Raw genomic sequence first — 144,179 nt, forward strand, 5'->3', positions numbered from 1 at the left:
ATGTTAAATCAGCAGAGTTTACTTCTACGTTTAGAAGATAAATTATTGAAATTAAATAATGATATTCAGCGGGTTTAATTATTTTACAATGTGACACAAGCACTTTGTAAGTAACTGTAATTAAAATACCTAAAAATGAACAGTAATTAGTTACTCTACTTTTTCAGTGGAAAAGTAATTTAATTACAGAAACGCGTTACTTAGTAACGCATTACACCCAACACTGTATATATATATATATATATATATATATATGTGTGTGTGTGTGTGTGTGTGTGTGTGGTGGGGATGCTGTCGCATTGTAAACAGTGTAAGACTTAAGACTGGTTAAAATGATTTCACAACATGTTAAAAACAAGTCTAAGCACAGCAAACTGCATGTGGTTTCCTGTTTTATTTCACGTTCATGCAAGAGGGTGACACATGAAACACTTATCTGACTTTGATCATCCTATACTCTGCTACGACAGGGGCCAGGTCCTGCACAGCTTGCATTTCTGTTAGGGCTAATAGAGAATTCACACCTGTGGCCAATTTAGAATTACCAATTATGCCCGGCCCACTAACTGCAAGTGTTAGACTGTAGGAGGAAACCAGACTACCTGGAGAAATCCCAAGCAGACACACAGAAACACATTACAAACACAAAAGCTCTACAGTGAAAGGCAGCAGCCAGATTATGAATTTGAACGTAGGAAACTTCTTGCTGTGAGGTAACAGCGCTGCCACCATGCCGCCCAAATCAGTTTTCAAAAATGTTGCATTTAGTTGACTTTAAGAATTCTCACAGTGTTTATATTTAAAATACATTAATATGAATTTAAAATGACTTTTTCAAACTTCAGGAGTTGTTTGGTTACTAATTGGATGTAATTCCCGCTGACAGATTCACCAAACATCCTGACTGTGGAGAAATCTAGAGGGCTGAGATTATCAAACTCAATAATGGAAGGCCAGTCTGCTAGTGAGCCATCCGGACCAGGTTTTGTTTTGGCTGACTATGCAGTCTTTGCTGCCATGTTATTGGTTTCTGTGGCGATAGGACTTTTCCAGGCCCTGAAGAAAAGGCCAAGAGAAGCAACTGCTGACGACTTCTTCACTGGGGGCCGGAGCTTGCCAGCGATTCCTGTTGGCTTGTCTCTCTGTGCCAGCTTCATGTCAGCAGTCCAGGTTCTGGGTGTTCCTTCTGAAGGTTTTCGCTATGGCTTCAAATTCCTCTACATGTGCCTCGGACAAAGCATCAACTCCTTGCTGACAGCTTACCTGTTCCTGCCGGTTTTCTTTCGACTGGGCATCACCAGCACCAATCAGGTTCTAATGACCTAATAGTCATTGCCTCATTTATTTTATGAAGGAAATGAGTATATTTCAGTCTTCTGAATTGTTTTAATTCATTCATGATGCACATAATTATATTTAGATGATTCTATGTAACATAATTCTGCGAAACCCTTTCACACTAAGATAAATTGCTATGGAAATATCCCTTGCATGTCACATGTCTATATAACAAACTTTCATTGTGAATCGCAAATTTTGTATATTTTTTTTTTTTAATTAAATCACATATTTCTTATATTTCATATGACCTCATTGCAATGATTAACAAATAAAAATTAACAAATTCAAAAGTTTATAAATATGCATTACATTGTGCAATTATCAAAGTAACAGGAGCAATAATTTTATTTGCCACTGATGATTGAGTGGCTGCTAATTTTAGAACAATATAATAAAAATAGTTTGATTTGAGGATTTTTATTAACGAAACATGACAATGTATTTATCAACAGCGAAGTAATAGAATTTATCTGACCAAGTGTTGAAAGGTGCCTGTAGTCCTTCAAACATGGTGAATATAGGGGGTGAAGAAGGATGAGGTTATAACACCGACCATCTGCCTGTCACAGTATCTGAGGATGAGATTTGGCAGAGGGATGCAGCTGCTGGGGAGCATTCAGTTTCTCGTTGCCACGGTAAGACAGACAATGTAATGTTCTCTGTTGGATTGAAGAATTTGGAGCTCACAAAGACATTTTTTATTTTCAAATTCTTCTCATATTTATTCATCTTCAGGCAAACCTAGTGGCTTCAATCCTTTAACCCAGTGTTTATCACCTTTTTGCTGCTTTGCTTGAATTTCCTCTCTCACAGCTGCTTTACACAGGGATTGTCATCTACGCGCCAGCTTTAATTCTGAATCAAGGTAGGTGAGGTCTAAACATGGTCCTCTGTTTTCATAGGATATTTTCATTTATTTGACACTTTGTCATACTGGAGAACACGTGTGTATTTATAGCACCAGACGTTTTGCTCCTTATCAGTGTTGACTCAGCTAAACCGTTTATTTCTGAGAAGAGGATGTGTGGAATAAATTTAAGGGAAATATGTGTTACAAAAATGAATGTTTAAACAGTGATAAGAAATATCTGAACAGTGATAGGAAAGGGTGACATTAAACCTGACACTAAGACCTGCTGCACTGACTTTTTATGAAACTTTTTAATTAAGTATCTTTGCTCAAAACTCAAGAAGGCAAATTTAATTACTGTATGTATGATATTTAGTACCGTCTTTTAGTACTTTAGTTCTTTAGTACTGTCTTCTTTCTCTCTCCCCGGTCGTGGGAGATGGCCCCGCCCCTCCCTGAGCCTGGTTCTGCCGGAGGTTTCTTCCTGTTAAAAGGGAGTTTTTCCTTCCCACTGTTGCCAAAGTGCTTGCTCATATGATTGTTGGGTTTTTCTCTGTATGTATTATTGTAGGGTCTACCTTACAATATAAAGCGCCTTGAGGCAACTGTTGTTGTGATTTGGCGCTGTATAAATAAAATAACTTGAATTGAATTAGTACCAGAAATAATTTTTACTTTTTTACCATAAATTTGTGGATGGTTTTCACACATTATTAATGACTGGTTCTTGTAGTTTACAAATAAAGCTGTTGTTTCATTCACTGTTTTTGTAGCTACTGGACTCAACATATGGGCATCCCTATTTTCTACTGGGCTCATCTGCACCTTGTACACCACACTGGTAAGAAGACTGCTTTAATATTCTCATCAAACAAGTAAGCATGCAGCATCAGACCACCACCTGTTTCAGAGTTCAGTGTTCATTTAAAAATGCCTTGTTGGCTCATTTGTGCAGGATGTATTTCAAAATAAGATGCCTAAACAAAAATAAAATGTAAACTAAGTTGTCTAGATAAAACTAGCAGATTATTTTGGTTTTGGGGGATGTTTTTTCTCGTGGTAGATGTCTTTTAACCTCAGACTTCTCTGAGAATAAAAATGCTGTTACTGTATATCTAACACAGAGCAGTAAACTTAAATCAGAGATTAAAACACAAACATTCAGCTGACATCGTGTTTCAGGTTTTGTATTAAGTTATTAAGGTGCAAACATTTGTCTCATGCTCTGTTTCTGTCTCCTCTCATCTCTGTATAGGGTGGAATAAAAGCTGTGATCTGGACTGATGTATTCCAGATCATTGTCATGTTGTTGGGCTTTGTGGCCATTTACATCCATGGCACAGTCCTGGTTGGTGGTCCGGCACAAGTACTGAGGATTGCAAACAATGGATCACGCATTAATTTTAATGAGTAAAAAACATTTTTAATTATGAATGTCTTTATAAATGTACATTAGTGTGCGACTACATCTTGATACAAAAAGACTGAACAAGTCACTGCAAATGCTACTTGGATCTTCCACAGTTTTAGCTTTGACCCACGGCATCGCTACACATTCTGGAGCCTCTCTGTTGGGGGTGCATTGGTTTGGCTGTCCATGTACGGAGTGAACCAAGCACAAGTCCAGCGATACATCTCCTGTCGATCAGAGAGAGCGGCCCAGTGGTGAGTGAACACCTACATGCTGAAACAGACAGACTATGACACAAGCATAGTATCCATGAAATCTGATTATGTTTCAGTTATAATAGCTGAAACGTAACCAACCACTGAAAAGCCATGCGACAAGACAAGGAAGAGGTCAGAGTTTCAAATAATAAGGTCAGCATGTGTTTAACTAACCCCATGAGCCAAGAGCTCAGGCTTCAGACTGGCTCTGCATGATGTCAGTCAGAGGGGATGTCCCCAACATGGTTGTCTCTCACACACAGATTAACAAAATGGACCTGTAGCCTAAAAGTTGCCAGTCTGAGGCCAGTTTACTGTTGGTGCTATGGGCTGACCATAGATGCTATTGTAGCCATGTATACATTGTCTCAAAATATGTTGCATCAAACATTGTTGTGGCTCTACAGTTTGCATCATTACTCTGCTGTCGTTCATCTTTTTAAATGTGCTATTCTCTGACTGCTTTTGTGCCATTTCCCTGTTTCTGATTTTTCAAAACTCTCCAACTTTGGACTGAATAGCCTCGTCTTCTAAAATCCTCATGAAAGCTCTGACATCTTTGTTTATCTAATGGTTTAAAATAGCTTTAATAAGAAGACTTTTGTCATTTAATTATGGATGCAAGGTAGATTGTTTCACAGTGACTCCCTCAGGACAGTATCATTATTTTCCAGGTGTCTGCTATTGTGGTCCTCATTCATGTTTTCTCAAAGTGAGAGGAATGTCCAGGTCTGATAGTTCAGGCACTAGTTCTTCTTAATAGGCACTTGATATTATAAAGCATTGTTTTCCTACAGACATTACATATCCATCGATTTGGGTTTTTTAATTATGATATTTGCATGTACATATACTGATTACACTTAAGAAGGAATGTGTTATTATGACAATGAACATCTCCATATATTAACCAGCAATTCTTTGTAATGTAAATTTACTTCCAAGCATAGATGGATATCTAATTCAAGTTTTAGATTAAAATTTATAATAACAGTTTTTCACTTTTCCCACACCAGTAAGTAGGAAGTGGAAACAGTCATCATGTTTGGTTTCATTTTCAGGGCACTGTTTGTGAACCAAGTGGGTCTGTGCCTCATTGTGAGCAGTGCAGCAACCTGTGGCATCGTCATGTTTGCTTTTTACAACACGTGTGATCCACTGAAGTCTGGGAGGATTTCTAAACCTGACCTGGTAATCAGATTACTTTCATTTTGTACTGAGCAACGAAATATTTAATGAGTCAGTTTTAAGATGTTTCTTGAGATGCAGACATTTGTTCTTAGCTAAACTCATTTTATTGTTAAATTAGGCTAATGGCTAAATGGAATATTTTACTTAGTTGCATATTGAGGTATACAGTAAATATCCATATTGTACAAGGAAAAAAACAAACAAACAAATACGGACATTTCTATTATCTCAGCAGGGCCTTTATGTGGCCAAGACTGAATACCACTAATAACTAGTGTGTTTTGGTATGCTCGTATGTTACATGCCAGTATGTACCTGTTTATTGTTGGGGTTTTTTTTGTTTTTTTTACTCTTTATGCATCTGATGAAGCTTATGCCGTACTTTGTGCTGGACATATTCCAAAATTACCCAGGCTTCCCAGGTCTTTTCCTCGCCTGTGCATACAGCGGGACTTTGAGGTATCCAAATCTACGTTTTTTTAAACCTTACCTGAAGCAGGTATGTCCCTCACATTACAAGGAGCCAGCATAAATAACTTCGCTTGAGACATTTCGTAACTTGTGTGATGGTTTAAGGCTATTTGAGGTTTAAAGACAAAAAACTCTTCAGTCTTCAAGTGAATGTGAGGAAATATCAGACTAAACTACATATCCTCTGTTAACATCTAACATTCATCATATGCATGTTACATCTTTTACATACTGTATACATATATATTACACATTTTTATGCACAAGAAAGAACCATCAAATAATGAGCTGCCGCTATGAGATTAATGTTAATCAAGCCTCTTTTTAACAGTACGGCTTCCACAAGCATCAATGCCATGGCTGCGGTGACGATTGAGGATATCCTGCACCCCTATCTGCTTCACATGACACAGAAGAAACTGATGCTGGTTTCCAGAGGACTGTGTAGGCTGACTATACCACTTACTGCTGTAATGTTTTAGTCCCAGATTCTTAGAATAAGTCATATTCGGCAATAATGCATTTTGAACCTTTTCTCTAAGCACTCCTGTATGGTGGTGGTTGTATCTTGGTGGCTGCACTCTCCTCCCTAGTGAACTGGGGAGTTCTTCAGGTAACAATATCATAATCAATCATTTTACCAAAGATTTTTGCAATTTTTAACAAAAATGATAAAACAATAGTTGTTGTTATACAACTATTGTTGTTGTCATACATGAAACCCAGATAATGTTGGAAGACTGTGTAAAAGTTGCAGTTTCAGATATGCCACACACAGCAGGAGGTATTTTGAAACTTCAGAAATGTTAGATGCACTTTTCTCACATGGGCACCGTAATTCAGGCATGCAGTGCATATGTAAGAGATATAAGACAGTTACATTTTTGACCTGAATAACTAATTACAGATAAGATTTATACTATACTCTGTAACAAAGTTTTTTGGGTTGATTTTCAAACGTACCATTTATCTTCCCTCTTTAGGGATCATTTACTGTCATGGGTGTGGTCAGCGGCCCATTACTTGGAGTGTTTATTTTGGGAATATTTTTCCCAGCAGCAAACAGACTGGTGAGTGACTGGTAAAGAAATGATCTACAAATACTTCCAAGAAGCACATGTACTTAGATTAAATTCACAGGTAAAAGCCAAACGACTTAAACAATGGCCTGAATTGTATTCTCTTTAATCTAAAAATATCAGGAGAATGTCTCAAACTAAATTGCATAATACTCGATGGAAATTTTGAAACGTATTTCTTGAAAATATAACAATTATTAACTTGAATGTTTGCCATGTATTAATGTAGACATCTATCTTATCTATTAAGGAAGACTTGGGTGTTAGTCACAGATCCATGATGAATCTGTGTTACTGTTAACACCACTCCTTTGTTCGGACACGTCACATAAAACATTTTAAAGCAGTAACTTTGTGAGCTCTAGTTTAATAGTGAAACAGTTAAAAAGCAGTTCACACTCATCGCTCTTGACACAGCACCTTGATATTGTTCTGTTAGCCAGACAACTTTCCCTGGAAATTTATCAGTGCACATATTTACTTTCTGAATTCCTTACATTTAAGGAGGTCCCACTTACGTGGAGTGTGTGTTACCTCACATGGGCCATTACTGTTTTTCACAGCGACACTGTGCTACAGGTAAACATTTTAGAAACCAGCTGGCCATGGATGCTCATTTGCTTTATCTGTGTTTCAGGGGGCATTCACGGGGATATTAGCTGGCTTCCTTGTCTCTATGTGGCTAGCTGTAGGTTCAACTCTGTATCCACCCAGTGAGGAGACCATGGGTGTCCTGCCCAGCTTAGCAGGTTCCTGTGAATCCATAAACACCACCCAGAGTAGCATAGCTATCGAAGACCAGCACTCTGTCTCCACCCGGCTTCACCCCAATAACCAGGGGTCAGTGAGTTCAGTGAGGCTTAAACGTACATGCTAGTTTATAATAATAATAATAATGATAATAATAATAATAATAGTAATAATAATAGTTGTTATCCTGTTTTTCCCAAAACTAGGGGCCTGTTAAACTTCTACTCCATGTCCTACCTCTACTTCGGTGCCATGGCAACTAGTTCAGTTGTACTTGTCGGTGTAATTGTGAGCTACGCAACAGGTAAAAAGCTGTTATTGTGTTTGTAAAACTGCTGATTCACAGTGCTTTTATTTGATTTCAAGATAATAAAAGTGCACACGCTTCAGATATGCCAAAGCAATCAAACAGTGCATTTAAAACATATTACGCCATTCTTTTTCTCTCAACACAGGCCCAACAAAGAGGGAGAACATTAAAGAAGGTTTGTTATGGTGGGACCTGAAAAAGAAGAAAGTGGAGGGTTCCCCTAAAAACAGAGTAAGTCCTGTATGACTGTCCTGCACAGTCAATGACTGTACTTTCCATAGTCCTTGTGCACAACCAGGACTATGGACTGTGCACAGCAGCCCTAAATACTGTTAGAACACGTGAAGGGGGCTCAAAGGATATTTTTTCCCACTCAGATGTCAGTTATGTTTACATGTATTACATTTGTCTTATTTCCATGGGAAAATGTACAAAAGAAAATGAATTTATTAATTAATCTGTTTTAAAAGGTAATTATTGCTTTATAACTCAACACGTGACTTCAAAGTGGAATATGGAATATGGTGTTAGTGTAAACACAGAAATTATGATCAGTCTGTTAAAGATTTCTTGTCCAAGAAGTTTTCACTTTCCCTTATTTTAAGTGTGTACTCATCAGCCATTTTGTTAGCTACACCTTGGAAGTACTAGGTCAGTTTTTGTTTTTTTTTTGTTTTTTATCACAGTAGCCTTAATTCTTTATGACACAGATTCAATAAAGTGTTGGAAACATTCCTCAGAAATTTTGGTCCATATTGATGTGACAGCATCACACAGCTGCTGCAGATTATTCGCTGCAAATCTTCCCTTCCACCACATCCCAAAGGTGCTTTATTCTATGTTTATAACAGTAGAGGCCATTGGAGTACAGTGAACTCACTGTCACATTCAAGAAATCAGTGTGATCAGCAACGATACTCTGGCTGGCTGTGGGGATTAGACGTTGCTCTGTTGGTAATAAGTGGCCCAAAACATGACAAGAATATTCTTGTCCTTACACCATTACACGCCAAGTCTGAACTGTCAGTACAAAGCAGGATGAATCCATTCTTTCATGTTGTTTACACCAAATTCTGATCCTAAAATCTGAACGTTGCAGAATGTTGTTCTTAATCTTCTATTGCCTAAGCTTGGTGGGCAAATTTACAGGCTGTTTCCTGTTCTATGCTGACAGGAATAGAGGTATTCATTGTGGTCTTCTCCTACTGTGTTGTGCTTTGAAAGATGCTCTTCTGCAAATCTTAGTTGTAGCAACTGATATTTGCGTTGCTGTCACTTTCCTATCAGCTGAAAGCAGCCAGCCATTCTCCTTTGACCTCTGACATCATCAAAGCATTTTCCCCCAGGGAACTGGGGGAACTCTTTCTCAGACCATTGTCTGTAAACTTTGGAGCTTGTTGTGTGGGGAAAATCCCAGCAAATCAGTAGTTTCTGAAATACACCACCTGACACTACAACATTTTTCTTTCCTATTCTTGTTTTGAATTTTAGCAGGTCGTCTTAACTGTGCTTACATTCCTAAATGCATTGAGCTGCTGCTACCTGATTGATTATACATTAGTTAAAAGCAGTTGAATAGGTGTAACAAAGTTAATGCATAAAGAAGGCATTATTGTAGATTTGTGTCAGTCTCTTGCTTTATTTTTAAACTTTTTCTCTAACTGTGGTTCTGTTTTGTTTTCAGGAGGGAGACAAAGTGTCAGAAGAACTACAGTGTGTGTCTTTGATGACAATGGACAAGCAGGATGCAGGGGAAGGGGAAGGAGACCAAAGAGACAGCAGAAAATAAAGTCACTGCACAGTCTATAGCTGTTAGAAGACTACTGATCCCACTGGAACACATCACGGTGCTATCTTCTCTCTATCGGCACTAATAAATTTAGGTGTTGTTTTCATTTTCAAAGTGTTTCTCTCTATATATTTTGGTTCTAAGTCTGCCTCATATTTTAAGTTACACCTGTGCCAAGAAACTATAAGTGCAGACTATCAGAGGTGATGAAAGGCTCTTTCATGGGAACTCTCATTCTGGTATGTTCCATATTCCTAACAATGCACACCTGCACTTCAACCAGCATTAACCGACATGTGGGCAGGTACACGGGATATGCTTAAACTGTAATTCAACCCTTGCTTCCTCATTCAGCAATCATTTAACATCTGCTCGAATGAGCCTAAAACTTCCTCCTAAAGAATGAGGGGATTTTTCCCTTTAATAATGTACCAGTTATGACTTTCTACTTAACTGTGGACTGCAGGTGTACCTCTAAATAAACAAAGATCAATGGCTCAGTGGCTAAGATCAATTTTACACAATTATACAAAAAGACATCTGAGAAATAAAAAGAAAACCTTCGAAGCAAAAGTAACCCCATGTGTGTAAACAAGAAAAATAAAGGGGTAAAACAAGCTATTGTTCAGTTCAGTCCCCTCAGAGGTTGGAGTTCAGCTTTATTTCATTATGCTGCACTTGTTTTCTGCTGCCATGCAACATTACAAACACACCCCATTAGCACAACACAGAACACCCTCTTTGTACTGTCAGTTTCACACTTCACCCTAAATACACAGCAGATAAAACAAAATTCTACACCACAACACCTGTGACTGCATTCACACCTAAAGTCTCCTGACAGAAAGTGAACTGTTATTGCTGGGTATTTATTGGGTCGTGGTATTGACACGAACAGTGATATTTATTGTGAGATGTGTCCCTCTGGAATCTTGCGTGCAATAAATATACAACTAAATGAATAAACTTTAGTCTCAAAAATGAGACGAATGTAAGAAACAGGCTGAAGAGGATTGTTTTGTGTATGATGACCCCTGCTGATCATTTACAGTCACTAAAAAAAATGCAGAAAAGCAAAACCACCCACACACACGCATGACTGCATCCATCATGGCTGCCAACTACACACAAATAAATGAGAACGAAAGTGCTTATAACACAGTAATTTCATTTATTGCATTTTAAATCAACCTTTCATCCATGGTGGCCTTACAAAAGTAAACATATTTCGTCACACTCCGATAAGCTGGCAGGAATGACTGTGGAGTTCAGTCTTTAAAGCGGTGAGGTTGTGCTTCCGTGCACGTTTGTCCTGAATCCCTCAAACGCCTCCATGTTGTCGCATGAGCTACTGGGTTTCTTCACCACTCATCGGCGGCCCTGTTAGAGTCCTCGTCGGCTACAGCACAGTCCAGGCGCTGCACACCGGGAAGCGCCAGGTCCCGTTCGTTAAGCTTTTCCAGAAACGACGAAAGGAGTCGTTTATTCAAATGGTCCGTCAGCGTCCTTTCCTCTTCGACCCGCTCCTTGGCCACGTTTCTATCCGGCTCCGCTTCCTCGGTTTCGGTATCCGCGCCAGGCTGCTGCGGAGGGCCGGACCGGTGGTTCAAGGACAAGGCGTTCGACTGCTCGCCTTCCCCGGGCTCCTGCTCTGTCCAGCTCCCGCCGTCCGCCCCCGATTCGGTCTCCATCCGTGATATTAAAGTGGTCTGCAGGGCGGCATTCTCCAGCTCTTTCAGGCGCTTACTGTGGAGGCCGCAGGCTGGAAGTTCATTGCCAGACGAGTTGTTCTTGTTATGATGGGCCTCGCCGGTCTGCTCCATCATGCTCTGCGTCTCTTTCTTCTTCTGGGGGTTTAGCGGCCAGCTAGCGTCTTTGAATCTCACTACTGCCCTCTTCTGGAAGAGGCTTGCTCTAATCTCAGATTGGTTCCCTCCACTGCACTGTCCTGAATGCCCTTGCTGATACACGTTTTCTATCTTTTTTGGTGTTTCACTAAAGACTAAAGTGATGTTTGATTAGATTTTCAGCATGTTAAACTTTAGTCAGAAGAAGAAAAATATTACACATCCACAGATAATGATAACGCACCCTGCAGAAAAAACGAACAATCTGTCTGTCGGTATGCACATCAGTGAGGACCTCTCTTGGACCACCAACACAGCATCACTGGCCAAGAAAGCACTCCCACTCCCCTCCCTGCAAGACATTTACACCACTCGCCTCACCCGCAAAGCCATCACAATTGTCAACGATGCAACCCACCCCGCGCACTGTCTGTTCAGCCTCCTGCCCTCTGGAAAGAGATACAGAAGTCTCCGCTCCCACACTACCAGGCTCACCAACAGCTTCATCCACCAGGCTGTGAGACTGCTGAACTCTCTTCCCTCCCGGCTCCCAGCCAGCAGAATCACCAGATTGGCAGAAGTATAGGAAGACAGATTGGATTCTACCCCTCCCCACTCTCCAACAAGGAAACACTCTCTGAACCATCCATCCATCCATTCGCTTCCGCTTATCCTTTTCAGGGTCGCGGGGGGCACTGGAGCCTATCCCAGCTGTCATAGGGCGAGAGGCAGGGTACACCCTGGACAGGTCGCCAGTCTGTCGCAGGGCTAACACATAGGGACAGACAACCATTCGCACTCACATTCACACCTAGTGGCAATTTGGATTATCCAATTAACCTATCCCCACAAGTTGCATGTCTTTGGACGGTGGGAGGAAGCCAGAGTACCCGGAGAGAACCCACGCAAACACGGGGAGAACATGCAAACTCCACACAGAAAGACCCCGGCCTGATGGTGGAATTGAACTCAGGACCTTCTTGCTGTGCGGCAACAGTGCTAACCACCGTGCCACCGTGCTGCCACTCTCTGAACCAAGAACTGGAAAACATTCCTGACTGGAAACAACTACCTCTGCATTGCAATTGCACACACACCTGCTGCTATATATTTTTAGTATTTCTTTTAGCACTATTTATATTATTATATTACTATTTATTATCTTATTGTTAGGGCTGTTTTTGTTGTGCATCTGCACCTTATTGTTGTCAATGTCTACGCATGGGACAGTGTGAAACGTAATTTCAATTCCTTTGTATGGCAAGTACATTTGAAGAAATTGACAAATAAAAGTATTCTATTCTATTTACTATTTTACACCTTTTATCATGGACGAAACAGGAAATTCTTTTCCTATATAAAGATAATTCAGGGTTTAGATGTTTACCTAAATGTCTTTACAATGACAGAAAGGGGAGTTTCGCTGGTTTCACTTGGTTCACTTACAATCAAAGTTAGCTGCACATGTCCCACAATGAAAAATCAGTTTGACATCCCTGCTCTACACACTTCACACAAATGCAGGAAAAATGCACTCTTCCACATTTCAATAAGACTTTTTATTCAAATGATAATTCTGAAGCATTTTATTTGACTTTTTCCATCTTGTGCTGCTTTACGTTCAACTAAAGATGCAAATACTGTGCTTTCCACTTTATATTTGAAAGTTTAGTTTAGGTTTCTACAGATATAATGTAAAAATCCAATGACTACAGTTATGTAGCCTAAACTATGGGGGGTGCTTCCCAGTCCAATCTGTCGTTTTTACTAACCACAATGTTCTTTTCTTTGCCAAATGATTAACACTTCTCTCCAGTGCCTGTTTCCATATACCTTTTATTCAAAAACTTTTAATTGGGTATTAATAGTTGCTTTTAACCAAAGTATTTCTTTGATATATTTTTAATACACCCACCTTTTTATGTTTTTGGCAAATGATTTGGTATTAACATGCAAATTATCTGCTTTGTTTTATGTTTTGGGACAGTGTGTAAAATGTAGAATTCAATGATTTTGGAAATCTCATAAGCCCACATTTTATTCACAATAGAACATAGAAAGTTTCCATTTATTTCTTTATTTTTTACAGTTGTGCCACAATGGCACACAACTACACTGTATAGAGTGGAAATGTGGATTTGACATCAACCTGAAATGCACACCTCAGATGTCCCTACAGTTCTTGGACATAATATCAAGGCTTAGGGTTGAATGACAACAGCATATAATAAATATGGCCCCTTGAAAGTAACACATCCTGTCTTGTTTTCTCCCATCTACTCGAATGTTTCTAACCCATGAACAGAAAAATCCTGAAACGTTTCAATGATGATTTTGGTTTCTTTGAATTATTGTAGAACACTCTTAAAATCCTGCTCACTGGTAACAATCCTATTGCCCACAGAGCAGAGTATAAATATAAAACTTCTTCACATTTTAAACCAATAATCTATGTGAATATTTTTTCTGATACCCTGTGATTGTTTCTTGTTTATACATTCCTCTTTTAGTTTGGTTTTTTTCATTTTCTTCCCAGTCACTGTGTTGGTTAGTTCCTGTGCAACCTTTGCAAACAGCGAGGGAAACATAAATTTTATAAGTGTAAAAAAAAAAAAGATAATAAAAGTATAGAAAACATATTCATAAAAGGTGTAAATTAAAAACCTTTTTAAAAACTTATTGTAGTGTAAAACAAGTGTACACTACTCCTACTTATATATATGTACAGCACAGTCTTGGTGATGCACACCGTGAAGTCCCCACCCCCTCGCCCACGGTTTGCGTAAGCTATTTTATCGCAGATAGTATTTTTGAGTGTATTGAGCTTCCGTAGAAGATTTTGGTTTCCATAGAGACCGTCTCTCATAGCGGCCACCGATCACTTAGCTTGGAACAACTAGAACAGGTAATGATGCCCGAAACACAACGTGTTACGTTTAATAACAGCTAACTTCATCGTTGAAAATATATATACTGTCTTTTCACTGATTAACCTAAGGTTAGCCAAAAACTACAAAAAGCGATAGCTTTCTACTCACTTAAATCCTGCTACGAGCTAGCTATGCTTTGTAGTCATAAACATGCTGCTTAAACCAAGATTAGGGTTCACATATAACATACGGTGTCCTGTGCGGGAATACAAATCAGCGGGGAAATCGTCGGTGATTCTATCACAGTTGGTTTTACAGTTTTTTAAAATAGTGACTGAAGTCTGTATTTTAGCATCTGCTGATATGCACAAAGTTTTATGTCGTGAATGATAATCACGTCAGCTCTAATTTAATAAACCCCAAACACTAAATTCTCACTGAAAACCTGCCAGTCTCGGAGAGAAACCTACGTGCACAGTCGGTAGCTCGTCTGCTGTTAACACATGCTCTTTCTTTTTTCCTGCTAGAGGACAAAGTGGTCTAAGCTTTGGCGCACAGTGCAATCGGCTGAAAATGTCTTTCCGAGATTTAAGAAGTAAGTGTTGTTTACTGTCTGCTCTTCGCTGTTTGTAGTGACCACTTTTTTGGTTTGTTTGTTTGTTTTAAGAAGATAACTGAGTGAGAAGTTAATTGGAGTTTTATGTTATGTGTCAGATTTCACAGAAATGATGAGGGCCTTGGGATATCCTCGCTTGATCTCTATGGAGAACTTCAGGACTCCAAATTTCTCTCTTGTGGCAGAAATCCTGAAATGGCTTGTGAAGAGGTATGCTTGAGCCTAAAAAAAGTCAAATTGTTTATCTAAATAATACTGCCACTGTTCTGTCCTCCACATTTTTCTGTCTGCATTTGGACACGGCCATGTTAAAGCATCATGGTTCTAGTGGAGGATACTGTGATATATTTTTGCTTTTCTTTGTCTTTTGCACCCTTTCATTCTTTTCATCCTTATAGATATGAACCTCAGAGTGATGTTCCTACTGATGTGGACACAGAAGCTGACAGGATATTCTTCATCAAGGCTGTGGCCCAGTTCATGGTGACGTATTCTTGGAAGTTTTTTATAGACTGTAGAGTTTATTCTTGGCAAATGAACGTCTGTTATTACTGCATCTTAAACAGTGTCTCCTTGTGTTCCAGGCAACAAAGGCTCACATCAAGCTGAACACTAAGCGTCTCTACCAGGCTGACGGCTATGCAGTGAAAGAGATGCTGAAGATCACCTCAGTCCTGTACAGTGCTATGAAAACCAAGCAGATGGCTCTGGGAGACAAAGTTGAGCAGGACAACAGCAAGTTCAAGTTTGACCTTGGCTCTCGGGTGAGGTGCAAACTACGCTGTGTGTAATGTTATGCCAGTTTTACTAAATCCTCAGTCACATACTTTATTTACATTATGAGACTCTCATTCCTGTGGAATTTAAAAAAGAAAATGGGCACTGGGTGACATTTAATTTGGGGAAGTGTTTGAAACCAAGATAAATTAAAGCAAACACCATATATGCAGTGTTTCAGAATGAAACAGCAATTCTTATTTCCTCACCAGAGCCACTTCTGCTAACTGCAGCTGTAAAATGTCTCAGCGATGAGCAAAGTCTACTAAATGTTCTGAGGATGCTGTGTATTCAGATCCCAACAACAAGTATAAAATTGTCAGTGTTAGCACGTTGTCTAATTAATGTGGCTAACACTAATAAATGGCTTTAATCTTATGAACAGCACAGGGCTGTAGGTTGTGTTTTTACATTACCTTTTGTGCTTCAGTGCAGGATAAATTGAGCTTTTTGCATTTACTTGCGTTTATGTTTCTGTTATTATACAATGGAACAACTGTGAATTGGTGACACAGACATGGCTGGTTAAGACTCTATTCACCAGCAGTCACTTCCAAACATTTTCCAAGCTGTTCATCTGCAAAGTATTGTGATAGAATCACCATGCACACAAATGTAAGACAATAGATACTTAGGTTTTGACGTAAACTGAATAATTAATGTTAGAAGCAACAGATTGTCTTAATTTTCCTTAAGATTGAGTCTTAGTACTAAATTGTATCCAGCTCTGACATACAGTGCTGTGCAAAAATCTTTTTTGTACAATTCTAACAAGCTTAATTTTGTGTGACCACCTTTTATTCTTCAACACAGCCTGAACTCCGTTAGCCAAGTTTTCTTCTCATTTCTGAGTAATTCTCAGGAATAGTTCTCCAGGCTTCTTGAAGGACATTCAGTGTTTTTCTTTGAATGTTCACTGTCTTTTGTTTGGTTTTCTGTCCAGACGAGCCCACACTGCTTCAATAATGTTGAGGTCCGGGCTCTGGGAGGGCCAATCCATGGCTAATAAGTGTAATTTGTAGTCCTGTAAATGTGCCTGTCTTTTTCCACATTTCTGTTTTGACAGACAGTGATTTTTGTCTACTGTAGATGTGCTCCTATGCAGTCCAAGATCGAATGACCTATGTATCTGTCGAATGCTGACTGGCTGACAAGTTGGCCAGAAAAGGGAAGGAAGCAACAGGAGGGTTCAAAGGGAATGTGAGAACCGCAAAAAAAACTCTTCAAATATTAAAAAAATATATATAGTATGAGAAGTACAGACAGCGGCTGTAGTGGACACGTTTCATTGTTTTCAACACTCGGTTTCACTTCAGATTTTTTTATGTTACAACTTCACTCTTCTCCACTGCTGGCTGATGGACCAACAACAGAACAAACAAGAATTGCCTACAGACTAGTTGCACCACATACTTTGTAGGCTGTCTACATCAACAACAAAGCTCTCTGCAGGAGACGGGCCATCCAGGGACATAAATTCAAGAATAGTTCTCCAAGCTCCTCAAAGGACATTCAAAGCTCTGCTTTGGATGCTGGCTGTCTTTTGTTTAGGTTTTCTGGCAAGATGATTCCACACTGCTTCAATAATGTTGAGATACGGGATCTGGGAAGGTCAGTTCATGTCTGATAGTGCTCCTCTGTTTTTCTTCTACACTGGCAGTGTGTTTGAAATCATTGCCATGCTAAAAAGGAAGTCGCTGACAATCAAACGCTTTCCAGATGGTATTGCATGGCAGATCAAAAACTGATGGTTCTTTTCTGTTCCCATTTTACTATAAATATTGACAAGATCCACATCACCACTGGCTGAAATGCAGCCTCCAACCATGACAGAGCCTCTACAGTGTTTTACACATGGCTGTAGACACTGCTGTACCTCTCTCATAACCCCTGAACATATTGGCAGTGATTCGCTTCATAAGACGTGTTGTCACTAATTTTTAGTGCAGGTCTTGTGTAATTTGTTATGCTTCAGCCTTTTCTTACTGAAGCTTTGGTAAACGATAGCTGCATTACTGAAAGGTCTCAGGTCTTGTATCATGTCTTTGCTGGATTTTCTTTTGTTTTATTCCTTAAGGACATAACTTTCAGACACTGTGCACCTTTTTTGGCCTAAATTATTTTTTTAGGCCTGTTGGCCTGGTTTCCTTAGATATGGCACATTTTCAACTAATAGTTCTTTTGTTGTTGCAAAAATCATTTTTTATGCCTGTCAAACAGTGTTTTTGTCTTTGACAGTTTTTGTATTAAATTTTGCGACAGACTCTTAGTTATAAAGGTCTCAAGACCACTTTTGAAAATCCTAACAAGGGCTGGCTTCTTGGTAATAAAGCATATTTTTAAATGAAGGGTGGCTTTTGCACAGCTCTGTATACGGATGTATATCCAACACTTTAACCTGTGCTTTTCGTCCCACATCCTATGCACCGTCCCGCAAAAATAACAAGAGTACAAGTATAAATAGAAACAAGGATGTTTCTGCAGTGTGTGCTCTACAAGACTATAAATCAAGCTGTACAATAACCAGGTGGTATCTTTAATCTACACAAACCATATTATTTACTTTTTAATCTTTGCTTTATATCATTTAAAACATTGTTTTTACATGGAGATAGCTTTTTCTACGTGTTTGTTATTTTTTATTTTTAAAAATCAATATTATAGTAAATCCTTGGTAGAGGAAAAAACTTTCTGATTAGCTCTCACGTTGTCTTTATTCTAGATTTCAGATCTTAAAGCAGCTCGGCAGCTGGCGTCCGAGGTCACGTCCAAAGGAGCATCCTTATATGACTTACTGGGGAAGGAGGTGGACTTAAGGGTAAGGGGAAAACATGGATATGATTTTAAGAAACGGTGACTAACTTAACTAACATTTTAATGTTCAGCTGTTCAAATCTGAGTGCTGGTGAGCTCAGTAACATTTTTTAAATTTTTTTACAGTAAATATAATTTCAGATGAACGTAGTTGTACAATTATAGGGCTGTCTCTTTGAAAGACATCATTCAGTAGCACAGGGGTTTACTTTGCTGTCTTTATTTTCACTTTGCTCACAGGAAATGAGAAGTGCAGCCATTGCCAGACCTCTGGAGATCATTGAGACTGAAAAGGCCCTGAGAGCTGCCATCAAGGAGGTTTTGGTCTGTAATTTTGGTAGCAGATTTCAAAATTCACAGGGGACATGCTTATACCTCCCAAGTACCGTAATACTGACTTTGTTGCTATGTCTTTGTGTTAAAGAAAAGTGTGGATAAGACCAAAGACATGCTGAATAACGTTGTTTCCGATGAGGCCACTCTGGATGGCAAGATAGAAAAGAAGAAGCAGGAGTTGGAGAGGAATCGGAAGAGGCTCCAGACCCTGCAGAGTGTCAGGTGGGTATGAAGTTTTCTCTCCTCAACTAAAAACAAGTCTTTAAACAAAACTTAGACAAACAGGTTATTGTTCTTCCTTAACCTCTTAGACCAGCGTTCATGGATGAATACGAGAAGATCGAGGAAGATCTGCAGAAACACTATGAGACCTACGTGGAGAAGTTCAGAAACCTCTCCTTTCTGGAGTCTCAGCTTAATGAGTACCACAGACTGGAACAGGAGAGGTTTGAGGTGCGTGAATATACAATATGCAAAGCATTTTTTCTCAAATGTTCTACAAATGAATGTCCCATAAAATTGTATGACTAACATTCATACAATTTGTCCCAGTCATGCACATGCAAACTTTATGTCTGTGTTATTTTCTTTCTCCGCTGCAGGAAGCTGAAAACACTCTGAGGTTAATGCAGAGCAAACTGAGAGAAGAGGAAAGGGAGCTGATGAAGAGTTCCTGTAAGATAAACAAACACAGAGTTAAAGACAAAAACCTGTCGCACAATCCCATCCAAACCTTTCTATAACTTTTCACACTACTTTCACACGATATGTCGTCTACAGTGAAAGACGAGGACTCGGACATAGACGTTCCCGAGGATGAAGGTTCAGACAGTGACATGGAGGAATTGCGTCCCGCTAAGCCACATCTCACACGAAATGGCCTCATGACAGGTATGCAGACTGGGGATAGCCACATCATCCATGTTATGATCAATTCTCACCTGCATAAAGTGAAGCCATTATTTAAGTAGATGGTCTGGTTGTTTACTGTGTCTAAGTGCTTTCTATCAAACATCACACACATTCATGCTGCAGTGTTTAATGTAGACACTGATTGGTTCTCAAAAAACCAAAGAACATCAAGCCATGCAATAACAACACCTTTCACGTTCCTTGAACATTGCCTCCTTGTGTCCCTCCTTTAGGCAGAGGAGCACGTTTCATCGGGAACATGCAGGGTGGTGACAGTGATGAGGTTAGTAATCTTTTAACTTCCTTGGTTTCTTTTTCTCCTCTTTTGCTGAGCTATACTTGAGTTCTTTTGTGTTGATTTTGGCTTGCAGGTGTCCCAGATGGTGCTCACTGCTCATGACTTGCACTTTAACCTTTATCTGTCATTTCTAGCTGATTCTCCTGTTCAATCTCTGATCAGTTTCTTCCCCGTTTTCGGTTTCCAACTTGTTATTTAAGGCCCTTTTAGCTGTTTCCAGAACATCATTCCCCCATAAGAAAAAACACCGGAAAGGAAAGGTTTGTGCCGGACCAAGATCTAGTTCACTCCCCTTTTCCTCTTCGTGCATCTAAAAGAAAAATCCATTCTCAAATCCTCATACAGTAGGGAATATCCCACATGACATAGCCTGATGATTATGTTCAAGCTACTCCAGACAGAAAAGCAGAAGTGGGTCCAAAGCCTTTGTAAAGCCCTTTTTTAAACATTTATTTCTGTTATTTCCATTACCAGTCTTGTGATTTCATTGTACACTGATGTAGCTACAGGCATAGAACTGTTTCTCATCCAGAGAAGATTTTAACCATTTCATTTTTTAACTATGATGGTGTTTCTGAGTTGGATTACAGGGTGGATTTTTCATGTACTGCAGGAGCTCCCTTTAAACGAGTCATGGACGTGGTTATGCCCCCCCACACCCAAATCCCTTTTCTGATGAACATAGCGATTTCTGTTGTGGTTTCACGTTTTGTGTTGGAAATATTTTCAGTCGTGCATTGGACTGGACTCTAATTGTTGTGGTCATTATTCACTGCTGTTCCCAGACTGAAGATAGTGAGATTGATGTGGACGAGGATGATGAGGAAGATGACGAAGGTGAGGAGGAGGAGAGCAAGGATTTGGAGGACGAGAGCTTGGAGGACCCCATATCCAGGGGTCCTCGACCCTCAAGAGGGGGTATGAGGCCCCCCCTGCTTGAGGAAAGTGACAATGACTTCTGAATAAAGAACACTCACACATGATGAGCTCCAGCTAGTTTTTATTCCAGCTCTAGTTAGACCGTCCAAGAAATATGCATTATTGTTTCACAGCGTGCTGTTTTTGAAACTTAATTGTCAATATAGTTCATGTTCTTTGATATTTGAGTAAAATATTTGTCATAATAAAATATTAAATATTTTATTTTAACATGTCCTCTGTGTGTTGTGACATTTATTCTCTGAGAGAGTCAACCATATTTTGAAATTTTATACTTTATATGGCACAACATTTGAGTAGTTTTCACACCTCTGTAGCCATTAAATAAATGACTGACTAGTGGTGAAGAATCTTTTAGGTTTTTTTTAGTTTATGTGCTCAAAATATGACAAAAAATAGACATATAGGGATAAATGAAAGGTGGAGAAAAAAAGAAACTGTTGCAATTCTGAAGATTTGCAGCAGTCAGTGCTTGATATAAGTATGTAAGGTCCATTGATTACCTACAGTGATGCAAAGTGTGGTGAGGTGGATTAAAAAACAAACCTCATTTACCCTGGACATTAAAGACAAAGCTAAGATGGCCACAGTCAAATGATAAAACTGGGTTTACCTGTATTAGCCAACTGGCTGATCTACACCATGGCTGCAGTGATCATGGAGATGCTTGGCTACAAGATGAACAGCCACAAAGAGTAGTATCCTCCATAGAGAAGGAGACTAGAGGCCAAGATCAAGGTAGCACAGAGGGAAGTTAACCAACTATCAGAGCTGAAGAAAGGGGTGTCTAAGACGTGGCTGCACAAATAAACCAGCTGCTAGTAGATGACACACACCCGGAATGGCTAACTGAAGGCCAGACAGTTCTGATCCCCGAGCATCCCTAGAAGAGGCCGGTTTCATCCAACTACTGGAAAAAACCTGCCTCAGTATGACATGGAAGCTCCTGTCAGGCATCATAACAGCTGAGAAGAACAGGCTTGTGGATCAATACATGAGCAGGGCACAGAAAGGAACTGGCAGTAATACCAGAGGGGCAAAACAGACAGATACAGAACAGCCGCTTGAGACTGCAAGACCAGACTGACCCACCTGTGCACTGTCTGGATTAACTACAAGAAGGCCTATCACTCAGTGCCCCACACATGGATCATGGAATTCCTAGAAGCGTACAATATCAACAGGACTCTAAGAGCATTCCTCAGGAACTCATTGGGAATGCGGCAAAAGACACTAGAGGCCAACTTCAAGCCTCTAGCAAAAGCAGCCATCAAGTCATAACTATGGATACCAACTATGGAATGGAGCAATTGGAGATGGATTGCTATGCTGAGTGACAGCAACATCAGGAAGGAGCACAACACAAGAAGCTTGAAAACTACCAAGGGCTGAGCTTGAGAAGATGTGGAAAGTGAAGGCATCAGTGATCCCAGTGGTAATTGGAGCACTTGGTGCAGCGACCAACAAGCTATGTGACTGGCCCCAGCAGATCCCAGGTACAACATCAGAGATCTCTTTCCAGAGGAGTGCAGTCCTAGGAACAGCTAAGATACTGTGTAGGATCCTCAAGCTCCCAGAGGACCCAAGCTTGAAGGATTGAGACCACCAGCAGGGGCCAGAGGGGGATTGTTTTGTTTTGGTTTTTTGCTGTTTTTTTTGGATACATATAAATTCAGTATTTCCAGGTGTTATCGTAAATTTCGTGTTAGCTTCTCAAAATGTAAACATACTAGATTTTAAAAAAAAATAATAACAAGAATTTTTAAGTTACAAACTGTAGTTATTTATTTATTGTGGTGGAAACGAGCTTCCATATATTCCCGCCACCGGAAAAAACAAATGAATGTATAAAATAAAAGAATTTTTAACAATCTAGTAATTGGGTTATTTCTCAAAATTAGTATCTTGAAATTTCAATTTATATAATTAAAAAAAACTTGCTTCCATACTCATGACCATACTGAAATGTGTGTTTAATCATTTTGAAGTTTAACAAAGAATTAACAAAAACACATGTTTACTATTTTCTACAGTCCTAGCTGTTTACAGTATAATTGTGCTGCGTAACGTCATCAGTGAGCGCGCTGGTTTTCGGAGAGGAGGTGGCGGATGCCGCTTCGAAATAACAGTAAACTGTCGTCTACCTACGACCTGGTTCTTCTTTCATTACTGGTATGAAACCACGTTTATAATTAACTTAACGTATGTCATTGGGAATGTCATATCAGCTAAAATTTGGCTAAGTAACAGAGGAAACGGGAATGTAGTTGATAGCCAAACAAGTCTGGCGCATCCTCAAGCCAACTGCAGCTAGCTGATGCTAACTAGCTGTACTGACAGGCAAACTGCAACCATTTCAATGATTGTGGAGATTAAAGTATGCATTGCCGTTTTCAGGCCAAAGTATAGCTAATTAAGTTAACTATTTACACGAACTGTGTGTTATGTAACCTACGATCCAGCTGAAGATAAATGTTAAGGTCCTGAAAGAGCTCCTGCGCATTGCCTGTCATGTAAACGTTCTATAAATGAACAATATATCCGTTGATAAATGCCTCGAGAATGTGTTTTTTTTATTGTGTTGCATTCAAAATAAAAAGTCTGGCTCAATATTGTGCGTCAGTATTGAAACGTTTCTTAGTCTTATCTTGGCCCTCTTGTCTTGGCTTGTCCCTCAGTTGAAAAACAGCTGTTGGGATGCCAAAGAAATTCCAGGGTGAGAACTCCAAGGCGGCCACGGCCAGAGCCCGAAAAGCTGAGGCTAAGGCGGTGGCAGACGCCCGCAAGAAGCAGCAAGAAGAAGATGCTCTCTGGCAGGAAACTGACAAGCATGTACTCAAAAAAGAGCAAAGGAAGGTAAGCTCTTTCTTTAGCCAGGTGTGAAGTACAATTTCATCTTCAATGTACTTGAAGATATATATACTTGAATATATAAATGTATGTATGTATATGTATATATATATATATATATATATATATATATATATATATATATATATATATATATATATATATATATATATATGAGAGAGAGATAGAGAGAGAGAGATAAGATAGAACTTTATTAATCCCTCGGGTGGGTTCCTCTGGGAAATTCGATTTCCAAAAAAGCACAGCACCGACAGAAGTTACAGTTACAGAATGTTATATATATATATACACACATACACACACATATATAAATACAGAGACAAATATAAATAAAATATACAAAGGGGATAAATAGGAATAAAAAATAAAAATACAAGTGAATTGCACATTTCAAGTATTGAGGTCTATTGCACTGTTGACTATTTACAAAAAGTATTCCACAAGGTAGTGAACAGTGAGGTGAAGAGGCACTACAGCTTAGTTGTTCCCCCCTCCTTTGTCCTCCTGTTTCCCCTCCCTCTCCCCTCCAGAGAGGAGTTAAACAGTCTGATGGCGTGTGGGACAAAGGAGTTTTTAAGTCTGTTAGTTCTTGTCTTGGGGAGAAGCAACCTGTCACTGAACAGACTCTTCTGGTTGTTTATGGCCGTGTGCAGAGGATGCCCAGCATTGTCCATAATGTCCAGCAGTTTCTTTAATGTCCTTTTCTCTGCCACTGTCACCAGAGTGTCCAGCTTCATGCCGACCACAGGGCTAGCCCTCCTGATCAGTTTCTCCAGCCTGGATGAGTCCTTCTTTGCTGTGCTGCTCCCCCAGCACACCACAGCATAGAAAAGTACTCCAGCAACCACCGACTGGTAAAACATCCTCAGGAGCTTCCTGCAGATTTTAAAAGACCTCAGCCTCCTGAGGAAGTACAGTCGGCTTTGGGCTTTTTTATACAGGTGCTCTGTGTTGCATGACCAGTCCAGTTTATTGTCCACCCACAGCCCGAGGTACTTGTACTTGTTGACCACCTCCACCTCCTCCCCCTCTATCTGAACCGGCAGTGGACCTGCTCTAGACCTCCCGAAGTCCACAACCAGTTCCTTAGTCTTTGAGGTGTTGAGTTGCAGGTGGTTTGTGTGACTCCATGCGACAAAGTTCCTCACCAGACTTCTGTACTCCTCTTCCTGATCATCCCAGATACACCCCATGATGGCCGTGTCATCTGCAAACTTCTGAATGTGGCATAATTCAGAGTTGTAGCAGAAGTCAGAGGTGTACAGGGTGAAGAGAAGAGGGGACAGCACAGTTCCCTGTGGTGCTCCTGTGCTGCTGACCACAGTGTCAGACGTGATGTCCTTCAGCCTGACGTACTGTGGTCTGTCGGTGAGGTAGTCGGAGATCCAAGCCACCAGGCAGGGGTCCACCTCCATCCTGTTCAGTTTTTCCTGAAGCATACAGGGCCGGATGGTATTAAAGGCACTGGAAAAGTCAAGAAACAGGATCCTGACCGTGCCTTTTCCCCCATCCAGGTGTGAGTGGGCTCTGTGTAGGAGGTACAGGATGGCATCCTCCACTCCGACACCCGCCTTGTATGCAAACTGTAGTGGGTCCTGGGCATGTTGTACCTGTGGTCGGAGGAGGTTGAGGAAGAGCCGCTCTAGAGTCTTCATAAGATGTGACGTCAGTGCCACCGGTCGGAAGTCATTCAGCTCATTGGGCCGGTTCCTTTTGGGGACCGGGACGATGCAGGATGTCTTCCATAGGGCGGGCACTCTCCCCAGTCGCAGACTGAGGTTGAAGACTCGTTGTAGCGGCTCCCCAAGTTCAGCAGCACACGCCTTTAGCATCCTAGGACACACCTTGTCTGGGCCTGCTGCCTTTCTGGAGCGAAGCTTCCTCAGTTGTCTCCTGACCTGATCCACTGTGACACTGGGAGATATTTGGGAGGAGGGGAGGGGGGAGATGTCTTGCTGCTGAAAGAGGGATTGGAGGAGGGGGGTGTCATGGTGTCAGGAAGGGGGGGAAGCGAGGGAGGTAGGAGAGTGGGGAGAGGACTCTGTAGTGAAGGTGAGGGTGGGGGGGTTGTGGGCTGGTCAAACCTGTTGAAGAAGTTGTTGAGTTCGTTTGCCTTCTCCACAGTCCCCCCCACTGTGCTGTTCTTGGTGTTGTGGCCTGTGATGGTTTTCACACCATTCCAGACCTCCCTCATATTGTTCCTCTCCAACATCTGCTCCACCTTCCTGCTGTAGGTGTCCTTTGCTTCCCTCAGGCAGCGTTTCACCTCCCGCTGTGCTGCTTTCATCTCCTCCTTCACTTTGCTCCTGAAAGCCTTCTTCTTCATGTTGAGGACAGGTTTGACTTCCTGTGTTACCCACGGTTTGTTATTAGGATAACACCGTACCGTCTTAGCAGGGGCGACTGTGTCCACACAAAAGTTGAGGTAGTCTGTAAGACAGTGTGTCGCCCCCTCTATGTCCTCACCATGTGGGCTCAGGAGCACATCCCAGTCTGTGGTGTCATAGCAGTCTCTCAGAGCATATATATATATATATGTATATGTGTGTATATATGTATATGTGTGTATATATGTATATGTGTGTATATGTGTATATGTGTGTATATGTGTATATGTGTGTATATATGTATATGTGTGTATATATGTATATGTGTGTATATATGTATATATATGTGTATATGTGTATATATGTGTATATGTGTGTGTATATGTGTATATATATGTGTGTGTATATATATGTGTATATATGTATATGTGTATATATATGTGTGTGTATATATATGTGTATATATGTATATATGTATGTATATGTGTGTATATATATGTGTATATATGTATATATGTATGTATGTATATATGTATGTGTATATATATGTATGTGTATATATATGAATATGAGAGCAGCTGAAAGAAGTTAGCACTGACAAACTAACCAATCCCAACCAGTACGTATTTCTTTAACTATCCCATAGCACCTTGACTAGATGCTTTTGGCAGCCATCCATTATCTTCTGGCTGGATATTTGATTACTCTTCTTGGAAAAGTGGTAGAATAAGACTCTACCAAGACTTCATTTAAATCGGATGGGTTCCTGGCAACCACCCTACCTACTTCTAAGCATACTTTGCAAATTTTCAGTAAATTTGTAGTTCACATATTTACTGAAATTGTGTTTAATGATAGCCTGCGTTACCAATTCCAAAACCAGCATTGATGCGTGTTTAGAATCATTGTGCTTTTGGAAGACTCAACTGTGTCCAAGTTTGAACCATCTAGTTGATGATTTGACATGAAGTTAAAGAATTTGAAGTTAGTCCTCCTTTTTAGTCATTGTGCAGTGTACCAGTACCACTAGCAACAAAATAGCCCCAGAGCATTATGCTACCACCACCATTATTGATAGTTGTTACAATGTTCTTAGGTTTGAAAGCCTCACCTTTACTTGTCCAAACACACTTCTTGTCACTGTGACCAAATAATTCCATCTTTGTCTCAGCTGACTTTTCTCCAGAGGGCTTTGGCTTGTCCTTGTGGGCAGCTTCAGTCAAATTTGAGGGTGATGATTTTGTAACCTGGGCTTCTTTCTTTGTTGATACCTTCTCAGTCCATGGTGATATAAAACTTGCTTCACTGTGGTCAGTGACACTGTGGCGCTTCAGCAGTTTACAGGCTTAGTTTCTGAGTTGTTCCTGAACATCCTAAACCAATTTGCTGTCATCCCAGGATGACACTTTGGGTGTTCTTCCAGACTTTGATAAAGAAGTGACAAATCTGAATAACTTGTACACAACTTGTACAGCTGTTTAAACCGGTGATCCTGGAATCTGTAGTTGTTTGGAAATGTCTCCAAGTGAACTTTCCAACTTGTGTTAATATACAGCTCTCCTTCTTAGATCTTCACGGAGTTCTTTGGCTTTTCCATTTGTTCTGAGTATTGGTCAATCCAGTTAGTACTGTCAAACAAATCCTTTTTATGCTGGTAAAAAGAAATTAGCAGTTGTAGTCAAAGATTATCTAGTTAATAGGCCTTGATTGGGTATATATAAAACAGTTAGTGCATCTGCATGTGTTCAGGCAGTGGTACTTGACTTACTATGTGAAAAAAAGCTGTGTGTTATGTTTGCTTTAGTAGAGATTATCAGGCATTACTCTGCACTGCTTCACATCATGTCATACATAGACATGTACTGACTAGACTGGAGAGACATGTGTCCGGGGATTTATTTAGTCATTTCTTTTTCAAACTCATTGTGCTCTGTACAGACAGTACATGTATGGTTGTGATCTAATCTCATGCACCTTAATACATGTAGTGACCAAAATAACCAAATCTTTAAGCACAGAAGAGCAGTGAGTCTTTTCTCTCAGATACTTTTTCTGATGTTGCAGGATGACAAGGAGAAAAAGAGGCTGGAACTCCTTGAGAGGAAAAAGGAAAATCAGCGACTTCTCGATGAGGAGAATGCTAGACTGAAAGGCAGGTCCCAGCAGGGTGCTGGATCTGGTGGGAAAGTGACTCGTGCACAGATCGAGGAGACGCTTCGCAATGAGCAGCAGCAGCAAGAGCAGGACCAGCTCAATCCGAAAGGTTGAGCACATTTTGAAGACAAGCATGTGCTTGTAGAGTAATAAAATCGTCATAAGATTCATAGATGATCTAGATTTGTAATTGTGCCATGTTTAAATTTCTTCCCACAGAGAAAAGCCACCTGGAAACTCCATTGGAGGAGAATGTGAACAGAGTTATCCCTGAAGAAGGAACCGTGGAAGCCAGAACAATAGAAGATGCCATCGCTGTTCTCAGGTATTAATTATGTCCAGAGGTGGGAAAAGTACAGATATTCTGTAATTAAGTAGAAGTACAGATACTAGTATTAAAAAATACTCCAGTAAAAGTTGAAGTACCGGTTAAACTTCTTTACTCAAGTAAAACTAAAAAAGTACAGGCTTCGAAATGTACTCAAAGTAAAAAAGGTAAAAGTAGCTCCTTAAAGAACACTTCTACCATCTACTTTTATACAAAGCTAACTGAACCTTGTTCTGCATTAATGTGACAATAAAATAATATTAGTATGTAGGAAAACAAACTTAATTTTAGTCTAAATTTTAGTTCTAATAAAGGTATTCCGCTCAAATCAGTTAAGTAGAACATCAGGAGAGAAAAAGAGGAAAAATTTTAGAGGGTGACTTTGCTTCAAACAGGAAGAGCAGGTAGAGGTTAAAGTAGATCCAGCAGGTTGGGGAACCCTGGAATTGTTTATAGAAAAATAATTTCTACACACCTTACACACCTGATGTTTCATGAGTTGTCCTGACTGATTCTCATCCTCTACACTGACAGTATTCTGTTTACGCTGTCGCTATATTAGACGCAACTTACGGACACCTGCAGTCACTCTGCTGTTGTGGCAAAAAAGAAATAAAAACACAACCCACTTTAACCCCGGACTACTGAACACAGTTTTGCCTCTTTCGTCTCTTTTTATGTGACATCCTTTGGTGATTAATAAACGAACTAGTGCTGTCAGCGTTAATCTGGCTACAATGACGTTAACGCCATAACCGCATTAACGCAGCAAATCTCCGTTAGCGCGGATCGCCCCGTGCGTGGGGCTGCACGGCCCTAATGCGTTAACGAGCTCGTTAACGTATTAGGGCCGTGCAGCCTCACGCACGGGGCGATCTGCGCTAACTCGATAACAGAGATTTGCTGCATTAATGCGGTTATGGCGTTAACGTCATTTTAGCCAGATTAACGCTGACAGCACTAAAACGAACATGACTGCCTTTCATGTGTTTAGGTTCAAATCGGTTTGATATTTCGAGGCCTTCAGTGATGTGTAATAATAACTCTCCTCAAATGCTTTAAAGCAAAAGTAATGAGCCTGTTTTAAAAATGTAAGGAGTAGAAAAAACAGGTACCTGAAAATTCAACTTAAGCACAGTAACAACGTATATGTACTAACCCTACCTAACCCTAACCTCTGATTATGCGTGAGGCTTCCTGTTGTACTTGTGCAAATGTTAACAATACACAATCACTCAGTGTGTCTTCCTGTGTTTCAGCGTGGGGCCCGAGGACCTTGACCGTCACCCGGAGCGCAGGATGAAAGCGGCATTTGCCGCTTACGAGCAAGAAAACATGCCTCGTCTAAAACAGGAGAATCCCAACATGAGATTGTCACAACTGAAACAGCAATTGAAGAAAGAATGGGCAAAAGCACCAGAAAACCCCCTCAACCAGCGCTTTTCCACCTACAACACAAAGTGAAATCGTGTTCACTAATGAAAACTGTCTGCCTATACACACTGGGGACTTCCATTGAAAAATTAAATAATTTCTTTGGGGGGAAAAATGAGTTCTGCTGACGAGAGCTTCACCGTTATCAGTCTCTCCAGTGCCACAGGACCTGACTTATTTTTTCATTCACTAACGAGGAGAGACTCATCATGACCCATCAAATAAAAACTGATCCTCATGTTTGTGCACACAGCCTCTAATGAGGCATCTCAGCATCTAATAAATGTAACTGCTTTTCTCTCTCTCTCTCTCTCTTTTTTTCCCCCTAGCACTCCTGGCAAGGTGGGAAGCCAGATGTTTTGAGAATAACTTATTAAAGTTCACTGCTCAATCATCAATATCTGTCATTCTTTGTAAATGCAGTTCATACTGTTAGGAGGCACATACGTTGTTCCATATGCTGAAGTTGAATGCTTTTTGGCAAGTGCTGTTGTGCAATACATATAAACGTCAGAGAGCTGATATTTGACCTCACTGAGATGTCGAGTTCTAGTTTTGTACTCGCCAATGACGAGTACATTCTTTGGGAATTAGATTTTTTTTTCTTTCTTTGCATTGGAAAGTGACCAGATTCTTCAGAATCTAGTGTATCAAAGTTTCCACGTATGTGGGTATGACGAGGTCTCACTGCTGTAAATTTTATAATTGGTTGGAATGTCCGTGTTCCCTCCAGCATTTTGTGACCACATGAGCTTGTTTGGCCATGAATCCTTCAGGTGGACTTTAAGCAGGGCTTGGAGGGTGGAGTATCAAAAAATGTCTTATCTGTACTGTCCGCAGCTGTCACCAAGTGGGTATAATCTCAGCCTTAGTATTGAGGTGTCTACAGATTAAGAGACCCCTGAATACAAGATAAGATAATGCAGTGAAAAGTACTTTATCCCAAAGATGGGAAATTCCGGCGTTAGAGCAGCTGAACTATCAAAGGTGCATAGACAGGAAGTGAGATTTCTACCACAATATCCCCACTGTGGTTCAGATGTGTAAGAACACGGCCTGACTTTGCATTTGCTAAAAACCTACAGGATGGTGAAGTGGTTACAGAGATCAACTGTAATAACGCCCGCTTACTCCACATGCTATCTTTTTTTGGCTCTGTGATACACGACCAGAATGAGGAGTGGCTATTGCACCATCACATACAGCACCAATCTAATGGCAAAATGTTGAAACATTGTTATGTTGACACAAGGATGGTGTCTTCACTGGCTATTCAGCTTTACCGCATGTAATGTTTAACTGGTTGTTGCTTTTATTTTCAGGCGTCTATCGCATTGCTTCGATTGTAACTGCTGAGAGTCAGACTGCTGTTGGTTAAGTTTTTGTTTTTTTTTTAATCTAGGTTGGAGCAGTGTCAGACTGCTCCAACCTAGCAGTCTGACAGTCTGATAAGGGAGAGACATTAGAGGAGTGACATGCATTAAAGTTTCAACCAGCTGGGAATCAAATGGGAGTAAGTGTTCAATGTGTACCCATTTGGTATGTAGCCTAAACACTCACTTGGAGTAGCTCCTTATGCCCCTCCAGGTGAGCTAATAGAAGGAAAAGAACATTAGCCAGTTGTCTACCAGGCTGAAAGTTGCTCAAAAAAATTATTGGTACTTTTAATATTATCTAATAAGACTGAGATATAGAATTTAGTCATTTTTTTAAACCTCCTCAGACTTTGGTCAACAGCGGGTGCATCCCTTATCTATTCTGCCAGACCTGTTGGCTGGAAGCCAGCAATGACTTATTCTTTCTTTTACAGAAGAGAGAGTCTGTTGTGACCCCTGAAAGCAGAAGCCTCAAGTTATCATCAAACATGTAGAGCTGTGTTGGTGCGAATATTGTGGCCTAATGCTCATGTGTGTATGTAACTGATGCAGTTTTGCTTTTAGTCATCATTTACAAACCTTCTTTTCAAATAAGTCGTTTAAAATGCAGAACAGCAATGGCGTGTGCAGAGGGGCCTCTGGTAGTGCCAATACAGCTTCAATTTATTATTAATTAATTCCCAGAGGAGTTTCTACTGTCCAAGTTTTCTCCACTTTAGGCCTTTAATCTCGTGAAAAAGTATTTATCTCCTTCATAATCTCTTAGTTTTTTGCATATTTGTCACATTTGTCACATTTCTTCTTAACCGGAGAAAATACAAAATGTTTTTAATCCTGGCCTGATTTCTGTCAGACCTGTTAAATTAAGAACTAACTTAAATAGAACCTGTCTGACAAAGTGAAGCAGGCTAAAAAAGGTCAAAAATCAACACATCATGCCATGAGGCATGCAGGGGTGGGGAAACTCTCAAGGGCCGGTGTCCTGCAGGTTTCAGATGTGTCCTTGATCCAACACAGCAGATTTAAATGGCTAAGTTACCTCCTCAACATGTCTTGAAGTTCTCCAGAGGCCTGGTAATGAACTAATCATTTGATTCAGGTGTGGTGACCCAGGGTGATATCTAAAACCTGCAGGACACCAGCCCTTGAGGCCTGGAGTTCACCACCTCTGATCTAAGGAAACCCCTGAGAAACAAAGTCACTGTCATCTATCAGTCTGGAAAGAATTGCAAAGACTTAGTTAAGGTCGGAGTTCATGATTCAACAATAAGAAACAGACTGGGCAAACATGACATCCACGGGAGAGTTCAAGGAGAAAACCACTGCTGACCGAAAAGAACACAAAGTTTCATCTCACATTTGCCAGAAAACATCTGGATCATCCCCGAGACTTTTGGGAAAATGTTGTGTGGTCTGACGAGACAAAAGTTGAACTTTTTGGAAGGTTAGAGTCCCGCTACATCTGACATAAAGCTAACACAGCATTTTCTAAAAAGAACATAAAACCACCATGGTGGTGGTGACTTAAATCAGACGGAAGCGCTTTGGCAAGACCTTAAAAGACTATGGAGGATTTTCATGGTTGGAAATCGTCCAATGTGCCTGAATTTAAACAATTCTGCAAAGACGAGTGGGCCAAAATTCCTCCACAGTGATGTGAATGGTTCATTGCCAATCACTTGATTGGAGTTCTTGCTGCTGAAGATGGCACAACCAGTTATTAAGTTTAGGGGAAATTACCTTAGGTAGGTTTGGATGACCTTTTTACCCTTAAATGAAATCGTCATTTAAAGACTGCACTTTGAATGTATTCAGGTTATCTTTGTCTAATATTAAAATCTTAAGTTTGACAAATATGGAAAAAATAAGAACTCGGGAAGGGAGAAAATACTTTTCATGCAACTGTGTCCATGTATCAGTTGTTGCTTTCAGATGACTGTGGCGGCCATTTATTTGCCCTGTGACAGCAAGCAGCGCTCCTGCGGTCACAAAGGTTTTCTCCAGCACAGCAACATTCACGCTGAGCTGCTGAGGCAGCAGGCCAGAGTTCGTCTGATGCCAGGTGGATGGACAGTAAGTGCAGATAAAACAGAGCTGAAGCTACCTAAATATAAGTATTATATAAACTATAATGCGTATTTATATTGGGGGAATGGGATTTTCGCACATAGCTCTCCCACAGACTGTAATAAATAAATTTTTTGGGCAATGTTGTGTGTGCTTATAAATGACAAATTCTTCACATTGAGAATTATCAAAACTTTGCAGGTTTTTATTTCTAAATACAAACATAATAAGCTACATACAAATACAACATCAATGTCTATAAGCAACACCGGAGAGGAACAAGGTCAGAAAGCAACACCACTCCTGCCAAGTAAATTTGGACGTTACACTTCTCCACATGTATATAAATATACTTTTATTATAAAATTGCTCGCGCAGTTTCATTTCTTAGATCTTTTCGTGCCCCATTGATGAGACGTCGCCCTCGCTAGCTCGATTGATTCAGAACCAGATTTAAAAATGGGCACTTTTGTTCTGCAGGCTCTTCTGGTGGACGAGATAAGAGAACGTGCGAAGGCCTTTGAACCAAAGAGCTTCAATGACAACTTCAACTGACCTTTTATATTCCGCTCTGCATTGAAAGCTACAATTTCCTTTTTGTTTTCCCCTGTCAACCCAGCAGCCCACTCCCATTTAATGTCTTTGAGCTATATGTGTGATGTTCCGCCTTAACACGCCAGTCTGATGTTCCAGATTTTTTTCTCTAACCTGTTGCTGCACCCTCCCACTCTGTGTCTTTGCTTGGCAACCCTTTACCAGGCCAGCTGCTGCTGCCCTTTCCTTTCTTCGTGTTGAATTCTAATCATTACTTTCAAAGGAAAGCGTCTCTAAAGCTCCTTTATCGAGTGTTTGTACCGGGAGGAGGGAAGCCGTGTCCAACACCCACTCTGACTGCTCCTTTTCTTCTTAACACTTGTGTTCTGCAAATCAGGAGCACTTTCCGTCTGTAACCTGCTTCTTCAAGTCTGGAAAAAAAGTAACGTATGGAAGAAGATGGTAAGGAGCACTTGTGCACTAAGTGCTCTCCTGGAAATGACTGGCTGAAGTCATAAAGGAGGTAAAGGTAAGCTGCTGCAGATGCCTTTTGTTTATAAGTGACTATTTATTATATATTCAGAGGTTTATTTAAGGGTCTACCATTTGATTGAGTCTGTTGATGGATAGTTGGCTGGATGGATATGCACATTTTTGTATTGTGAATTTAGATTTTATTCAATTAATCAACAAAATCATATCCTTAAAAATTTGAAATGGTCTAACTTGTTCTACAACTAAAATTCAACCCTGTAAAAGGAGGAAAAAAAGAGAAAACCAAACCCTTAAAGATACTAATGTAACTCCGAATCTATATCTGTAGTTATATAGCTATAGTGTAATGTAGTGTGTGAGTCTGCTCAGTATTATTATCTGAGGCTTTCTGATTTTGATGCGCAGTAAATAAACATGAGCGGGGGTTCACATCTGCTTGTGACAGATCCTTAGAAAAAACACAAACCTGTGACTGAACATGTTTTTTTTTAATCTAGTGTCAGATTGCCTTGAATAACTATTTTAAAAAGCAATAAGTTTTAAAAAAAAAATCTATTAGACTGAATTTGAAGATTTATTTTTGATGAACTTTTTTTCCTTTCATGCTGAACAAATGGCCTCATTAAAGCTAAAGATTCCTAAATGACAGAAGAGTTGTGAAACATCTTATTTCTGGAGTCAGTCGGTATCGATTTCTTTGTGGAAAGTTCATCTACTTAAGTAGCCTATGGTACTTCAGGATTGATTATTTACACTTTATTACTATGCTGTAATTTTTCACAACCACTCAGTTGTATACAATGTGAAACTTGCCACATTAATTTGACAGCTTTAGTTATTTCTCCGTGGTTGTAGTGCAGAACCACCTTCAGCTGAAATAATTTGAAGTAATCATTTATGAGTCTCTCACATCGCTGTGGAGGAATTGTAAACCCATAATTCTTTACATTGTTGAGTCACTTCATTGAGGTTTGCCTTCATTTGTTTTCACTGTGTTCTCTTAAGATCCCTTGACAGCATTTCAGTTGGGTTGAGGTCTGGATATTGACCGGTGCATTGCAAAATCTTGATTCTTTTATTTTTTGTAGATTTGCTGCTGTGCTTGTGATCACCGTCCTCTGAACGATGCTGTTTCTGTGAGACAGAATTTGTCCCGTTTGTCACCCCTCCACCAGCATGTTTGACAGTTGGTGTGAGGTGTTTGTGTTGGTATGCTGTATTTGTTTGTCTCCAATTGTGGTGCCGTACATTATGGCTAAACATGTCTACTTTGGTCTCGTCTGTCCAAAAGACTGAAACTTTCAAAAAAGCTACGCTTGTTCAGTTTTTTCTAATTGTGCACTCTAACGCAGGGAAACTGTCAAACTCATTTTACACTGAGGCCCACATACAGCCCACTTTGATCTTAAGTGGGCCGGATGAGAGAAACTTTCACTTTCTGTTGGTGTAAAGACGTTTAACTACACATCTTATCCCTGACATGTTTAATATAAGATAAAGACGTGCATTTTCAACAGTACATCTCAGTTTTCCTACATGATTAAATTGTAAAATTACAAAAATATTTTTAGTACATCCCTACCCAGACTGTCCTATATTTATAAAACGTACATTTTTGATTTTCCAAAGCTATCCAGTGGACCAGATTGAAGTCATTGCAAGGCTGATTCTAGCCCCCAAGCACGATGTTTGACACCTCTGCTGTAACATTTAACATGCTAAATGAGGCCTGCGCATTGCGCAGTCTGACCTTTGGCACAAGACTGTAGATTATAATGTTCTGTCAACACACACCTGAATACTCCAGACCAACAACCTGCCAAAACATCTGCTTTTATGGAGGTGCTCACACTTACTGATGAGTTAATTAACTGGATTTGATTAAAAGCATCTTTCTGTGACTTACTTTCCAATTGCTATGCAAGCAGTAAGGGGGTAATTAGTTAACATGACTGTATAAGTAAGTCTGACCACTTGCAACATTCAAATCATGTTCACATTGAAATATCCCTCTTCATCTGTCCATCCACCCATACATCCATCATATCTGTCTTCCTGCATAATCAATAATGTTTGAATGTATGAACTCCTTCTGCAGTTGAGTCTTTTCACCACTTCTTGAACTTTGTGGGGGAAAATAAATAAATAAACCAAAGTGATCAGTGTAAATGTTTTCAGTTATATTTCAGGATCTTTGTTTCATTTCTTGGTGACATTTCAAAAATGATCAGTGTATGGTGTCATTTCAGCCCTGCATTGATGCCATGAGGCTGATTCTGGTTAAACCCACCAATGCAACGCGGCGCCTTGACTCAACAGGTGAAGTCTTCCACGAAGGTGGCCATGAGCATTGTACCTCAGGATGCCCATCCCCTCCCATAAAGACCCCTGAGGGGAAGCATGATCCATACAGAGGAACCTCGGTTGAGACACCTTTGACCCCACAGGAGAAAAGCCAGTGCTGTGTCTCATCTTCACCCCATGAAACATGCAATGGACTCGGCCCTCCAAGAGGTTCAGCCCAGATGTCACCACTCAAAACTCGAAACCTAACCTTATCGCAGCTAAGCGATGAGGACTGGCTGCTCCTTTGTGGCCATGTTGGCAACGCAGGAGATGAGTCGCCCTCAGCAGAAAGAGCAGGCACCAGTGTGGGACATCCAAACCACAATGACAGATGTAGATGTCCCGGTCCTGATGCCTCTAGTTTTCAGCCACAGTCAAAACAGGACAGGGTCCAAGACTGCCTTCCCAGGGTAACAGCTAAGAGAAGCCTTTTATGTTCACCACATGTTCAGCCTTTCTCTCCCAGCAGCCACATTTCAACTACTTGCCAGGTTTTACCACAGCAAACAAACCAAAGTGAGCTTTTGAATCCTGCAACAAACCGTCTCAAAGATCATTTCATGCCTCAGTGCACTAACCAAGAAGGTGGAAAAGAACAGCCCTGCAATCATTATAAACTGAAAGACAGCAGCCAAGCAACAAATTTGTTCAACATTCCTCTAGACTCAGTCGAGTGTAAACAAAAACTCCAAAAGCAGCCTCATCCTGCTGCTGGTGCAGATGTCAACTGGAGAGACCTTTTCGGTAAAGAGCCGCTGTTAGTTCAGCAACAGCGAAAGCAAGAGTTCCACTGCCTGATCGCAGGCGATCAAACATCTGGAGATCCGTCCACCATCTTCAAGTGCCACCACCTCCCTCACGACTCCCTGACAAGCCAAATAAAAAGATCGTCTACACCAGTCGGCAACAAAAGTGTCACATCTTTCTCCATCAGTCAGTATAGTTCCCTAGAGATTCAAGATTTAATGGATGAGAAAACAAGACAGCGACAAAGTCAGGTGCATGTTTTGATTCGGCTGCTTTAAACGTTTAGTTTTCATACTTAAATTGGAACCATCAAAAGTAGGTTTAGCTAACCTGTGTGTTTCCATACCATGCCAATTCTAACTGAACCATACACTGTAACATGCTTTCAGATATATTACATGCTTGTTGTTGACAGTCTTATTTTATTTTGCAGACAGTCTCTCAGGGGTCTAAAGTCTCCCTTCCTAAACACACTCCTCCGCCTCCCGAAGCCTTACAAAGCAGTGGCATACTTAACGGGGATGCAGTCCGACCCCTGAGCAGCCATGGCACTTTGAGATCTAGTTTTTCAGATCTTCCTTCAGGCCAGCAGCCAATCCAGCTTCTTCATAGTGCCATCCTGGAGGACGCCTTTTCCAAAGTCATCCGAGAAGACTCCAGTAAGACCAACGGTGAGGAAGGTAGCACACCACCGAAGAAGACCAAGGATATCAGCTACAGGCTGGGTCAGAGGAGAGCTCTGTTTGGGAAGCGCAAACAACTGAGCGACTACGCCTTGGTCTGTGGGATGTTTGGCATTATTGTCATGGTCATCGAGACGGAGCTGTCAAGGGGATTTTACACCAAGGTACACTCAGAGCAGAAACACCAGTGTCTCCAAATAAATGTGTTTCAACAAACAAATGAAAGCGGCGTCAACATAGTGCCATTAAAAGTTTTAACTTTGAGGGCCCCCTAAACAGTTTTACTCACAGATGGTCTTCTTTTTATTAGTTTAATAGTTTTGTGTCATTGTCTCTACCATTTACAGGAATCCATGTATTCATATGTTCTAAAAGGCCTGATCAGCATTTCTACTGCTATTCTGCTGGGACTCATTGTGATGTACCATGCAAGGGAAATCCAGGTATGAAGAAACAAACCATGACTTTGCCAACATGAGCTGCGTTATCATTTGGATCAGATAATTCACGTGAAGTAAGGAAACTAGTCTTAAAACCCCCTGAATTGGAGCATTGGTTTAGCTCAAGGGGTTGAGCAGACAACCCACATACCTGAAATCTCCCCAGAGGCCATTTACTACGTGTCTTTATCCAAGCTCTTCTCTCCACTATCCTATAACGATAAAAGTTAAAATACCCCCAAAAATATATTTAAAATTGTCTCTTTGAAAAACACCAGAAGATAAAACATTCATTTTCATCTCGTCAGAATTATCCAAATTAAGAAAACAAAACAAAAAACTGTAATCCCAACAAAACGAGTTCATCACTCATTATTCTTTCATATTCACGGTCTAGAAATGTTGCTACTTTTCTTCAACAGCTCTTCATGGTGGACAACGGGGCTGACGATTGGAGGATAGCAATGACTTTTGAGCGACTTGTCTTCATCGTGTTGGAGCTCCTCATCTGTGCCATTCATCCAATCCCAGGGAAATACGTGTTCACCTGGACGACTCGACTGGCCTTCAGCTATGCAGCATCGGTGGCATACGCCGACGTAGACATCATCCTCTCTGTGCCGATGTTCCTTCGCCTCTACCTGATTGGCCGGGTCATGCTGCTGCACAGCAAGCTGTTCACAGACGCTTCCTCTCGCAGCATCGGTGCACTCAATAAGATCAACTTTGACACTCGTTTTGTCATGAAGACCCTAATGACCATCTGTCCTGGCACAGTGCTGCTAGTCTTCAGTGTGTCCTGTTGGATCATTGCTGCGTGGACAGTGCGTGTTTGTGAAAGGTATCTTAAAGGTTTTTTGTTTTTTTTTTAAATGTGTTACTTAAAAATCATCAAGAAGATTTTCAGCGTTAAACAAATGCTGGATAAAAATGAAAGAAACTTAAATCAAGGGTAGTCTCTCCAGCTTTAACATAAACTGCTTTTACAGACAGGTGTCATGTTTAAATAGGTATCACGATGCACAGGAAGTAACCAGCACTTTCCTTGGAGCAATGTGGCTCATCTCCATTACCTTCCTGTCCATCGGCTATGGGGACATGGTCCCTCACACCTACTGTGGAAAAGGGGTTTGCCTGTTAACTGGAATTATGGTGAGTTTTATACCAACACAGTGCACATGTAGAGAAGAGGCAGATATGCAAATCACTCACAGTGATTTTTTTCTGAATAACCCCAATTAAATATCTGTTTAAAAATCCTTTAAAATCCTGGTCTACGTGAATGATTGGTGTGGTTTTTATACTAGCTAACTACTAACTAATAACACAGTCATGCTAACACTTCTCTTCTTCTCATCAGGGAGCAGGTTGTACAGCCTTAGTTGTGGCCGTTGTCGCAAGAAAATCAGAACTCACCAGAGCTGAGAAACATGTCCACAACTTTATGATGGATACCCAAATCTACAAAAAGGTGTGTTCTTACACATGCAGTGATTGGACTTTATTTTTAATATTAAGACTACATGATCAGTCTTAAAAGTAACAGCACTTTCTCTTTTTTAACCATATACACTACTGCGCAAAAGTCTTGAGCCACCCTCAATTTCCTCCAATTAGATTTTTTTTAAAGTTGCTCCAACGAGGTGATTCCCAACAATCCCAACAAGGCGATTACTGAAAATTTGTCATGTCTTAGCATGGTATGAAGTGTGAACTTAAGTTTTTGGGATAACAAAAGAACAAGTGGTAGGCCTAAAAAACAAAACTAACAGATGAAATGTATCTCAAAGCAATGTCTTTAAGAAATAGGGCAAAAATCTAGGAAAGAGCTCAGGTGATATTCATCTAGCCTATCATCTAATCATCTACTTTTAAGTGAAGCCTCAGAAATGATCTCAGTAGAAAGGGGGTTAATTGCAGCTACCCGTAGAAGTCTTTCTTGAGGAAGAGAAATGAGGAGAAAAGACTGAAGTGTAACAAATTTAACAAGAACTGGACTAAAAATCAGTGGAAACAGATTTTATGGAGTGATTAACCCAAATTTGAAATTTTTGATTTAAAGTGTCATCGATATATTCAGCAGAGGTCAGTAGAGAGGTACAACAGTGAGTGTCCACAGCCATCTGTTAAGCATGGTTGAGGCTCTGTCATGGCTTGTGGCTGCAATTCAGCCAGCAGTCTTGTTAAAACTGATTGAATTATGAAAGGCAGAAAAGTACCATCCGATTTTGATACTATCTGGAAAGCATGTGATTCATTTTTCAGCATGACAATGATCCCAAACACAATACAAATGCACTAAAAAAAAGTGAACAATAGAAGTGGAACAATATCATACTTTGGCCTCCTCAGAGCCTGGACCTCAACATTATTGAAACAGTGTGGGATCATCATGATAACAAAAAGCAGCCAACATCTAAAGGAGAGGTTTAAAAGTCTGTCAAGAGGCCTGGAGAAATATTTCTAAAAGATTCTCAAAGAAGATGTGAGAAAGTTTGCCTAAAGCCAGTTTAATCTCTGTTGTAGAATTAGCATTGTCATACTAAATGTTGACTTTTCAGGTCATTAGAAATGTACAAACTCTGTTTATTCTTTAAACACTGCATTTCCGTGCAGGTTTTCACAGAAAAACATAAAGAAATGAGGGATTGCTCAAGACTTTCCTATAGTACTCAGGCTCATTTTAGTTTCTGTTTGACTTAAGCTTCATTTATGTCTCTACATTTCTGTTTTGCCTTTCCATTGACATACTTCAACAGATCAAGAACACAGCAGCAAATGTGTTGAGAGAGACATGGCTCATTTACAAAAACACAAAGCTGGTCAAGAAGATTGACCATGCCAGAGTACGCCACCATCAGCGTAAATTCTTGCAAGCCATCCACCAGTAGGTATCGTTATGCCACCATCAGGGGTTTCAGTAAATGCTGTTACAGTTTAATTTGTGGCTCTGGATTATGTGAATTAGGATTTACTGCATGTTGCATTTATATTATTGTAGCACAAATGTGACTATAGTTTTGGGTTACAACTTTAGACTGCGACGAGTGAAAATGGAGCAAAGGAAATTAACTGACCAGGCCAATACAGTTGCTGATCTTGCAAAGGTTTGTGCAAACGTTTTTATTTGCCTCAGTTTTACTAATATATAATAGGAAATTTTACCCTCTGACTGATGCTGAGAGTAATTTGACACAAGGAATTGTAATTTTTATCCAGTATGAACCACATTTTGCCTCTTTTTCATTATCTTTTCTGCATTTTATGACTTTTATAATAATCTAAACAGTGAGAAACCCTGACTTGCTTATCTCCTGATACTTGAAAGTGACCTCAGCATGTTGGTGATGATTTCAGACTCAGAACATGATGTACGATCTGGTATCAGAGCTGCAGCATCGAAGTGGTGAGCTGGACAGTAGGATTGTGGCTCTGGAAAAGAAACTGGACTCCATCCTTCAATGTGTGCAGTCGCTGCCCGTTGTGCTTTCTCAAGCAATAGCAAAGTTACAAAAGGATTTCCTGGATGACTTGGCTTGCCGTGTACACTTCCTATCATCCTCCCTGAGCTCTGAGTGCTGCTCAGTGCCGGCCAAGCAGCTTTGTCCAGGATCCACTGCACCGGAGACACCATACAACTGAATGGCCGTTCCTCAGTGCTTTTCCTTTTAGTGTGCAACCGTTTACAATACTGGGATGGACTTTTTCAACAAGAACTCTGCTACGTGTTTATGGAGTCATACACATTCACTCCTGGGAGTTGCAGCTGCACCACCAGTGTAAGGGGAAGACCCTTTGTAAGGGGACTTTAGAGGAAAAGGAAAAACATCATTCCTTCATTTCCTCTCCCAAGAGTGGGGACTGTGCAGAAGACAGAGAGATGTTCATGAACGATTAAGAAGTGAAAAAAAGTTTTTTTTTTTTAAAAATGCTCATTTTGTTTATTAAAATTAAATTCTAAGACACTCAAATAATCTAAAAGAAAAAAAGCCCTGCATTTCATGGGACACTGTGGTAGTCTCTCTGTGCTTCTCATACGTGATATAGTAAACAGCTTCTGAAGATTTTTAAGTGATTATTTTCAAAAAGTGGCTCAGCATGGGTTTATTTAATGAACTAAACATTTGTAAAATGGAAATCATTACAATGAAAACCGATCAAATACCATGAATAATATTTACTCTAAAACTAATCTAATGACCTGGTTCACAAAGTTTTCTAGAAGCATGTTTGTCACACTTAAATATTTCAGATCATCAAATTTAAACACAAATAGAGACAAAATGAAGTTCCTAAATCAAGGTTTTTATTATTCAGGGGAATAAGTGTGGTGTATCATAACTTTGAAAAGCTGAGTTCAATTTCTCCTGCCAAACCCAGGCCTGATTATTGCCACACCTGTTCTCAATCAGAAAATCACTTAAATAGGATCGCCATTAGTGGGAGTGGGTGGCCAACCAAATTTACCCCAAGAGCGCATCTGTTGGATTGAGTGACGACTCGTCCAAGAGTTGACAAAAGACCACAGAACAACATCCAGAGAACATCAGGCCTCGCTTACCTAAGTTATGGTCAGAGTTCATGACTCCACCATAAGAAAGAGACTGGGCAAACATGGCCTGCATGGCAAAGTTCCAAGAAGATACCTCTGCAGAGCAAAAGGAACTTTTGCCAGAAAATATCTCGATGATCCCCAAGACTTTTGGGAAAATACTCTGTGGACTGATGAGGCAAAAGTTAAAGATTTTGGAAGGTCTGTGTCCCATTACATCTGTCTAAAAGCAACACCGCATTTATGAAAAGGAATATCATAGCAACAGTAAAATATGGTTTTAGGCCTTTTTGCTGCCTCAGGGTCTGGAAGATTTGCTGTGATAAATGAAACCAAGAATTCTGCCATCTACTAAATCATCCTGAAGCAGAATGTCCAGCCATCTTTTTGTGACCTCAAGCCTAAGCGCACTTGGGTTCTGAAGCAGGACAATTATCCAAAATGCACCAGCAAGTCCACCTCTATATGGCTTTGGAGTGGCCTAGGCAAAGTCCTGACTTGAATCTGATTGAGATGCTGTGGCACGACCTTAAAAAGGCAGTTCCTGCTCCAGTATGGTTGAATTACAACAATTTCGCAAAGATTAGTGGGCCAAAATCCTTCTATAGCACTGTAAAAGTCTCATTGCCAATTACTGCAAACACTTGATGCAGTTGTTGCTACTAAGGGTGGCCCAACCAGTTACTAGGTTTAGGGGACAATAACTTTTTCACACAGGCCCATGTAGATTTGGTTTCGCTCCCTAATAATAAACACCTTCTTTTAGAAACTGCATTTTGTGTTTACTCATGTTATCTTTGTCTAATATTTAAATGTTTCAAGATCTGAAACATGACAAAAAATATTAAATCAGGAAGGGGGGAAACACTTTTGACACCACTGTAGGTATATAGACTAAATTTGATTTAAAAAGGGTAGAAAAGTTTGTTGACATTATTTTAAAATATTATTTAAAAAAAAAAAGATTTTTCCTCCCTGTAATCATACTGATCCATTCCATAGATTCTCAAACTGTGTCAATAGTGGTTGCTATAGCAGTGCAACATCCCACTGAAACCAGCAACTGGTGGCAGCGCAATGTTGCTGAAGAGGGAATGGGTGCAAATGCAGAACAGAAATGAGCTATAAGAGAAAGTTTAAAACACCTGTGACTACAGTACAATTCAAGAACTAGGGTAGTAAGTAGGGTAACATTCTGACCTCTTAAATGCAAGATTTTATCTGCTTCTTTTAGAGCAGTTGGCTTTTAACTGACTGTCGTTATCACAAAGTGCAAGTAAAACTTTCACCAAAAATTCAGCTTTGTATGCTGGTGTATATCTAACACTTTTCACATTTCTGGGTCTTGTGGCAACGCATCTTAGATTTTTAAAACATCTGTCAAAATAAAGAATCTTCAAAGTAGTCAATTTTCTTGTTTTTATCACATTCAAAGGAGGAACTGGTTCCAGTTGTGTTAACTTCTGCTTTCTGTTTTTTTTTCCATGTATAGTTTCAGTTGCTTTGCTCGTGTTGTTTACTTGTTCTGCTGGTTGTATTGTGTTTTCCTTATGGCTTGCTTCACTTACCACCCTTTGTTTTTAAAAAAAATCCCCCCTCCCCCCCTTTCCCCTAGCATAGTGGGCCCTTCTCTGTATGAAGTTTGACTGTGGCTGCGTAGGTTCTCACCAAGTACTCTGGTTTCCTCCCACAGTCCAAAAACGCGTGGGTTGGGCTTTATGATTCTAAATTGTCTGTATATATAAATGTAAGACTCTGTGTCAGACTGGCAGCCTGTCCAGGATGTACCCAGCCTCTGCCTTGTGATAGCCTCATCCCCCTACAACCCTGAACTCGTTAAGTAGAAGAAACTTGATGGACAGAAATAATTATGCCCGCTACTGACTGGAATTTATTTATATTTCACATGTATTGTAGTTTATTTTGCAACCTGCACATAGTGCTTATTTTTTTTTAATAGAAATATCTAATATGTGGTAATAAAGATATTTGTCAGCACTGCATTTTTTTCATCTCATTTATTTAAAGTGATTAAAAGAGATTTGGGTTAGACAATAAATCGTGCCTTAACGGGAACTAGGAAAATAATCTTGAAACATTAAAATAAATACTTTTAATTGACTATTAAAGATTGACGTCATGGCCATATACACAGATCAGTTGGTCAGAAGGTGACCTCAAACGCATTACTCCATACTGAACAAACATAAACCGCGCTTTAGGACGGAGTTTATTGCACAGTGGAGGCTATTTACGTGTCAAGTTCAAAGGCAAACAAACAGCATGCCTCAAGTGTGCGCAAAAGCACATATTCCTCCCACATACACTTGTCATTTTCCATGCTTTCAGGCGCTTGAACTGAGTTGGTCTCATTAACTTTCGGCTCCCGCCAAAATGAGGGGGAGGTATCTTAATTGCACATCATTAATTAAGCTGAATCATAGGAGTCTAACGGGTGGTCTGCTTATTAAAGTCCACCAAAAGGTTCAATGCATTTAGTTGATTAGTTTGAAGACTGGAAACTATTTCTAAACACAAATACGAAGCCGTGATAGTTCAGACACAATCAAAAAGCTCTATCAGTGAAGTTGTTTACCAGAAGCACCATCTGTCTCTCCGGGATACCGGTTTTACATGGCGCCGAATAATCTCGCGATAAATACTCGGAGGGCAGTTGTACTCACGAGATTGTCGTTTCGCGCGCTGATGATAAGCTCCAGTCACATTCCAGATTGACAGCTCTGTTACCCAATGGACACGATGTGGTTAGAGGAAAGTAGCCAATGGTGAACCTGAAGTGCGAGAGCAGGCGGGATATCAAAGTCTTGAAGAATAACTCATTGATCAATCTCCACCAAGGCATAGAATTGGTCGTGCCATCCCTTCTAAGGAGTTAATTGGGGAAAACGTGCACGTTTTCCCTCAAAAGTAAATTTCTTGTTTTTGCTTGGACGGACAAACAGGTAAAGTGAATTTCAGCGTTTTTTAATTACTTTTTAAAAATTGTTCTCATTGATTTAGTCACCCAGTTGCTAGCAAACTGAGGTTAGCTAACTTGGCAAAGTCCTACCTCCTTTCTTTTTGGCTTATTGCACCAAGTTACTCAACCAGTCAAGTGTAAACGTCAAAATTAGTCAAATCTGATAATCTTCGGGACAGTATTAGAGCTATTGACTGTACTCTGGCTTCCTTTTGCTAATATAGTATTTAAAAGCTCTGCAAAATAAATTGTAACGTGGTTTGCTTTAAGCACTGATATGGGTGGGCGATGAACTTGTGAACTTTTAACTTGTTATCCTTCGGAACGTCCACATAATCTGCAAAAAATGTGTAAACCGAGTTAGCTTTGCAACTTCACTGCTTCTCTTTAAGAAAAACAAATAAGCTAACGTCGGGCTGTTTATTTTCCTGTGTGGCTGGATTGGTGTGGCGTGACGTGAATCTCATTTTCGTCAGCATCGTTTAAACGTATTAATTTGCGCAGGCAAAATGGTACCCCTTGGATGGGAACAAGTAGTTTGTTTTCGAGGTTTTGACTTATGTTTTGTTGACTGCGGCTGGTTTATTTCGAGCCAGCAGAGCGAACAGGATCTCAGCTGAGAGCGCTGAAGTAAACGCGCAACCCCCGCTTAGCTGGCCCCTTGCTGTTTTGTAACAACAAAGGACGACATATGCGGATAAAAAGCCACTGTAGTATTATAATAATCGGTTTAAAAGTACATGCGAGTTGGTATTTAGGTATGTTTCATTGTCAGGGAGCGAAGGCACATTGTTGGCTAGCGCTCCCTCGCGTCCGGATGTGCTTTTAAAAGAACTGGGAGTGGCCTACAGCTTAGTTTCCCGCACTGTATTTAAATCAGCCCGTTCCCTCCCTTTTCTCATATTCTGTTGAAGTGACAGTGCTGACAGCAGTACAATGCACTGAGTAGGGAGGGGAGACGGTCATATTTCTGCTGCTGGAGACCGTTTCGTCTTAACTTGTTGTGATCACTAAACAAAAACAGCCAATCCTAGGGATGGATTTTGCAGATGTAGTGTTTTGACAATCTTCCACGCAGAGCTTTTTACGATGCAAATTCTGAATCACTGCAACTTTCTCAGTTAGATGAGAATTTGATTATCATATAAACTCGTGAAAAAAAATATTCAGCAATGCGAAAGCAAACAAAAACGTAACATACAGTAAGAAAATCAATTAATATTTAGAAATAATTATGAAACAAATTTTTATATGACTTGCGTAATCTAAAGCACAAGTGATACTGCATATATATATATATATATATATATATATATATGTGTGCGCGTATTTATTTATTTTAGGGGGCAATGGTCCTGATAAGGAAATACTGAATGGTAATTTCCATATATGCACAGAACATGATAAGATAAGATAAAACTTTATTAATCCCTCGGGTGGGTTCCTCTGGGAAATTCGGTTTCCAAAAGCACAGCACCGACAGAGGTTACAGAATTTTATATATATATATATATATATATATATACACACACATATATAAATACAGAGATAGTTATATTTAAAAGGGGAAATGGTGGGGTTATTGTTTAACTTTACAGCAATGTATTTAGCAAATGAATAAGGTCCTTACTATGTAGAAAATGCCAAATTTAACAGCACCATCTGCTCCACTGTTTGTATTCTGCTACATGTGCTGCAGACAGTTGTGATCAATGTAAATAGTCTCTGGGCGCTCTCTGCTGGATAAACGAAGTAGTTGCGTTGATTCCAAAAATGAGCCCAATCATATTTTTGGTTCCTTATCTTATAACATATTTCTTGATATAATATATCTGTTATATGCTGATATCAGTCTGGCTGTTGTCTGAATAAAGCTCAAGTTGATGATAATTGTCTGTCTTCTGATATGTTATACAAATGCACATATCAACAATTTGGTTTAGAGCAAACACATTCTTTATTAATGAATGCAGCTAGCAGAGAAAATGACTGTCATAATTTTTTTTTCTCCAGTGAATGGTGAAACCGAAAGTTTGGTTCACACCTTCAGATCTTTCTAGATAAAGCTCAAATATGTACCATGTAGTACTATTCACTATGAAATGCATTTAAATACAAATGATTAGCAGATATGTTTTGGTTTTTCATTTAAACTTCACTGCAGAAAAAACGAGCATGGCACTCCTCTCACATTTCTATTTGTACTATGACAGAGTGTGTACTACTGCTGGATTAAAAGATGAAATGAAATCTTTCAGGAAAGACTTGTTATTAGTGTGCTATTGAAAATAACTAGCTATAATGGGAGTGGTGTTTGATTGTTGACACAGGGCAGCTGCAATGTGGATTCAAGTCCGCACAATGGATGGGAAGGAAACCCATCGGGTGGATTCCCTGTCCAAACTCACCAAGGTGGACGAGCTGCGTCTCAAAATCATGGAGATCTTCAAGGTGGAGCCAGAGAGACAGAGACTCTTCTACCGGGGCAAGCAGGTGAGCCAGCATGGTTGGTGTTAATAAATGACTTTATTACATTTTAGTGCAGTAGCTGAAATGATCTCAGTGATGGTTGTAGCTCAATTGTCAGCCCTGCTTTAGCATTTAGTCACAGACAAAATGTAAAATGCTATAAATGATATCTACAATTTTTTTTTTTTCCTGTTTATATCAGATGGAAGATGGCCATACTATATTTGATTACAATGTAGGCCTAAATGATATAGTGCAGCTGCTTGTTAGGCAGCAGTTGCCCCCTGTTGATGTCGTCAAGAGCAAGGACAAAGAGGCAGAGCTCTCAGACTCTGATTCTGGCTGCGGCTCAACCCAGAGCGAGTGTGACAAGAGTTCGACTCATGGCGAGACAGAAGGTCAGACGGCGGGAACCTCTGCACAGACAAACGCCCCAGAACTCATCGACCCTGGATTTGGACTTTACAAGGTATGCGCTAAAGACTGTGGTCACATTGAATGTGATGTGTATTACTTCCTGTTTAAGCCAGCTGTGGTAGGGTGGCGATACAATGTAGAACTGCTACCACTGTGATGTTGATGTTTCTGGCTACAATCTTAAAAAAAAAAGTGATAGGGATTAAGAAAAAACAAACTCAAAACACAATGCAAAGAGAAATTGGATAAGATAAATTGGGAATATGTAGCCCGAAAAAGTCGTGTAAGCAATGACTACTCCAGATGTTTGTTTAAAATACATAAAGCTCAACAACAGATACTAAAAAGACAATACAGAACAAACATGGCTAGTAATGCCTACATTAAAAAAAAAAAACCCACACAGACATGGACAAAACAATTAAAAAAAAAAAAAAAAAGACATGCAGGAAACATACCAAGGTTGCCACTATATTTCTTCACAACTACTTGCCATTGGCTCAGTCTCAGGAACTGCCATTACCCCAAAGCAGGGGTGCCCAATCCCGGTCCTCGAGAGCTACCGTCCTGCAGCTTTTAGATGCATCCTTGTTCCCACACACCCGAATCAAATGAATGGCTTGTTATCAGGCCTTTGCCAAACATGATGGCATGCTGAAGAGGTAATCAAACCATTTGATTCAGCTGTGTTGGAGTAGGGATGCATCTAAAAGCTGCAGGATAGTAGCTCTTGAGGACTGGGATTGGGCAGCCCTGCCCCAAAGCTTTTCATCGGGAGGTTGTGATGGGCTGTGCCCAATAAGCTCTGTATGTCGCGTTCATGCAGTTATGTGGTGAGCTGTGCACATGTAGAAAACATGTTTATTTGAACTCTTAGTTCTCTTTATTTTTTGCAAAGTAATTGATTTTTTTTAACACTTTGTGTACAGTTGATGCTGTGTGCGTGTGTATGCATTATGTGCTGCATATAAAGTTACACTTTGTATAGCTGTTTTAACGAATGAATGTGGGGAAAATCTGGCAGGCGTTGATTGAAGTCTCCTTTTCTCACAGGCAGGACACAGTGGGTGACAGACATGCATGTTGCTACTTGAGATTCTCATCTGATTTAAAATTGACCTGAGAGAGCAGGCAGGAGGCAAGATGCATGCACCCTGAATAGGACACTGAGGCTAAATTTAGTATTGGGGTCACACTGTTTCAGACATTGTTTCCCTTCTGGTAATATCTAGAAAAGTTTGGCGCTAAGAAAACTGCTTTTGTTTTTTCTTTACGTTAGTGTTCAAGCTGTTTATTTTTTTAATTTTATATATATATATATCTATATCTATCTATATCCAGTCCTGGGAACAGCTAAGATACTGCGCAGGACCCTCAAGCTCCCAGGCCTCTGGTAGAGGACCCGAGCTTGAAGGATGGCGGGGTACACCCTGGACAGGTCGCCAGTCTGTCGCAGGGCCAACACACAGAGACAGACAACCATTCACGCTCACATTCACTCGCACCTAGTGACAATTTGGATTTTCCAATTAACCCCCTATATATATATATAACTTTTTTTTTAATATGCATTCTGTGCATTTATGCAATATTATATTTAACTTTATCTTATCAGTAAGAGACTTCTGGATGCAGTTTAGGATTTGCTGTCTTCACTTTCCCTCTGATGTGATTGTGATGGTCTTCCAAATTGTCTACAAAAGTAGGCAGTTTGGATGACATGTGCATGGAGTGGATGGAATGAGTTCTGTTGTCCAAGCTTCAAAAAGGGCAGCGTGCAAAGGTTTCATTTTTACAAGACATCAAATGAGCCACTTTGTAGTGAACTTAAACTATTTTTGGGTGGGGAATAGTCAAAAGACATTTTATGAATTATTCTGAAAAAGTGACTGCAGTTTTAAAGTGTCAAAAGTTTGCTAACTCTTGGTGTGTGTGTGTGTGTGTGTGTGTGTGTGTGTGTGTGTGTGTGTGTGCGCGTGTGTGTGTAGATCAATGAGCTGGTGGATGCAAGAGACTTGAACATGGGAGCATGGTTTGAGGCCCAGATTGTAAACGTTACCAAGACTACAAAGACGCCCAAAGAAGAGGCTGCAGAGGCAGAGCCAGCTGAGGATATACTGTACCATGTCAAATATGAAGAGTAAGAATCATTTTTCGTACTAATGACTAATTTTTTTTTTTTCCTTTCCCCCCATCACATCACTGTATCAACGCAGTATTTGTCATGTAGCAGCACAGAGCAGAGTTTCTGTACTAATGGTCATCATTCAGCAGTTTGAGCTCTGATTTTGGTTTTAGTGGGTCAGGTGTTGTAATTCTACAAACCAACTTGTTGCAGCAGTGAAAATGTTAATTGAAAGATCTAAGAAGATGCAGCTAAATATCCTAACAAATACATTGACACGATGTAAGCTACTTTAAAAGCTCTTCTCAAACACACTGGAGATGAAAACTGATGGTCCTGTTTAAATTTGATACTGCGAGCAATGCAGTTGTTACATTGAAGAATGTTTTTAAAAAAATTTTTTTACGGACTCTGAACTGTAAGTTCTCATTTTGCTCAGTGAGACTGTACAATGAAACAGGTTTTCCCATTTGTTAAATAAGTACAATATATATAAAGGGAAGGCATTGCTCTGTTGATATGTGCCCTCATTGAAAGGTGCTCTTGTTTATTAGATGGCAAGCACATTAGTGTTGGAGGGAACATTCATGTGAATGGTGTATTGGTTCAAACCTGCTGCAATGACTACTGGTCCTTACTATTCAGACGTGTTTTTTATGTTTTGGCCATGCTGCAGCACTGCTTGTCTTTGAATTGCAAAATCATTCATTGTTTTTACTTTCACAGCTATGCAGAGAATGGTGTGATTCAGCTGCTGGCAAAGGACGTTCGGCCACGTGCTCGTACTGTGTACCAGTGGCACCAGCTGGAGCCAGGAATGGTTGTCATGCTTAACTACAACCCAGATGAGCCCAAGGAACGTGGCTACTGGTATGATGCTGAGATCCAGAGGAAGCGGGAGACGCGCACCCAGCGAGAGATCTATGCTAAGATTATCCTTGGGTAAGGCCATCGTTGCATACAAGTTGGAGTTGTTGTGCTTTGTAGCATCTGTTACGACTTGTCACATATAAGAACATTTCACTGGCTGTGGTAGATGATAAACATTTTCTTTAAGGTCTGTTGTAACAGTATCTCATAGTTTGGTTTTTGAATGCCGCAGCAGCAGGTGTGTAGAAGCTAATTTCCTGCTGTGGTATCAGTGGATGCCACTGAAACAATTTTTGACAGTTTAACCAACTGTGTGTATGGTCGTTTGGAGGATAAATGGCTTTCATTAACATTACGTCTGATTATTGTATCTGATATCAAACGGGTTTAGTTTTGTGTTGATGACGACCTAAAATATAACTAACCTTTTTGTACATGCATCGGAAGCTTCCTGTTATCCTCATGTTTGTCATTTCTTTTACCTTCTGTTTAAGCTTGGACAACATGGAAAGCAGGAGGAAGTTAGATTATATTGTTTGACTATTCTAACAGGCTCCTTTATGTTTTTTGTTTAAAATGTAGCGATGCTGGTGACTCTCTTAATGACTGCCGCATCATGTTTGTCACTGAAATCTACAAAATTGAGGAGCCTGGCTCGTTGGGTGACGCCCCTGCTGGATCTGAGAGTCCACTAAAAAGTGGGTTTAAAAACTGCATTTAAAATTGCAAAGATGTGTAGCAGTAGTCATAATCTAGAAATCTGAACTTAACCTTTCACTAAGGAATGTTGCAGAATGAAATGCATAATCAAAATGAATGCAATCTTCAGGATCAAATGGACCTGAGTGCAAGCACTGTAAAGATGATCCCAAAAAGAACTGTCGCTGGTGTAACTGCCACATCTGCGGCATCAAGCAGGATCCTGACAAACAGCTGCTGTGCGATGAATGCGACATGGCCTATCACACCTACTGTTTGAATCCTCCACTCACCACCATCCCTGAGGATGAGGACTGGTAGGTAGATTCAGAAATCCAGCATTCATTTAAAATTGAACAGAGCCACAAAATCATCAAATGTTAGAATGGAAGACTTAAAAAATTATCATCAGTGTGTCAGGCTCGGGTTTACCTTTTACTTTACATTTCGCAGGTATTGCCCAGGTTGTCGTAATGATGTCAGTGAGGTTGTGCTGGCTGGAGAGAAGCTGAAGGAGAGCAAGAAGAAAGCTAAGATGGCTTCTGCTAGCTCCTCGAGCCAAAGGGACTGGGGCAAGGTGAGTGCTAACACAATATGAATCTTAAACTTATCAGCTTTTTTTTTTCCTCATTATGGGAATGACAATTACACATCATAAATGATTTGCCTTATCTCCTATTTTAGGGTATGGCCTGTGTCGGTCGAACCAAACAGTGCACCATTGTTCCATCCAATCACTACGGCCCAATCCCTGGCATTCCTGTCGGTTCCCTATGGAAGTTCAGAGTCCAGGTCTGTTTTGTTTTTTTTTGTTTGTTTTCTTTTCCTTCCTCACTTCATGGCTTATCATCGTTTGTGATGACTTATTCCTGTACCTTGGAATAATAATGGTATAATAATAATAACTGTTTAATTTCCCACCCTTAGGTCAGTGAATCTGGTGTTCATAGGCCTCATGTAGCTGGAATTCATGGCAGGAGCAATGATGGTGCCTATTCTCTGGTCCTGGCAGGAGGCTATGAGGATGATGTGGTATGTTTTTGTATGTTCTATAAAGAAAAGCAAAGTAGTGAGAACATGTTACTGGGGGGGGGGAGCTTGCTGTTTGTTTTGATCAAAATGGTGTCAAATAATACTGCTTTTCAAGTGTTAGCAGTTATGTTTGAAAACACTGTATTTATTTTATGCAATAGCCTGATGAGAAACTTTGTGAAGTTTAGTGTTTTTAATATCTTTGGTGCTTCTTAAACTATAGGATGATGGTAATGAGTTCACCTACACTGGCTCTGGTGGGCGAGATCTGTCTGGAAACAAGAGGACTGCGGAGCAATCATGCGATCAGACACTTACACACATGAACCGGTATGACAAGGCTATAAAAACTTACTGGTGTTAATTTTCAATTTGTCTGCTTAGATCTTCCTTTGCATATGTAAATCATCTGTTTTTGGGCCTCATCAGGGCGCTGGCTCTCAACTGCAACATCCCTGTCAATGACAAAAATGGAGCAGAAGCCAAAAACTGGAAGGCAGGCAAACCAGTTAGAGTAGTACGCAGCTGCAAGGGACGCAAGCACAGTAAATACTGCCCCGAGGAAGGGAACAGATACGATGGAATATATAAGGTATGAAGGAAAACTAGAATTTCTTTTTTGCCTTTGGTAAAAAAAATCTGCAGTGATTTCACAATATTGCAACTATTTTAGTTTTACTTGAGATCTTTGTCTTACTTTAGGTGGTGAAGTACTGGCCAGACAAAGGAAAATCAGGCTTCTTGGTCTGGCGGTACCTGCTAAAGCGTGATGATGACGAACCAGCACCATGGACCAGAGAAGGCAAGGAACGTATCAAGAAACTGGGTCTCACCATGCAGGTAGAGATCATTAGATTATATTGTCCATACAATTTTTTTTTTTTTATTTTTTTATTTTTTTTTTAATTTCTTTACTTTTTGTTTGTTTCTTTTCAGCAATGGTGGATATTTTTTAGTCCTGGTGCTGGATAAAATAAACATTGTGTTCTTCTGTATTTTGTTGAGAAAATGAGCTTCTGCATTACTAAAAATATTAAGTTTAATGTAATACACTTAATGTAGCCTTGTAAATAAATGCATTACATCTTAGATGTTTTCAATTCATTAATTACCTGCTGACTGTTACATATTGTTGTAGTGTAAACTAATAAACTACTTTTATTGTTCCAGTATCCTGCAGGCTATCAGAAAGAGAAAGAGAACAAAAATGAAGTGGAAGAGGAGGCGACACCCAGCAAGGCTAAAAGGAAGAGAAAATCTCAGGGCAGCGGTATGTTGTTTGTCTATGTGGAAGTTGCTAATATCATAACTGTGCTTTGTTTTTGGAAAATGTAAAAAACATGATATTGCTCATGTATTTGACATTGTTTTTATGTAGCAGCTTAACTAAAATTGCATCCTAGAAGCTGCTTATTAATGGAAAATGTCTTTGTTTCTCTTAGAATCCTCAAAGACCCCACCAGCCAAAACTCCTAAGAAAGTCAAGGTAGAGATGTACAAGCTGTCCCAGGAGCAAAAGGCACTCATCAAAAATGACAAGCTAAACAAGAAGCTGTGGGATGAAGCCATGGAGTCACTGTCACTTGGACCGGTAAGAATATCTGTACATTTGTTCAAATTACCACAATGTTTTAATAGTGTTTTGTTGTCGTTGTTGTTTTTTTGTAAACATTTACTGAATTTACTATTTGGGAAAGTGCTTGTATGAATGGGTGAATGTGCTTTGATGCTCAAAGTAGAAAAGTGCTTTATAAAAACCATTCACTTTACCAATATTATTGGTTTGTGTGACAGTTGGCTGCTGGGTGGAACCTCTTAGTGCAACATTTTAAAACCACACTGTGCTTTTGCAAGTGTAATCACTTGCAAATTTCAAACTTATGTGCATAGTAAATGCAACTTGAAATAAGAAGCCTGTGTTCCTCCGTAAAACAAAAACCACTGAAACTGTCTATAAAACTGATCTAATTTTTATTTTTTCTGCAGAAATTCTTGAACAAAGTTGAAGAAGTTTTCCTCTGCATTTGCTGCCAAGAAGTGGTCTATCAGCCCGTCACCACAGAGTGCCAACACAATGTCTGCAGGGTAAGAAACTACTAATGTCCCGAATCTAGAGTTGTTGCTCTAATAAATTTACCACTTGGTAATATTTATTCTGTAGTATGTTGTAGAGATCATGTTTAAATTTTGTGTGATAGTAGATACCAGTAACAGCTAAAACTGGTTTATTTTTGCTAGAAATTGGGTCAAGGTCATTTTTAAATGTGAAAATCAGTAAACACTTTATTCATCTCAATTTTCTATCACAGTAATACAAAATCTTCAAGCTTCACAACAGTATACTAGGCCATTAGGAGACATGAGTAACTAGGTTGGTTAATCATTTGACCTTAACCTTTATTGTTAGTGTCCAAGGTCAAAGTTGACCTTGGAAAAAATTCCAAGAAATCATGTAAAGTAATATATCAACTGCTTTACTACACACTTTATTTTTGCAATTTGATGCCCAACGATATCCGTGACTCCATAACAGGCCGACATCATCACCTTGTAATGGGGGGAAAAAAAACAGACTGACTGAAGTATGTTAACCCTTGCCTTTCAGGGGTGCTCTTGTTACTTTAGCTTTAAACCTTTACATATTAACTTTTGTATTCCTCATAGTTGTCACGTAGTAAGCTACTTAACAGAATAATGTTGTCAAATAAAGCAGAATGCAAAGCATTTATTAGTAATGGAGTTCACAAAGTTTTGTTGCACCTAGTTGTGATATTTTATGGATTCATTCACTAATGGTACCTCCTGTAGCACCATTGCAGGTTGAATTTCTTCAGCTGCTACAGGAGGTACATCCTCTGCTGCTTTCCTGATAAGGGAGCTGATTAGGTTGTGTATTTAGGTCCTGAGAGATAATTGTTCCCAGAATAGGAAAGTGTCCACTGGCAGCGATGCATGATGATGGGCTGGATTCTTCCTGAAGTCCTGTTATTGCCACAGTTACTTTGAGCTCCTGGTTGTTTTCTCTGCACCAGGTCACTAGGTTGTCAGACTCCTCTTTATCAGAGCCTGATTAGGGTGGTGTCGTCTTTGAACATTAGAAATTTGGCAGACTGGCTGGAGGTGTAGCTGTTTGCCGTATGGAGCGAGGTATTATAATGGGGTTTGCTGAGAATGTTGAAAGGCTCTATATGGATGTTTTTAATGAGTGATGTTGTGAAAACTTATTGTATTGCAGTGATAGCATTGATTGCTTTGGTGCTTAGAGTATCTTTTTGATCTACTAACACCTCTGATAAATGCATCACAAATTGTTATTTAACAAAACCTGCTATTGTTTAACAAGAACTTGTTCTACTTTTTTTCCTTCAGGAATGCCTTCAGCGGTCCTTCAAAGCAGAGGTGTACACCTGCCCGGCCTGCAGGCACGACCTGGGCAAGAACTACTCCATGTCGGTCAACAAATCCCTGCAAGACATTCTAAATCAGTTTTTCCCAGGGTACAGCAACGGGCGGTGATCATTGGTGCTACTTACTCAGCCCTCGAGGAAATGAGACGTAAACTGTAAGGGCCGTTTTCAGTAGAGGCAATAAAGAATCAGTTTCTTTTAATATATTCTATGATTATAAAACTGCAATATTTGTGGACTTCAATAATATCATCACCTTGGATCTGCAATGATGTGGTGTTAAAAGATACATTTAAAAATCCCTTTAACTGGCTGTACCGTTACTCCATTAATACCTTCAACCTCGACTTTTTTTTTCTTTTCTTTTTTTAAATTCCAAGTGCTTCAGTCTATTTCATTAACTAATGCTAATGTTATCCATGATGTAAATTGTATCATTTTAAACTAAATATCTGTGTTTAGCTCTTTTAAAAGAGGATGTTAAGTGGTTAAGCCATTCTGTCCAACTTGTTTGAAGATTTTTTTTTTTTTTTTTTTTTTTTTGTAATTATTCAAGGGTTTTATTATCATCCAGTCTGTTCTGCTTTGCTGTGAGGTTGGCCCTCATTTTGGTGCAATTTGTCTTAATTCTGATCACGCAGTTGAGATTTTAAAAAGTTTGTGTTTGTTTTTCCTGGCTTGATTACATGATTAAAATCTCACTGTTTCTCTTGGATATAGATGATATCCAACATTCAAGAGCAAACTGACCCAGATCAGTTTTGTGTTCCTGCACTTGAGTCTGAGGCCAAGTAGCCTAGTCATCAGATGTTGGATTTTCTAGCTATACTAGTTCCCTGAATGTTTTGATACAGGAATGTTTCTAGCTGTATATTAAGTTTGTAAAAGTTGTTATGAATTTGATAAAACATTCAGATGCCAAACGTGATAGATTACTAAAGAAATTTTATCCTCTGGCATAGATTTGGATATCCCTTGTTTTGAAAAGATTCACTTTATTAAAGTCCAAAGAAAAAGCAGTGCTTAACCAAGAGTTTAATGTAGAACTCCCATCTATCAAGCTCTCTAGATGTCCCTGACACGTAAATGTATTTGTCTAGAAAATTGTATTTTTCTTAAAGTTTAAAAGTGTACTTTTCATCTTTTTATAATCTTATTTCTGCCATCTATGTAGGGGGTGTTCAGTCAGCCTTTTGTGTCTCCAGTGGTCACCTGTGTTATCTGACCTCATTTAAGGAAAAAACCAAACAAAAACAAAACAGAAAATGCTTCATTTACATGTTAAGGAAATTCCACATGCTGATCCTGAAATTCAACTAAACTGAATTTTACTGCCTTTTGTCTTTTTTATAAATGCAGTTCAGTGAGTTTCAGCAGCAGTGTGTTATTTATCCACGTGCCAGCACTTCGGGTTTTGATGGAGATACAAATATTTGCATAGACTGGGAAATGTATATTTTCTGAAATTGTATAATTTTTTTGTTTTTGTTTTTTAGTCTGTAGTTTTGATATGTAGTTTTAGAATTGCACATATTTTGTGCAGAATTTTTGTCAATGCATTTTCAGTGTTATTCAATAAAGTAAAAAATTTGACACGTGTTTTTGGGGGGAAATGTTTGGGGGGGGAGGCACATATTACCCTTTTCACAGTTTTTAGTTAAAGTAGGAATTTAAATGAAAAACAATGTTCGAAATTGATATGTGACTTTACATTTAATTATAATGTCATGGTGGGAAGCTGTCCTAACACTAACATTTACAATTTAGATATGAAACTTGAAAAGTGATACAAGTGTAGTCAGGACGGCTGAACGTGTTTACCCCTGCTCTGAGGGTATTTTATTTTTCTCTTGGCCAACGGAGCATAGCAACCTTGAGCAAACCCGGCAGTGTGTACGTGCGTGACGTACACATTGGTTGCGTGAGAGCCACGGAAACCATGGAATAGCAAACGTCTGATTTAATTGGTTACTCTGCGTGTCGGTAACCGAGTAAACCAATCATACGTTTCCTAGTAACCGTCCATCACGTGTTTAAACCACTCAGAAGGCAATTGGTGAAAGTAGGCGCGTCCTCAACGACAAGCCCAGCAAGCTAATGCTAGAAGAAAATCGATCCAGGGAATCTGTTCTAAACGAAACTAAAACGACTGAACGAAACAGGGACAGGGCTATAGTTTGCCGCAGGAGGTAATATTTCCTTACTTATATTTATTTTAGTAAATTGCAGAGACCATACTCTCGTCTATTCACGGAGTGTGTTCCGTCGTTGTTGTTTTGTTTTTTTCCTTTCTAAATGCAGATATGGAAGTAGCTAAGCAGAAGCTAGCCAGCGTTGGCTAGGAATACATTTGCGTCAGGACACGATGATATGTAGCTCCTTAAAATGAAATGGTTGATATGTGCCTATGTGCTGCTGTTGCATTAAGCGATTATACAGGCAGTGCAATTTACGGACCTTAAAGAGCTTCGGCTGGCTTTCTTTTGTTCACTATGTGGGTTAAAATGCTAATAGTTATTGGCAGTTGTGCAGGGCTATGGTCGCCTTTAGCAGTAGCTGCCAATAATAAGTTGATACTATGCAACCGAGCAGCGCCGTTTTACACTTACAAAGCCGAGAAAGACCCACCTGGGTAACTGATATATTTTATGAGTTTTACCCTCTCGAGGGGGCTGCTTGCTGCACAGTTGAATTAAGTTTTAGGCCTAAATGGAGTTAAAGGCCCCTGTTTGTTGTGATGAGCCAGCTGGGGGTCATGTGGCCTCCATTCACTTTAGTAGGTCAGTCTCAGTTAGAAAGAGGGTCCCGGCGTCTAAAGCAGTTAGTCATTGGAAAGATGTAATAAATCCCTTTCCAATCAGTCAGAATTAATTTTAAAGGTAAAACTAGTTTGAAATTGTTGCTCTGGGCTTTGAAGAAATGAATGCTTTGAAATGTGTTATGAAATGTCTCGGTCACTGAGTAGTTGTATTTACGAGGATTATATGTCAGTTTCAGCAAAGCAAACTTAGTTAGCTCTTATCCTTTTTTTTCCCGTTAATTTCAAACTTGGCTGCGCTTAAGGCTACAGCACATTTCTTCATATGCACTGTGGGCTTTTGTGCTTCATGCAAACGAAGCGCAATTTGCATTATCTCGTGTCAGAAAGTCGGAGTGGGAAGTACACTACTGCTGTTTTAACCTCGTGGGCGTAAGATCTGTTTGAAGTTGTGAATGAGGATAATGCAAGGCACATTTAGCAATGCAGCAGTGTGTATCTTTTAGTGCATGTGCAGCGCTGAAAATGGTTACTGTTCCTTGACCCACCAAACATAAAGCTAAAACGCTTCTATAACTGTGATTGAACAGTGAACATGCTGTCTGTAGCGCAGATGGGGACAGTCACTGCAAAGTTGTGAAGTGAACTGCACACGTGTTGTTCACAGTGCCACAGTTGATCTTCCAGCAGATATTAACTTCCTATCAACAGGGTGTTTGTTGATAGCCTTATTAGGTAGTTGTTTGGAGAAAAAGAAAAATGTTTGATTTATGCACCTTTTAAGGAACATGGATGCATTGATCACTGATATTGTCTTATGTTAATATGTATAACATGATTAGATTAATGAATACGGAGTCACATAAGTGATGGATCAATTAGGATCAGGTTATTGTTATTCTAAATGCAAAAACTCAAATCCTTATTTGTATTTCTTTATTTTGATCCTAAAACGTCACACTTGCACAATTACTGGCTGGATACAATTTTCTGCCATGAGGCAGTGATGGTATTGCATAATGAAGGCTCAACCAACCAATGAAAATATTACTTAAAGGTTTAGTTAGTCCAACAAAAGTCACAATGTCCCGTCAGTTTATCCAAAGTCTCACCCGTTAATGTTGTCTAGCCCTGCGGCAGCGACTTGCAAATTGGAGAGGTGGTTGGGGGAGGTACTGTCCACCAATACAAACTGCTTAGGTACTTTAGGCTCTGTCTATTTATCCACTGCTGCTGATGAGAGGGCAGTGAATGATTTTTATCTTATTAAAACAAGTGAATCTAAGTGGACTGCTGGCAGCTTAATAGGTAAAGCTTTTAAATGATGTTTTAAAATGGTTATAACATTAAGTTAATTAGCTAAACTGAAGGCTGTAGGTTTTGTCTTACACAGAACAAAAAAAACAACAACCCTAAATCATGGTATTAAAACTTAGCTTGAAAATGTAAACAGTGGTAATTAAAAATGCTTCTGAATATTCAAAAACACTGATATAAAGTGAAAGCGCTGATGAGAGAAGATGGTTTAGAGTGAGTTTTTTGAATGAAGTTTTAGTGCTTGCTACTTTCTGGTGTTTATGTTCACATTTGGATTTTAAAAAGTCTGTGGTAAGCCTTAAGAGAATGAGAGCCATTGAATTTGTTTGACACAAAATTTGACAAGATGCAGAAGTGACACTTCTAAAATGTAGGTTAGGAAGTGCCTTCAGTAATGTTATGATCAAGGACACCCCTATTTGGTGAAGGAAGTGGACTGGTCTGCTTTTTTTGTGTTAACAGCTGTGTAGATTGCACTAAGATTGAGTTGTTTGGTCTTGTTTATTTTTAAAATCAATCTTTTAATTTTCCATATTTTTTTCAGTATTTAATTTTTTGTTTTTATTTAAATGTACAAAAATAATCACACATTGTAGTCAGAAAGTTGGATTTTTCCTTTTTAGAAAAATATTTTTAAAACATAGATTCCTTTTCTTTCACTTGCAGTTTTGTGTAATTTGCCTTTGCAAAGTTCTCAGTAATTTGAATGTATTTGAGGCAGACTGTGTGTGCCCTGAACACCACTGATTTCCTCCTCAGGTTTACCTGCAATCTTTCCAAGAGCCAATGGCTACCGACATGCCCATGGAAGATGTGTTGGGTCCTCACCCCGCCCCAGCCTCTTCCACTCCTCCTGACCCAGTGTCTCCCCCTACTCTCAGCTCAAATGAAGCCCAAAACCAGATTCCCACTCTGGAGCCAGCAATAGCTGAAAACCTGAATAAAGTGGTAATCTCTGAACACAATGCTGCTCCACACCTCAATCCAGTTCAGCCTGCAGACCCAAATGTGGCCCCAGAACTTGTTCCAGGTGCGGAGGTGTCTCCCGTACCTTTGCCGGCCCCCCTGCCGCCAGCTGCTGCCAAGAACCCCAGCTGCAAGATCATGACTTTCAGGCCCACAATGGAGGAGTTCAAAGACTTTGCCAAATACATCGCCTACATGGAGAGTCAAGGAGCTCATCGCGCTGGCCTGGCAAAGGTGATTTCAGGACACAGGCACACACACATATATGTACCCACATATCCACTTCAGTCTTCTTACTAGATGTTTTTTGTTTTGTTTTAGTGAAGTATTGCTGTAACATTTTGAATCCTGTGCATCTCTTTTAGTTTCCTACCTGTTTTTGCATAGCCAAGGTTCAATCTAACATCATTACTAATGTTTAAAATGATCAAAGCATGTTAGAAAATGCTTGTAAGAACCATTTATAGTTTTAAGCTGATATCAGCAGAATCCACCATCTAAATTTCCAAAGGTTTAATCTGCATACTTTGAATTTGAATAGATTTTGAATCTGCTGACCTTGTAAAGGTTAAGTGTCTTTTTTTTTTTTTCTCCAGGTGATTCCCCCTGCGGGATGGAAGCCACGCAAGTCCTATGACACAATCGAGGACATGGTGATTCCAGCTCCCATCAGCCAAGTGGTGACGGGTCAGTCGGGTCTGTTCACCCAGTACAACATTCAGAAGAAATCTATGACTGTGGGTGAATACCGCAAGCTGGCCAATAGCAAGAAGTAAGTCGGTCCCAACCTCAGGGGCTTCATTCGTAAATGATTGCATACAAATGCAGTATCTGACGTGATGTTTTGCACGATAGTGTCCTTGTAAGCTTTGATGGTGCAATTATTGCTCTTACTCAGCATGGTTTAAAACATGAATGTTACTAAATATAGTGCAACTACGATGATGGAGAACATAAATAAACAAAAAAAGTGCATTCTAATATTTCACACTAAATCAGGAATTGTGTTATTTGTACCTACAATTGGCATCAGGGTGCCAGAAAGAACAGACAGGTTTTCTGTTTTAAACTAATACTGTTTAACACCAGTGCACAGTATTTTAAAAAGCTGAAGGTTTTGTTTGTCCTGATAACCATGAGTTTGAAAATAATACTGTCTTAAAATAAGTGAAATGGGTCATGGTGGGTAGTGGTAGCTGTGGTGCTAGTGACGGTAAAAAGCCAGTTCAAACTATATTATGTTGCTGTGTTGTTGTTTTTTTTAAATTTTATAAACATTTTCTTTATAAATTGTCGTGTAGATGCTATAACTATTAAGGCAGAAGAATAATGTAACAAATGAAAACCTTGGCACTGTAGCAGAACTACTACAAAAGCTCAAACTCTTATATACATTGGACTTAAATTATTTTATTACAGTCTATTTGCTGATTGTAAATGTTTGCACAGTGCTTGTTTGAGGGTTTAGTTGAAGGGCACCACACTGCTTACAATACAACCTGTCCTGTTCTGTTTGCAGGTACTGCACGCCACGACACAAAGACTTTGATGACCTCGAGAGGAAGTATTGGAAGAACCTGACGTTTGTGTCACCTCTTTATGGTGCTGATGTGAGCGGCTCCATCTATGATGAGGTGGGTGAAGTTTGTCTGGATAATGACAATTTTTATTAAGTTTTTAAAATATTCTTGAATTTGTTTTTGTTTGTTTGTTTGTTTTTAAATAAAAATAAACCACTTCTGGCCTAATAGGTTTATAGTAGTTTATTTTCCATCAATGGGCAATTTTCAGGGTTGTTTTTTCACCATTAGTAGTATTATTATTATTATTAGAACTTAATTAAAATGCACCATGTAATTGTGATAGAAAGCTGCTTTAGGAGTTTACAACTTTTATATTTCAAGATTTTTGCTGCTGTTGTAACTTTCAAAATCGTGCTCAGTGAGTAATATGACTACAGCACCATCTGGTGGTCATTGATGGAGATTGATGGACTGATGAAAGTGTAGCGTGCAGGTTCCCTTGTACTTGATATTCATAATTGCATGCTCTCCAGAACATTGAAGAATGGAACATCGGCCATCTAAACACACTGCTGGATATGGTGGAGCAGGAATGTGGGATCGTCATTGAGGGTGTCAACACTCCATACTTGTATTTTGGCATGTGGAAGACAACCTTTGCTTGGCACACTGAAGACATGGACCTCTACAGCATCAATTACTTGCACTTCGGGCAGTCCAAGTCCTGGTGAGTCACTTTGTTTTCCTGACCTTCTATGAATGTGACACAAATTGCCACTTGAAGTTCCAAGTTTATATTCTAATTAAAATGGGTGTACATACATACATACATACATATAAATGGATAAGGTCCCAGATCAAAAAGATGAAGCCATTTGTTGAAGTGTCTTAAAGCTGTATTCTTTCTCATGGCTAGCACAGGACGGTGACTTTGGTTTTGAAAAAAGAAGTCATAGTATTTTTAGGATCAATTCTCATTTAATCTTAAGCAGAAAAGAACATAAAAAGCACAATTATAATAATTTTTTATTATTTTTTTAAAGAAAAGTGGAAATTAAAACAAGCTGCCGTAATAAGTGACCCCATCAGCGGTTAACTGTTTGTACCATCTGTCATTCTTTTTTGTTTTTTTAATCTTTAATATTGCAGCAGTTTTATTGGCCATCGAAAACAATGGCTTGTGTGTCTGTTTCACTTAATGCAGGATGAGAGGGACACATTTGTCATGCAGAAGTTTGCATTTGAAGCTACTGCTGTTTCAGATGGCTTCACTGCCAGCCAGTTAGCCTTGGCTGTATGTCACTGAGTGCACTGTTTCAGTGTAACTGGGGAAACTTGCCTCCAAACCACAGCTCCTCTACCTCAGTTAAGCTGCTGCAGGCTGTGAATGTGCTAATAGTTCTGTAGCCAGGATCACACTGTGATGGAAGCAGGGACTGAGAACATTTGTGTATTTTTATCAGGAAATGGTTAAACATAAATTAATAATAATAAAAATACAGATAACTGGAAATGCTGCATAAAAATAGAACATTTAATCCACAAAACAAAATTTATGACAGTGATCAGAATCAGAAATACTTTATTTATCCCCAAGGGGCAATTAAGATTACTATTCAGCATCACCATAAAGTGATGCTTACTAAACAGTATTTAGAGTTCAAAGTGTGTGTATAATTTCTTACAGTTTGTGTGGGGACTACAGAATCACTTTACTTCTTCGTGAGTGTACCGCCACATTACAGAGTGATGCTTCTCTCACCCCATGAATGATCTTTAAGTGCAGAATGTGCTCAGCCAAAGTCTTGTCAAAGCCCATTTCTCCACCGGCTTTCTAAAAGGCGGTGAAACAGCGAGTTTCGTTTAAGGCTTGTCACGAAATGAACATTGTATAGCGACAGCTTGTTCATATTTAAAGTGACAACAGTGACAGCATAGGCTGAAAGTTGGATTCTGCTACCTGAATGCCTGAATTGTTTGCAGTGAGCTTTGCGAAGGACAGAGTGAGAGGGTGCTTTGCAGATTTGCAGTCATTTGCACGCTAATTTTCACCTGATTATGTAAATGCAATGCTTGTCCTGGATAGCTCAAATGTGTCTATATTTACACATGGATGCCTTATAACTTGAAATTTGTGTCAAAGTCTTCACTACATCCTGTTTATTATAAGTGTGGACAGTAATGATTGGCAAAATTTTCAACTCGTTTCACTCCTTAATCATTCTTTAGAGACACAACTTGTCTGCCTTTATCTGACCTGATTTTGGGTCCAAACTGATGTCTATGTACTAAGTCTCCAAAGCAGAACATAGCAGTAAAAACTGATGCTGGGGAGTGATTAGAATATATAGCGTAGTTTAGTTTTTTAGCTGTCCTTCCTCCCTCTTCCTCTTTGGTTCTGGTATCAGGTTAGCTGTGTGTAAAGTTAATCACAACTGCTACTGCGCTCGTTGCAAACCATTAGCCACGACCCCTAACTGGTCCCGGCAGATGGCTGCCCCTCTCTGAGCCCGGTTCTGCTGGATGTTTCTTCCTGTAAAAATGAAGTTTTTCCTTCCCACTGTCGCCAATTACAGTGTTGGGTCTTTATGTTCCTTAAGGTGACTGCTGTTTTGATTTGTTGCTATATAAGTAAAACTGAAATTAATTAAACTATGTTTTCATTTAAACATTTTTTTTGCCAAATCATTCATCTCGATGAAATTGACTAATTATGTGGTTTGGACTCAAGCAAATACAAATTGAAACTGAAGCTTGACTGATTGGTAATGCCAAACAATAACAAAGTAGTGTTTCTTTCTGTTCAATGCCGGGTAAAAAATGTTATTTGTTACATTTTGTGTCAACAGCAGGCACAAAAGTTATTTCTCTTTATAATTGCTAGTTGTCACTTTATCTTATTCACATGATTTATTTTTCAATTTCTAGTCTGATGCGGTACTTTGAAGAATGGTAAATTAAAAACAAAGATATAAATTTTTGTCTCATTGTACCTTGACATTTGGGAGTTGCTTAAACTCTTTATAGAGCCTGTTGTACAGGAGAGGTAGTGCTGTGATTCAGATTTATACTTTTCTTGCCTGCTGTCTGTATTTCCTTCTGTCACATGGTTCCTGAGGGGAAAATGTTTTTCTTCTTACCTTTTCTGCTCCTTGATTGTGTGTGTGTGTGTGTGTGTGTGTGTGTGTGTGTGTGTGTGTGTGTGTGTGTGTGTGTGTGTCTTTCCATCCATATCACTGCAGGAGGGGAGCAGTGTCATCTCAGCTTTCAGAAATACAGTATTGCTTCTGTGTATGTGTGTGTTTGTGGGTTTTTATTGTTGTTTTAAAGATTTCCTTCTCTGTTTTCTTTCTCACCTGTCTTCCTTCTTTTCACAGTATGCTTCCCCGCCACCTTTTCCCCTCTCTTGCTTGCCTCCTGAAGTGGTATACCATGTGTCTATGTGTTATAGCTCCCCCTCTCTGTGATGTCACCTCATTAAAATCATCTGTCTTGTTTTCACACCTCCGAGTGAGCATGAGTATATTTCACTACGACTCAGTGTCAAAGTGCGTGTGGTCTGACAGATGAAATTACATTCATCGAGCTGCAGTGTTCAGTCTGGTGTTACATGTTCTGGACCTCTGGCACTGCTGCATTGCTTATGGAGGTCTGTGTATGCAGTATTCCTTTGTTTGAATACACCTCCACGGTGTTTATTAAATTGCTAAGAAGGTGTGGTGTTTCTGTCTTTCTCTTGTATCCGTGTTTAAAGATTATTATGGAAACAATTGTTGGTTACATATTTAGGGCTGTTTCATAGATTTTTTTTTTTTTTTTTTTTTTAACACACCAAAGTCGTATAAATCCTTTTACAGCCACTTGAGGGCAGTGTTATTACTGTTGTCGTCTCCCTATCTGAATTTATTAAATTTCAGTAATGTTCTTTGTGTAGCCAGAGAGGTATGCAAATCATAGCCAATGTGAGACCAGTTTTGCTCACTATAACAGAAATGAACTGGTTTTAATGCACAAGACATATTTTAGCAGAAAGAAGTTTTTTGTTTTGTTTTGTTTTTAAAAAGACTGCTTCTTCCTTTTGTGGTCTTTTTAAAAACGCTTTCTGTAACTGTTCATTATGAATCCAGCATCTGGTTGGGGTCTATTCCACCTGTCATAGGCCAAAAAGGTTACAGTCTATTACAGAGCTAATACAGAGAGACAGGCAACCTTTCACACTCACATTCACACCTATAGCCAATTTAGAACTACCAGTTGACCTAACCTAAATGTCTTTGGACTGTGGAGGAAGCTGGAGTACCCAGAGAGAACATACATAGGCACGGGGAGAATATGCAAACTCCACAGAGTCGGATGGTGGATTCAAACCCAGGACCTTCGTGCTGTGACGGATTCTGTTTTATTTTTTATTTTTTTTTAACCATTATCAAATTGGGTAATCGAGAATCTTGTAATTAAAAAAAACAAAAAACAACAACATTATTTTAACATCAGTCTGACTAATTGATGCCCAACTAAACAGATGTACGAGTTTTATTTCCTCTCTCTTTTTCTTCTCCCAGACTTTTTATGCTTTTGTTGAATTCTCTTGTCTAATTCTCACCAAGCCCACCCACCCGCACTCTCCCCCCACTGAAACTGAATCATTTTCACTTTTATACTTGTGTGTGGTGGGGTAATTACAGGCTGTTAAACAGAGCACGGTCCTTTAAAACACACACTCTCTTTGTCTTTCACTTCCTCTCCTCTCATAGTGCAGCCGATTGTGAAATTAACTCCGTTTCCCCATGCAACTCTGCTCCCATCAAAGTCAGACCCTACCAAAACTACTAGTGCCAATCGCACACATTCTAGTGGATGTGTGGAAGATCTCACCCTTAGCTGCCAGTCACTTTCTTCCCATCTTTATCCCTCCATCATTCTCTTTTCTCTTTTCAGTGCTGAAACCCTGTCAATCATCCATCTACCCCAACACACAACAATAGATATGCTGTCAGTTAAAAGATTAGCCTCTGAGCATGCAACTAGAAGATAGGGAAAGGCTGACGAAAGAGAATTGAAAGGGATATTTTGAAGTGTAGCCCAGCTGCAACTTCCCAGGAAGGGTGGAGTTCATTATGAATCCATCAGTTTTCAACCTCCTCTGTAGTCCGATGGTTTTGAAGCATTGTCGTTTGACAGTTCCCAGAGGAGAGGAACGGGGAGCTGAAAATCTGCATAGAAGTTGAAATGCAGCTGCAGTTCGGATGTTGAGTGGGGTGTTCTCAGCGTTGACTTGATGTTTTTAGTAGCTGAAAGTTCCTTTTTAACGGTGCCATAGTTGTTTACAGATTTTTAAAGAAGTGTGTGTGCAACATGTCTGCAGTGGCGCACTAACACATGCATTGGCACTTCTCGTGCTGTCAAGGCTCCCCCCTCTATCTCTACCTGCCTGGAAAGGTGTCCCACCTTGGGTAAATAACACTCTTCCCCAGAGAGGTGTAAAAGTTCAAGCCTTCATTTGCCGTGCGTTGTTTTGTGCGTTTCTCACCGTGCCAGCAGAGTGACATACGTGTTGTTGCCATGGAAACCTCAGCCTTCGGACGGAGGGGAACAGGAGGACTCACGCTGATCGTTTGATTTGTTTAGTTTGTCTCTGGGATGGAGTTCTCTGAAAAATGTACATATTTGCACAGAAAGCTCTGATGTGATTTTACCTCACGCAGAAAAAAAAAACAAAAAATCCCAAACAGCTTTTAGAGGTGGACTCCAAAACTTCGGTTTAGATGTAGTTGTTTTCTGTGTTCCTGAGTTGGAGGAAAAGATCGATATCAATTTAATCTTCAGCTGAGAGGTGTGGGGATGTATTTAGCCTAGCTGAACACAGATGCTGGAATTACTCGAAGCTCATTTTGTTTTCGTTTTGCTGTTCGTTTTACAGTTTGTTTGTTTCTTTTATTTCTCCTTTTTTTTTTTTTTTTTTTTTTTTTTTGGAGCTGCAGCTAAACTGCGTTACAATGCTGCACTCAGTTGTATCCGTGTGTATACCGTGTGTATACCGTGCTCGCTATATGACCCAAAACCCGAGTGATATATCTGGTCATAACTCATAAGAATGCCTGCAGAGCTTTGTGACAACATTAGCCCATAACCCAATGTCAGGTTGGAGCTAAAATCTATGCATAGCTTTTAGTGTTTACAATAAAACACTGAAGGAGGCTGCAGCTCCAGCTACGGTCTAATCTTTTGTCTACAGGTGGCAGTGTGGCGCCATGTTTCATGGCGTCTCTGACTGGAATGGACTTTCTCTTTATGCTTCCTTTTATTAATTATTTTCATTCCTTCCTCTCTGTGAGTCTTATTCTCTTGTCCATTCTTGTCTCTCATTAGGTGCGATGGCCTCTCACCGTCTCTCTTTGTTACTTCTTTCTCAGTTTGTTTCAAACATCTCTCTTGTTGTTAAGGCTTCTGTAAGAAAGCAGAGATGTAGGCTTTTTTTTTTCTCCTCCCCCCACCCATCTTCATTTCTCAAGGTCTATGGAGGGTTAAACAATACCGAGGATTTAATTGCTGTAATAAAGAGTATGTAATAACTTCACAAATGAGCAGATTATAGTTTAGCTCTGCTCCCTTCCTCCCACTCTGTTTTAGAAAGAAATTTGCTTTCTAAGTTTAGCATATGACAATTGGTGTAATGCCACGTACTTTGCAGTGCCTACCTCATGTATTATCAGCACGAACACTGCCAATAGTAATACCTCGCTCTAGCACAAACACCAAGGCCAAAGGGTTACTGTTACAAAAGGATGTAAAATATTGAGGTGATTTAAGAAAAACAAAGAAACAAAAAGAAGGGCTTTTGCCAAATGCACAGATATGTCAGTTACAAAAACAAGAATTTGTTTTAGGGAGGAATAGTGACGGTTATGTCATGGGCAGTTTCATCAAACCAGTAATTGCTGAGAGGTCAGAAATAACCTAGCACTCCCAAAACACTAATATCTCCTGGTCCTGCCCTTCACCGCTCATTTGATCTTTTCCACTAACCTCTCCTTCCCTCCCAGTCTCACTATAAATATTTTTAATGATAATTGTTTTCTTTCGCTGCTACAGTGTTTAGATATTGACATTTTTTGTTCAAAGTTTTCTTCTTAATTGCACCAAGTCAATCACTAGAGTAATGCACATATAACCATGAGCCTCCGTGGTGTGTTTCTGACAGCTCTGACTCTAAATCGTATTAAAACCGTAACAGGTTGTGTGTTTTGTTGTTTCCCTCTAGCATCTTACCCTGTGTGCTCATCTGTTTGCTTTTAATACTACGGTGAATCTCAAGTCAAATTGTCACATGGCCACATGCTTGCTGTTTGACATTTTAACACATGCATTGACTTTGTATACTATAGTATAAATACCTGTTAAATATGCTTTGTGTTCATCTTAAGCAATTGATGAATGAATTAAATCATCAATGAAAATAATGTTTCTGTGATATATTTAATGCTAAGAATGCAACCCAGCTTTATCCACACATCTGCTTTATGAGAAGACCTGAAGTTGCAGATTCACCTCAGCAAAACTGCAGATTCCTTTTAAGCTGTTAGTACAAGCAAAGTGTTCACACTAGAGATGTAAAAATATTCTGTACATCTTGATTTCTTTTAAGATAATTGGAAGAAAGAGAAGGTGAAAATTAGGTTAAAAAAAGTTCAACACAAGTCAGAGGTGTCTGACTTTTTGTCATCTTTTCCTCTTGTCTCCACAGGTACAGTGTCCCTCCTGAGCATGGCAAAAGACTAGAGAGGCTGGCACAAGGTGAGGAGCTAATTTCAATTAAAATCCATTTAAGTTTGTTTATTCACCACTTCAGCACGCTTTCCTGCCTATCTCTTTCACTCACATGCGTTAAGTGACAGAGCAAGTGCTTCCGCCTGTAGAGCACACGCCATTAAAATCATACACACGCTGCACACTTAACACATGCCCTGAATACACACAAGCACACATTCAAAGCACGCTTATTGCCCCCTCTTGCATCGTTTAATAGAAAACAAAGCGGGACTTTTGAGCTACATCTCACCTTCTCCTCTCCCAACCGCAGCATGGACGTCATTGTTTAGCACTCACAATAAACAACCTTCCCGCAGCTTTTCCTCTGACAAACACAGTGGTCCTTACCATCAACAGTGTGGCGCATATGCACTTAGTTAGTGAAAAACTTTGATAATGCCACTTTGCCACAATATATAAAATTATATATTTTTGTTTTTTGGTCACTTGGTTGTGCTAAAATGGAGCAGCAGATGAAAGAGCAGCTTGAAGCACTTAACGTGTGCAGTCACTCATGCTAAAAAGATGAGGATGGATGCTGAATTTTATAGTAGAAGCTGTCTGAAGTGACACCAGCAGCACCTGTTTGTTCTGCAGAAGTAATGACGGAAAACTTGAAAAACTCACACAATCAAGGCCAGTTGTTCTGGACTATGTTTTGATGAATGTTTATTATCCCGAGGAGGAAGTGTTGGCTGTAGATGATTCATGAACGGTCTTAACGCCTGTCAGAAATCTGTGGAAAAGTGAAAACGTCAAACATATTTCAACTAGGGTGAAAAAACAAAAAGTAGAACAATTTCTCAGCATTATATTCTTTGTTGACTTTTATAGTCAGCGCTTTGACATGAGGATTTCATCTGAAATCTAGAAATCTTGTCTAAGGTGGATAAGAGGCAGTGAAGTGATACCATTCTGCCATCTTTCTTTGACACAAGATGTTTCCTTTTGTTCCCCATTCTTTTCCAGTACCCATGTTCTCCTTTTACTCTTATTCTCTGTTTTGATCAGTGAGGATTAACCTTAGTATCGAATGTTTCTTAGAGTGAGGGAAAAGATATCGAGGTGAGAAGAGAGACTTGCTTTAAATAGACACACTCTCCCAGTTATATGCTAGTTATCACTCTTGGGTGGAATTTAACTATGTACCATTGATCTATGTGCAATACATGGAGTTTGTCTCTATGCACAAAGGAAACAAAAGTATTCAGACAGTATTTCACTTCCTGTACTTATAAGGAAAAACTGTTATTGATGAACTAAACTCAAAAAGGTTCGGTCACATAATACTGAGGGGCTGAAAGACAGCTCGAGGAAGCTGGTTTTGCATTTCCAGGTCTAAAACCTTTTCCTGTGGGCTACACACACACGAAGTTAAATAGGTTTCCTTATAAATATGCAGAATCTGTAGGGCAAGGAGTGAGATGCTTTGGGCTTTAGAGTCGTATTGACCAGTCACATTTGAGCAGCCTGTGGAAGGAAGTCCATGTGGAGGGATAAGAGGAGCACATTTGGCAGCTGTAATTTTGAAAGCATCAGCTGTCACGCTGCAGTAATTTAGCTTTTTTTTTTTTTTTTTTTTTTTTAAATAAGTGTATCTATATTCATATTGTAATCAGTGACTGACACACAGGGAAATGGACAGTCTTGGCCCAGATGTCCTTTATCCATACATCTGCTGGTTACACTGGTAAAATGTTAAAAATGACATTAAATGCTACTTTTAAAACCACCCGCAGAGTAGCCTGGCTTTGGACATTAAAACTGAGATCCCATTAGCGCCAGCTTTTATAGCAGGGTGTTCAGTCATACATTGCAGCTTAGCTGGCTTATCCAGCACCTGCCTCATTTGTAAAATACAGCTGCCGAGGGTGAGAGGAGAGCTCACTCCTGGAAGTCAAAAACATATCAGTGTTTATGTTCTACTTGTTCAGCAGTTTGCTAAATTGCTCTGAGGCACTTTTTGGAGAGGATTTTAATTCTTATGTTTTTATTCTCATTTCTTATCATTTCACCAGTGGATTTTCTTGTGGTGTTGGCCTTTAATTAAGCCTCGCCAAAAATTCCTCTGTGGAGGAACTCCCTGGCTATCTGCACAGTGCTGTGCCAGCGTTGGATAGGGGTTTGGTTGTAGCCGTTACTGCGCTGGCATAAAGGGAAAACACTTAACCAATCTACTTAATGTGTTTATGGAGCGTTTGCATTAAAATTTCTCCACAAAAGAAAGCTGGAGAAATAACCAAACATGTTTGACTTTGTGATAAAGTTCTTCTTATGTACTGCTGCTTAGGGCAATGCAAACTGGAGTGTCAGGCTTATGTCTATAATGATAGCTCATTATCACGAAAGTATCACACAGGCCACCTGCACTTATTTTGTGGTTTTGGCTGTAAAATTGTAAATTGAATCCCATCTTTTAGAAACTATGTGAATTTTCTCTCTAGCCCAAAATGGTTGAGGAGTTACATTAATGTAAAAATCTAGCCAGAGCTGATTTTTCTGTCTGCGTTCAGACCGTAGTACCTGAATCTTCTTTTGCTACCATGATACAGATCCCTGTAAAGCTTTTGTTCTCCTCTCCCCAAAACCACTTGAATTTTTTTTCTCTAGCACAGTTTGTAACAGAGTTACGGTCATTTAAAGAGTGTTTGTCAAATGGGCCCACCACTGGGCTTCATTCATGCAAAAACTTGCTCTTGTGGTTTGAAAACGACATGAAAAATCCACAGAAGAATCTAAGATTAAAAAACACCTTGTAATTATTCCAAATCCTAAGTACAAATCAAAGAGAGCCTCATTCTTAAACACCCTAGTTCTGTAATCTCTCAAGTAATACTTTTACAATTAAGTATTAAAAACTAAATAAAGGGGGAAACCCTGCAAACCCTACCAGTACTAAACACAACTGCAGCTTTGGCATCATTTTATTCAGTTGTTTCAGTTTCACAGCCCTGGTGTTCACATTGACTTACTGGCCCACCTAAATAGAATGGAGTCCTAATTACTGTTATTACTTCCGTCTGTGCCTTTTCTAAAACACCAGTCAAAAAGTCTGCTGTGAGATGGGCCCATTGTATTGACGGCTTTACTCACAGACCATGTTGAAGTCTTTGCTGATAATAAAAACGCTATAAATAAATATAGCATTATACTGCAAAATGGGCATTTTGTCTTACTTTTATCTGCCTGGTTTGGCAGTTTTAGGACAATACTTGGGAATTATGCATTTCAATGTATGCAGAATTGTTTAATGTTTTATTTAAATAACCTCAACATCTCTGATCTCAAGCAACATGCTTTCTAGTTACATTGTATATGTTGATGCTCTTTCCTGTCTTCCTCTCTTCTTATCTAACCAGCTGGCAGTAGGAGGACACCACTGCCACCGTTATTTAACAGGCTCTCACTGACCTATCAAAGCCATCCTCCAGGCAGCCAACTGTTTATGGGGTCCTAAAAAGACAGTTATGAGTGTTGCAGGGATGCTAAATGGGACTGGGACAATGGTTACTTAAAACCTCCTCTCCAGACATTTGACAGGGTAACAGACGTCACTCCTATCACTCCTCATTTCTGCCACGGCGGGAGACTTTTCGGTTAAGGTGAAGAGGAGGGGAGGGTGTAGGGTTCGAAGCAGGAACTTAATTTTCAAACTCTAAAGGACAGAATGAAGCCTTTAAGTTAATATTACCCCATGGAGAGCTCAGAAAGCCAGCTGCATTTTAATGGGGATTAATACGCAGGCTCTGTCGGCACATTATTCACCTTTATCAGCTCCAACGGGCAGGCAGGCACTGGGAGAGTAGAGAGTCCCCCTCTCCCTCTTTTGCTTTGTAGGGTGGAACAGAGGCTGAAACAATGCAGTGAAAATGAAGGATGAAATGGGTGCTGATTATACTGTCAGTCACATTAAAGTTTAACTGGGTGGAGGCATGGATGGACCCCCCTTTGAGGCACTGGTGGGTACATGCAGTAAAGGGGGTGGAGAGTGAGCGATGGAGGAGAAATTCATTCTTTTGATTATGCAGAGTCTGTCTTTCTGTCTCCAAGAGCAGAAGTGAGCCTTTGTTTTAGAGAGTGAGTCGGGGCTTTGAGATCATAATATACCTCTGACATTTTGGGCTCTCAAAGCGGGCGGCGTTTTTAAGGAATTGAGTTTGTTTTATAATACAAGATGGGTATGATTGGTAAATTACTCCAGCTGGAAAAGTCCACATTGATACAATAGCAAATGCAGTTTCACATTTCCTTTAGTGCAGTTTGAATCCTCTCATAAAGTACACTGACTTGCAGTAACTTTTATTAGTGACGGAAACATCGGTAATTAATGCACAGCTCATTGTATTGTTTTCGGATTAATTACACTGCAGTAAACAGATGAGACCATGGTTTAAATAATCAGTAGCCTCTGACTGTCACTGTTGTTAGTGCTGCTGCTTCTGCAAATTAATAACATGTTTTAAATAACCCCACAGGTTTTCCTTGTTTCTGTTTGCATTGGTTGCACTGAACTGGATCACAATTTTACAGAGAGACAGCACCCAGCTTCACTTTTATGCTGTTGCATCCCTTTACACACAGTGACATCCATCAGATCTCCCCAGAAATCCAACCTGGAGGCCCACAATCAGTGAATTTTCATGCACTGTGGTAATGTGATTATTCCACACTTTGGGCAGTGAATTAATTTCTGCCCATGTCAAGGGGAAACCGGATTTCCTTTTCCAGGTTGTGGGATTAACAATAACAAGATAAATGGTTGCATTTCAACTGGAGATGGCTGTTTATTTGTCAGTGTCGAAATACACTTATGGGATTATATTACACATATGAAGGGATCATAGAAATCTATTCTCCAATCACTGTTGTATAGTAATCAGGCTAATGCAGTACATTCAAATGTGTTGATTTTCTCCTTTAATTACTCTGTAATCTGTTTTTTGTACTTTACACAAAGCAGTTTGTGCAAATTAATATATTCAATCTAAATTCCAGTAAAGGCTGACAAGCTTCTTGGTAATGGTTTATGCTAGATTGTGGTCGTAATACTACTGCAACATACTGTTAGTTTCTAATTCAGACAGAGTGTGATGAAAATATTGCATCACGATCAGAGAGTGATTCCATTCATGTCTCGGACACCCGCATGCTTCACAGCATAACCTAATTTTAGGCATGCTATTAGGGTGCTGTAGTGATTGAGAACAGAATAAGAGAAATCATTAGGTTTCTTTCCTCCTAAAAATCAGAGTAAGCAATGATGCTATCAGTGTACAGTAGCTTCATCTGTAAATTTTGTCACCCATTTCCATGCAGTAGTTGATGTATTCAGTTGCCGTGTCATTTTAAGTTTTCTTCTTCTCAAAGAAGTTCACTTGTGCCAGCTGACAGGCAGGGGACCACAGGGGCATCATGATGACATCTGGGGATTGTTGGCCCAGGAAATGATTATGATAATTAATGGCTTTCAGGAACAAGTGCTGCATTGGTGTCAGCTCTTAACCGATGTCCTTGAAATTACTGTTCATGCTCAACACTTCATTGCTAGACAGTTTCTCTCATAGTCACCGCATAATTGCTTCCGTTCGTAAAATCGGTGACTCGATGATTCAGGCTTATTAAGTGGATTTAAAAGAAGTTTCTGGTGAGAACAAAATCCATTTTTAACATGTACCTGATGGCTTATGAGTGCGGTTGACATATTGTCTTTAGTGTTGGTGTACTTCAGTAGGCTGATGTTTTGGCTCATCCACCACACCAGATACCTGACGATAAACAAAACAACCAGCTGATCTAAGCAGAGTTGAGTCTAAATGAATGAAACTACACATAATCAGTTTTTTTTTTTTCTGAGCATTTATTGTTTCCTATGTATGAAAGAAAAAAGTTGCCAATCACCAAATATTGGTATATGGGTTTCGGCTTTGCTTATTAATCTTCTTCTCTCACTAACTCTGAGTTTAAATCCAGTTATTCTCCTGTTGCTACAATATACAGATTAATCGTTTACATAAACATAAACTAGCAAGAGTAAAAAAACAAAACAAAACGTGGGCTGTTTTTGAGAGGCCTGCAGCACTTTCTCAAAGTCTTTAATCTGTCTTTTGTGGTGATTGAACAAAACTCTGTCATGGATACAGATTTTGCTGAATGTGGCTCATGAAAGAAACACAAAAAGATAACATAACATTGCTTTCAGAGGTTGATGATAACATGAATATATATATACATGTATGTATGTATGTATGTTTACATATATATATGTGTGTGTGTGTGTGTGTGTGTGTGTGTGTATACCCTACGATTGTTGTAGTAAGATGATGTTGTGGTTGTCAGTAAAATGCCCTATGCTCACTCTCACCCTCTGCAGGCTTCTTTCCCGGCAGCTCCCAAGGCTGCGATGCCTTCCTTCGCCACAAAATGACACTGATATCACCATCCATCCTGAAGAAGTATGGCATTCCCTTTAACAGGGTGAGTAGCCGCTGTTTCCCTACACACACAGTATAAGGTATCCATGAGGTAATAAAGTAATGTTAACAATTTCTGTGTTAACTGTCATACAAGCTTCTTTACCAGTGCTGGCTGAAGTAGCAATAGAGTCCCTCCCACCCACTTGCCTTAAACTGGCTGACACTGTTTCACCCTTTAACACCATATAGAAGAAAGCTGTTTGCCCTGACTCTAACGTCTATCTAAAGTAGGCAACCATTATAAAATGGAATAAAGCTGTACCCCAATGCTTAAGCACACACGCATCTTCAGCCTCATAATGATCAGAGTGGAAATTGTGATGCAGATATTGACATTAAAACAATGAGGAGATTTGAAATATTTAGTATCAGAAGATGGGAAGTGGTGCATTTATTCCCCCAGTTCTCCAAGTGTGTCTTGCGTCAGCTGGAGAAGAAGTGGGCTTTTATTATTAACTTATACTGGCTCTGAAAAATTAGTTTGAGTCAAGATATTGTGTCTGTCGTAGCAAATTGTTGGGGATCATTTCACCTATCGGTTATTGTTCTGTTCAGCAGTTCAGTCTTCAAATTATGGCAGATTGAGGAAGGGGGAAAAAACGCTGACATGGAGCAGGCATCTGATGTTCTCCAGAGTCAGCATAAGGGTTCCCCTCTACCCCCATTTATCTCATTTCTCACCCCTTAGGACATCATTATCACAGTGAACGTTTGACTTGTTACACACCTACAGTGTCTTTCCTGATTTGAGTGTAAAAATAAAACTTGTGTTCTTGCAGTAGAAAAAAGGGACTTTTGATATCTGAACCACTGCCTTTAGTTGAAGAAGTTTATCTCCCACTTTCAGCCCCCTACTTCCGTTTCTCCTGTCACCTTATCTGGCTTGATGTGTCTCTTGATTGCCAAGATCCATGCTTTGTAAAGAAGTTGAGATCCGCAGTCAGATATATAGGGCTTGGGTTTTAGGGCAACACACACACACACACACACACACACACACACACACACACACACACACACACACACAAGTGGTTAAAATGTGAGGACAAGTAGAGCACATTTGCAGAATAACACTGAGCTCATGGGAAGGAATTCAGTACTCGGAGCAGCAGCCATGTTTAGTCGAATTAAGTTAGAAAAACAGGGACAAGATGTTTCTAAGGATTCAAACTCAATGTTTATCCCTCAAACCTTAAGTCAGCGGTAGCCTTTGTGCAACTGGTGGTAACAATAAAATATAGCTGTAAGAAATAACTGGTAAATAGATTAATGCCTTCCTTGTGCACAGAGACAACTGATAAATTCAGCCTTCAGACATTTAAAAAAATGTGTTTTCTTGTCTGTGTGAACAGATAACTCAGAATGAAGGGGAGTTCATGATCACCTTTCCTTATGGCTACCACGCCGGCTTCAACCATGGCTTCAACTGTGCAGAGTCCACAAACTTTGCCACGCTGCGCTGGGTGGACTACGGCAAGATGGCTACACTGGTAAGATGAGACTGATTGCAGAGAGGTTAAGTCACCGTAACAGAGAAATTTCAGTCTGCTGTGTTAACGTGTCAGCAGTGATGGGAAAAAGTGATTTGGGGGATTTTGAAAACGTTTGAAATGCTCTCACAAAAACATCCAAAACAAAACACTGATCTGGCTAAAAGAAAAGCAGTGATGCTCATTAATGATCATGTTAACTTTGCAAACTGGGCACTCCATCTATATAACACGTCTATCCATTTAGAAAATAGGTTTTTATCTAAATTTTGTCAGCACTTGTTTGAGACGAGGTCTGAAGGCCAGTGTAGACACTCCACTTGAATAGTTTTGATCGGATGTGTGATTCAGAGGCAGCTTTGCAGCCTTCCTGCTCTGGGTGTTTGCTTCTTTGAAGGGATGAAGTAATAGATCATATCGAAATATAAAAGCAGCGTCTGGTTCTCTGCTGCACACCATCTGTTACCGACACTAACTGTACCCTTGCATCCTTGCACTGACGCAAACTGCCTCTTTGCCCGTGGGCTGTTGAGCATGAAATTGACAGGGCATGGGTTGGTTGTGGAAGGGAGCCCAACGACAATGTCCTCTGGAAGAAACTCCCCTCTTTTCTTTTCTCTATACATTCCATTTCATGTTCAGTCCTCTGTCTCTGTCTTTGTGTGTGTGCATGCCCCTTTTCCCTGGTTTCTCTCTACTTGGCTGCATGTCAGATTTATGAGGTGCCAGTTTGCAAAAGCACATCACCCTCCCTTCTCGCTCTTTCTCATTTTCGGCCTTCCTACTGTACCCATGTGGCCACTTGTAATTTAAGAACCAGTAGTCGAGGCTCCAGCAGTCTTCCCTTCACCAGTGCTCAAGGGAGCATCTCCACTGCGCTTGTCTCAGTTTGTTAAAGAAGAGTTTTCCATTCAGCACGACTAATCCGAGTCGACAAATCGACAGCACAGCTCGGCACGTGGAGCTGGAGGAATGTGGAAAAATACAACAGCTCGACCAACGAGCAGGGCTCTTTCTTTCTAGCCAGATTTCTCTCTCACTCAGGCGTCTGTACTCTTTGGGTGTAATGGTTATAAAGATTGTCCCAGAACTTGTGCTGTGTAATTTACAGCTCAGTAGCAGACGCCTCATAGTGAATCATTTGGACCAAGCAGATGAGTCTTTGGCTAAAATGAACCAGAGACCAGGACCTGCTGAAGGCGTTTCTTTGCCTTTTTGCTCACTGCACAGATCTTGCGCTGAGCCTTGTGAATAAGTGGATCCTAAATGCCTGAAAAAGTTGAAAGGTTTTTCTATATTTGGGTTGTCCCTCTGTATATAGAGGCGTACATCCACAGGGCCATAATTATTCGAATTTCTTTTCCTTTTATTCCCCAAATATCCTAAAAAAATTCAGTTCTTATATTCTCTATATTCTGTATCTTGATATAGATAGTAGTTTTAGATGGCTTAACTATCCCACCTTCTTCCTGAGCAATAATAAAGTCTCATTTTCTCTTAATCTTTCTCTTAACTCCGCCATCTTTCTCTGTCTTTGGCTTAAGCAGTCATCCATTAACTCATCTCCCCTCCCCTCCCCGCCTTCCCCCTGCTGAGCCCTAGTCTGTCAGCATCAAACAGGACAGTGAACGATGGGGCTCGGTATCGAATCTGTCACTGTTTTCGGGCTGGTGGCACACGACAGAGACTGAGAGAGAATTTGGGCGTGCTTCATGTCTCAGTCCTTTTTAAAGACAAGCTCCTTAACTGCTGACCCATCTGTTTGGCTTCCTAAGTGAACACATCTGCGGTCAGAGCAGGTCTATTGTCAGCATTCCTTGCATGTTCTGTGTGGGGTTGTACTTCTATTGTTTAAGACGTGACAGTTCTAATTAACCTTCTTCTCCACCTCTGGCTGTGCGTTAGGTGTTGGCCATTTAATTTTCTTTCATTTTTTTTTGCATTTAATGGATTTAGTACCTCATTCAGAGCATATCAGAAAAGCATTGAAACTCAAACAATTTCATTTGAACCATAGATCTGAGTGTGGAAATGGCTAGCTTTCTTTGAAATGACAAGAATAATAACAGCAGAAATCAAAAAGAAAGGTGTTGCATGACTAGCTACAGTAGGATTTTTCTTTTTTTCCCTTCTTTTGCACATTTAAGGGAAGACGGCAAAATGTAGACTCCACTGACGAATTGAAGTCGGTGAAAAAGATTCTTCATATTGTTATACTTACATTTGCTGGTGCATTATTTTTCTGAATGTTAAAAGTTTGTCTTCTGGGGTTGTTGTATTCTTGGTGAAAGCCTCTCTCTGCTCGTTTGGTGCTCAGTCACACTTTGCTAATGTTCCTCCAGGCTTCCAGGGTGATTTTTTTTTTATTTATTTATTTTTTTTATATATCCCCCCTGTCTAGGAAATGAACAAAAATCATCCTCCCAGGTCCCGGGCTAAATCACATCACTTTTTCATCTAAAGATTCAACTACAGATGACTCGCTTCATCTTTTCTGTATTTGTTTGCAGGCTTGTCTGTTTTTTTTTTCTATGAGACCAGAGAATATGTTTTTATTAGTCGTATTCATCAACTTTGTCCATGATATAGTTCAACATTTAGCATTTTTTGTGCTACATTTATTAAAGAAAGGACTGTGTCAGTGTTAATGTAGCAAACACTGCCTGAAACAAAAGAAGAAAAGAAGTGTTCATTAAGATGCAGACTAGATTCTTGACACTGAGCAACAAAATCAGGCCAGTCATTAACAAAAACAATCAGAATTTGTCCACAGAGTTTCCAAAATCAGCAGTAAATTTAGCTCATATGTAAAACACAGACATGTTACTGAGATTTTCATTATAACATTAGGAAGCTGTGTCAGTGTGGGCAAGGTGAATTAAGATGCTATAACTACAATTACCCTAATGCTGCTCATGAGAAACAACAACAAAAATCTCTTTGCCATTTTGCATTGCTGTGCTAAAGTAATTTAAAATTAGTTTAATTTTTTTCACTCTGAACAGCTTAATGAACCTTCCTGCTGCTGAGATTTCTTTCTGCCCAGATGTTGAGGAAATTTGATTAATTTAACCATAGAAAGATCATCCATTTCTAAAACTCTATAGTCATATTTGACTTTATATTTTTGCTACTTTATATATAGCTAAAAAATGCACAGCAGCCCGAGCTTCGACACTCATGCTGAATGTATATTTGCTGCAATGGCAGTTAGTACAATGTAGAAGCAACTACATGCAGGAGGACATACAAATGATTTTTTTTTTTTTTTTTTGTTTATTTTTTCTGACTTTAAGGACAGTTTTTACTCTGGAGGATAATAAACCCCTGACTTACGGCCACACAGATTAGTGAAGACCATTAAATATCGCTGAGAAATACAACAACTTGCAATGTAATCATAAACCTGGCTCGTGCCACTTTACAGTTGTTTTACCACAGTTCCTAATGAACGTTTGTACTGTTTTGTTTTAAATCTTCTTGTTTTGTTCAGCATGTTAAGCAGCTGATCTCATCTGGGGATGTATGTGAGGAGATAAAGAAGGAAAGGAGGGGAAAACTGTGGGAGTGGGAGAAAAATTGGAGCAGTTTAGTCTTTAAATGTGTTCAGCATTTTTATTTCTTGCTAACTGAAGCAAACAAACAAAAGAAAACACAAAAAAACACCAAAGTAGTGGTTTAGCTTTGTGTTGCTGTACTCTGTTTTCTCAGCAGGTGGGTGATCTGCAGCCCTGTTGTACAGCACATTCAGAATTTTGCATTGAAAATGTTTTTAAATACCTTTGAAATTATTCTCCATTCCTATTAGCATCTTGAAGGTTAGTTTTGTTTCATCAGAAGAATGAACAAAATAACTGGATGCTTACATTTTCATGCAATCTCATTTTGTTTTATACTATTGGATATACTGAGAAGTATCCCTACACTGAAGAACTTTGAAAAATAAAGGAAGACTGAATTAAGTGCTGTGCATCCACAGTGAGTCCCCGGGCTTCAGGTTTTCTGTGGCTCCTATAATTAAGCTTCATTAGGAGCCCAAGTATACTTCAGGGCTCATTGACTCCCTGCCTCAGAGTGGGTTTTTGTTTTCTGAGATCTTGTGCATCTCCAATTGAGTTTCATCTAATTAAGTTTTTAGATGATAATAAAGTGTAACTCATCCTGGCCCTTGAGGATGGCAACGATGTCCATAACCTCTTAACACCTTCCTAAAAATAAAACAAGGCGCTGACTCTTTAGCAGTGAAGAATGCACATTTTGCTAGGTACAATCAGGGTAAGAGCAATATTTATCTCGGTGGCTGTTTTTTGATGGGGTTTTTTGTTAGTCACGTCCTGTTCCCAGTAAAAGTTTCATTGTGGTAAAAATCAGGTGTTCCCATGCTTGCACTTGCACCCCCTCTTTTTTGCCCTCCCATTCCCCATTCCATCACCAACACAGTATTTTAATGTCTCTGTCTGTCAAGTGGTGTCTAGATGAGATGTAGGCTGGAAATTGTTTTGCTGTGGAGGTGTGGGCTGTTGTGTTTCTAGTAATTGAGCACAAGGCTGTCAATACAGATCAGGAAATAAAAGGATTTGAAAGAAACACAGCAAGCGAGGCACAAAAAATATCTTCATATGTCTCCTTCCTCTTCTTTTTTTCCCTTTCATTACACCACCCTCCATTTGTTTCCTGTATTTCAAAACTTCATTTTGATGTCCATGCCATTTTTCACTCCTGCACCACTGCAGTTTTTTAATGCAACAGTTCCCCTCTCTAGTAAGCTCAATGATTCAATAGTTCTGATGACTCAATGGTTCTGTCTCGTGCCGTATTTTAGTCATTATCATGTTTTAAGGTATCTCAGGTCAGTGGTTTATGTACAACACCACAGTGGAACAGCTGGTTGTTTACTGTATATTTAAAGCCTGTTTGTCAGGTGTGGCCTTTGTCGCACAGGCCTAGAGACCTGCCGGCAACTGTCTGGCAACCACTGGTCAACAGGGAAAAGTGTGGATCCTGTAACTGGTGAGTGGCTGCTGGAGGTTGCTCGTAGTCCCTAAGGCATTGTCCTGTACTGAAAACCTCCTGACAACTACTTTGATTGCTATCATTGCGCTTACTAGATTGCATGGGAGATATGTCTGAAAACAAAGTTGTGAAAAGTGAGGAAATGCCATTGTTTGCAGACAAATTGGCATCTTTCATGGAAATTATGAGTGCTATTAACCAAAGTTTTTTGGTACAGCACCATCTTTGTGACCGATCCTCTACACAACCACTTGCTAACAGGTTGGGGTCTATACATTTTTCCATAGAAAATAAAGGTTGCCGGGAGATCGCCACCTGCAGATCTCTAGGCCTGTGTACCTGTGACCATTAAAAGCAAGTTAGGTCATTTTGTAGCTGTATTGGTAATCCTGATGGCCCTTTTTGATGCTCGTGTGTGTAAATTAACTTTGTTTGTGGTCACTGTGACATAAAATCTGCATGCCTTTTGAGTCAACAGTCAAATTGGATATAATGTACTTAAAAGGTTTGCCGACTTCTCCCCAAAAAAAGGTTTTAACAAACTTTTTTTTCCTCCAGAAGCTAAAACTTTACAACCATCTTTGCTCTTACAGATTAGATTCAATTCAGCATTGTTTGGGTGACTTCTCTCTCTCTTAGACTGTCTCTGGTTTTAGTAATTTACAGAGATGGAAGTAAGAGATTTTTATTATCTAGATAGACTAATCCCCTTTGTAAAGTTTGATTTGTTTACTCTGAATGGTTACCTCTGCTTTTGATCACTCCTCACTTACTCTTTTGAGTTTTCAGAAATCGGATGTGTAATATAATCTGTAGTCCTACGGCTGTGGGGTAGTGGGTTCTGAAAGACCTTAATAGAGATGCTTATCTAGAATTTCACCCCCCCCCCCCCCCCCCCCCCTTTTATCACACAGAAGTCCCATCTTTACAAAAGGTATTCTCTACTCTAATGTAGAGCCTTGTCTTTTCTCTCCAGTGTTCCTGCCGGAAGGACATGGTGAAGATCTCCATGGATGTGTTTGTGCGCCGCCTGCAACCCGTGCGCTATGACCTGTGGAAGCAGGGTAAAGACACAACAGTGCTGGACCACCTGAAGCCCACAGAGCTCACCAGCCCTGAGCTGGAGAGCTGGAGGGAGCATCGCGTCGCCCAACGGGCAAACCTCCTGCGAAGGTTTGTATTATGAAATTCTTCATGTGTTCAAAAGTAAATATGAGGGTTTTACTTAGCTGTCTAACTATGACAGGGCCATGCAGAAGATGAAGCAATTCCGTCGTCTGAAGCTCGAGGAGGTGAAAGTCCTGGCAGAGGAAGGCATTGAGCTGAATGCTGTCGAGTATCAGCGTCAGGTTGAGGAGCGTGAGGCTCAGCGTAGGAAGGAGAAGGAAGCACGTCTTGCCCGAGAGGCCATGATAACTTTGGAAGCCCTGGAGCGCGAGGAGCAGCAGGCTGCTGAGGCCGCCGCTAAAGTAGTAGAGACTCCAGCTGCAGAGGGTGAGGCAGATATGAAAGCATTTCTTTCAGTTCTATCCTCAGTGATAGAATCTTCCACTTTAAAAAGTCATTACTCAGTCCACACGGTAGTTTTAACCTCATTGCCTCATACAGACATTTTTAATGAGCCAGTAGCACTTCTGACTTTATCTCCTCATCTGTTATTTTCCAGGACAAGAACAAGAAACCAAACCACAGAACTTGACAGACGACATTGAGAAAAAGAAGCAGAGAAAGCCGAAGAAGATCTCCAGTGGCCAAAATGCCATCACTGGATTCGAGGAAGCGTTTAAGCAGTTTGCTACATCTGACGACAAGAATTCAAAGAGGGACACGGCTCGTCATCTAGACACTTTGTCCCCGAGACACAGCGACATCTTAGCAGACAACAAGATGGATGTGAGTGCCACCCAGGTGAGTCCGATCTTGACTGAAAGTCAATAGATTTGTCCTTTACTCTGTCAGACAGGTTAGCTCTTTAAGCGTTTGTAATCCCCACTTGGTGGCAGTTTAATACTTTATTTGCTGTGAGCTTACATCACAATAGAGTAGACTCTGAATTGGCTAATAAAACACAAGCTAATTAAATCTAAAAAAAATCCACAAATATTTGCTGTAATAATCCACAAATGTAGGAAAAAATGTTTTTGCAGCTGTAGTCATTACTTGTTTTTCCATTTCCTTTTTATCCATTCTGAAAAACAGCAGTTTATTAAATTAATATCAAGTTTGAACATGTTCAAATTACTTTTTATTTGGAGATAAATATTTTAAGGTTAAACACATTGAACAAAAATAAGACACACACTTTTTAAAATTAATTTATTTTAGGCAACCTATCCCAAGAGGAAAATACCTACAGAAATAAAAAAGAGTCGCCGCCACCCCCTCAGCAAGCCACCCACGCGCTCCCCTCTGTCCATTGTCAAACAAGATCCAGCTAGCGACAAAGGTATGTGGATATCCGTCCTTCACTTCAGTTATTTATTGTAAATATTCTGCTATTAAAGTCTCAAACACTTGTTCAGAAACTTCTCTCGCAAGCTGCTAGTAGATCTACAATTTTATCTTCCTGGATGTCAGTTGAAACCTGTGCTGTGCTGTACTTGCTGTTTTCATGTAGACATGAATAAATTGTGGAGGGAAAAACAGCAAATAATACAATAATATGTTTGATGTAAAGACCAGAGGGAGCCACAGAAGAAAAGAACAAAAACTGGATTTTCAGGAAACAGATTTGTTGTAGTTACTTCAGATTTGGCACAGGTGTCGTCTCTACGGCGTCGTGGTTTACACATTCTAGTGAAAGCTCCACAGTTTGATCCCGGGAGGAGGCACATATCCCCTGCGTCAGGAAAGGCATCCGGCATAAAAATCTGCCAAATCGAACACGCAGAGCTACCTGCTGTGGTGACCCACCGTGAATAAGGGAGCAGCCCAAAGTAGTTAGCACTTCAGCTTTGCGACAGATTTGTTTACTTGGACTCAGAGATGAACTAATTAGAATTTGAAGGGTGCCGCAAACCCACAAATTTAGACGGCATCATGAAATTTCACAAATATGTCAAGCATCACAAAGAGACATGGCATGATGTTTATATATATTTTTACCTAAATGGTAATTGGCCATCGTCACTATAATGGTGTAGTGTTCTACAAAAACACCTTTTTGGCCATAACACGGGAAGCAGGGAAGGAGAAATCGGAAATATTGTGATCATTTTCAGTGTTTGAATTGAAGTTGCTAGTCTTTGGAACCCATCTAATAAATTCCTAGTAGTCACTACATAAAAAGCATTATGAGTCTGGATAGACTGCACAGCCAAAGGTTCATCCAGCTCTTGTACATAAATACGAATAAGATACTATTGTTGTTGTTTTGTTGTTTGTTTTTCTTGTTGATTCGGGGGAAGAAAAACAAGCAGGTCTGAAGCTCCCCATGGAGATAATGAAATCAAGACTACTCTCTCTTCAGTGTTTTTCCTTTCATTTTCTGACTGACACTTATTGATCAGGGGATCATGACTTCCAATTACCTGCTTTCAAAGTCACTTTGAGTTGGCAGCAGGGGACCCGACTTAGGGTTTGTTCTTTAAAAGGGTGGGTGGGGTGACAAGGAGAAAAATAAGACTTGTGGTGAAGGGTGGAAGGGGAGGGGAAAAAAACACTTAAATGGGAAGCTTGTGAAAATATCTTCCTGCCTTCGGTCCAGGTCTGACAAAGTGTTTGGATCAGTAGCTTCAAGGCATCACTTTAAAATTGATTCCTGACTCTGGACAGCATATTATTGATGTCAGTGCTGTTTGTGTTCATCAGCCAATTATATCAGGAGTGGTGTTGTTATTGTGCAGGGCCAGAATGTGCTGTTCCCGTCTCTTGGCGAGAGCTCCCTTATGAAAAACATTCTGGAGCTTCTCTCAAAATGCTTGACGTGCATTTTAGAGAAAAATAAAAATCATTAGCGGTAACAAATCTCTCAACACGACTGCAGTATGTGTTATCCTCCCCAGCTCCGTCTAACAAGCACACTCATGCATTTGAATTCTTTACCCACAGATATGGCCTCCCCCATGCCAATGGATAGCGACATGAAGAAGCAGGAGCACCTGTGGCAGAATCACTCACCTAACTTCCTGGCAGAGAAAGCCTTCAATGCTGCAGTAGCTGCGCTCAAACCACACTGTGCTGTCTGCTCACTCTTCTGTCCGTACACAAAGGTAGGTACACTCCAGGCACATAGGAGTGGTTCATATAACAATGGCAGGTCAGACCCATTAGAACAGACATAAATAGTGGGCAACAAACTAACATTTAACTTGTCTTTTTTCCTGATCTTTCCAACCACAGAAAGATGTCTCCACTGATAACGAAACCCTGGGCGCTTCATTTCCCCGTCATGGCAGCTTGACTCGTCCACTGGTCCCAGAGATGTGCTTCAGCGTCGGAGCAGGAAACACGGAGCCACCACCCACCAACTATCACATTGGGGAGGATGGAACCAGCCTCCTGATCTGCTGTTCATCTTGCCAAATGCAGGTTCATGCTAGTAAGTATAAAACTGAAAAGATTTTGGCTGTGTTGGTTTAACATTGGGACACGAGCTCATTTGTTGTACCCTCTGTGTGATAGAGAGCTTACTAGTACACCTGCGGACATCTGTACTAGTTGATGTTTTATTAGATGAGCAATAAAAATAAATCTGATGGCAACACACTGCCTCTGTGCTAGTAATGAAATTTAACACTGTTGTTGCAACAGAAAGCTTTCCAGCAAAGACAATTTTAATATGGCTTTTGATTAGAGCCAGTTAGCATTTGTATGCCTGCTGAGACATCGGGTATCTAATGGACACAAGAATTTGATCTTTTGACTTGATTTTCCACGTGCACATTCAATCAGTGGGTAAAACACAAATCTGAAACTGTATAATAGATGTTAATCGTTGTAAAGTAAGGATCTGTAAGTGTGGAGACTTCTTTTCCCCCCTCAATACTTTGTAGATTTCAAATTCTTTTTCCTCTCTGTGTTGTCAAAGAGCTGAATTTGATCCAGTTCATCAGCATTTAATTCATAATGCGGAGAATGTCTGTTTTATAAATTAATGCCAACACGGACCAGCAAGTTTTACACATAAACTTCAGTCTATCTAGTGCTCACAACATTTTCTCACACCTGAGACCCCTGAGAATAGTTTCAGGAAAATGGGCAGAGGCACAGAGGATGAGACTTCAATACAGCAGTGCAATAGACTGCTCAATTCCCTGTTGCCAGACTCAGTGAAGCTTTCTAGTGTAACTCTTCTCAGCTCTGGTTAAACTGGCTAAGAGGCTGGCAAAGGTCATGCAAAGGTGTCTCTAAAAACCAACACACCATACACTTCCCCAGCTCATATTTACCCTGCCTTTCCACTATATAGTTGACTTTTAACGGCATGTTGCTTCTGTCGAAGCGAAGCATGAAAAGACAGGCAGCTTGTTAAGATTCTGTAAGACTGAGTCATCCCAGGAATCTCTCTGTGCGTGGCTCTTCTTTTTATTGCCAAATGTAAGGACGTCTATCTAGACTGAACATTTTTAGTAAAGTTTTATGCTGTAAACGATGCAGATGAACGCATTGACTCATCAAGTGTGTCGCTAATCAGCCCTTCCTGGAAATGTATGCATAAATGGATGTTTTGTGCCACATCACAACATCGACCCTCCTCTCCTCGGTTCTTATTATCCAGTTCATTAGTTATCCAGGGACGAGTTTGACTCAGTCTGGGGAAACGGCGCAGATGTTCGTAAGAGAGCACGAAGCAGAACGAAATCCTGTCAAAACACCTTTGCTCCTCATTGTGCTGGAGTAGACATCTGCCTAAGAATCATTCACACATGTACAGGTGTTACATAAACCTGCATGCCCTTTTCTTCAGAAGCTTAAGCTGGAGATGGTGATGGGCTGAAAGTGTGAACAGAATGCTTAAAAACATGTTTGGTGAGAAGTAATTTGCAGAAATGTGTACAAAATTTGTTTAAAGAAATAGAAAAAAGGCGGTAATGTTGCCATGCGCTGTCATCACTGAATATCGATGCATTGAAATGACATGAAATGATGAAATGGATGAGCACAGTCAGTAGCATCTCTTCTCTAACAGGTTGTTATGGCGTGAAGCCTGACTCTGTTGGTGATTCCTGGATGTGCTCTAGGTGTGCAGCGGGAGCCTGGACAGTGGTGAGTGGTGGCTGCAAATGAGCCAATCCCATCCCACCCCCACATAAAATAAAACCACTTCAGGAATAGCAGTTATTCTCCAGAACTGCAGGTTTAGTTGAAAATGTTTATTAGATCTGACTTGAATTAGAGCCTCTGAGGACACGTTGACCCTACATCTCTTCTTCTAATGATTGCTGCTAGGCAACATGACATCAATCACAAGTCCAAACCAAGCTTTGTTTAGAAAAGACTGATTTGGCTAAGGTGTGGGAGGAACGGTGTCAATGTGTTCTCCATTTCTATACTTAATCCTCTTTTTCTCTGTTCTCGTATTATCTTTTCTTAAGGAGTGCTGTCTTTGTAACTTGAGAGGGGGAGCTTTGAAGACTACCACAGACAACCGGTTAGTGCCACGTGTTTGAGCTGATGGAAATTCACAAATTACAAAAATAACAAATAATGGTTCATCAAGCTTATACTCAGAGCAAAATAAAGATTTTCATATAAAAAAAATCTTACAGTGAATCTATATTTCCCTGTTTTGAATTTGTTCTCGCCAAACTATTCATTGCTTCACCAGGTGGGTTCATGTCATCTGTGCTATCGCCGTGGCTGAAGCTCGTTTCATTGATGCCATTGAGAGGGGGCCAGTGGACGTCAGCGCCGTCCCAGAAACCCGCAAGAATCTAGTAAGATCAGACGGTGACAAATAAGAGAGTTACATGTCTCTTTGTGTTGTTATGTAAAGTGAAACGGGCAGAGAGCTACTTTGAAATACATCCAAGATTTTTACCTAGTTTCTTTTTGGCGAAGGTTTATGCTTCTTAGTGTACATTGTGCACTGTAGCTGTTTTGCTTATACTATTTAGGTGAATTTCAGGCTTTTTTTTGTTTGAATGGATAGATATTTTTTTTCCTCCTCCTCCTTCTTTTTTGGAAGCCAGGGATGATATAGGGTAAAAACAGATGTGCTGAGGGGCATGGCTGAATAATCAGCTGTCATTTCTCGCTGTGCCAAACGAACTGCATCGATCTCGTGGGTAGCTCCCCTTCTCCATTCACCCAATCCTACTTCACAGTAAGTAGCAGTGCTTGCTGGTGCATTATCACAAATCTGCAAATAATGTCACCTCTTTCCCTCCCCGTCTCTCTGAATAATCTATCAAAGGACAAGCTGGGTGACATTTGCATCTGAGTGCTGTCTAAGCACGTTTCCTCAGTCTCTTCTTAAAAGACTGTGAGCAGAGAAGCTCTGCGGTCTAATGATTTGGATGACTGCGCTGATCAAATGTGAATACGCATGCTAGGAACCAGTTTATATTGCACTGTGATCAGCAATCAGTGTTTTCCCTCCCATCTTTGAACACTGAGTTTCCAGTGATGGAGAGATTTAAAACTCATTACTTTTGTCTTCGTTATTTTGGAATTTCTCAGGTAACACTGTTCAATTCCTCAGCTGATGCATCTTTTGCATATTGTGTGTAGAGGAACTGCGATTTTTGCTCTTGTGAGAAAACCGTTTCAAGCTTAGAGCTGCAAGTCACTTAAATAAAATGTATAAGTGTCTTTAATGACCTGCAAAACTTTAAAACAGGCATCGGCAACCAGGCTGGGATTTTTTTCACACACAACTATCACAAAGGTTTGCAAAAATATGGCCTGAAAAAATTCTTTGCAATTCTTTGTGACAATGCCTTATTGATGCAAGGGGTTGGGGGAAGAATGGCAGCAGTTGCATTGGTCGCCACTCCTGTTGGCTAAGAATGGGAAACAGAGACTACACTTTGCAGTAGGTCACTGGACAGAAGATCTGAAAAATGTTGCGTTCAGAAGCGGAGACAGGGACTGCTACAGAGAGGCCAAGTACAGGTTCACTAAAGAAGTGGACATTGCTAAACATCAGTACTCTGAGAAGATGCAGCAGCAGATCTCAGAGAATGACTCGGCCTCTGTGTGGAAAGGTTTTAGGAATATCACAAACTACAAGCCTAAAACCCCCCACTCCACTGATGACTTGCTCTTAGCCAACACCCTTAACGACTTCTACTGCCGTTTTGACGAGCCATCAGGCAGCCTTCACACCTCCAACAGCCCCAACAATAGAGACACTTTGGACACTAATTCCCCCACCTCTCCCCCCTACATAGAGCCATCACCACCTTCAAACCGTTCACCTACAACACCCCCCTCCTCACCCCACACAAAAGAGGATTTCACACCACCTCCTCCCACCACAACTCTTCATATTCAACTCTTCATGCACTGAAGCACCGCAGCAATTTCCTAATGTTGTAAACCTGCTCAACATTTGGCAATAAACCCCTTTCTGATTCTGATTCTGATATTCATGAAGCAGATGTGAGGAAGCAGTTTAAGAACCTGAATGCTCGGAAAGCTCCCGGCCCAGACGGCGTGTCTCCTGCCACCCTCAGACACTGTGCAAACGAGCTGGCCCCAGTGTTTTCTGGCATTTTCAACTCCTCACTGCAGGCATGTCATGTGCCTGCCTGCTTCAAGTCCTCCACCATAATCCCTGTCCCCAAGAAACCTAGGATCACTGGACTAAATGACTACAGACCCGTGGCTCTGACATCTGTGGTCATGAAGTCTTTTGAGCGCCTAGTTCTCTCCCATCTCAGGACCCTCACGGCCCCCCTCCTGGACCCCCTGCAGTTTGCATATAGAGCCAACAGGTCTGTAGACGACGCCATCAACATGGCCCTACACTTCATCCTGCAGCATCTGGACTCCCCAGGAACCTACGCCAGGATCCTGTTTGTGGACTTCAGCTCTGCCTTCAACACCATCCTTCCAGACCATCTCCGAGGCAAGCTTTCCCAGATGAATGTGCCTGATCCCATCTGCCGGTGGATCACTGACTTCCTGACGGACAGGAAGCAGCATGTGAGGCTGGGAAAGAATGTCTCGGACTCCCGGACCATCAGCACCGGCTCCCCTCAGGGCTGTGTTCTTTCTCCTCTGCTCTTCTCCCTGTACACCAACTGCTGCACCTCCACCCACCAGTCTGTCAAGCTAATCAAGTTTGCAGATGACACCACCGTTATTGGACTCATTTCGGACGGGGACGAGTCTGCCTACAGGAGGGAGGTAGAACGTCTGGTGTCCTGGTGCAGCCACAACAACCTGGTGCTGAATGCCCAGAAGACAGTGGAGATTATTGTGGACTTCAGGAAGCACACAGCCCCACTCCCCCCCATCATCCTGACTGACACCCCCATCACCTCTGTGGACTCATTCCGCTTCCTGGGTACCACCATCACCCAGGACCTGAAGTGGGAGCCCACCATCACCTCCGTCATCAAGAAAGCCCAGCAGAGGATGTACTTCCTGAGGCAGCTGAAGAAATTCAACCTGCCAACACGGACGATGATGCAGTTCTACACTACACAGCAGATTCACATCATGGATGTGCAGCTGACAGATCTGCAGCAACTGTGTGATGCTGTCATTTCAGCAGGGACCAAAATCTGCAAGGATTGTTTCCAGCACCTTGTTGTATAATTATAATTTGCAAGCACCAATTTGTTCTAAAACACTGTGTGCAAAGATAATTTTGCTATGACCACATCAGAAATAAATAAATACAGTTAACAATGAGTTCATATAATTTGATCCCAAAGTCAGCTCAAAGATGGTTTTTCTTTAAAATTAATCTTCTCAATATTAATCTGCAATGCACTTTACATATAAATAAATCAAGCAGCTAATGTTTCTTGAGCTGCTGAGTTTCATCCTGTCCTCTGCTCTGGTGCCTACCTGCCTGGGGAAAACCTCACCAGCTGGCAAAGTAGCTGCCTTGCACCAGTAAAAACTGAAGTTTGACTTTTTAAATTTACTTTTTTATTGATTGGCACCACATTACAGCTGCACATAAAGGAGGAGAAACAGGAAAAAAAAGATTTTTTTTTCCCCCTTTAAACTAGGGATTTCTTCTCTGCTGTTTGAACGATGCACGCATAAGAGCAGTCAGCACTGAGAGTTGTAAGACTTTAATTAAAATAATGGTTGTGGGTTTGCAGGGATCATGTGTTATATTAAATTGTCACAGAAAAGGCAAAGAGTTTGCAGACTGCTGGGAATTTCAGACCAGAATTAAGAGATCTGGAAGGAGAGAAGAGCAATGAGGCTAAACAAGTTATGGAAGATGCCAAAAGGGATGGAGGGAGGAAAAATGAATTGGCATAAATGAACTGAGTGTCAGAGTGACAGTTCAGTTTTAAGACACAATTGTCACCACTGTACAGACACTCAGCCCAAAAGCGTGATAACGGGAAGACTGAAAACAGCCATTCTCTTAATGAGTGAAAACCTGTAAGAACACCAAACAGAATCAAAGATCAGACAGAAGAGAGTTCATGGTTTCATTGCTGGTTTCTCCACCATCTTTATTTCATGAGAGGTCCTACAATTACTGCAATTTCATGGCGTGCCAGGTTGTTCTGGAGGACTGGAGTAGTTGTTGCAGATGAATTGTTTTAATTGTTTTAACCTTGTTGGAATTGTGAGGGTGAAATGTTAAGAGTTCACATTTAGTTTACTTTACTTCAGTTCAAACTTTTGGACAACTCTTTCCTTTGTCAGCATCAAAGGAGGCTTATATATAAATAAGCGGAGGAAGTTATAGGGGAACGGAGACGTAACAGAAGCTTTTTATTTGCTTTTGTTGCAGAAGTGTGTGTTCTGCCATGGAAAGGTTGCTAGTCAGAACCGCGGCGCCTGCATCCAGTGCACGTATGAGAACTGTGCAACGTCCTTCCACGTCACCTGTGCCCAAATCGCCGGAGTAGTCATGACACCTGCTGATTGGCCCTACGTGGTGTCTGTCACCTGCCATAAGCATAAAAAGGTCACTCCAAAGGTAAGTGCAAAACCAGGAAAATTGGTCAGTTATTAAAGCTGCAGATTTTAAAAAAGGTTTTGTAAAATTACGGTCAAAAGTCATATATTGAAATATTTTTCTGTTAATCATTCTTCAGGAATAGCTGTTTGATTTAAAAAGGAAAAAAAACCCCAGTATATCTTTTTGTGTTTTTCTATAAACTGAATATAACGAGTGTTGGGCTTTGTTTTTTGCTTAAAAAATGTGTCGTGGAATTTTTTTTGTTTTGGGGGGTAAAAAGAAATCACACTGATGACGTGTAGAAGTCTCAAAAACGTTCAAAGCACACGTATCAAATATGATATTATTGGCTTTTGAGGGTTAATGAGTGTGTAAGGGCCACACTGACTAGCATGTTGCACCATGTGGCACAGTGGGTTTTAAATGCACTGTCTGTATTTCTAAAGCACTGTTGGCATTTTTATTTCTGAAAATTCTTTGTTCAAAGGGCAAAATATATATGGAGATGTTTGCTGCCCTTTATTGCATCGATATTTAATGCTAAAAAAAAATAGCATGTCTTATTTTTTGTGCTTGGTATTGAAATTGAAAAATGTTTAGAAAACAGTGTAATGATTGTGAAACTAACCCCAGGTGTGAGCGCTGTTTGGGTGTTGCACATCATTATACCCCGTTTCCGTTTCATAAATCTGACCCTAAGTGGTTTAAAGTGACACACGAGGAGAAAAAGTCATAAAGACTTTTTCTCCTCGTGTGTCACGAGGCATGGAGTGAACTTCCACAGTTACGCTGATGACACACAGCTGTACATCTCCGTGTCTCCTGATGACACCAGACCAATGGATGCCCTTTTTAACTGTATCTTGGATATAAGATCTTGGATGGCAGAAAACTTTTTACAGCTTAACCAGGACAAAACTGAAGTTTTAATTGTCACTTTTTGGAATAATGACAGAACACGCAGTGTGTTCCTGCTGAATGAAGCCACATATTTCCAATTAAACCCCCCCTTTTTCTTTCTTTTCTTAAGCCTCGACCAACACCCAAAGGCCCACAAGAGCCAACCCTTGGGCAAAGGGTGATAGGTCGCAACGCCAACTCCTGGTATTACCACTGCACCGTCATTGGCATGGCCAGACAGACGTTCTACGAGGTCAACTTCGACGACGGCTCATACTGTGACAACTTGTACCCGGAAAACATAATGGTGAGTTCTCTCGGAGTCAAGGCAGACACCTACATGCGTGCAATCGACACGGGTTAAAAATAATCTCCTTTTTAAATAGCTGAAAGAAATATCCTAGCAACTGTTACATGCTTTTGTAACTTGAGAATCTGAACAAATGAAAACGTAATGACTGAATGTAAACTCGCATAACCTTTAATGAGTCAGTGCTGTAAGTTATGAACAAACATGACTTTTAATAATGTGAAATCTGCTGAGAAACTTGATCAAATTTAACTTTAAAATCAATTGTGTGTAACCTACCAGAACAAGCTGTTTGAATTGCAGAGAAATGAAAAAGTCAACCCACATTTAATAACAGCAACCAGATGAAAATGTTAGCCTCAGACTTTATTAACTAAATTCTTGTTTGTAAAATGTAACACGAAGATGTTTTGAGCACTTTTTTTTTTTTCTTTCGCTCATCCTTCCCGCTTCTTCAGAGTCATGACTGTCTGCGCAGTGGCCCTCCTAAAGTGGGAGAGCTTGTTGTGGTCGGCACACACGAAGGCAAAATCCTCAACGCTTCCTTTGTCAAACCACATATCCACAAACTCTACCAGGTAAGAGAAGCACAACACGAGCCCTCACATCTGCTAGAGTTTGGAGCGTGTGTGGCTGTAGTTTGCATCATTCATAGATAAACTTGTGATGTTGTTTCTTAATAACTGAGTGCACAAGAAAATAAGTCGGATTTCTGAGATGCTGCTGTTCAAACACCTGCAAATTTTTTTATGGTTAGGGTACATGGCTTGGGGAAAGCATTATGTCAATGAGATGCCCTCACTAAGATATGAAAACGTGTGTGTGTGTGTGTGTGTGTGTGTGTGTGTGTGTGTGTGTGTGTGTGTGTGTGTGTGTGTGTGTGTGTGTGTGTGTGTGTGTGTGTGTGTGTGTGTAAATAAATGTATGTGTAAATGTATAAACCTTTCCAAGTCAAACCAGACCGTGAAAATCATCTCTAAATAAAGCTTTAAAGCTTGGCTGCAGCGCAAAAAAAATAGAAATCGACTGTTAGGTGAGGACTGTGAGCATGGGCATCATTTTCCATATTTTATCTGATGCTCTTCTGCAGCATGACTCAAAAGTGAGTGAACATGTGAACTTTGGGATGTTCTGTGTAATTGCTTTGCCCCACCCTCTGCTTTGGCTCTCGATTCTTGGAGATTCAGTGTGCAAGAAGCCAGGCGGCCCTTCTAGATTATGGTGGAGCGTTTTGACTCGGGCATTAAAAAATAAAAGTGGAGAGATCTCAAATTACTGCTACTTTAAGGGAAATTTATAGGGCAAAACTGCAGAGCGCTTACAAAGTGGAAAATGTGGAATCAAAGAGGATTGTTGGGACAAGAGCGAGCGCATCCTGAAATGTACTTGGACACAAACACATGGGAAAGTGAGGTTGTTTGATTCGAGCCATGATGCTGATTTTGGGAGTGCATCCATGAGAGCTCATCTGAGTGACTTGCAAATAAACAGTGTTTATGGGGAATGCATCCAGTCACTCCACTTTCGGAGTTTAAGGAACTCTTAAATGGCTGATCTAGGGTGGTTTATATTTACTGCAGATGTTTGCATCAGACACATGTTTACAGGGTTATAACATCTGTTAATACACCACCACAGACATCACATCATTTATCGCCACTTTTCCAAATCCCTCTTGACAGAATCATTCAGTTTTGTATCTTTCCACGCTCTTTTCACGTCTCCATGTTAACCCGCTGGCTGCAGCACCGAGAGCCCTCTCAGAGATGAGAGTACAGCTGTGATTAGCTAAAATCACGCCTCCACTTGATCACAGAGTCGGTGCCACAACCCTGACCTTGCTGTGCCTCCCCTTCGCGCCATATAAATATATATAATTTTAAAAAAATCTACATTTACATTTAAAGTGGTTAACTGAAGCTCTTATCCAGTCAGTGAGCAGCTTTAGGGGTCAGAGTCATGGTCAAGGACATTTTGACTGAAGCACATGGTTGTTGATGGAACCATTTGTTATGCCTGAGATCCAACCGGTGACTGTCTGGGTGCAAGTTTTGAATTTTCAGTGTGCTTTATCAGTGATTTGTCCTTTTTTTTACCTCCTGGTTTAGCCTCTAATAATTTGTTATATTTTATTCATTTTTTTAAAAATCTGCCTGTGTGTCCTCTGCACTTATAGGTACAAATATTGAAAGGGTGGGTTGGTTAATCCATTGTGGGTGTTATCTGTCCAGGTTGAGTTTCAGGACCAGAGTCAGTTGATGGTCAAGCACTCGGAGATCTTTCAGCTGAACCAGGAATTACCCAAAAGGGTCAGAGCTCGACTGGTGAGTGTTTTACTCAAACTTTAAAATAAAACTAAATTAGCTGTAGATGAAACAACTAGTACTTGAAAAGTGATTTCTGTGTTCCCCGTCTAAGTCTGTACCGGTCTGTTCTCAGGCGTTACCTGGAACACAGGAAGAGGTTCCCTCAGTGGACGAAGCCCGAGCAGCCAAACGGCGCCGCCTGACCGCGACTTTGCCCCCTCCAGGCCCCGCCCCTGCCAATATCCCCATGGAAACAACCAACGCAACCCCTTGCCCTCAAACTAAAGCTCCAGTAACAAAGCCAGCACCAGAAAATCACAGTATTGGTACACAGCTAACCTCACAACCTCTGTCCCAGCCCCCAATGATCCAGCAGGATGCTCCTGCCCCAGCTAGCGGTATTCAAATGGACGCTGAGACCCCAATGGACATCGGCGTTGCCCTCACCGATCCTTTAACAGGGTCACCTCTCATATCGGATCCCCTCTTGAGTTCAGAGTCTGTCCCTTTTCAGTCCACCTTAAACTCTAATCCCCTGCTGTCTGCCCCGTCCCTGCCTTCCCTTCCGGCTCAGCACATGTCCGACAGCTACACGCCCAGCAGCGGCTACGTCTCCTATATGAAGACACTCCTCCATTCTCATTTTCCTCAGGAAGATGGCCCCGAACCCTTGTATTAAAACTCCACTATATTATTACTCAGCCGGTGGAGGCTGAGCCAATAGGAAGTAAGCTAATGGTGTTGGATTTTACTGAGTGCTGTATTAATGGACAACTTATATCCTCCACTGGCTCTGAGAGCTCAGAGTAGGAGCAGGAAAAGACACGGACATACGAGCACTCTTTTAATGCATGTTACTTTTCTATTTTTGAGTTAATGTGTCTGCAGTGGTGCTTTAGCCTGCTCTGAAGCAGCAGCTAAAGAGGACAAGGCTTTTTTTAACATTAACATGTTGTCTTTTCTTTTTTTGTTTTCTTATTAAATACTGATTTCCTTTTTGTTCTCAGTCAGCTGCTGTGCTTTATTTTCCTCCATAATGGGATAAGTCTCTAGGTGGCATCAACCTCCATACCTCGTTGCATTAAATCAATAACAGCACACTCCCATTTTCTTTCTATGGGAAGCTAATTATTACGAGGGCCTCTCAGCTTTGGGGCCCCCGATGGACTTTAAACTCTCACTTCTTTTTAAAAAAAAAAATAATGAAAAAAAAATCAAATAACCAGCAACAAGATATCTATTTTTCAATCCAGCCACTCATGGCTTTGAAACTGTGTGGCGGAACAAAAGTATCACACTATCCATCTGCAGGATCTTTTCACGAGGGTGTTTTCTTGTTGGATCACAAGAGGTAAATGGAGAAATGGGGTTTAAAACACAAAACACACAAAAAAAGAAGTGTATTGTAGCGGGAACTCAGTATTTAAATGTCTTAGTCAAATATTGAAAGAATTATTTGTAATAGAACAAACATGTTGAATGCAAACACTAGTAGACTTGTCTGCAGGATGCATTAAAATTTTGTGAAGATGTGTCACAGTAGTTAACAGATGTGAACTTTATGTATTGACGTCATTTGGCGGCTCCTCTTTTTACACCAAAACGTTCTCAGGGTTCCTACATGTGGGAAATAAATGATGTTTCAACATCCAAGTCTTCACGTTAAGAGCATACCCGATACACCTGCTTATTGTTATCTTTGCATTTGCTCCCGTTAAAGGTTCGTCTACTATACAGAGTGAGATCTGTTTACTGTCACACTATCGCCTTTCGACACACCAACTAGGCAGAAGAGTTCAGTCAGTTTTAAAGAAGGAAGGTTTGAAAAAAAAGCACGTTATGTAGGAACCCTAAAATCAGGAAATATTCTACCCTTCTTGGTTTAAACTGTGTATGTATATATACAAATTAATATGGTAAAATGTTATCTGTTTTTCTATTACTGTACTGTATCTTTTCTGTGTTCATTTGCCGAACTGCATTCACGAACTTGGCCGATCTCAAATATTAATACTTTTAATTTTGGCAGGTTTATGCCAGCATATTACATGCGTTTCTACTGATAACTACGTGTTTTCTTTTGTTTGTTTTTGTTACTGTTTGTGCAACAGAGGTGCTACATATATAAAACTACTGATGAACTGACCCCCCTCCCTCCCCACTGTCACCTTGTATATATCACAGGCCTTGTATTGTGAATCATATTTGTAAATGGCACGCTTTCCTTTTTCCCTTTTTCCTGTCACACGAAACAGATGTTTCTGTATCCAAATTAACTCCATGAAGAAAATTTGAATTCCTTGGAATTAAAGTTGGTTGTGAGTCACCAGCTCTTCGTGATTTGTGCATTTGTAGAGAATTTAAAAAGTATATTGTGGGTTAGACCAACTATTAAGATTAAACTGACGAGCTGCTAACACCTTCCAGTTATCAATTGTACTGTTTAAATACTGGGGGGTCAATGTATATGCAAATATATTCACTGGTCACTTTATTAGTTACACTTGTAAATGCAAATATATAATGAGCCAGTAAGTTCAAACTGAGCATCAGAATGTGGCAGAAATGTGATTTAAGTGATTTTGAACATGGCATCTTTGGAGTATTTCAGAAACTGCTGGGCTTTTACAGATGAGGGTCAGAAAAAGAGAAAATGTCCAGTGAACGGCTGATGTCTGGGTGAAAATGACTCGGACGACAGACTATTGGAAAAAACAGTTTGATGTAAACAACATGAAAGCATGGATCCATTCTATATGAGTATTGTTGCTGACCATGTCCGTCCCTTTATGACCACACTATACCCATCTTCTGATTTTGGCTTCTAGCAGGATAACAAAGCTCACAAAGTCATCTCAGGTTTCTTGACATGACAATGAGTTCAGTGTACTCAAATGGCCTCCACAGTCACCGGGACATTCGGGACGTGGTGAAACGGGAAGATTGACATCATAGATGTGCAGCTGGCAAGGAGCAACTGTATGATGCTGTCATGTATTTAAGTGCTAAATCTCTGAGGAATGTCTGCCTGTTAAGTCTGGCACAAAGAATGAAAGCGTTCTGAAGATGAGTCCAACCCAGGACTAGGAGGGTGTACCTAATAAAATGTCCAGTGAGTGCAGTTATTAGTCGTTTTATATAATATTGGCCCTCCATATACATGCAAATATATATTTCATTGAGTATATTTATATTAGGGCAAAGTCCAAATTGACAGTAGTGCAGAGTAATAAGAATACCTCTATTATAACTCTTGTATGAGAAACGAAAAGCCTGATGGCTGTGGGTGAGAATGATTTTTGGTATCTCTGTTTTACAAGTTTAACGTACAACAAAATGGCACTCAGATAGGGAACCAAGCATAACAAGCAAATACAATTAATTAAACATACAAGATCCAGAGACTTGAAGTAAACCAATAAAGACAAAAACAAGCGAGCTCAGTGCTTGGTAATGTCGTGTATTGTGAGAGATATATTTAATTTTCTGGAAACTCAAGTCTTGGACAGATTAGGATGTGAGCAATTTAAATAATTTATGTTGCTTCACTTCACTTTCACCCCCAGTTATACAACAAGCTCCAATATTTGCAATGCTGACTACAATGGCCTAATACAAGCTAAGATATGAAGGTACTGGCTTCTTCGGATTAATCTGCATCACTGTACAGGTCCAGTAATATTTTTTTGCCATATTACACCAACTGTCAGCGTCTCCAACGTTTACCAATTCACTAGCTGGGACCACATCCTCATTTTAGGTTTGACAGCATTTCTAGTAGGTAGTGGCATATGGCTTGAACATGAATTGAGGCTCCGGTTTGAGGAAGGCCTCAGAGATGACTGACGGCGGCACCCGGGCCGTGAAGATCCCCAAAGGCTTCCCCTCCAGTAATAAGTGTACGTGTTGCAAAAATATAACTTGTTTGCTTGCAATGATAAGTGACCTGTGACCTCGATTGAGTATTCAGGGATTTCACTGAGTGGAGTGGATGCGTTGGCAAGGAATGGCTGAAGAGGAGATCAGAAGAAATTCCAGATGGCAAAAGACCTTGATAGAGGAATGAGGGGAACCTCAGTCAGGTAGTGACGTAGCTTGACTGTGAACAAAAGCTCTGGTGGTGAAGCATGCTGGGATTTTTGAGGCTCTAGACAATGGCACGATGGCTCAGAAAGGCTTAAGTGTGAGTTTGTCTCAAAGTAGAAGATGGAGAGGCGGCTGCCTGGCTCGGTAAGGTAACGATAACTACTGTGTAGATTTCAGAAACAAACAAAGGTTTCTTTGGAAGCAAACATGGCTGAACCTCATAGAAGATGATGCCATTTGGGATGGCGAGGAGATGTTGCCAGAACCTCATTTCAGCTTGGAAGAGCTGTACTGAAGGAGAGAGTTTAGTTGATGGTAGCGAGAGCATGTGAGAAGTGAAGGTATGCCTTGGGGAATTATGCACACGGCGGAGTTCAGATGTCCTAAAAGGAGGCACAGCTGTTATTTGTGTGAGAGAGCAAAAAACAGAGAAACCTGTAACTGGAAAATGTTGATGGTTTGTGGAGGCATGCTGGACATATTCCTAAAGAAAATATTTTCGGAGACTCTGCTTGAGCAGTTTGATTTGCTTCTGGTCCAGTTGTTGCTGGCACCGATGGTCTTGTTGCTCCCAGTGACAAAGATATGTGTGAATATCCTGGTTGGACATTGCTAAGTGCATTTGTTCTGGGTGAGCTGGGTCATATGTGTTCTGAACCAGCTGATTGTGTTAAACTGGCCGCATTAATGATTGACTCTGTTCCTGAACCAGTCCCTCCAAAGACTCTGTTTAGCTGCCCAGAGCCTGCTTTGTCTTAAATTAAGTCTTGTACCAATGTGCGGGCAACTTTGAGGGACTGTTACTCTGTCTTGGACTGCTAAAGACTATTGTGCCCCCATGCCTACACCTGTAAAGACTGTTTCTTCTCCTGTAATAATCCCTGGCCTACTCCGTCTGTTCCAGCTCTCAGGATGACGTGGACCCACGTGGTCTTTCCCTGCACCTGTTCCAGTTAAGCAGGTGAGGGTGGCTAGGGTCCAGCTGCTCCCTGCCTCTGACCTAGCAATCTCTTTCTGTGTGGTTTAACATAGCATGTCAGACTATTTCTTGGCTAGGAAACCAGTTCAGAGATCTCGTCTTCACTAGTTCTGCTAAGAGCTGCAGTGTCATATTTGTTGGAGACATCTGGTGCAGTGGTATAATTTGTCCTATACAGCTTTCAGCAAAAAGTGAGTTTTGCAAAACTGTAAGAGCGTTGAGATCAAGGCGTATTTGTAAGCTCAACACTGTCCCCTCTTATGAGTTCGCTCTGGTGTTTCAGCAGTGGATTACTTTGTGCAAACTTTGACTGTAAAGAGAAGAAAAGCTGATGCAAGATGTGACAGAGCATCAGTAAATGTAAGAAACAGGATGAGAGGGAGAAATAAAAACAGTCTGGTAAAGAGTTCATTAATTGAAAAGGGTAATTTCTCAACGTCCAGTATCTCATGTAAGTAGAGAAATGAAACCCTTAAATGAACAAAGCTTTTTGCACAGATTTGCACAAATGTTATCTCGGAAGTTTGTAATTATTTAATGTAAATTAGAATTTTACAATTATTTATTCCAGCCTTCAGAGAGTCCTCATTTAACATGACTGGAAGCCAACTAAAGAAATACACAGTGTAGACTGTAAGACTACAGGCTGAGATAGTGCCAGATTTGGCATGGCATTGGCCTTACAGCTGTGATGCGTTCCCCCCTTACAACCTCAAGAAACCCAAGTTTTTCCTGTTGATTCAATCAGTAATGGTGAAAATTTATTAAAGCCATTGGGGTTGCCCCGGCTCTGTGGTCTGTGGTCTCCTTAATCCACGACCTTCTGCCACCTCCTCAGATGAGGAGATTTTAAAAGTTCCAATAATTGGCAGTGCAAACACCAGCGCTGTTTATTCCTCACTGCAGCGGCTTGCTGGCAGGAATCCTAGCTCCTCACATTAAGCACACAGCAGGGAAACATGTTTTTGCCGCTTCCTCGCTGGGTTATTTTTAGATGATATTTGTAATTAGCAGGAATAACCATCCAGACCAGCTGAATCTACCTCTGAATAAGAATTTTGCTATTTCCCCTTCCTTTCCTTTCTTTTCTTTTTTATAAAGAAGAATATATTACTCTGTCAGGAAGCCTGAGTCATGGATAAGGCGCACTAGCTTTGTGCTTTCTTGTATTTTGGTGTGGCTGTTCATGTCTCCTTGCAGGCAGTTTTCCACCAGAAGGATGCATGCGATGGTTTGCATGTAGCAGTGTTCAATATTGAGACTTTTTTCTGCTTTTTTGCAACATCAACACGTGAAGGTCAAAAGGTAAATCAGGTAATCCTGTTTAACACGACAAAAAATGGTGAGCAAGATGGAAAAAACAAAAACAAGCTAAGACTCGGAGTAGAGAGGCCTCTGCACAAAGTGTCCTTTAATGTCATGAGCGCAAGCAGCCACTTATCAGGGAGGCTGAATGAGGCGTACACATGCTCTCAAATCCACCTTGAGGTATTCAAAATTTGTGCTTTCTTTGTGAACAGACTAGCCTTAGAAGCACACTCAGCTTGTTATGGGTTAGGTGCTAAATCTTTCCATTCCTTTTACCTGCAGATCTTTAAATCTGTTTCCAAGAGACAGAACATTTTTTTTTCAATCGATTAATGAATGAGCAAAACGAAGTGGCAGGTGGTATCCTGAAAATTTAGTAAACTGCTTCTTGTCAGTGTGTAATTTCCAAATCCATCACAGCAGAAGTGAAGAGCGGGGCTCTTACTTGTTGATTGTGCAGACCTGAAAGTTTTTTTCTTCTCACATTGACGTCAGCATAGCTTTTGTTAAAGAAAATGACATCACGCCACAAGGATAAAAATACCCCTATGACACAACGGGATCAGCACAACCTGTTTTTAAAACACTGTTGGTGCACTAACAAGATTCCCTTTGACTCTTCAGTGTTAAAAGCTTCTGAATTTCAAAGAAGCCCAAATGGTGAGAGGATAGAAGTGGGGAGAGGGAGAAGGTCACCGAAAAACAAGAAATCTGTGTCTCATGGACAAATCGTTAATGTGGGCACAAGCTCTCTCCCTTTCTTGCACACACACACAGACAGACATGCAAACTTGCTTTACCCCTGCTCGCTGTGCGAATGCCAAGTCTGCATTGCCCTCGCTGGATCAGGGTGGCCATTAACATTCTGAAGTGCCTGCCGTGTCTTTGCAGAGGAACTGGGGATGTGCCAGCTTGGCAATTACTTTAACAACTCTAGAGTTTGATTTCTTTATTCAGTTGAACCCAGCCAGGGGTAAAACTGAGGAGAACAAAAAAAAGAGGAAGAGGACTCTAAAGGACAAAAGTTTATGCCGACCCATCTGTAGTTTAGCACAAAACTTTTGGTCTTTTAACGTCGTCTAATGCTGTAACTACAAGGGTCTCGGGGACAATATGTATTGTTGAGGTGGAAAAGCCACACGTCCCTGAAAAGCTGTTTTAGTGTCCTTGAGGATGACATCGAAACCTCTAACCTGCTCAGTGACTATCAGACAGCTGAATGGCTTACATGGAAATTAAAATCCGTGAATGCACTGGGATCTAATTGCAGGTGGAAGAGGAAATTATGTTGACAAGCTGTTGATATGACAGGCTCCATTATAGCCTTAAGCTTTTATTACATCTCTGCCTAGTAAATCACATCACTGAAGCAGTATTACCATAATGACTTAGTGGAGCTCAATCTGTCAGCTCTGCCCCTTGTTTAATAATGACTGAATTATTGCAGGTGAGGTATATTTATGCACTCCTCCAGTCGCCAGAGACTTTACAGTAACATAACTGTTACTAACCCTAACCCTGTCTTGTAAACATCAAAAACTACACATCCTTCCAAATAATCTGCCTGGCAAGAAAGCGCTGTTTTAAAACAATCGGCTGAATTTAAAGGGTTAATTTGCCTGCTGTTCATGTTTAAGCATCTCTAATGCTCCACTGTTATTGACACAGTAGGTTTGCCTGCTGTGCTTCATTTATCAACAAGGAATAGCAGAAAAGCATTAACGTGTTTCAGCCTTGTAGAGAGTGATCATCAAGGCGGCTGTGCTCATGAAAGGATGGAGCAAGATTTACTATTGCTTCAGATTACAGCTCACAACTTACAGCGTAATTACTCCAGAGATATGGTGTAATATTTTGCGCTAATGGCTTAGAAGTACAACACATACTGTTAGATATAGAGATGGGCCAGTGGCTATTTAGCAGAGAGCCCAACTGGTGAAACTGCATCCCCCGTGCTCCTCCCCATCCCACTGAAACCAGTGGAAAAGACCTCATAATGGTTTGTGAACACAGTGACAAGTAAAATAGGTCTTTGGTAGGGAGTTGGGGTGTTTAAAAGAGACAAAACCCAGCCAGATATTGAATCAGTGTTGTTACACCATGCTATCTTTCACACATTGTGCTGTAACTTTTTATGGTGACATTTAACAGGACTGAATGAGTTGGTGCAGGAATCTCTGATCACAGTGACATGCTTTTGTTCGGTTATTGTGCAAGGTATAACAGCTGCAGTTGTGTTTGAATAAAAAGGGTTTTTGTTGTTGTTGTTGTTTTTTTTTAATAGTTGAAGCCGATTCTCTAATTGTGACCACAGGAGTTAAAAAGTGATCATTTTTGGAGGGTGCACACCTTTGACTCTGGGATTGGAAACTACACTTAGGAGTTCACCAGAAGTCTGAGCTTCTAAGTGTAGTTCTTCAGGTCAAGTATGATTGGCCAAAGTTGAGGGGACTGTCTCCATATTTGGGTCAATTACTTAACCTGAAGCAAATTAACAATAACAGAGAGATGATTGCCTCCTTTTAATTTAACATGGCATGCACTAGGGCTGGGCGATATGGCCTAAAATTCATATCGCGATATAATTTGAAGCATGTGCGGTAACGATATATATCGCGATATATTCTTTTCTTCTGTATAACGTATTTTCCACACTATAAGGCACACTTAAAATCCTTTCATTTTCTCAAAAATCGAGAGTGTGCCTTATGTACGAATTCTGGTTGTGCTTACTGACCTCAAATCGATTTGGGCGTGCAGAAATCTGTTTAAAAAATGTTTTAGTACAACTTTGGTAAGCCGCACTGCTTGATGGATTGTCAGAGCATTGCGGCTGCTGTAGTGAGGAGCTTCGCGGAGTACTCTGGGTCCAAAACTGAATCCACTTCAGGTCCCAAAGTCAAACGAACACTAAGAGTTACAAACAGTCTAAATTTTTTCATCTTTAATTAAATCATCAGCATCTCTGCTAGATCTGTCAAACAGATGTATTGTTTTATAAAGATTTAACAGTATGAAAGATTACCAGTGTGTTAGAGCAGGTCCTCTGGTGTTCGTCCTGTAAGTGGTGCACAGGGTAGTCAGGATTATCCATGATGGATAACAGTGTGTTCAGTGACCTCTCCATTACAGCTTCAAGTTTGCAGGTGTTTACAGAGCCAGCCTTCCTTTATTCAGTCTGTCAGAGCATCACCAGCTCTGATGCTGCTTCCTCCAGCAGACCAGCAATGCAAACTAGACTCGCCGTAGCTGAGCAAGAGAAAATTTTTGTGCACATGTTAAAAGATCTTAGCTTTCTTCACTTTGTGCATACATGCCCTTGTTCTTCTGAAGTCAATCACCACGTCACTGGTCTTATTCACATACAAACCTTTTCACAAAAACATCCACTACATTCATTGCACTTCTCCTCCTGAACATCACCCACACTTTCAGCTACTGTACAAGTACTGTACAGAGTATTTCTGTTACTTTCTATTATTTATATTATCATATTTCTGTTAAATCAGCACCTAAGGAAAAAAACACTCTTTACCACCTTTTTTTTTTTTTTTTTTTTCTAGGAGAAATAGGGATCCATCACTTCACATTAAAATCATTGCCACTGCTCAGTGAAACTTTTCAGGCACCATGTAAATGACTCAACACCTAAAGTGCTTTACTTTGGTTTTTCCGTTAATTTATTTCTCATCTGTGCATATCTGTGTAGGTGCCATAATGTATAAAGTATACATTTCATTAAAATCCAAAGTGCCACAAATTTTTTTTTATTTGATAAATGATCGTGGGGGTCTCGTTTGTCTCTGCCCTCTACAACATAAACCAATATCAGTTTACTGTATAATGGCACTTCAAACGCACTTTCAAAAGTGTTGAAGATTTATGTATCACAGTGCAGGACTCAGGGTTTAATAGGTTTGACTTGAGAGTAAGAGAAATGGAGACCACCAATAGAAACATGCCAGGGTTCAAATAGTGTTCACACAGGAAAGGGTTGCCCAACAATATCACTACTTCACTGCCTTTAACGGGTACATTAAAGTCAATGTTTTTAAAGTTGTGTAGTTTACTAAAATAAACAAAAAAAGAAGTGATGTCTGCAAAATATTTGTCTTTTTGTAACTGGTACACAGAGAAGGGACCATTGTCACGTTCTGGTGTGTGGTGAATGGAAAGAGAGGACTCAAATGCCAGACTGCTGAGAAAGTGCATGGGGTTTATTGACTGAACTGATCATAAATGACTGAATGATGGGAAAAACACACAAGAAGTTGTCGACGACTGACAGAAACTGACGGCTTAAGTAGACTAGATAATAAGGATTGGAAACAGGTGAGAACACAGCTGGAATGAATCCAACTAGTGGAACGGTGGAAGTAAAACTATACATAATGCATACGGACTAAAGGTTCAAAATAAAACAGGAACCATACAAGGGAAAATAAACAGTGACTGTATCTACTCTGGTCAAAAAAATCCACGCTTCGTACTGATGCCCACAATTCCCTTTTATTCCTCGCACAAACATGGAGGTCTAGAAGAAAGTAAAATAATATCAATAGTAGATATGACATCCTTCTCAGACACTTATTTCTTTTAACAAAGTGCACAAATATCTAGTGATGTGTTGGTCGTGAACGAAACGGCTCTTAGAGCCGACTCATTGAAGTGAACGACGCCAGCCGGCTCCTCATTGGGAGCCCGCACTTTTTTTTTCGCTTCACTCCGCACGTGAGCCTTGTACTTGCGCTGAGCAGAGGGGGGAGGGGCGGTAGTTACACTCGCAGTAGCACAGGAACAGAGCGGGAGTAAAAGAGAGAGAAAAGCGAGCCAGGGACAACAACAAGAAACAACATCACATTAGAAAGGTATAGTAATCATCCACAACTATTTTCAGTTGCAGACGATAAAGGATTCAGAAAGTTTATTCATGTAGAGAATCCTATTTATGCAATTCCAAGCAGGAAAACACTCTCCCAAAAAAACATCCCAGGCGTATATGACAGAGATTGTGCATCTTCTTTTTGTTTTGCATATTTTAATTTATATTTTATTGTGTTGTGGTTTGCAGTGTTTTGTGTTGTTTCACTTTAAATTGGTTTAAAAGGAGAAAGCTGAAAATTGAAATAATTTTTGTATTTTAAAATTTATTTATTACATTTTATGTGGAGTGAATAAACAAAAGTATATTTATGGTGGCCCCTAGAGACAAAGCATGTACAAACTCCAAAACACATTCTTTGTGTTTATTCTGCATTTACTTCATTATAATGCATAAATTTCAGTTACAAGCATAAATATAAGGTGGAAAAAAAAGTAAGTGCAACCAGGCTATTGATCAAGTAATTGCGATTAATTACCAAAGAATTGTGAGATTAATTCGTTAATTTTTTAATTTATTGACAGCACTAATATATATATTAGGGGTGCAACGATACACAAAATTCACGGTTCGATTTGATACTTTGATGTCACGGTTCGATATTTTTTCGATACAAAAAAATGTTCATGCCTTTTTAATTTGTCATTTATTAAAATTATAAATACATATTTTAACTCAAAAGTACAGTTTTTAAATGTAATGTTGCTGAAACAACAAAATTTAAAAAAAAAAACTGTTTTACTTTTGTCCATGACGTGCTTACCATCAGGGTCATACTTCACATGAAAACCAAGATAGTTCCAAACGCCAGATCTGAATGAGGGTGGGGGAGATTCAATTTCGGCTATCGTTGAGGCAGTTGCCATGTTGCAACAAGCTTAATTTCTTCTTGCGCTGCGCTCAGTGGATCTGCGCTCGACAGTGCAGCCTAGGCAGAATAGTCGAACGCAGATCCACTGAGCTCTCAACACAGACATCGTCAGAAGAAAAATTGATAAAATAAATTACAAATTTTGTATTGTTCGATACATATGCGTACCGAACAGAAAGCACTGTATCGAAGTGTATCGGAGTATTGTTGCACCCCTAATATATATATATATATACATTCATATATATATTAGAGATGTGCAAAGCAGCTGGTATTTGTATCTGTATTTGTATTTGTTGAGGGGGGAAAGTATTTGTATTTGTATTTGTATTAAAGTAAAATTCAAAATAGGCATAAAAATCAATTTTTTTGCATTACACTTCTAATTAACATTATAGTGTAAGTATTATTTAGTTATATCCATTATAATAATTATGGATATGCAATATTAGTTGTTTTCGCATAAATCCAGCAATGAACATGTAACAAGGAACATCACTGAACAGAAAATAACAACAGCCATTGCCTCAAAGCACGCACAAACTCCAAAACTCGTAAAAACTCCAAAACACGTAAAAACTCCAAAACACGTAAAAACTCAGAAGCACGTACAAGCCCCAAAGCACATACAAACTTCAAAACACGTAAAAACTACAAAACACATAAAAACTACAAAACACGTACAAAACACAACAGAAGTGCTCCAGAATGCTAGGCGCAGTGTTGAGCTTTTGTTACCTAGTGGCTACACAAGCAAGGAAGTACCAACGATTGGATTTGGTGTGTGGTAGTAACAGGTAAATGAACATTTTTTTAAAATTATTTGAATATATATGAGTGCTTGTGTATAAATACACAAACAATACACATATGCTTTCAATTGTGTAATTTAAGTGATCTAGGTAGCACTGTTTTGGAAGTTCAGTTAACACTAGAAATGTGTTTTGGAATTTGTACGTGTCATGGTCCTGGGTCGGTGACCCAGTGTTTTTGGTTGTGTACTTTTACTTTTGATAGTTTTTGTATTATGACTATTGTTTTGGGTTTCCTAAGGTTTAGTTGTGTTCCCTCTGTTTGGTGTCTTCCCTGCTTGTGTATCCCCTTAGTGTAGTAGGTCTCTATGTTTAGTCCGGGTCTCTGAGTCTGTGTCATTACGTGTATGTGTTTCCTGTTTTACTTTGAAGGTCTCTGTCTTATGTCAGTCTGTTCTAGTTACGTTTCCCCTGCCTCGTCAGCTGTGATGTTTTCCAGGTGTGTTCCCCTCCTGTTTCCCATCCCTTGATTCCTGGTGTGTGTATTTATAGTGTGTGTTACCTCGTCCTCGTTGCTGGTTCGTCTGCGTTTCTCCCCCCCGTCATCCTTTGTGGTTTTTCCCTATGTTCTCTTCGTCTCCCTGCATCTCGGTATCTTATCTCAGATTTCAGGTTTGTTTTCCTTAGTTGTTTAAGTTTTCTTAGTTTTAAGCTCACCCTCGCCATCTCTGTTTGTATTTACTTTGTTAAATAAACTCACTTGCACCAGAGCTGCCGCATTTTGGGTCCTAATATATTCTCACACGGCTTGCCCCGGCAACCCGTGACAGTATGTGCTTTGGAATTTGTACGCGCTTTTTGGAGTATATACGTGCTTTGTCTCTATGGGCCACTGCATGTACTTATATATAAACATATATAAATAAAACCACATTTTTTTACATTAGTAATTCCTTTTGTGCATAGTTTTATATTATTGTTAATAATAAATTAAGTAAAGCAACAAAACAACCTGAAGAGCCGGTTGGGAGCCGAAAGAGCCGGCTCTTTTTAGTGAGCCGAGCCGAAAGAGCCGGTTCACTAAAAAGAGCCGGAATTCCCATCACTACAAGTGTCAACTACAGAGCCCCGCAAAGGACAGTGGAGAAAAAAAATAAAATAAGGATGAACTTTGGCAAGATGTCGGGAGATCTCGCCAAAGTTCATCTTCATTTTTTTTCCAGTGTGCCTTGCGGGGCTCCTTAGTTAACAAATTAACCAGCATCATTTATTTTTATTTAATGTACTTTATATTATCATTAATCTTTTTTTTTTTTTTTTTTTATGCGTCCGCCTTGTAAACCAGCAGTAGAAAAGTTGAAGAACCCTAAAACTTCTGGTTCCCGCAACTCACAGAAGAGGTGACTGCTCCACAGTCACTTTAACAGAAACATTCTTTGTAAGAAAAATGTATCAAGGGACTCATAGATTATCGTTTACACTGTACACAAACATGAATAGTAAATAAAGGAAAACAATTAGAAAACAATATAACGATCTCAGACGCTGGGTTCTGGTGTGGTCATGGCAACCCACGCAAACATTTCAGCATCAGCTACAGTGACAAAAGTCCAAACTGAGAGCACTGAGTCAACGACCCAGGTACTCTGAGAAGTATATTATTCCCGTTTTATCCTCGCTATACTGGCTGCCTGTTAACTTTAGAGTTAATTTAAAAATTCTTTTATTTGTTTTTAAAACATTAAATGGTCTTGCCCCACACTTTCTCTCTGAGATTCTAAATTATTTTATGCACTTCCATTACAAATTAGAAAGGCCTCCTGAGTCGGCTTGGCTAGAGCTGGTCTATAATGTGACATCATAGAGGTGTATATCAGATATCTGTCGCCCAGAAAACAGAAGAACCACAAATAGAAATGACAGAGAATTAGCAGTGAAAGCAAGAACATCAAGAGGTGCCTCTTCCACTTTCATGTTAAGACCTCAAGATCGTGGGAGAACATTCAAAACCACACAGAGACGAAACCAGAGGAAGACACAGCAGAGGGGTACCCAAGAAAGTACCTCAGATATGGATCATTGGATCAAGTTACATAAAGCGAGGAGAATGGGTAGCATGCCAGATGTTTGGAGAAAAGTTTGGACTTGATGCAAATGTTCACTGGTATGGAAAAGGAGGGATGCGCTGGAATGACGTCCTTCCTTGTTTTTATTCAGAGATTTCCACACAGAGTCCACCTGATATTTTGGTGATTCATGCCGGCAACGACTTGGGACTTGTATACCCCCTGGAACTTTCCTCTGCAATGAAAAAAGAACTGATTGAACTGCATGCAAAGTTCCCCTCCATGACTATCATATATTCCTGCATCAATGAACGCCAAGTGTGGAGGTACGGAAATCCAAAATACACCAATATGGACAGGAAAACTTTAAACTCAGGTATGAGAAAGGCAGTTCATTCCTTTGGAGGCTTCATCGTTGAACATCCCTCCCTGAGATATTATGATGACACCATATTTGTACCGGATGGAATTCACTTCAGCAAGAAGGGAAATGAAGTGTTTCTGACCAACATCCACTATGCCATCAAGAAGATCCTTCAGAATCCGTCTCACAGAAAAAACTTGAGAAAACACAAATTTCAAATAAATGAAAGCAAAAAAACAAAAAAAGTGCCTAGAGTCAACCTTTGCTTACAGATTATGCACAAAGATTAGACACTTCCTGTCATTGTCACGTTCCCTCCATATAAAGCTTACATGATTTACTCATGAAAGTGGCCACTTTCTCATTACTTTCATACATTGTTTTAGTAAGTATCCAAAACATACAAGTTTCATTATATAATTTTTCAAGGGATCTTATATCCGTTTTCCTTTTTCTTTTTCTTTTTTTGTGTCCCGTTTGGATCTTTAGCCATCAGAATTGTTGTCTTAAGGCCAAGAAAGATGCCAAGCGGATTTATTTTACCAAGTGGATCATCATGGCCTTGCCATATTGGTCCATTTGATTGACCTTTATTATAATTATGAATTTATTTTATTTTCAGTTGCTACAAACGGGACAGACATGACTGGGGGATAGGACAGGGAGAAAGAATGAAAGAAAGAGAGGGAGAGAAAGAAAACCAAAGGGGAGAAGAGACGGTGAGAAGGGGGGGAAGAAAGAAAAAAAAAACAAACAAACAAAAAAACAAAACACCTGGGTCACCTGTATGGAGAAAAAAAAACAGAAGAGAAAGCAAACAACAAAGAGCAACATAATAAAAAAAACAGCACCATCACAATAAACTAGCTAGCAGTAGATATCAGTAGATACTAAATAATAAACGATATTGTGCAGCACACAAGATAGACAGCGCACAATGTGCTTTGAGGCAGCAGCCAAGAAAGCTGTAGTCCGCGTCTGTGAATACCCGTGTGTACACCTGTGTGCATACCTGTGTGGATCAGCATGCTTGCATTCCAAAGGTTTCTTCATGTAACGATCTGCTAGGGAGTGTGGGGAGCCACAGCCCCGTCCTCCAGGGTATGAAGCAGGTATGGAGGAGATCAAAACTCCAGACATCCAGAGGCCCCCAGAACACAAGAGACCAAGGAAGACCAACAGAGGGGCAGCCGCGCCACTGTCCCAGTAAGAGCTGAGGAGAGTCCCAGATGAGGGCTCACTCAGCAGCCGTGGAGCAGAAGCCAGGGGGAGTTGCAGTGACGCGCCCGTGAGCTCCGCCGGCAGCCAGCTGTGCCTGAGTGACCGAGCCCCAGGCCGAGAGGCCGGGGGCACCCCACCTCCGAAGTGGCCCGAGCGAGCCCCAGGCTCCAGGCCCCGATAAGCGGCCGCCAAGGAGTGAGCCGGTGTGTACCCGGACGCCCACCCTCAGACACAAAGAACCACCAACGCACCGACACCTGAGGGAGTCCGCCACTGGCAGGGGAAGTAGTGGTGGGTGGAGATAGGCCTCCAAACCTTGGAGGGCCTGAGATGTCCCCAGAGAGGTGGCGTCTGATACCCAACCTGACATATAGACACAGACATACAGGCACACACAGACACAAACATCCATTCCCACCCTCATGCTCTCATATGCACTTACTCCACACTCAACCAACGTGGAGACAGACATAAAGAGACGCTGTACACACGATCACACTCCCCAAGCGTACTCTACGAACCGGGTCTAGGTACCCTTGCCCCTGGAGGGGGGAACTGCACCCAGACCCAGGTGGTGTTACCCTTTTCCCTGCGGTGGGGAGAGGCAGACCGCCCCGACTCCGCAGCAGCAGGGAGGCCCCACACTCCAGACCGCAGTCGGATGGCCAACTCCTCCTAGCAGCAGGCCGCAGAGAATGGGGGTGAGAGAAGACTCCAAACCTCCCTCCACCCGCTCATTGTAGTGTTGATGCATGTGTGTTCTAAGGTGCAATTAAAACCCAGGAGGGCATGGAGCTACCTGCCAGAGAGCAGCAGGTAAGCACATAGTCCCTCCTGCTAGCCCTCAATGTCTACGTGTATTTAAAATTGAGAGGTGGGCAACGACGCCAGGGGTGAGGTGTACACCCTGATGGTAATTTGGACTCCGTGTATCGTGCCCACCCCCAAGATCCTATATGTATGTGTAATGAGAGTGTGAGTAATGTGAATGTCTAAGTTGTGGGATAAAATTGAGGCAGAGGCAGCCAGAAGGGGACGGGGGACGGGGGGGGTGGGGGGTGGGGGGGTAGCCTCCTCTTCACCCTGGTGACATACCCCTACTCCAAGGCCCTGCATGTGTGGGTGGTTGTGGTGGAGCCGGAAGAGGGAGGCAGCTGGAGATGGGGAGGGAAGGAAGGGAGGGGCAGGTGACCCCTCCCTGGGGCCAGCTCCCCTGCTGACCCCAGTAGGCACTCCCATACTCCGCGACCCGCCAGGGAAAGGGGGCCCAGGTCCATCCAGACCGGGGCCCAGCGCAGCAGCGCCCCCGGCCCCACAGACCCCGGGACAGTCCACCCAACCCCACCACAGAGAAAACTGCACCCGCCCCACCATCCACTCATCTTCCAGACTACATGAGACAATAGACGCCCAGGCTGAGATCTTCCTCCACCTCTCCTGTATCTCCCCCTCCTGCAGAGAGTTCCTGAGGAGAGGAAAGCTCCTGCAAGGTGTGACAATCTCCCCCACCAGTTGAAGAGCCCCCCAGGTGGCTCGACGCACCGGCGGCACCCTGCGCCAGGGATGGGCCCCCATGCACCCACCCGCCCACAACCCCGGCAACACACAAACCAGGACCCAAGGCCCCGAGGCCCGGCCAGGGCCCCAGCCCAGAGACGGAGCGCCCCCAGAACCTCACGCCCATCCCGGACCCACCCAGGGGCAGACAGGCTACCAGGTCAGTAACCCACGTCCGTCGGCACAGACCCTCCCCTAGCCCCGCTGCACGCAGCCACGAGGAAACAGTCACCCGAGAGCCAAAAGAGCCGCCAACCGGACATGACCGCTACCCCAGGTTGAGCCCCCCAAGGAAGATGCCTCCGGGAAACCCCCTGATGCCCTAAGCCTGTCCCTACCCCCACACCAATCACAACAGTGAAGGCGGGACCAAACTATGACCCCCCACCCCCACTAGGTGATGGAGCTGATCAAAGGAGCCCAGAGCAATTGATCTGATGTGGTGGCAGAGGCTGTATCAAGACTAATGTAATCTAATAGATAATTTCTATATTGGTTAGAATTAAGATTGTTTTTATTTTTCCAGTTCATGAGGATAGTTTTCTTGGCTATGCATAGGGCAGTGAAAACCATATGGGCTATATTCTTTTCTGAAGTGACATTATCTAAGCTGCCCAACAAACACACTAAGGGGGAAGTTGGAATGTTACATTTCAGACACTTCGATAAGTCGTCACATATCTCGCGTCAAAACTTCTGCACTGGTGGACAGAACCAAAGAGCGTGAATGTAATTGTCTGGTGTATTGCCTTGACAGTTATTATCTTATCCGTTTTCACTCTTATATGCTTTTCATACAAGTTTCACACAAGACAGATACAAACTTTATAAGATTTATATATATCTTTTCCATATGGGTGTGCAGGGGCGGATCTAGCAAAGTTTTGCCAGGGGGGCCAGGTAGGGCATTAACAGGGAAAGGGGGGCACAAAGAAATACTTATTCTCATTTCAAATGTCTACCTTTTAATAAATAATTATCTGAATCTTACAACCAAAATGGTCATCTGATGTACAAGGAATAGAAATCATACATCTATACCAACAAGATGGTGTACATCACTGTCACAACACCATTTGTTTTCATTCAAACGCTTTTCCTATAATACCTGGTGGGCCAGTCTCGACCCCTGACAGTGACATCTGCAAACACACGAAACAAGGTTGAAAGTCAGTATTTGGTATGACCATCTTTATTCTCCAACACATCCTCAACTCTCGTAGGAAAGCTTTCTTTAGGTAATCTTCAGGAAAAGGAACAATCAGAGCTCTTCTTTGGATGTTGGCTGCCTTTTGTTCCATTCTTTGCCCACACTGCTTTAATAATTTTGAGGTCGAGGCTCCGGGGAGGCCTATCCATGACTGATGGTGTTTATTTGTGTGTTTTTGTCCAATCTATGACAATCAGATGCTTTCCATGGTGCATCAGAGTTTTTAAGAACATACACATCATACTAAGATAAGTTTTTTTGATTAGTTGCTCTTTGGGAATCACCTTCTTGGTGCAAAAACACTAAACAATACTAATAATGCATAATAATAATAATAATAATAATACAAAAATACTGATGCCTTCAGACTGTGTTATTTTTGGTTTTCTCTTTCTTCTTTTCTTTTTATTAGACTCAACTAAAGAAATAGGAATAAATGATGTGTTTTTGAGAACAAAGGTCAGCATTAAGTAGCTTAACAAACAAGCTACAGAATTGCAAATTATGAGTCTGAACTCATGGAAACTAAATATAAAGAAATGCGGGTTAACTCAAAATGTTTGCACAGCGTTGTAAGAAAAATATTCCTCAAATGTGAACCAGGGGATAACATTTGACTTGAACCCAAGATGCCAAAAGATGCTGTGCTCATGTTCTTTAATTTTAATCAATAGGTGAAATTCTAGTACTAGTTAAATTGCGATGTTAGCATTAAAGGTTTCTTTTACTGTCTGCATACATGTAGTCTATGGATCCACTTTACTAACACAGAAGGCATAATAAATCAGTGGAGCCCCCAGGTTTGTCCATGTCCCCCTTTATTAGAGCCTTGACTTGTGAATTTGGGCCACAAAAGGAAAAGGGTGGCTCTGACTGCGACCCAGCCTAAAGAGAACCCTGCTTTATTATCCTATTTGAACTGGACCGAGGAGCATAATTCACCAAACAAAGTTATATTCTGAAAGCATTAAAACAAGCAGTTGATATAATAAACTAAGGAAAGTGCTTCCGCGGTCTGAAGCGTGTGACACAATTGTTTAGGTCTTCGGCTGCATCTCTGTCACACAAGTGTGCATTTTATTTCTTACTCTAGACACAATTAACTGAAAAGGAGAAGGAGGTTTGTTGGAGAGCAAGAGGGGGAAAAAAAAAACAATGTTCGTGAGTGCCTGGCCTTATTAATGAAGCGAATCTTCATCTAGTCACACACAACAAATAAATGGCCGCCCCTCGAAGCTCTTAATCGGCCCATTAGTCTTCGAGCGACCACAGCCTCGTCTTCCCTCCACCCTCGCTGGCTCGTTCCCTTTAGACCTGAGCAGATACATCCATCATCTCATATTTGCATGCCGACCACACGCGCTGACAGAGCTGAGTGCGCAGCTGGAGATGCTACATCATATTTACTCCCTTACTTGAGCAATAAACACTGTTCTCCACATCTCAGGCCTGCCTTCCTCCTCTCCTTCCACATCTGACCTGAAAACTCATTTGTTCAAGAATCCGTTACATCTCCTTCACTTCCACCTCTTGCGCTTGTACAACTTGAGACTTCTCGTATCTTCTCTTTTGCACTCCTTCACCCTAAATGCCAGTTTCTAGGGAACCTTTTGTTTCACCCGCTGCATCAGGTTGCGGTGACTTTTATTTGCAGACGCATGAATTCAATCGTGAGCTTCTCGGCAGAAGAGAATGACTAAATGAATGAAATGAAAGATGAATACGCCGCGTAATGACAGGGTTTGCTCTTCTAAGTCAGCCTAATTAATCACCAGACGGTATCCTGTGTGGCTTAAAGAGCTGCACAAACACAGAGTCAGACTCTCGGAGAGCTGACGTGCTTATCTGTATGTGACCTGCGCTTATTTTCCCTCCATTTCACAGCTGCCGTGCGCTGCACCCTCTGCTAATTCAAATGCTTAAAATCTCATTTCAGACACAATTAGCCTTTAGCCCATCCAAGTGCCGTCGCCTGTGGCGTTTTTTCCCCCTCCCTTTCATCCTTTGTGAACATTTTCTCTTTCATTGCCTGATAAAGATCATTATTGAGGTTACTGAAAAAGGAGTTTTGATCATTTACAGGAGAAAACATATTAAAGGGCCTTTAAGCAGGCCCATTAGGAGACTGTTAAAACCCTTGCTTGTTGCCATGCTGGGGTTATCAGTGCTACGGGGCGGCTTTAATTCATTCCTTTGCCAGAAGTTTTTTTTTTAATTACACTTGAAGGGGGAGATTTTCACTACAGCAGAGCCTGGCCCTGCTGCTGTTATTTACTTTTTGTGAAACTCTTAACTGCAGAGCCTGCTAAACGAAGCTCATCATTTTTAAGTTGTGGGTAAGTCAAAACAGATTTTACTCTGGCTGCTCCGAAGCTGCCTCTAAATTGTTTTATTTTTGTCGCACATTTGGTAATTTTTTGTTTGGCTAAGTGCTTAAAATGCATGTGCCTCCTCAGATTTGTTTCAAAAGTTTGTTAGAAGAGACTCGTGCAGATAGGAGATGTACTGTGTTTTATACCTTTCAGCAGAGCACTTTGCAACGAGACTGCCATTTTGTTTCAGTGATAAGATGATTCCAACTTCAGCTGAGGCTAAAAGTGAGTTTCAAAAAAGACTCTTTACTGAGTTGCTTAATAGTCCATCAAATTCAATGCAATTATTTATTTAGCCCCAAGGTGCTTTATAATGTAAGTTAAAGGCTCTTCAATATTAGAAGGAAACCCCACCAGTCCGATGACATCCTATGAGCAAGTACTTGGTGACTGTGGGAAAGAAAAACTCCCATTTAACAGGAAGAAAGAAGTGTGAGTGGAAAGAGAAGGGACAGAAGGCACTCTGTAAGGGGAAATGACAATAACAACAATTTAATGATTAAATGAAATACCTGCATAGCAGTGTTGGGACTAACGCGTTATTAAGTGACGGGTTACAGTAACTACGTTATTATTGTGGTAACGAGCACAGTAACTAGTTATTATGCCAAAACCTGGAACGCGTTACTCGTTACTGGGATTTAGATAGGCTCGTTATTCGTTACTTCGTGTGGTGGCTATCGCTGAGCTTCCACAGATTCAGTAACATTAGCAAGTGGTGGAGGCCAGCAGGTGGATGAGAGAAAGGGGACGCAGGAGGAGGAGAGACCCGAAACGGCCGCCCGTCCGAGTCTCAGGTGGACTGAACTTCAGGTAAGAAGTTATGACCTGCAGTCTATCTGGGTCAGATATAAACCAAGTTTAGTTGGAGTTTATTTTCGTTGTGCTGACTTTTTCGTACTGCGTGCTAGCTAGCATGACGGGGTTTCTATCCGGTTGTTCAGTCTGACGTCACTAGCCGTGTCTGGGTCTAAACTCCACTGCAGGTCCATATATCAAATGATCACTGTGGCATTACTGAGAGTTGAAAAACTGTCTAAAGTCTTTCATCTTTAATAAAATGATCAGCGTTCTGCTCTACCAGGTGTAACAATTGAGTTTAACATCCAGGCATCCATGAAAACGGAATTTATGACATTTAACGGAGTTAGAAGTTAGCAGGGAGTTAGCTCGCTAGCTTCTATCTAAATACAATATAGCATGTCCTGACTGCGGGGTTTTGGAAACAAATTAAAACGTACAGCTCTGTTATCACTTCCAGCATAAATGAAGACAGAAAACTAAACAGCAGTGACGTTTGTAGGGTTACTGAAGTTGGGCTAGCTGGTATATAATGATGTGCTACGTGACCGCTAGCGACACAGCTATGTTAGTAGAGATGGACCGATCCGATATTACGTATCGGTATCGGTCCGATACTGACCTAAATTACTGGATCGGATATCGGAGAAAAATAAAAAATGTAATCCGATCCATTAAATATCACGAAAGCACCTCGCAAAACTTGCAACACGCCGTAACTCACCTCAGAACGTTAGCAGTCGGAGCAGTATGCATCACGTGATAGAGCGGCTGTGGCATGCCGGACCTGTCGGTGGTCTGGATAGCATGTGGAGCTTCGCTAGCAACCTGGCATTTCATCTCCGACAAAGTTATCCCCGAGAGAAGTAAAGCAAGTGTGTAAGTCCATCTCTGAATGTTTGTAAAGCATTCCCACGTTAAGCTTAACAAGCGACTGCCTCTCGCTCTCCGGCTGCTACTTCAATCGTGAAACTGCTTAAATGATCAGCTGATCGACTTTTCTGTCGCGAGTCCGTGTCTCTTGTTTGTTTTTGGCCCACTTTGCACCAGAAAGAGGAAACCAGTGGCTGAACAACAGCAGAACGTTTAAGCTTGATAAGCTGTTGTTAGAATTTATTTAATATTACTTTCTACACCAGGATCTTTTTCTACGTAGCTGACGCTGGTAACTGTGCAGGGGCGGATCTAGCAAAGTTTAGCCAGGGGGGCCGATAGGGCATGAACAGGGAAAAGGGGGCACAAAGACATACTTTTCTTTCTTATTCTCATTTAAAATGTCGAGCTTTTAATAAATAATTATCTGACACCCAAAGTTTTAATTTGATGTAAAATGAATAGAAGTCAATTACTGTATATAGTGACTATTAAGTCTAATATATACCCTAGTAAGCTATAGTACTTTTTACTTTGGGAAGGTACCATCTGTGCAGTCTGCAATTTTGTTGAAGAAAGATGTTGAATCTATTTAATATTTCTTGAAAAATAATTGATTTCTGTTCATTTTTTTTCACACTGCATCAAATTAAGGTTGATTACGTCGATTAAGCATCATGAGGTGGCACGTGAGGGGTGGTTCCTTATTTTTTATTTATTTCTTTTTGTTGTTGCTGGGAGTTGGAACCCTATTAGTTAGGTTGCTTAATATTTACGCTAAGTACTCTTTAAAATACCAGAATAGGGAGGATGGTGTAGGTCTAAGTTTATTAGATTGATCAGTATTGCTGAACTATGAAATATTTTTTTTGTATACAGGTATAACAGAATAGCTTTAGTGTAGTTGTTGTTTTAAACTTGAGTATGAACTTGCAGACTTGCAAAATGCAGCAAGATATTTTAAAAAACAGTTTTGTTGATTAAAAAACACTATATCGGATTCATATCGGTATCGGCAGATATCCAAATTTATGATATCGGTATCGGTATCGGACATAAAAAAGTGGTATCGTGCCATCTCTATATGTTAGCATAATATAAATAAGCTAACTTTTTTTCCACTCGATAAAAGTTAACGTGAGTGTTCTCGGTGGTCAGAAACAAATGTAATCGCATGGCAGGATGCTGTAAAAGGACCAAACTTCAGCCAGGAGAACAACTGAGATAATCCATCCACAATACGAGGTTAGTCATTCATATACTGTTGCATGGGCTGGGCTGTAGTTACATCCTAAGGTTTTAAAAACTGAGCTTAAATAAATGATTAGTGGTAATAAAAGCCGAGGGAGGTCAACAGGGATCACTGACTGTTTTAGGAGCTTTTTGAGATCAAATAGAAGAAAATACAAAACATTAAACATGTTAACAATACAAAAGCCAAATTAAACGCAGACTACTTTAGACCCAGAAGTAGGATTCGTCGCGTCATCACTGAACAACCGGATACAGCTGGGTGGGTGCTATGATGTTAATGATGTTGAACTTTATTTTGTTCATACGGTTAATTATTAGAGTTGCCAACCATTCCCTAAAAAACGGAATCGTCTCATATTCAGAGAGATTATTACGCGTTTCGTATTGAGGTGAAAAGGAACAGTTTGTCCCGGACTTCAGCTACAATGAAAAAGACACAAAGCTGGAGTTATTCTTTGTCTTTGCTGCACAGCTGCCTCTTCTTCTCTCATTCTCTCCCCTCCCTCCCCTGTTGCTACTTTAATCATGAAACTGATCAATGATCAGCTGATCGGCTTTTCCCTCTTGTTTATTTATCGTCCACTTTGCGCCAGAAAGAGGAAACCACCGGATGTCGCGTTAAACAACAGCAGCACGTTTGATCAGCTGTTGTTAGAATTTATTTAATATTAATTTCTAGTATCAGCTGATGTTTGCTGGAGCCACAGCTGTAAAGCTGCTGGTCATGATATCGGTTTGTATATCTGGTGAGTGGGAAACCAGATGAAACCAGATGTCCTTACTGAATCATCAGAGCTGAACAGGTGATGGAGAAACAGGTTTACCTTTTAGGTGACATGAATGAGTTGAAGGGAAGTTATGAACTGTTTCTGAGAGATAAATAACACCAGGATCCTTTTCTATGTAGCTGACAGCTGGTAACTGTGTAGCAAAGTGTTGCCAGGGGGCCAGGTAGGGCATTAACAGGGAAAGGGGGGCACAAAGAAATACTTTCTTATTCTCATTTCAAATGTCTAGCTTTTAATAAATAATTATCTGAGTCTTACAACAAACGATTGATAGATTGATATATATATACCATCAAGACAGTGTACATCACTGTCACAACAGTGTTTGTTTTCAGGCTTTATGATATTTGCTATAATGGCGGGCCGGTCAAAGCTCTAGTCAAAATGCCCGGGCTGATTTTTTGTCCCAGTACAGCCCTGTATGCAGCTCATCTGCAGTCTGGTGTTACCTACATCTTCCTATTCGGAAGGCAGAATTTCAGAGTTCTGAGTACAATCGAAAGCACCACGACTGAAGTTTTTGTGTTGGATGTAAAAAGCGCACATGACGCTGTGACGTAGGCTAGAATCATGGCCGCGGTCAACGACGGTCCAGGCGTGGGATTTCTCTTGTGGAAATATACACATTATTTTTTCCTTTGGTAGGTGGCACAGTGCACTTGTGGCAAGTAAGCAAGAAGAAGACTGGCACTCTTGCTGGGTATCCAGTTAGCAACACATTAACAAGAGAAGTCTGAATAAAACCAAAGTTACTTTTCCTAGTAACTAGTTACTTTGAAAGTAACGAGTAACTTGAAGTAACTGAGTTACTTTTGATGGAAGTAACTAGTAATGTAACTAAGTTACTAATTTAAAGTAACTTAACCAACACTGCTGCATAGTGAAAATGGTTGAAACTAGAAATAAAAGGCTCTGTGTATTACGGGAAGATCCCCTCCCCCCAACCAGCAGCTCTATGAATAAGATTAATTACACCTCTTTGTCGTCCTTTCAAACGTAACAACAACATTAATAGTATTTCTCGAAAGGAGCGCTGCAAGTCACCAGTATTTTATGCTAATCCAACCTTTTAAATTAGCATATAATTACACTAAAGCACATCTGTGGGTCACATTTCTTTTTACACAAGTTTGTAATTGAAAACGTGTGAAGAAAAGTGTAGATACCTCAAAATGCAAGCATTTGCTCAGTGCATGCTGATTTCTTTATGAATTACTGCAGAAAGCCACAGGGTTTGTCATACATTGCTAAGGGAGAAGTAAACTAAATAACTGTTGAAGGTTATAAAGAAAAATCCTAGAGGAAGAGTTAAAAGTCAATCAACTCAAGGTGTGAGGACTGAAAGTTGCTGCATTGTGTGTCCTACCTCCTCCACCCTTCTAATGACTGCCATTTCCCGTTGCAACTGGCAATGTCAGGTGTTGAGCACACCGGGAGAATCCCTGTACGCTGCAGGGAGGAGACAGGGAGGCGCGTGATTGCAACGCTGAGGGTAATTATACACCGAGAGCTCAGCTGCCTAGAAGCTGAGGCATCAGGAATCCACCATGAAAGACAAAGAGAAAGGAGAAGGTTGTGTAGGTGCACAAAAGTGAGAAAGGAGCTTTTGAAAAAGAAGAAGGAAACAGAAATAGCACTGCAGTGAGTTTGGTTGTTTCTGTTAGTGGTGACACATATCATGGAAAAATAATAGAGTTTTTACTATATTATACTCAGTTATACATTGAGGTCAGATTTTATCATTTTATCCTCACCGGTTTTAGTAGTCCTTCAACATAAAGAAAGGAGCTACAATATCGTCACATTTTGGTTTGTGAAAGAAACGAATTGATCAAAGGGTTAGTTCTGGCAGGACAATCGCATATAAGACATGCCATTTAAGCTTGTTTAGCCTACCTATAGTTACTTTGGGTCTTCAAGACTCTTTGCAATCCCTCTTCACCCAGTTGCTCTCTTTTTTGCCTCTGAGTTTCCATTTATGGATATTACAGAGTAGGGAGGTCCCAGTGTAGATTGTGCCAAGATCTTATGTCATGAGATCATGCCACAACTTCATGTACAGTACACAGACATTCCCTAACAACACTTCATATTTCTGCAATCAAATCCACAGACGGATAACTGTGTTGGTAAAGTGGGCACATGCCCAGTGAACTGGAGCCAATGGGAACCCTGTGTGACCTGGATGTTAAAGCTGTTAGTCTAGATACACAGGAGGACTGAAAATTTGAGATATGTTATAGTTGCGGTGCAGGAGTGTGAAGAGACTTCCTGACAGCTACTGACAATGAGATAATCTTATTTGCTAGTGCTTGTGAAAATAACTAGGGATAACATAGAAATAAACAAACATCCTGTCATGTTTGGGTAATCAATCGAAACAGTCTGGCACTTTGACTTTAACAATTTCAAATACTTTCCAGCAAAGAATGACACAGAAAAGTCAGTAATGTAGGTAGGATGTCTTTCACTGTTATTGGCTTGTATATACTTTCCTGTATGTGGGATATACATATAGAACTTGGCACAATAATAGAACACTTAAAAATGTAGCTCCTGATTGCTTGACCTGTCTCTCTTCCTTTTTAGCCTAATGTTTCTTCTTCTGTCTTCATCTGTTCACCTGCCTGCATTCCTGCCTCACTCATCATGCATTTTGTTTATTTTTCCCCTTTAGAGTAATCTGTTTTCTTTTCCACTATTGGACTATTTTTGTCTGACCAGAACTGGACTTTATCTGTCTAAGCCTGCAGCACCTTTTGTGATTCATCCCCTCACTAAATTTAATTAGAAATTTCACCTTGTTTTGCCTTAATTCCCTGTTTCAGTGTTTGCTTTTGAGGCTACACATCACGGTCGCCTTGTCTTCCTCATGAATTGCGCTGTTGCACTTGCCGTGGGTTAAATTCTTATTTTAATATCCTTGTTTCACAGCTGCTGGAATCTTTATTACACAAACATTCTCACACATTAGCTAACTCATGCTGTTGATGTCTAATGTGTCAAAGGTTCCCAAAGGAGACACCGTTCTGTGCAGGAGTGCAATGGTTTTCTAGAATGGAGACCTGCATGTGTGTTGCTGTTATAGCACGTCTCTCTGTGTGTTTTATGTCTGTGATTCTGTATATCTGAGCTTATTCGTGCAGGTGCATAAGCCTTCATTTGTGGACTGGTGGATTTACTATTGCGTCCACCCCTTTGGGAACGCATAGTGAATGTGTGAATGACTGCATGATTCTGTGCACATTTGCGAAAGAGGCTGCATTTTTCTCATAATGCAAGAAAGGAAGAATTTGAAGCTTTTAATTACACTCTTCCATCACTTGCTACATGTGCACCTTCATTGTAGGAATTTCACATGTGAAAAAACTGGATAAAATCAGGGAAATCTTAAATGTGGTTTGCATTTGTGCTTTTTGTCAACGCTTCTTGGGGCCAACTAGGAAATGAATGGAGGGTAAGTTAATGCAATATATACAGAGAAGCCAGTAAATATCACAGGGAGAAAAATTAGATGACTCCAAAGGGGAAACTAAAAGAAAATGCTGTCCAGCAGTGAATGAGTCTGGAATGCAGGGAGGTGAAGTATTAATTTGATTAATTAATAAGGGAAAATTTGCCTTCACACAGGCTGCCAAACCAGTGGAGGTCACCTGAGCATGAGCTTGTGCTCTGGGAAAAACATTTATATGATCACAATAAATAAATGGATCTGGCCAGCTTAAAAACGAATAGTTATGTCTATAACTTCTGTTCCCTGAAGGAGAGGAATGAGGTACAACACATAAGTACGGAATATCACGCCCACGCGTGTCCTGGCTTAAGAAACCTTTATTCACACCTTTAAGGCAGATGACGTGTGATGACATGCACACAGCCCCGCCTGCACATATAGCCGCTGTCATCACAGTCATCCCTCAGTTCAATAGCCGCTCTTCACCGAGCCAAACTGCTCAGTGGGGTCGCCTTGTGTTGTAGGTCGTTACTCTCCTTCAGGGAACAGAAGTTATAGACATTACTATCTGTTCCCTTTGGGACATGGGACATATATACACACCCCGCAAAGCAACCACCCAACCGGAATCAGACCACCACATCCTTAGTGAACGGTAGACCCAGCAGAAAGGACAGTATGAGCCACCGAAGGGGCTGTAATGTCCAACCGATAAAACCGCACAAAAGTGTGCGGTGATGCCCAACTAGCTGCTGCACAAATATCAGCTACAGGCACCCCTTTAAAAAGAGCCCATGAGGTTGCTATCCTCCTAGTGGAATGAGCTCTCACCCCCTGAAGCCAAAGCGAGAAGTAATGCAGTCTTATATGAAAGAAATTTCATATCCACAGACTCAATGGGTTCAAACGGGGGGCTACAAAGGGCCTCCAGTACCAAAGACAAGTCCCAAGCAGGGACACTGGACTTAAGCACGGGTCTCAGCCCGCGAACCCCTTTCAGAAAACGTATGGCGAGGGGATGTGCACCTAGTGTCACCCCGTCAAAGCCAATATGACAAGCAGATATAGCTGCTAAATAAACCTTAATTGTCGAAAATGAAAGGCCCTTATCCAGCAGCTCCTGCAGGAATGTCAAAACATCCACAATAGAGCACTGAAATGGGAGAGTGTGGCGGTCCTGGCACCATTGCTCAAAGGCTCGCCATTTGCAACCGTACAAGCCTCTAGTAGATGAGGCCCTAGCGCTCTGATTTGTCGCTATCACACTAGGTGGCAAACCCTTAGCAATCAAGTTTAACCTCTGAGCAGGTAAGCATGAAGGCGCCACAGATCTGGGCGCGGATGAACCACTTCTCTTCCTCCCTGAGAGAGGGGGTCCCTGCGTAGAGGAAGCTACCAAGGACTCGCTGCTAGCAGCCTGATTATCTCTGCATACCACGACCTTGTGGGCCACCAAGGGGCCACTAAAATCAGAGTGAGGGAATGCCGACGCACTCTCTCTAGAACTGGAGATATCATTTCCACTGGGGGAAATGCATACAGGAGCACGTCTGGCCATTGGTGCGCTAGCGCGTCCATTCCCAAGGGTGCATCATGGTCGATTATGGAGAAGAACAGGGGGCAGTGAGTATTTACCCTTGAAGGAAAAAGATCTATTTGAGCCTTGCCAAATAGATCCCAAATCTGAGCCACTATTAAAGGATGAAACCTCCATTCTTTCACCAGAGGACCCCCCCTGGAGAGAAGGTCCAGCCCCAGGTTCAGGTGGCCCGGGACATGGGTGGCTCTTAGAGACAGAAAATGAACACTGCACCATAACAGCAGAGAGTGAGACAGCTTCAACAGGGGGAGAGAGCGTGTTCCTCCCTGCCTGTTTATGTAAGACACCACTGTTGAATTGTCCGTCCTGACTAAGACATGCTGGCCCTCCAGGACTGGACGGAAATGTCTGAGAGCTAAGAACACTGCTAACAGCTCTAAGTGGTTGATGTGCAGCTTGCGCTGGGCTGCGGACCAGATCCCTCTCACTGATGCACCCTCGCACAGCGCTCCCCACCCTCTTAGGGAATTATCTGTGGACACCACCTTGCAAAACAACACTCTCCCAATCCGAGAGCCCTGATGCAGCAGCCTGGGCTCCCGCCAAGGATGGAGAGCTAGCATGCAAGACGTGGTTACCGCCAGCCTCCTCCGGAGGTGACGCGATGCACACAGGCGGTGAGAGAGAGTCCAGGATTGAAACGCTCTTATTTTTAACAGTCCAAGTGGCGCTATGGCGATCATAGATGCCATCATGCCCAACAAACGTAATATCGTCTGGAAATGCAATCTGCGTCCCAGCTGAAACTGAGCGAGGCAGTGATGAAACATGGCCACTCTGTCCTCCGACAAACGTGTGTGGCAGGAAAGCGAGCATATTTCCAAACCGAGGAAAGAAATCTGCTGACTCTGGATTAGCGAGCTCTTTTGAAAGTTCACAGAGAACCCCAGTGTCTGAATGTGTGACAGAACCAGTGACAGTTGTGTCTCCGCCTGCTCTCTGGAGCAAGCTATGAGAGCCTAGTCGTCTTAGTCTAGGTAGGCTAAGATGCCTCTCTCTCTGAGGGGCACTAGTGCTTTCTCGGCACATTTCGGAAAGGTGCGAGGAGCGAGTGACAGCCCGAAACGGCAGCACCAGGTATTCGTTGGCTACGCCCTCGAATGCAGAAACCTCAGAAACTGTCTGTTTTTCAGGTGTATAGCCACATGAAAATAAGCATCTGTTAGATCGATTGTTGCAAACCAATCTCCCGGGCTGACTGCACTCAAGAGCTCTCTGAGTGTTAGCATCTTGAACTTGTACATTCAAAGGTACATGTTCAAGACTCGCAGAGTGAGGATGGCACGAAGCCCTCCCCCTGTTTTTTGAACAACAAAATAACCGTTGTACCAACCTTTATTTCCTCCCTGAGTATCATGGCCGCCTTGGTGCCGATAGTCGTGTTTACGACTCTCTGGAAACGAGGTGGCTTGACCTGGAACTGCAACCGGTAACCCATGGCAATGGTTCGTAGCACCCACTGAGAGGGGGCGCAAGCGCGCCACTGAGGGAAGTGAGCAGCCAGCCGGCTGACCTGCAGCACCGTCTGCGGGGCGTTGACACCCCCCAGTGTGTCTGTAGGGGAATGCATCACCTGCCTGACCTGGCTCATTCTGCCTGCAGGATGAGCATTTGTGATTGTTTGAGAATAAACAACACTTTTTATTGATTGTAACATGGGAACATGTACATTCATACATTTTGTTGGAGGCACCTTTCCTGGGGCACAACAATGAAAAACAGCAGTAACATGTGATGTGGCCACCTGAACATTTAACACACCTGAACAGGGAGTTACAACCTGAGACATTTTGTGTGCAGGGGGTTTGTGCTTGGGAGACAGTGTTAGGAGAGTTCAGCGCCTTCTGGGGCTGACAACCTGAACAGAACTTAAGCAACTTGGGCGGCAACAGAGGGGTAAAAGCAGCGTTTCCCTGCTGCTGGACCCCTTCTCCACTCAAAACCACAGGAGGCTTCTTCCTCCTGGGCGTCGGGTCCCGCCGGGAGCCTGAGGGTGGGCCTTTGCTCCAGGCCGATTGGTGTGGAGCTTGGGCCGTAGGATGTGCTTTCGCTGGCAGCACACCCACTTCAGCAGTGGTCTCTTGCCAGTCAGCAGAGGAACGGCGAGGCCTGTGAGAGCTAGCTGCGGGCTTGGGTTTCGCCTGACGTCTGGGGATGATGCTTCTTCTTCAGATCAAATCTAGCCTGAATGGCTTCAAGTGAATGTCCGAATAACCCAGCCGCAGACACTGGTGCGTCCAGATATACAGCTCTGTCCCTATCCGGGACGTCAGAGAGGGTCACCCACAGGTGTCTCTGCGCCACTACTGTCGAAGCAATCCCTCTGCCCAGGGAGAGCGCTGCACAGCGAGACGCACGGAGGATGTAATCTGTGGCGACTCTGACCTCGTTAAAAGAGGTGTCAGCGGGATGTCATCAGGAACCAGCAATCCGAGCTCCGCCAGGCACATCGCCTGGTACGTCTGGAGCATGGTGACGGAGCTCATGGCGTGAGCAGTGCCGGCCTGAGCCCGATAAATCTTCTCCAGCTGCGAAGCTGAGACTCTGCAGTGCTTGGACGGCAGGGTTGCAGGGCTGCCGACACCATGGTCATGGGACGGGGCCAGATAAGCAGCCAGAGACGGCTCCATAGGGGGTGAGTTAGCTAAGCCAGCCTTCTCGGCGCCGTCTATTTCCATGTACTGTAAATAGCCGGGCACAGTGACGCGGGTAGACAGAGGTTTGTCCCATGATGAAGTCTGGGAACATGGGAAGGCAGTTTTTGGCCATTGTGGGCTCCGGTGGGAGGAAAAAACCCGCGAACCGTGACAGCTTCTGAGCTGGCAGAGAAGAGGGCCAGTCCACCTGCAGCTTCTCAGCGGCACGGCGAAACAGGGAGAAAAGAGAGGTGTCATCGTGGCCGACCGGCACTGCAGCAGCGGCACATTGGGCTGACAATGAGCTCTCCTGCTCATGCTCCGACAAACCATGGATGTCCAGGCCGATGTCCAACACATCATTGTCTTCCTGGGGAGCGCTGGCGGGCTTCAACCCAGGCTGAAGCCCGACAGCGCTCCTGCATGGTTCCGGCTTGTCACTGGCTAACCCGTCAACATATTCCATGTGGTCAGCCCAGTTAATTAGGGAGGACATCGACCGGATCATCCTCGTCTTCGGACTCTGACGAAGCCGGGGCTCCAGACTCAGAAAGGAGAGGGTCATGCACTTTTTCCACAAATGTTACCCGTCTTTCCAGGGTCGAGCACCGGAGCTGGCGACAAAACGCATAGGCTTCGGGCTCCGTCAATGCTCTCCTAGCCTGGACGATCCCCAGGCAGACAGGGCAGGCATCGTGCTGGTCGCTGTCGTGCAAAGAGAGACCGCAACCCTGAGGACAGGGGCGAACAGAAGATTTCTGCTTTGCTCGTTTTGGTTTGGAGTCCATTCTAAAACGCAAAGCAAAACACTGCACAGGAAAACTTGAAATTAGCGCTCTGTGGGCAGCCTACGCACCAACTGCGCGGTGGAGGCTAACACCGGCAGGGGCAGTTAAGCTAAGTTCAAGTTGGCAGACAACGGGGCTAACTACCAGCAGCAGAGGTGTTCTCAGCAAGGTGAAGAGCGTAAGAACTGAGGGATGACTGTGATGACAGCGGCCGTGCGCGTGTCATCACACATCATCTGCCTTAAAGGCATGAATAAAGGTTTCTTCAGCCAGGACACGCCAGGGCGTGACATCCCATACTTATGTGTTGTACCAAAAGGGAACTTTAATGTTATAGTCCCTTACTAGGTTTATGCAATACCCTGAGAAAATACTTCCCCCCTTCCCTTTCCCCCCGATTCACTTGACACACTTAAATATTTCAAATCATCAAACAAATTTTAATATTAGATAAAAACAAGTAAATAAAAAAAAATCCACATTTAAAAATGCTATCCAAACCTGAATCTGAATCTATGTGAAAAGTAACCAATTAACCATATTTGTTGGAAAGCTGTCCAATTTCATTAGCCACAGCCAGGCCTGATTACTAGCAAACCTGTTGAATCAATTAAACAGAACTTGTCTGACAAAGTAGGCTAACAGATCTCAAAATGCAACACGATCTAATGTGATCTAGGAAGAGCTGAGAAACAAAATCTATAACATCTGTCAGTTTGGAAAGGGTTATAAAGCTATTCCTAAAGCTTTGACACTCCTTGAACTATGTCAGAGCCATTATCCACAAATGGAGAAAACTCAGAACAGTGGTGAACCTTCACAGGAGTGGCCGGCCAAGTGAAGATCTCACTTGCCTCAGTTAAAGTCAGAGTTTATGATTCAACAATAAGAAAGAGACTGGGAAAAATACCATAAATGGGAGAGTTTGACCCTTTAAGACCTACCATAGAACCAAGTCCGCCAGAGCTTATATTATATTTTTTACATGTTGTGGAGCCATTTTTGGGAGCATTTCAAGTTGATATACATCAATACAACCATTATAGCCCAAATTTTAATAAACGAAAATAAATATTATAATGCAAATTTGCAAAAAAACAGCATATGCATTAAAATAAACTATTTCCAGCAGTGCAATATGAGTCCTAAGCATCCCAGAAACGACACAGAAAGTCATGAAGTCAAACACAACTTTTAAAAACACCAGTATAGGCTCACAAGGCCCTGATGGTAAAAAACTACATTTCCGCAAAACGACATCACTTCCAGTTTCGGGCAGGTCATGGCGCACATGACCTGCCACATGTGACACGCTGATGGACGTAGGAAGTGTTACAAACAGCTGATCGGATCGGCAAAGCATGTTTCTGGAATATTATGTTTTTGTTGCTGCAAGTGCTTTTTATGCAGTTTTTGCAAAGCTATATGTGGAAGGAAACTGTGACTTAGGAAAAGCTGATGGCATAAGATGTAAGTACAACTTCTCCGGTTTCATATGCAAAAAAAATTATTGCGCTAGCTTACGTGGTTGCAGTGCTACCGGGATTTTAAAATTAGTTACACAAAATGGAGCGTGCCCGCTCTGACCGGCTTTAAAGGGTTAGGGAGAAAAGCATCGCTGACATCCGGTGTGAACCTATCACAGCATCTTACCAACAGTCAAACACGGTGGTGGCAGTGAGGTGGTCTGGGGCTGCTTTGCTGCTTCTGGACCTGGACGACTTCTTGATCTAACCATGAATTCTATGCTCTACCAAAAAAATTCCTAAAGAGATTGTCCGGCCATGAGATTGGGCCCGTGAAATTAAACGCACTTAGGTTAGGCAGCAGGAAAATTATCCAAAACACACCGGCAAGTCCGCCTCTGAATGGCTCAACAAAAACAACATGAAGGTTTTGGAGTTTGGTCAATTCAAAGTCTAGACTTAAATCAGACTATTTTGACAAAATCTTAAACCAACTGTTTAATAATAATAATAATGGATTGGATTTATATAGCGCTTTTCAAGGCACCCAAAGCGCTTTACAATGCCACTATTCATTCACTCTCGCATTCACACACTGGTGGAGGCAAGCTACGGTGTAGCCACAGCTGCCCTGGGGCAGACTGACAGAAGCGAGGCTGCCATATCACGCCATCGGCCCCTCTGGCCAACACCAGTAGGCAGTAGGGTAAAGTGTCTTGCCCAAGGACACAACGACCAGAACAGAGAGCCCGGGGATCGAACCGGCAACCTTCCGGTTACAGATACGCTTCCCAACCCCCTGAGCCACGGTCGCCCCAAACAATTAGACAATTAGAGTACTAAATTTCATAGTAATATCAATTTTACACCCAGTCTGTTTACAGGACTACTGTTGTACATTTAAAAAACACCACCACCATTAAAAGGTAAGCGGTAACGCTGTGGGTAATCTTGTAACAGTTACCAGAAACATGTTCCTTATTAAAGAAATGCATCGTCTTGCACTTGATCAAGAGTTATCTCTTTGATTTTATCCATTAATACCTGCCAGCCTTTTTTCATAGACATTCACTCTATATTCAAAATGAGCAGCTTTCTTATTTACGATTTGGATATTCTACCAGACAATAAAAATGACTACTGGCTAATTGAGTATTTCAGAAAAGTTAAAGATTTTCCTCCCATTATGTCTTATTATGCTCGCCTCTGTCAGTGCGCCCCAGGGTGGCTGTGGCTACAATGTAGCTTGCCATCACCAGTGTGTGAATGGGTGGATGACTGGTTGTGTAAAGCGCTTTGGGGTCCTTAGGGACTAGAAAAGCCCTATACAAATACAGGCCATTTACCATATTTGTTAGAGCAGGTGCCCCATTTTCAGAAAGACAAATTACCATTTATTTTCCTTTAATGTGCACACAGACACAAAAACAATAGGACTAACATCATGTCTGATGTATTAACAGCATAAAATGGGCCCAAATTGATTATTTTGAAAGCATAGCTGACATCTTAGTCAAATAGCAGATCTCATTTTACAGAGAGAAACATCTGATCCATACACAAATCGATTTACAATTTGACTCCAGCTGTTATCAGAGCCGCCCCGTTCATCAATCTGCTCAGAGAGCTGCATCTGCAGCGTTGATGCAACAGATGATGTGCCTGTGGCAGGAAAATGAGAACGGAGACATCAAACTTAATCATATCTGATTGTCAGATATTTAAGGTGGGACAGCCAGAGTGCACCCTGCCAGAAACCGCCTCTTGCTGTGCTGACATTTCCTTGATGGCACCCCTTCCCGTCTCATCCCACGTCAAACCCCAGATCATTATCACATCCAACACTCCGACCTCCGCCCCCTTCAGTGAGGAGCCTTGTGTTTTTCTTGTTAATTGAAAGCAACAAAAACACTTCCTCTTCTGTGTTTCAAACTCACTTCACACCGTGTGTAAAGAGTTCCTTGGGTGTGTTCTTCTAACGCTCCAAACCGAAACACGACGCTTTGTCCTGTCTTCCGTCTCGTCTGCAGTAAGGAACTCTGAAGTTTAAGAGAGATTTATGTGCAGTAAGCAACACAGGACTTCATTATTCTTTTATGTGAAGGAACTTCAAGAGACTGTAATCATCTCTGTGGAAATTGAGGACTGTCGCACACGATTCACTCTTTCAGTTGGATTCCTATTAGTTTTCAGTCCCCTCAGATTGAGTTTTATAAATAGACAGCCATTAGTCACAATCCCAATTTCTGCCAACAAAGCCAGAAGATAAAACTGAAACACTGAGCAAAAACAGAGAACTATAACTACAATAACCCAAATATCCAATCGTTTCTGTAAGTTCCTAGTAATTACCAGCTTTGACATTAGTCTTGAGCCAAACCTCAAAATACAACGGTGAAGCACTTCATCATTAAAAAAACACCACCTGTATGATGAGTAAAATCAGTAGCACATTAGTTCAGAGGTTTTATATTAAATCAATAGTATAATAACAAAGTACAGCTGTTATCAGAGTGACATACTTTAAATCCATTATGTGTACAACACCGTCTTTCTGTGTCACAGAGTCTTTTACTTTTTGCTGCATTAGACCAAAGGTGGAAAAATCACCAGGCCCTTGTGATTAATGGTTGAAATATTGTTTTCAAAAGGATGTGATGAAAAGGTTTCAGTTTGAACCAGAACAAAATCTTCTCTATGACCTCCAATTTATATGACACAAAAACATCAACTACTTTGCCAAAAACTAACAAAGTTATAAATTTTTTGAGTAAACATCAAATGCAGGAATTACAAAAAATGATCTGACCCAGAATTATGGACCTAAATGTTATTACTCTTTGTGGTATATTTTGTATTCAGCCATCACTCATTTCTTTACATTTTGCTTCCAAGGAGTTCACTTTCCGTTTTCTTCTAGTTTAAAAAACAAAACAAAAAATCAACTTGAGAGATGAACCAGTGTAGTGACAAACAACTTACCAAAAAACCTATTGTGATTTTAGACAGGTACCTTTCACAAAAACACATCATTTCTCCCTATTTTTTAGTTGAATTTATGAAAAACACCAAAGACAACAGTTTGACAGACATAAAACACCATTTTTGCAATAACAAGGTGATTCCCAAAGAGCTATTGAAAATTTGGCCTATCTCAGCATGGTGTGCAGTGTGTTCTTAACATTTTGAGGAAACTGGATAAGTGGAGGACAAAAGAAGAAGTGGCAACAGTAAGCCATGTCCTTAAGAAATAGGAAAAAAACCCAGCAAAGACAGCTCTATCTAGCCTTCAAATTGATTCGTCTACTGTTCACTGAAGCCTCATCATGGATTGGCCTCCCTGGACTTCAGCATATTAAGCAGTGCGGATCATCTTGACAGAGAGGCAGCCAACATTCAAGGACAAGCTTTGAATTCATTCAAGAAGCCTGGAGAAGTATTCCTGGAGAGTAAATGACAAAAAAAAGCCTGCCCATGAGAGTTTAGGCTGTGTTGTATAATAAAGGTGGTCATACGAATTAGAGCTGCTCAATTAGTCGAATTTTAATCACGATTACGATCTGGGTTTTCAACGATCATTAAAAATGACTGAGCCGATTATTAGCCCCTCCCTCATGCTTTACTCTCGCGCTGCTCCGTGTGGCAAATCGAGCGCACCGCTCTGCATTTCGAACACGCGTCACAACAATTAAGAGGACCCGAGGGAAGCTCGGAAAGCTCGGAAAGCTAAGCAGAAGTTATTTGGAGAGGAGAGTGACTGCCGTTGGTTGAAAAGAGGTAAAAAAAACTTCAGTGGTGTGGAAACATTATGGGTTCGCGGAGTCAGACGTGGATCAAGTAGACACAGTGTGTAAACTTTGCTATGGTGTAGTAGCTGCACCACAGAGCAACACTGCAAAGTTCACTAAACATAGATGTTTACATTTTTCATTTATTTCTTATATTGCAAACATTTGCACTGTTATCAGTATTTGCACACTATTTTATATTATTTTTTAAAGTCATTATTCAATACATTGTTATTGTTAACCCATTAAAGCCGGTCAGAGCAGCAAGCTCCGTTTTGTGTAACTATTTTTAAATCCCGCTAAGCTAGCGCAATAAATTTTTTTCCATATGAAACCAGAGGAGTTGTACTTACATCTTATGCCATCAGCTTGTCCTCGGTCACGGTTTCCTTCCACATATAGCTTTGCAAAAATTGCATAAAAAGCGCTTGCAGGAACAAAAACATAATATTCCAGAAACACGCTTTGCCGATCCGATCAGCTGTTCATAACACTTCCTACGTTGAAAAAGACGTCAATGCAAACTATCGCATTTCCTGCCCAAAACCGTAAGTGACGTTATTTTCGCTGAAAATGTAGTTTTTTTTACTTGTAGGCCTTAAAAGCCTATACTGGTGTTTTTATAAGTCATGTTTGACTTTTCTGAATAGTTTCTGGGATGCTTAGAACTTGAATTGCGCTGCTGGAAATAGTTTATTTTGATGCACATGCTGTTTTCTTTGCAAATTTGCATCATAGGATTGTTTTTTTTGTTTTTCCTGCAGTATATAAAAATTGCTGTATCTCCAAAATAAAACTATGAAGACACTCAAAATAAATTTCCTGTTGTTGTAAACTATTTTTTGCAACTTTTTTGTATTTAAAGTTTTGAGGGATAAAGCTCTTAAATATCTCCAAGTAGAAATATATGTAAAAAAAACAAAAACGATTTTCAATTTTTTTCTAGTTTATTGCACTTTTTTGCAATTAATGTAGTTACTATGGACTTAATACATACATATTATTAAAATATGGGCTATAACAGTCGTATTGATGTATAGCAACTTGAAATGCTCCCACAAATGGCATTACAACATGTAAAAAAAATAATATAAGCTCTGGCCGACTTGGTTCTATGGTAGGTCTTAAAGGGTTAAATAAATATCGTCAAATAATCGTGATCTCAATTTCAGTGAAAATAATCGTGATTATCATTTTTGCCATAATCGAGCAGCCCTAATACGAATTCAGTTCAATTCAATTTTATATATACAGCACCAAATCACAACAACAGTTGTGTAAAGGTCTTTTATATTGCAAGGTAGACCCTACAATAATGCATACAGAGAAAACCCCAGCAATCATATGGCCCCCTATGAGCCAGCACTTTGGCGACAGTGGGAAGGAAAAACTCCTTTTTAACAGGAAGAAACCTTTGGCAGAACCAGGCTCAGGGAGGGGCGGCCAAATGCCAAATATTTCAAGCTAGTTTCATGTGTGTTTGCACATTCAAACCTTAAATTCAAGATTTTGAATCACCAATTAACCTAACCCCTCTCACTTAAACACAATGTTTAGATTTGAGTAAAATATACTTTTAACGTTATCCAGCCATTATTTGTCCTTTGTTCACAAAGAGGCAAGAAGAGGAACTGCTCTCATTGGACCACAACTGTAAATACTGTAAAAACTGAAGAAGTTATTTGTCAGCTTATTGATGCTGCTTTATCCCTGTCTTCACTCACAGTCAGTATTTATTTGAGTTTGTGTTGCATGGGAAACAAATATCAGTAGGAGGAGTTAAAGGGCTAAACTCTACTAACAAAGACACAGAAGCCTCATCAGCTCCTCTGTGAATAACGGCGCTTATCCTCCTCCTTTCAAAACAAACACACTGAAGCAGCGACCAACATCCTCTTTGCAGCAATCCTTTTATCATGTTGATAGAATCGCAGCTCCCACTCGCGGATCTGCATTCAACTTTGGTCTTGTGAGTGACGTGCACGCTTTACAGCTCCCTTTTACTTTTTAGTGCATCAGTGTTCACTCTTTTAAATAAGCCGACATTGCCTGGAGGCTCTGTCCCGTGTTCCTTCACCATTAAAACTAAATTCATTACTTCAGCAAAAGGCCACAGCCTGTTTTCCCTCCGTGTCTTTCCTGCAGTGGTTGCTGCTGCTGCATGTCACCACACAGTTACTTTACAAATGGAGCCAGGCATTCACATAATTAAAACCTAGATGCTCGGACATAATTCTTAATTAAGCACTAATGTGATAAAGTGTGATAGAAGGACAAAACTCTCCTTTAAGGGAAGAGAGGCCTTTGTAATGAGGTGATTAATGGACTTAAGAGGGGAAGAAGCTGTAATTGGCTGGTTGTCCCTCCCAGCTGAAAAGGAGGATACTGCTCCCCGTCTGCTGCAGAGGGCTGCTTAAAGTGATGCCGTCTGGCTATAACGGAAAGCTTCTTTCCATTCTATTGGTTTGCACAAGACATAACTTTAATATCAGAGGAGATTATAGTTCTTTTAGTCATCTTCTTGTCTGTTTAATCAGACTTGAGGTCTTCAGGGGTTCAGCAGCTTGTTTGAGGACACAATGTGCGGCACGGCAGGGTAACCCATTCAATATAGTCAAATCAAATCACTTTTATTGTCACATCACATGTGCAGGTACATTGGTACAGCACATGCGAGGGAAATTCTTGTGTGCGAGCTTCACAAGCAACAGAGTTGTGCAAAATACAATAACATAAACAGGCAAAATATACGAATGGCTAAATCTGAAACTAATAAATATATGTACAATATATAATAGTATATGCAAAAAAAAAATAATTTCTGGATGTGTATACTAAATGTTTTTCTACGTGTGTGTGTGTGTGTGTATACACATATTTTACAAATTAAATTGCAAAGAAGGATGTTTAAAACCCACATTCATTGTGTTCACGAACGTAGCAAAGATTTGAACAAATGGTATGTTCTCCACCACCAGAGTATACTTTTGCATCATTACAGAAACAGCTGAAGTGGGGGGGAAGCCCCCAGCAGATGCATCTTTATGAAAAAAAATAAGAAACCTTAACCATCCTTTTTCAGTTTCCAAAAGCTTCTGGCCGTCATTCATGGTAATCTTGTTTGTGAAGGTAGAATTGGTTACACATTTGGAAAAAATTGCTTCACAGCACCTACTGGTCCAAAACTCCACAGGGTGCCACTGAATTTCGAGCCTTAGGGAGATCTGTGTTACTTAACCTGATGAACCAGATGGTTTGTTACATGGAACCATCTGGGAAGCTTTCCTTGGGAAGTGTTGGTAAATGTGCAGGCACTTTCAAAAAATACTTGGCAGATAACTGGATGAACCATCTGTCTGTCACTGTGTATCACGGGTGAGCTTCAATCTGGTCAGTAGACGACTCAATACCACCAAAGCCACTTTGGGTAAAGAGCGGAAAGCATTTTCCACAGGGAAAAGCCCTCAGTGCTCTCTTCATATTGTTTTCTATTATTTCCATATCTAAAGCACACCTACACTTACCGTACTTGTGTAGCACCATAACTACAGCTTATAAAGTCTGGGAAGATGTACTCAGTAAAACTTAGTGTTAACACTAATTTACACAATTTGCTAAACTGTCATAGTTTTAATACTACACATGAAGCTGGATTTAAGAAAAAAAAGTATTTGAAGGTTCAGTTTTTAGAGCATGTGTTGCACCATGGTACCGATTAACACAATCAGAATCAATAACTTAGTCTTCTGGATTCTGTCACTAGTTATCTAACATAGAGTCTATTACCAGCAACCAACCAAACCAGTGACATCACACTCTGCACTCCCACAAGATGGGCTAGACATGCTCTAAAATGAACTTCAAACAGTTATTTATTAAATATGGCTTACCATACAGCATTAAATCTAAGACAGTTTTTTAAAGTACAGTAAATACATTTCATACATTTACGTTTCATTTGCACTTTAATCAGCAAATTCTCATGTAGAGTCAAACCTCCAGACAAGAGGCAACATGATGTATTTTATCTTTAATGTGCACAGTACGCTTGTTAACTTTCCTTCCTCAAACCACGGTGCTTTCAGTGCCATTGTTGAAGGTGAGAGAGTGCTTTTAAAAACGTGTCACCAAAATCAATATCAAGTTAGTTATTATTGTCATACAATGTATTAAATACACTCAGGAAGCAGCTGCGCAACTACAGGACTCAGCTATAAATATGTAAAGATGGTGGGCGGCCATAATTGTTACCTCTTCCCACTCCTTTTCGAGCACCCGTTGTACTAGAGGACAGTATTTTCCTTCCTGTATATATGCTTTATTTTGTATACATATATACATATGCTTGAAATAAATGATCAATCAATGAATCAAAGTTCTATGAAACGGAGACCAACGAGCATAATCTGATGCTCACACAGGGTTTTGATTTGGGAAATGAAATTGCTGGTTTTCTAAAACCATCAGTTGATCTATTGTAAAACCAACCACTTCCCTTGTCACATAATAACTGCACAGTAACTAATCACCTCACACGCAAATGTGGCCTGAGAGAAAAATCTGACTCCTCGTTATTTGGCTTTTCAGATGTGGTGAAAGACATCTCGTTTGACTTCAGTCTTTCTGGCTCTTTTATTCATCTTGAAGAATCTAATGAGCCAAAGCTGCAGGAACACATTGTCACCATAAGGCAGAAAGTGCATTAATACCTCCTCTTGCTCACTCCAGCTGCAATGTTCTCACCCACTTTTCACTTATTTTGTGCCATCCCGAGGCTGTGTGTCTTAACAGGCATCTTGGAAATCTCCTAATGGCAGCTGATCAAAAAAAAGAAGTTTCTTTTGGTCCTAATTTCACATTGAGAATAATCAACTGTTTACACTTACATAGTGTGGCATTAGATTTAATTCTTCACTGGTTCATACAGAAAGCTTGACTATACAATCTTAATTACCATCTTCATTAGGGTTGTAAATAATGCAGGGATGGAATCAGGAAGCGCATCTCTTTAACTGCATACAACAGCTGCTGCTTTAATTGCAAGATGTAGACTTGTTCGAGAAGTATCTGAACTGTTTTATCAAGCATCATATCAGAAGCAGATTCATAACCGTGACTGAACTGGAGAAAATCTGGGGGAAAATGAGGAACACCTTATGAGCTGTTAAAACTACACAGGTGATTTTTATAATGTAATTACCCACCACTGGAGCAGTATACATGGACTGAACTTCTAATTAGTGCTGACATCACATTACTTGATTGGCAAATAATTGATTGCAGGAACTGGAAAAGTCAATGGTTTGATTTGGTGATATGTTGCTGCTTCTGTCAGTTTCAGTGTTGGGTTTTGCATTGTTGGGCAGATATTTTGAAGACGCCACCATGGCCCATCGCCAGTGATGAAAGCTAATTAGTCAACAGCCGAAAGCTCTGTGGTGGAGTCAGACAAGTGAAATACATGACACCACATCAGCGAAACAATCAAAATTCCACTAATGAGATGAATTTCTTTAGCATTTAAATCATTAAATAACCCATCCTTGTAATGCTCCTTTGGACATTATACTGTAAAACAGCGGTCCCCAACGTTTTTTGCGCCACGGACCGGTTTATGCCCGACAATATTTTCATGGACCGGCCTTTAAGGTGTCGCGGATAAATACAACGAAATGAAACTGGTACCGGTACTGAAAAAAAGAAAATTTATTCATAACACACGTGAAAAGACCCAGGAAAACCGAGTAAACTATGAAAACGATAACAAAATAACGCTGAAAACCGATAAAAACCCTGAAAACTATACATTTCACACCTGAGCCTCAACTCTCGCGGCCCGGTACCAAACGACTCACGGACCGGTACCGGTCCGAGGCCCGCTGTTGTAAAACAAAACCAACAGGCGCAGTACTGTGCAAAAGTCTTGTGCCAACCTTC

The 144,179-nt window shown here is 40.8% G+C and overlaps 6 protein-coding genes across 8 annotated transcripts; all 6 read left to right on the forward strand.

Moving 5' to 3' along the window:
- Positions 1-586: 586 nt before the first annotated feature.
- On the forward strand, positions 587-11,298 carry slc5a5 (solute carrier family 5 member 5). The gene is made up of 16 exons (XM_026143228.2): positions 587-713; positions 887-1,311; positions 1,911-1,976; positions 2,155-2,206; positions 2,965-3,032; positions 3,447-3,601; positions 3,716-3,856; positions 4,921-5,050; positions 5,421-5,509; positions 5,853-5,965; positions 6,064-6,134; positions 6,505-6,591; positions 7,238-7,440; positions 7,557-7,654; positions 7,806-7,891; positions 9,345-11,298. The coding sequence occupies exons 2-16, from the start codon at positions 946-948 to the stop codon at positions 9,447-9,449; spliced, it is 1,830 nt and encodes a 609-aa protein (XP_025999013.1). The 5' UTR covers positions 587-713; positions 887-945; the 3' UTR covers positions 9,450-11,298.
- A 2,812-nt stretch (positions 11,299-14,110) lies between these two features.
- Positions 14,111-21,073, forward strand: cluap1 (clusterin associated protein 1). Of its 3 annotated transcripts, none has more exons than XM_080289625.1 (14): positions 14,111-14,201; positions 14,694-14,761; positions 14,881-14,992; positions 15,181-15,265; positions 15,367-15,546; positions 18,282-18,377; positions 18,614-18,697; positions 18,798-18,931; positions 19,021-19,162; positions 19,312-19,384; positions 19,490-19,600; positions 19,855-19,904; positions 20,120-20,179; positions 20,705-21,073. In XM_080289625.1, the coding sequence occupies exons 2-14, from the start codon at positions 14,740-14,742 to the stop codon at positions 20,879-20,881; spliced, it is 1,326 nt and encodes a 441-aa protein (XP_080145751.1). In that variant the 5' UTR covers positions 14,111-14,201; positions 14,694-14,739; the 3' UTR covers positions 20,882-21,073. The 3 variants fall into 3 exon arrangements, with proteins under 3 accessions (XP_080145751.1, XP_025998938.1, XP_080145752.1); XM_080289626.1 differs by lacking the exon at positions 14,111-14,201 and adding an exon at positions 14,272-14,294; XM_026143153.2 differs by lacking the exon at positions 20,120-20,179.
- A 1,833-nt stretch (positions 21,074-22,906) lies between these two features.
- On the forward strand, positions 22,907-30,370 carry ccdc124 (coiled-coil domain containing 124). The gene is made up of 5 exons (XM_026143042.2): positions 22,907-23,030; positions 23,537-23,714; positions 28,121-28,319; positions 28,430-28,535; positions 29,798-30,370. The coding sequence occupies exons 2-5, from the start codon at positions 23,556-23,558 to the stop codon at positions 30,000-30,002; spliced, it is 669 nt and encodes a 222-aa protein (XP_025998827.1). The 5' UTR covers positions 22,907-23,030; positions 23,537-23,555; the 3' UTR covers positions 30,003-30,370.
- An 8,201-nt stretch (positions 30,371-38,571) lies between these two features.
- On the forward strand, positions 38,572-42,449 carry kcnn1b (potassium intermediate/small conductance calcium-activated channel, subfamily N, member 1b). The gene is made up of 7 exons (XM_026143041.2): positions 38,572-38,663; positions 39,083-39,501; positions 39,671-39,812; positions 40,021-40,131; positions 41,420-41,547; positions 41,698-41,767; positions 42,018-42,449. Exons 1-7 carry the CDS (start codon positions 38,574-38,576, stop codon positions 42,300-42,302), a joined length of 1,245 nt encoding a protein of 414 aa, XP_025998826.2. The 5' UTR covers positions 38,572-38,573; the 3' UTR covers positions 42,303-42,449.
- Positions 42,450-46,032: 3,583 nt separating this feature from the next.
- Positions 46,033-58,804, forward strand: uhrf1 (ubiquitin-like with PHD and ring finger domains 1). The gene is made up of 17 exons (XM_026143149.2): positions 46,033-46,175; positions 48,523-48,685; positions 48,864-49,130; positions 51,067-51,218; positions 51,930-52,145; positions 52,656-52,771; positions 52,903-53,089; positions 53,226-53,349; positions 53,457-53,564; positions 53,700-53,804; positions 54,028-54,134; positions 54,234-54,396; positions 54,507-54,644; positions 54,975-55,074; positions 55,247-55,395; positions 55,791-55,889; positions 57,174-58,804. The coding sequence occupies exons 2-17, from the start codon at positions 48,533-48,535 to the stop codon at positions 57,318-57,320; spliced, it is 2,331 nt and encodes a 776-aa protein (XP_025998934.1). The 5' UTR covers positions 46,033-46,175; positions 48,523-48,532; the 3' UTR covers positions 57,321-58,804.
- Positions 58,805-59,262: 458 nt separating this feature from the next.
- Positions 59,263-101,455, forward strand: kdm4b (lysine (K)-specific demethylase 4B). The gene is made up of 22 exons (XM_026194264.2): positions 59,263-59,400; positions 62,046-62,486; positions 62,849-63,024; positions 63,772-63,886; positions 64,309-64,502; positions 71,520-71,569; positions 77,955-78,058; positions 79,410-79,547; positions 85,537-85,733; positions 85,807-86,054; positions 86,227-86,468; positions 86,886-87,006; positions 88,611-88,771; positions 88,902-89,100; positions 90,691-90,767; positions 91,097-91,152; positions 91,330-91,438; positions 95,440-95,628; positions 96,641-96,817; positions 97,279-97,398; positions 99,052-99,144; positions 99,260-101,455. The coding sequence occupies exons 2-22, from the start codon at positions 62,073-62,075 to the stop codon at positions 99,803-99,805; spliced, it is 3,726 nt and encodes a 1,241-aa protein (XP_026050049.1). The 5' UTR covers positions 59,263-59,400; positions 62,046-62,072; the 3' UTR covers positions 99,806-101,455.
- Positions 101,456-144,179: the final 42,724 nt, after the last annotated feature.

This window comes from Astatotilapia calliptera, chromosome 15 (assembly GCF_964374335.1).
Source record: "Astatotilapia calliptera chromosome 15, fAstCal68.1, whole genome shotgun sequence".
Taxonomy (NCBI): Eukaryota; Metazoa; Chordata; class Actinopteri; order Cichliformes; family Cichlidae; genus Astatotilapia; species Astatotilapia calliptera.

Bases quoted from the DNA above. Each gene is read 5' to 3' on its own strand.
- slc5a5 (XM_026143228.2), top strand. From the start codon at position 946: ATGGAAGGCCAGTCTGCTAGTGAGCCATCCGGACCAGGTTTTGTTTTG. The intron at 5,510-5,852 runs GTATCCAAATCT...TCTTTTTAACAG, and splicing joins GCATACAGCGGGACTTTGAG to TACGGCTTCCACAAGCATCA. The intron at 7,441-7,556 runs GTCAGTGAGTTC...TCCCAAAACTAG, and splicing joins CTTCACCCCAATAACCAGGG to GGGCCTGTTAAACTTCTACT.
- cluap1 (XM_080289625.1), top strand. From the start codon at position 14,740: ATGTCTTTCCGAGATTTAAGAA. The intron at 15,547-18,281 runs GTGAGGTGCAAA...TCTTTATTCTAG, and splicing joins AGTTTGACCTTGGCTCTCGG to ATTTCAGATCTTAAAGCAGC. The intron at 19,385-19,489 runs GTAAGATAAACA...TGTCGTCTACAG, and splicing joins GGAGCTGATGAAGAGTTCCT to TGAAAGACGAGGACTCGGAC.
- ccdc124 (XM_026143042.2), top strand. From the start codon at position 23,556: ATGCCAAAGAAATTCCAGGGTGAGAACTCCAAGGCGGCCACGGCCAGA. The intron at 23,715-28,120 runs GTAAGCTCTTTC...CTGATGTTGCAG, and splicing joins TCAAAAAAGAGCAAAGGAAG to GATGACAAGGAGAAAAAGAG. The intron at 28,320-28,429 runs GTTGAGCACATT...TTCTTCCCACAG, and splicing joins GGACCAGCTCAATCCGAAAG to AGAAAAGCCACCTGGAAACT.
- kcnn1b (XM_026143041.2), top strand. From the start codon at position 38,574: ATGTATTCATATGTTCTAAAAGGCCTGATCAGCATTTCTACTGCTATT. The intron at 39,502-39,670 runs GTATCTTAAAGG...ATGTTTAAATAG, and splicing joins ACAGTGCGTGTTTGTGAAAG to GTATCACGATGCACAGGAAG. The intron at 41,768-42,017 runs GTTTGTGCAAAC...TGATGATTTCAG, and splicing joins CAGTTGCTGATCTTGCAAAG to ACTCAGAACATGATGTACGA.
- uhrf1 (XM_026143149.2), top strand. From the start codon at position 48,533: ATGTGGATTCAAGTCCGCACAATGGATGGGAAGGAAACCCATCGGGTG. The intron at 53,565-53,699 runs GTCTGTTTTGTT...TCCCACCCTTAG, and splicing joins TATGGAAGTTCAGAGTCCAG to GTCAGTGAATCTGGTGTTCA. The intron at 53,805-54,027 runs GTATGTTTTTGT...CTTAAACTATAG, and splicing joins GAGGCTATGAGGATGATGTG to GATGATGGTAATGAGTTCAC.
- kdm4b (XM_026194264.2), top strand. From the start codon at position 62,073: ATGGCTACCGACATGCCCATGGAAGATGTGTTGGGTCCTCACCCCGCC. The intron at 85,734-85,806 runs GTTTGTATTATG...TAACTATGACAG, and splicing joins CGGGCAAACCTCCTGCGAAG to GGCCATGCAGAAGATGAAGC. The intron at 86,055-86,226 runs GTGAGGCAGATA...GTTATTTTCCAG, and splicing joins AGAGACTCCAGCTGCAGAGG to GACAAGAACAAGAAACCAAA.